Below are 144,179 nucleotides of genomic sequence, written 5' to 3'. Positions count from 1 at the left end.
CACCTGTAGAAGTAGGAAATTAATCTTTCATCAGACCAGTGACAAAGATGGCCTACTGAAGATTCACACTGAAAAGACTGGACAGCAGTGTCTGAGAAAATGAGCCTTAGCATGAGTTACACCCCACCTCTGCACTGACTGGCTGCGTGATCTCACTGAGTTAATCCCTGTCTCTGGGTTTATATTCTAATCTACAAACTGGGGATACCTGTCCTGACCTGACTCTCTGGGTTGGTGTGAAAATGCTTGCCTGCTTGGCACATGAGACAGCTCAGCTGATGATAGCAGAGCTGGCTCTGTCAATAATTGAAGCAGGTTTTGAAGGCCGGGTGAATTTGAGCTTGGGGTGAGCAAAAGTCTCGAAGCCAGAAAGCCTCTGAGTGTGATTTAGACTTAGTGAGTATGAGGGACGCAAACTCTCAGCATCGCGATCAAGGGCAGGGTGGGGAGTCCGACAGCCCAGCCAACATGACCTGAAGCCATTTGTAGAGCATTTACCCCTTCCCTTGGAATCTGTCAGGGGCCACTATCGATCATCTTCCATCCCTTCTGAGCCATCGCTGCGGCTGGGCTGACAGGGTGAACGGCAAAGTGATGGCTCTTAAGTAGGAGGTTTTCGTGGGGCCACACTGCTCTGGCTGCTGCTGTAGTCTTTTCACACCAGGGTGATCAGCCTTGCCCTGGAGTGTTTCTAATGTGGTCCCCCTAGTGCTGCTGAAAAGCAAGCCACGACCTTCTTTGTTTCTTTGCTGTCGAGAGCTGGGCAGATGGATTAAGCGTCCAGTCCCTGGTCTCCTTTCAACCCAGTGTCTGTTCTCTACTTTGTATCCCAGGCCCTTTTTCAGACCAACTCCCAACAGGAATATTGGCTCTTGATCCGTCCTTACCTTTTCCTGGAGCTTCAGTCCCAGCTGTTTTGTCCAGACCCACTCTTCCTTTCATTCACTCCACTTCCACTTTTCCTTTTTGCTGGTGAAAAACAGGCCATTTGACCTGCCTCATCTGCAGTATCTTCCTGAGAAAAATTGAAATTGACACCCCAGTCTCAAGCTGGAGTTTTTTTCTCTTTTTTAGTTTTATTGTGACAGAAATTACATCTCAAAATGGGTCATTTAAGTATACAATTTAATGAGTGATAGTAACATTACAATTGTATCATCACCATGATCTAATTTTAGAATATTCCCATCCACCTAAAAAGAAACCATGTGTGCATTTAGAGTGATTTCATATTTCCCACCCCCAGACTTTTGAACATTTCATATAAATGCAATAATACAAAGCATATATTTCTGTGTCTGGTCAAGCTGACATCTTTTTACATAATCTAATGCCTTGGCCATCACCTTGGACAGGCCCCAAAAGACCATATACCCTTCTGCTTTTCTCATAGCCTCTTAGCTAAGATGCACACATTTCTCTACAACTCTGAGCATCCTCTATATAATAGGCTCTGGGCTTAGCCTTAGGATACAGTCAGTGGTCACCAACCTAGACCCAATCCTTGTCCTCACAAAGTTACACAAATATTTATTTCACCCAAATAAATTTAAACTTATCAATGTGCTATGTTCTACAAGAGAGACAAATCTTTATTTTATTCTGAGCTAAATGAATACAGTTTACAAGAATTGTCTACTACCAAGCATCTTGAAAAACATAGACTTTCTGGTCAAAATGGAAATTTTTTTTTTTTTGCTAAAAGTAAGGCATAGGTATTCTATGCAATCCTTATCAAAATCCCAGCTGCCTTTTCTGTGGAAACCAACAAACTGATCTTGGAATTCATATGGAAATGCAAAGCACTGCAAACAGCCAAAACAATCTTGAAAAATAAGACCAATGTTGTTCCTAATTTCAAAACTTACTACAATGCTACAGCAATTAATACAATGTGGTACTGGCATAAGGATAGGCATGTAGAAAAACAGAATAGAACAAGAGTCTAGAAAAAAGAAACAGACATTTATGGTGTATTGATTTTTGGCAAAGGTGTTAAGGTAATTCATTAGAGAAAAGTATAGTCTGAGTCTCAGCAAATGATTCTGAGACAACTGGGTATTCACATGCAAAACTAACCTCAAAACAGATTTTAAAAACTAAATATAAGGGTTAAACTATAAAACTCTTAAAAGAAAACATATGTAAATCTTTGTGACCTTGAATTAGGCAATGAATTCTGAGATATAACAAAAATATGAGCAACAACAATAAAAAATAGATTAGACTTCATAAAACTTGAAAACTTTGCACAGCAAAGCACATTATCAAATACATAAATAAGTAAAAAGACAATCTATAGAATGGGAGAATATACTTGCAAATCATATATCTGATAAGGGTTTAATATCCAGAGTATATAAAGAACACTTAAAACTCAACAACAACAAAATAATCCAATTAAAAACAAGTAAGAGGTTAGAGTTGGAGAACAGACATTAAAGAATTTATGTTAATACAAATGGTTAACAAGTACATGAAAAGATGCTAGGGTTATTAATAAAGTATAATTTCATTTTACAGAAAAAAATCACAATGATATATCATTTCTCATCCATATATCTTTTCGACTCTGGTCAAAAAGACAGACAATAACAAGTCTCAGAGAGGATGTACAGAATTGGCATCTTCATACATAGCTGGTAGCAATGCAAAATGGTGCAGCTGCTACAAAAAACAGTAAAATAGTTCCTCAAAATGTTAAATATAGAGTTACCATATGACTCAGCAGCTCTACTACTTGCTATATACCAAGGAGAATTGAAAACACATGGCCTCACAAACTTGTACACAAATGTTCATAGCAGCAATATTCATAATAGTCAAAAAAATAGCAACAACCTAAATCTCCATCAACTGATAAAAGATTTTTTTAAAAATGTAGTGTATCCATGTAGTGGAATGAGATTCAGCTGTAAGAAACAATGAAGTACTGATACGCACTACAACATGGATTAACCTTGAAAGCATTTTGCTAAGTGAAAGAAGTCAAAAAAGAAGGCCACGTATTGTATGATTCCATTTATATGAAATGTTCAGAACAGGCAAATCCAGAGAGGCGGAAAGCAGACTAACTGTTGCCTGGGGCCGGGGGGAGGGCCGGGGTATAGCGGATGAGACTGACGGTGAAAGTGTACGAGATGTCTTTTGGACCGATGAGCATAGTCTGCAGTTAGATAGTGGTGATATTGGACAACTTTCTGAAAATACTAAAAAATGCTGAACTGTGTACTTTCAAGGGGCACATGAAGTATATCTCAATAGAAGATCACCATAAGCCAATTCAAACAAAGCAGAAGTACATATAAAGCAAGAGGAAGTGTCTGAGTCCCCTCTTCCCCACAAGACTGTCATCAAGGTCCTGTCTCTAGGCTCCGAGCCTACTTTTCCATAATCTGCTTTGTGATACTTTCTAAAAAATATTGATTTATTTATTTGGCAGGATCAGGTCTCAGTTGCAGCAGGCAGGATCTTTAGCTGGGGGCTCATGAGATCTAGTTCCCTGACCAGGGATAGAACACGGGTCCCCTGCGTTGGGAGGACAGACCCTTAGCCACTGGACCACCAGGGAGGTTTCTGCTTTATGATGCTCCCTCTCACATTTCTCACAAGAGGCAGATTGGCAGGCAGCAACGTCTCTTGACCCCAGGAGCGCAGTTAGTTCCGTTCCAGGCTCCAGTGTCTTTCAGCCTTCCTAACAGCATCTCCATGTCCCCCTTTTTTTCAAAAGCTACCGGCAAAAGCCAGGAAGTGCTCCCTTCACAGGGCTGAGCCCTCTTCTGAGGTTCTGATAACATTTAGCCTCATCTTATTTCTCAGTCCTTGATGCAGGAGCTGCTTCCCACAGTTACTGTCTTTGTGATATCTGGATTTCCCCTTCTTACTTTTTCAGCACTCCAACCTTGTATTTCTGTAAGTCAAATCCCTTATGTTGAAATGTTTTATATGGTTTCTGTTTGCTTAATTGCATCCCGACTGACAAAGCCCATTATATACCTATATACTCCTCTAAGTTTCTTTTAATTCATATTGAAATATTACTTAACCATTGTTCTTTGTATAATGGGATACTATGTTATACAAGTTGTTTTATATTGTAGGCATCTTTATCAATGTACTTCCACATCATTTTGTATACAGTTAATGTATCCTTTTTATGGTACTTGGATCCATTTCATCTCCTCCCATGATGTTCATTGCTCTAAATGTGTCTAAAGTATATTGTTCTTTCAGGGAAATTTAATTGCACTGAATTCTAATTATATTCACTTATTTATGAGGCATCTACTCTGAGAAGACATTATACTGAGTGTTTGAGAATATAAGGATAAATTAGACATGGTCTTGCACTGGAGAAGATACGAGATACAGCTAAAACTATAAAATTGAATTTTTTAAGACATTTCCAGTTTTAAGTAATCCATCCTCCTTCAATACACTAGCTATCTTACTCAGATTTTTATTTTCAGTCAAATACAAATTTTCATTCAGTTGCTACTATGCAACTCTTTATCCTGATACTCATCTGCCTCATTCATACCTTGCAATGGCTTTAAGACAGAAATTCTAAGAGTGTATCTGATTTTTTTCAGATGAAATGGTAGTAGTTCCAAGGAGATATCAAATTTATCAAACTGGGAAAAATAATATAATTATACCTAATATTACACTGGTATTCAGAGACTTACCTGAACCAAACTCAACTTTGACCCTACTAGAATTTGAATAGACTTCCACTGGGTCACCAAAATGTATTTTCTTAGACATCTTAACAAGGTCATTTCTCTTGGTGTGCATAAGGGTAAGATATCAATCCTACATTTCATTTACAACTGGGAGAAGTATAGAGGTCCAGAATAATCTATTAATGACATTTTCTTTAAATAAGCTTTCTTTATAAGTCCATAGTATATTCAAAAGGAAAAAGAGGAATGAAATAAACTTACTGGACAGCACTAAGGGTTGCTAGAGAACCAACACATGAAATTTGATTATTAAGAGACAAAAAAATGTCAGCATATACTACAACTTTCTAGGGTAAGTATATCTTAAGACAATAAAAACAGCTTTAGTGAAGAAAGTTCATCTGTCTTAAAAAAAAAATCCCACTTAATATACGCAGAAGAAATTATACTATTCAAAAATCACCATTTCACAACCTTTAATGAAATAATCAAATCTAGGCAATGGTCATTCTGTTAAGCTTTCTAGAGCTGCTGCAATAATGTATCCACAGGCTGGGATGGCTTAACACAACAGAAATCTGGGAATTTCCTGGCGGTCCAATGGCCAGGACTTGTCACTCTCACTGCTGGGGCCTGGGTTCAATTCCTGGTTGGGGAACTAAAATCCCACAAGCCACAGGGCCAGAAAGGAAAAAAAAAAAAAAGAAATTTATTGTCTCACAATTCTGTAGGCTGGTAGAATAAAATGAAGGTGTCAGCAGAGCTATGCTCCCTCTTTCTCACTTGGTGATAGCCCCATCAAATGTCAGCATTCCTCAGCTGACAGCTGGATAATTCCAATCTCTGCCTCTGTCATCACCTGCCTTGCTCGCCATATGTCTCTGACTTCACATGACCATTTCCTCTTCTTATAAGACATCAGTCATGTTAGATTTAAGCCCATCCCAATGACCTCATGGCTTCCCTGATAGCTCAGTTGGTAAAGAATACATCTGCAATGTGGGAGACCTGGGTTCAATCCCTGGGTTGGGAAGAGCCCCTGGAGAAGGGAAAAGCTACCCACTCCAGTAGTCTGGCCTAGAGAATTCCATGGAGTATATAGTCCATGGGGTCGCCAAGAGCAGGACATGACTGAGCGACTTTCACAACGACCTCGTCTTAACTTGATTATCTCTGCAAAGACCTTATTTCCAAACAAGATTCCACTCACAAGTACCAGAGCTTACGACTTCAACAGATCTTTTCTTTTGGAGAGGGGAACACATTTTAACACATAATAGTCAACAATAGATCATAAAAAGATTAAACAAAATGTTGATGGGAAACATTACGCTGAAAGGATGAGAATGTCGCCACCTGAACCCACTGATCAACACTGGCATCACTAAGAGCTAAACCACCAGACATTACCTATGATATGACGTGATCACATGGAAATAACCTGGCACCACTAGAACATATTCTTACAAAACACATTAAAAATAAACTGATTGGGAAATGAGTTTGCCTTTAATTCTTCCTTCCCTCCCACAGGGTACTGGAGATAGAGGAACATGTTAACCTGTATTGCTAGGAAGCACTGGCCAAACCCAGAAGGTGAGACCATTATATTGCTTCTAAAGACATGGAGAATGAAAGAAAGGGAAGTGTTCTAGAGGGGAAAAAATAGAGTTAAGAGAAAATTGAGCTTTAAGAATGAAAAAAACAACAGACCACATTAGGAAACCAAATCAATACACAGGCCAATTGTTAGAAAAAAGTTTATAATAAAGCAATTTTACTATGTACTAGATATTAGATGATATTAAGAATATTTTCCTCATTCTATCATCCTACTGTGAAACAATGTCCCTTTTCAAGAGGCATTTTGTAGCAATTGGTGATTCACTGACAGGATATATAATATTTATTTTTAAAATTTATTTGGCTGCATCGATTGCCATGCACAGGCTCTTCATTGTGGCATGTGGGATCCCAGTTTCCCCACCAGGGATGGAACCCACATCCCCGACAAGGTGGATTCATAATCTCTGTACCACCAGGAAAGTCCCTGTAGTATTTATTTTTAAATGCTCCACACAGTGGGCACTTTCTCTTGAGTGAATAAATGGAGGGAGGGATGATGATGAGGGCTACTCTGGCTTTTCCATGTGGAATAGGACACTCTGTTCAGAATGTCAAGAGTTGCTCATCCAGGGGAGACCTAAAGATTACCTCTTACAGAAAGCAGCATTTCAGAAACAAGCTCATTTCCTGAAAATGTCACAATCCTTTGGATCACTTTCTGCCCATATCATAAACTGACTTAAGGATGCGCAAGGAATGCCATTTCCTGAGCACCAACCACGTGATAGGCACTGTGATGACACATTAAAGCTACTGTCTCAGTTAATCCCTAAAACATTCCCATGAGGAAGTACCACTTTAATCTTCATCGTACAAGTCTGGAAATCGAGGTGTGGCAAGATGAAGCAACTTTCCCAGGGTCTCAGAGGTAAGAACAAACATAGCCATTGTTTGAACAGAAATCTGTCTCCCTCCAGGGCTTGTGAATTGTTAAGAATGGTGCAGCAAGATCAACTGGGAGGGCTTATCAATCAACAGTCTTCATCACCTACATGGGAGACTTTTCAATGAAATTTAGGAAATGGAACCCATATTATCTCCTCTCCCTCCCAAGACCTCACTATATCAAGGCTAAAGAGATCTTAAAAGAAAAAGGCATAAACTTATAAGAAAAAGAATAGAAGGGAAAACAAAAATAAAATTTTCAGCTCTAGAAAACAGACTCAGTGTTCATTGCTTTAATAGACCTGGGCAAACAGAACCCTAAGCTGGCAGAAGAAGGTTGGGGAAGCAACCCATTTGACATCAGAACCCCAAATGCACAGGAGTTTGTCACACTAGGTACCTCTGGGATTGTATAGTAAAAATGAGAGTAAAAACCTGAAAACTGATGGAGCCTGTTTCATAAGCAGTTAGATAGATGCACAGAGTCCTTCCCTCATTCTGCACAAAGGTCCAGTGAGGGCACCTCAGAGGCTAAGGTAGGGATCATCCACCAGAAACAGGAGGATTAAGAGAAAGTTAACATACCAAAACTTAAGACTTCCAAACTTTCTCCCTAACCTTTATCAGAATGTGGAAACCGCAAAGTATACCCTCTGGGTTGGATGTAACAAAAGATCTTGCCGTGGAATTTGACCAGCCAGAGAGGAAATACCTAACAATCCTGGTATTTGGAGAACTGGACATGGAACAACAGACTGGTTCCAAATAGGAAAAGGAGTACATCAAGGCTGTATACTGTCACCCTGTTTATTTAACTTATATGCAGAGTACATTATGAGAAATGCTGGGCTGGAAGAAGCACAAGCTGGAATCAAGATTGCCCGGAGAAATACCAATAACCTCAGATATGCAGATGACACCACCCTTATGGCAGAAAGTGAAGAGGAACTAAAATGCCTTTTGATGAAAGTGAAAGAGGAGAGTGAAAAAGTTGGCTTAAAGCTCAACATTCAGAAAACGAAGATCATGGCATCTGGTCCCATCACTTCATGGGAAATAGATGGGGAAACAGTGGAAACAGAGTCAGACTTTATTTTTCTAGGCTCCAAAATCACTGCAGATGGTGACTGCAGCCATGAAATTAAAAGACACTTACTCCTTGGAAGGAAAGTTATGACCAACCTAGATAGCATATTGAAAAGCAGAGACATCACTTTGCCAACAAAGGTCCATCTAGTCAAGGTTAAGGTTTTTCCTGTGGTCATGTGTGGATGTGAGAGTTGGACTATAAAGCTGAGTGCTGAAGAATTGATGCTTTTGAACTGTGGTGTTGGAGAAGACTCTTGAGAGTCCCTTGGACTGCAAGGAAGTCCAACCAGTTCATCCTAAAGGAGACCAGTCCTGGGTGTTCATTGGAAGGACTGATGCTGAAGCTGAAACCCAATACTTTGGCCACCTCATGCAAAGAGTTGACTCATTGGAAAAGACCCTGATGCTGGGAGGAATTGGGGGCACGAGGAGAAGGGGACGACAGAGGATGAGATGGCTGGATGGCATCACCGACTCAATGGACATGAGTTTGACTAGACTCCGGGAGTTGGTAATGTACAGGGAGGCCTTGCATGCTGCGGTTCATGGGATCACAAAGAGTCAGACACGACTGAGTGAACTGAACTGAATGAAATAGACAGTGAAGTCACCTTACAGTGAAGCTCACAGTTGACAACCTCTATTCTCACTCCAGCTATATGAGCCCTATTCTTAAAAGTGATCAGACTTGTACGATTTCAATTATATAACATTCTGGAAAAGACAAAAACCATAGAGAGAGTGAAAAAAAGAATTTGTGGTTGCCATGGGTTGGACAGGGGAAAGGAATGAAGAGGCAGAGCACAGAGGATTTCTAGAGCAGTCAAAGTACTCTTGTGATACTGCAATGATAAGAGTCTTTATACATCTGCTTAAACCCATAGAATATACAACACCAAGAGTGAACTCCAAATAAGCCGTGATCTTGGGTGATTATGTAGGTTCATCAATTGTAACAAGTGCACCTCTCTCGTGAGAGACGCTGACAGAGGAAGCTGTAACCTGAGGGGATGGGATATATGGGAACTCTGTACCTTCCCTTCAATTTTGCTGTGAACCTTAAACATCTCAAAAAATATTTTTTTGGTAAATAAAGTTTTATTAGATCACAGCTGCAGTCACCATTTAGTTGTTGGTGGTTTTCATGCTACAGTGGCAGAGCTGAGTACTTACAATTGAAACCATACAGCATGAAAAGCTTAAAATACTTACTGTATTTACTACCTTTTAGGAAAAAAGTTTGTCAAACCCTGACACAGGCTTGGAAATCATACACCATTACTTCCATGGTATCTTGGTATTATTCTTACAAGTATTTTAAAAGCTTATAATTTCATTAAAATAAAAAGTTACCCATCTCATTGCCCCCCTCAAAAAAAGATGTATATGAAATTGATGAAACGGGTCAGGAGATAGAAGTTGTCGTGGAATAAGAGGACTGAAAATTCTGAGTTGTGCTTTCAACTTTTTAGAGTTGTTTGAAAGCCTCTTTGCCCTTTCTGGAAATACCCATATTCAAAGTTGGCTTGCTTTGCTTATCACCCCACATAAGAAAATTTCCAAATAGCAAAAAAAAACAAACAAAAAAAACAAGACAATTGCCCCATATCCATTATAAACCCCCAAGTCTCAGAAAACAGACATTTTGGTTCTGATTTGGTAGAACACACAAGTGTACAGAAAATAACATCGAAAAGGGGGAGCAATAGCATAAAAAGCCGATAGCAGGGAAGTGATTAAATATACTGTGTTAGATTCACAGCCTCCAATAGTATGACATAGGTATAGTTAAGGTTGCTTGTTGTCATGTTTAAATGTTTACGATAGCGCATTGAACAATACGAGGTAGGGAGACACACACACAGAGAAATCCATGCAAAGGAGTGTGTGGATGGCGGAGCAGCCCTCTTGTATGTGACAGAATGGTTTCTAAGAATTTGGGATAATAAGATCTACCTGTTAAAGAATGCAAAATATTTAGCATATGGCAAATGTTCTTTCAATAGTATTAAACACACACACACAGACACACACAACTGGATAAAAACAAGCCAAAACACTTGACAACGACAATTTCTGTGTGGTAAGATTGTGAGCTATCTTATTTGTATGTGTGGCTTGCTTCCCCCACCCCCCACCCCTGTTTTATATAATGAACATCCATGATATATCTTTTTTTTTTTTAGTCAGGAAAAAAAAACTGTCTCTGCCAGCCATGCTACTTTCACCTGGAAGTTAAAGGACCCATAATTGACCAGGCATAACGCTCAATTGCAGGCATCCAGAGAGAGTCCTGTAATCGAGCAAACAGACCCGCTTTCACTGGCAGCAAGAGCATTTATGTCCAAAGAGAGCACAGTGGTCCCCTTATGAAGGCTGAGAGCTTGACATACAGAGTGAAACAGGTTTTAAAAAAGTGTGTGCACTGGCCCAAGTTTCTCAAAAAGCCTAAGGGAGACCAACTATTCCTTGACAAAAGTGATTATTAGATACGCATTAAATCCAGAGTCCTGAAGTATGTGTTTAGCTTGGGTATGGATTAACACTGAAAGAAAAGGAGGCTTGATTATTAATAAACATATTTCTTACTTAATCTGCTGAGGGACGCTTTGGGAAACTAAAGCATCACACTACCCTGTGGACATTCTCCAGGCTTGATTGTGGGTGCCCTCACGTATGTAAAGTGAAAAGCATCAACAAGTTCCTAACAGGGTCCCTGTGGATGGTTAGGTCTGAGGTTCTGTCACCACTTCTGAGAGGTCTCATTTCACATTATCATTCCCCTCCCTACCCTTTTCAATGATAGAGCTTACAAGGGTTTTCACACTTGAGAAGACTTTCAGACGGATCCCACACAAAGTCCCTTGGAATGGATACATCTGTATGGACTGAATTGTAGTCCCCCAAATTCATCTGTTCAAGCTTTGACCTATGATATGACTATTTTAGAAGATACGGCTTTTAAGAAGATAATTAAATTAAATTAAGTCACAAGTCTGGGGCCCTAATTTTATAGGACTGGTGTCTTTCTAAGAGGAGGAAGAGATATCAGAGCACGATCTCTGTGCACAGAGAGGAAAGGCCACTTAAGCACACAGTTAAGAAGGCACCCACTGTCTGTCAGCCAGGAAGAGATCTCACCAAAAACCCACCCTGATGTATGGAGAGAGTAACATGGAAACACTACCATATGTAAAATAGATAGCCAACGGGAAACTGCTGTATGACTCAGGCAACTCAAACCGGGGCTCTGTGACAATCTAGAGGGGTGAGATGGGGAGGGAGGTGGCAGGGAGGTTCAAGAGGGAGGGAACGTAGGCAAACCTATGGCTGATTCATGATGATGCTTGGCAAAAGCCAACACAATACTGTAAAGCAATGATCCTTCAATTAAAAATAACTAAATTTTTTTCAAAAAGAAAGAAACCCACCCTAACAGCACCTTGATGTGGAATGCCCAGCATCCGGAAGTTTCTTTAAGCCACGGAGTCTCTGATATCTTGTTATGGTGGCCTGAGTCAATTAACTCATCACTCTTCTTTTTTTTTCAGGAAAAAGTTTTATTCCACATATGAAATAAATCATGTGTCCATTATTAATTTTTTTCTTGGTTGCAAAAAGCAGTAATCTTTTTGCCTTTGCTCATGCTCAGCTGTGTCTGACTCTTTGTGATCCCATGAAATACAGCCAGGAAGGCTCCTCTATCCATGGGATTTTTCAGGCAAGAATACTGGAGTGGGTTGCCATTCTCTTCTGGGGATGTTCCCAAACCAGGGATCAAACCTACCCTGTGTCTTCTGTGTCACCTGCGTTGCAAGCGGATTCTTCACCAGCTGAGCCACTGGGGAAGCCCAATAAGCAGTAGGTGTGCACCAAACACCGTATGACATGAGTTGAAGGTTTACAACCACACAACATGATAACCTATGTCTATGTAACCAATTAACAAGAATATCTTGAGTATAAACATTTTAAAATGTAAGGTTTTAAAATGAAAAATATGACTTAGGGAAAAATTCTTAAAATAATTTCAAACTATCATTTAGTATTTACTTGGACTAATAAATATGAATGTGACTATTTCCTTTTCCTTTTCATTCCTTATTTCTTTCCAGGCTTGTAGTATATCTGAATATCTTTAATCCACAGCTTACACAAAAATTTAACCACTCCACATTTAAGAATCTAAGGAAACAGATTCTACAATGATTAGATTGACCAAGTTTTGAACTCCCCTGTTTTAATTCCCTTTTCATAAAGATCAGGCTAAAAGGGTATTTGCCTCTTATATGGATCTATTCATATTACTTGAGGGTTCACTTTATTCTGGCTTGACTGTTTGTCTGAAGAACTAGATACGTAAGAATCAAAATAGCTTCCTCTGATTACGAAATAAATGAATAATGAAAAATATGCAAAAGCCATCTGGGTCTACACAAGCCAATCCTAGATATCATGATTGTTCCCTTTAAAGGCTGTTGAGGTTTGAATTATAGAAAACTGATGGGAAAATTCTTTTTAGTTGTTCAGCTATGTTACTGAGAAGCACAGAAGGGATCATGGAGATTTCATCTTTGACTTTAACAGAAAGGAAGTTCCATGGAAAGCAAAATGCATTTATGCTTCAATGCTCTCGAAAATGACCAGCAAGTCACTCTAAAATTTACTTCTGAAAAGGAGTCAGCTTTGTATTGACCTCATGGGAGCTGGATTTTGTTAATTGGAAGCTCATCTATGAACAGACATCTAAAAGTTCAATGAAGAACCATAACACACTTTTAGGACAGGTTTCTCTTCACCTGTTGTTGTCTAACAGAGCAGTCAGTATTGGGACCTGTCCCTTTTTCTTAAGATATAAAAGTCCAGTTATTGCCGCAACATACGTTCAGTGAGCTAGTGATTTCTGGAGGGCAGGTTTGGCTGGCCTCTTTTATTGATTTGCTTGACCTCAGAAATACACAGTAAATAGCATTCTGGTCAAATTGAAAAGAGAAACTAGACTCCCAACACTGTCCATACCAATCTCAACCTTTCATTGATTTAAAAAAAGAAAAAGGAAAGGCAACAACAAAAGAAAAAACACCCACAAAAACAACAGGCAGCAAGCCACAGGCAAGCCCATATAAATAAAATGATCTGCTTTAGCAAAGAGGCCTGGTGTTCTCCACCTAATTTAAAAATTACCATGCATTAAGCTAAAAAATCAGTCTCTTTATATGGTAGACAAAAGGGGGAACCAGGAAGACCATCTGTGACTGAGCAAGAATTGTGTTATGTTAGAGGAAGGGATCCTTGACACACCTCCTTGGCCTACCATGACCTCATCCTAACTTTTCTGACAATAGTGTCCGTAACACAACAGAAGACCTTCCAATGAGGACTAATAAATCTAGACCTATTCAGTGATTCTTCTCACTACCTGGTATTAAAGTATACATTTATTTTCACTTGTATATTGCCCTTGAGCACCACCAGAATCAAACCCATAAAGGCAGTCACATCCATTTCCTCAATATTTGATGAATAAATGAATTGATGGATGAGACATAATGGACTGAGATTGTTGCATTTGCTTTCAGCAAGCTCCTGAAGATGAAATTCAAGTGATTTGGAGGGAGGGAAATGGAACTATTAATACTATAACTAGAAGATTATCCCTTGATCGTTAGGCAAAAACTGGGAAAAGTCACCTGATATAAAATAGAGAAATCATGGTCCATTGGTTAAGATTCCCAATGCAGGGGGCTCGGGTTCCATCCCTTTTCAGGGTACTAGATTCCGCATGCTGCAACTAAGACCCAGTGCAGCCAAATTAAGAAAAAAAAAAAAAGAGAGAAAGAGAGAAATCTTATTGGGAACTATTAAAGAATACTACATCCTACCATCAATGACTACATATAAAAACCATAATATAAGTACAATGCAAAGCTATACAGTCATTTAAAAATAATCAAATCACAGAATATATTTCAAGGGGGAAAATGTGACTGCATGTATATTAGGTGAAAATGGCAGGTAGCAAAGGCATCATGTGGTTCTATTTAATAATATGAAAGCCCACACCACTAGATACTCAGTAATCATCATTAGATTAATTCAATATAATAAGATTTCTTTGCACTTATTGCTGCTTTTTGGAGGTGTCTGTATAGACATGTATTCATACATAATTAGTCAAGAAGAAGGACTCTGTCTGCTTCAGCCTGAAGCTCACAACTGGATCATAGGACTACAATTACTGCCCTCATATTCATATAATCTACCCTTTGGAGACAGTATGGGTGAATGAAAGCAATTATCTTTTAAGAAATAGGACTCTTGGAACTTTTCCTAGTGGTCCAGACTTTGCCTTCCAATGCAGGGGGTGGAGGTTGGATTCCTGGTGGGGGACCTGAGATCCCACATGCCTCAAGGCCAAAAAACCAAAACATAAAACAAAAGCAGTATTGTAATAAGTTCAATAAAGACTTTAAAAATGGTCCACAACAAAAAGATCTTAAAAATTGGGGGAAGAATGGATACATGTATTAATATATGTATGGCTAAGTCCCTTTGCTGTTCACCTGAAACTATCACATTGTTAATCAATCAGCTATACCCCAATACAAAATAAAAAGTTTTTTAAAAATCTTCAAGGAAAAGAAATAGGACTGTTAAAGAAAACAAACAAAAACAAATCTGCCTCTTAACCTGGTCTGTCAAGCTCCCTGGACCCAACCAGTATCAACGTGGCTTTTCTGACTACCCTCAGACCCTGATCCTTTCCTCTCCCTTTGGATATCTTTCTTAATGTATGGATTAGAGTCTTGCCTCCCTTGACTTTTGTCCATCACAAATCTCCTGCAAGGAGGAAGCTCCTGTTACAGGCAGGATCAAGTGCCCTCTAAGATGTAATAATAACCCATAAATTGTCTCAAACTGAAACAAAATCTCCTTACAACCGCAGGTTTATCTAATGCCTACCACATAGGGTCATTTCAAGAACATGTGGTGATCTCAAAGTTAGATTCCCAGGGTGGGGCTGGGGAGAAGTTTCTGGAGCGTGTCCTCTCAAAGTAAACAAATATATATGAGATTCACCGGAGGAGCTAGCTAAATGAGATGTTTCCATGACCTCTCTTCCAAGATTCTCTTTCAGTAGGTCATTTTCATTGTGTATGTTGAATAGGTTTCTAAGGTAATTCTGCAGCAGATAACCCACAGATCACACCTAGAAATAGTGCTTCCAGACTTTAATGACACAGGGAAGACAGTGAGGCGAATGGAAGTGCCTCAAAATTTCACCCCAACTCTGGTTGAGCGCAAGTCAAAAGATTTGCCTCTAGCTAGCTATATTAAAAAAAAAAAACCTGAAGTAATAAAAAAGATTTTCAGAGCACTTGGCATTTATATCTCAATTCCTTCCTTTAGGAATGTGATGGCATTCTTACCTGGGAACTTTAGGCAATACTGTTTTGCATTTATAGTTTATTTTGCTCAGTAATTATTTGCAAAACGTTTTGCAGGGTATATTTGGTCTCTCCAGATTGACCATAAACTCCTAGGGTAGTTTGAATGCTTTTAAAAAAACTTTTAATGACATGTTAAGAAAAAAAATGTGCTTAGCTCAGCTATGTTGATGCAAGTGATGAAAGGTCACGAGGAGTATATTTTATACTGCCTCTCATTTAGCTCTAGGTCTGGAGTCAGATCCCTTTTAAACTAGAGTTAACTATTAGGTGGGGAATACTAACATTTTTAAATTAAAGAAAACTTATTTTGTAATGAGGGCAAGTTTCATTTTAATGCAACAGTCCTCAAAATGCAGTCCACAACCAGCCAAATTAAAATGATCTTATTAAAAATGCATGTCCTCAGGCCCCTCCCAGACCCCTTGAATCAAACTCAGGCAGTACACCTAGATATCTGGTTTCAGTGAGTTCTCCAGGGACTGCTTCAGTCTTAGCCCAGGCTGCTACAACAAAATACCAAGATTAGTTGGGGCAGGAGGGAGGGTCTAAACAGCAAACTTCCGTTGCTCACAGTTTTGGAGGCTGGGAAGTCCCAAGATCAAGGTGCTGGCAAATTCAGTCCTCAGTGAGAGCCTTCTTCCTGGTTTGTAGATGGCCGCCTTGGATCTCCATTAGGGCATGCAGGCTCCTCCTTGTGGGGCCTGGGGGAGGTCTCTAGTTGCAGAGCATAGAGCTTCTCTACCTGTGGAGCATGAGCTCTCAAGCAGACAGACTCAGTAGCTGCCATGCTCAGGCTTCTCTAGTTGGGCTTAATTGCCTGGGAGGCAAGTGGGATCTTAGTTTCAAACCAGGGATAGAACCTTTGGCCCCTGCATTGGAAGACAGATGCTTAACCACTGGATTGCCAGGGAAGTCCCAGCTACCTTCCTGATGTATACTGCCATGGCCTTTCCTAGATGTGTTCTCTCTTACTCTTATAAGGGCATTAGATTCCATTTTGGAAGGCCCTATCCTCAAGACATAGTTTAAACTGAATTATCTCCCAAAGCCTTGTCTCCAAATACCATCACACTAAAGGGCTAGGGTTTCAACATGTGGATCTGAGGACACATTTTACCTGTAACGTGTTCAAATGCACACTTAGATTTTAAGACTAGGGTTGAAAGTGATGGTGGAATCTGTTTTATTATTTAAAACAAACAAAAAAATTTGAAGTCAATAAAATAGTAAAGCTAGCATGTAATCAAATTGTACAATCTGCTTGATAGAAAACACTATTCATAAAGTATTAGATGTGCATGGAAAGATTCCCCTATATACACATATAAAATAAATGCACAGAAACAAACGGGAATATTTCTGTTGCATTTTACAAACTACTTTGTTTCACTCGATCTCGGTGGACTCTCCTAACTTCCCTGAGATGAAAATTAAGTACTATTACTTCCCTATTTAACAGGCAAAGGTACGAAGCTCAGAGATGACCTGGGAGGAGTCACATGGTCCCCAAGCCGCCTAAATTCTGTATTCACTTCCCTCCACCAAACTGCATTTCCTTATTATAACAAATGAATTCCCGTCTTTCACCTTGTTTCTCAAGGATTGGGGTAAATGTTATCTTCTGAAGCTCCTTGCTCGTTTGTTTGTTGTCTGCAGACCTTTTCTTCACTCACAAATTAACAGCTTGTCCTCATATTAGCCAGATGGATGGCTGCACCTGGTTAATTGGAGTTGTAAGATGGATAAGTGGATTAAAGAGCACAGCGGCTGGAGTGCTCACTGCTGGCCAGACATAATTAAGAAAGGAGGAGTGAGCAAGTTCTACTGGGGCTTCGGTGAGGAAAGGGCTCAGTGGACTGATTTCCTGGAACTGCTTCAGTTGCTAAATTATGAGAGGCACTCGCTGCCGCGTTGGGAGAACACTGCAATTCTGCTGCTGAGAGGGCACAAAATTCTGCTCTCTCCCCAAGATGTTCAGCATTTAAATCAATGTTTCTCAGAGGTTGTCTATCGACTGTCTATCTCAGAATCATCTGGATGTTTATTAAAAATACAGATTTCTTAACCTCACCCAAGGCCCACTGATTTAGGTGGGGGTTGGTGGTGGGGAGCAGGAATCTGCGTTGATTATAAAAGGGGAAAAGTGAAAGTGTTTAGTCGACAGTAGTATTTGACTCTACGACCCCATGGACTGTAGCCTGCAGGCTCCTCTGTCCATACAATTCTCCAGGCAAGAATACTGGAGTAGGTAGCCATTTCCTTCTCCAGGGGATGTTCCTGACCCAGGGATTGATCCCATGTCTTCTGCAATGCAGGCAGGCTCTTTACCATCTGAGCCACCAGGGAGATCCATCTTCCTCTAAAGATGGGAACCACTGACCCAGCACATCCTCAAACATGTAGAATTTCTAGAATCACCTAAAAAAGACTTCAAAACCAACATTTTGGGAAAAATAATTCTGGTAGAGCCCTTGGCTACCAAAACCTATAGCAACGGAATCTCCAAATCCCCAAAGTTCTTGACCAATCAGAGTCTATTGTCAGAATACAAGGTTTTGGATGTCTCAGAAGCCTCCTGAGACATCTGTTAGAAGCACACTTTCTCAGCCTCAGCCCAGAAGTTGTGAATCAGAAAGTCTGGGGATGAGGTACCCTCAGGACAAGTCTGGGGATGAGGTACCCTCAGTATGCTGAAACTGGAGGACTATTGCTCTAGACCCGTACTGCTCACCCTTCAATGCATGTATGAATTACCTGGAGATCTTGTTAAAACGCAGATTGTTTCAGTGGGTTTGGGAGTGAAAAATCTCCCAAGTGATGTTGATGCTGCTGGCTCATAGACTCTGAGTAGCAAAACTCCAGGCTATTTTTTAATCTAATGGCATAAGAGAAAATTCATGTTTAAAAAAAAAAAAAAGAGCAAGTCCCAGGGCTAGGTTGAAATGGTTGGTTAATCAGCACATTCCAAGCAAAGAAAGTAAAGCTGCTCACTGCTATGCACAAACCAACAGAACACTGTAAATCAATTTTACCCCAATAAAAATTAAAAACAAAAAAGAAGTGATGGTGCTAGAATATCATCAGTTGGCTTTGAGCTCTGATACTAGGGATGCATTTGTACTGACTGTCCCACAGGCCATCCTCTGAAACTGTGATAACTGTTAATAAGATCACAGGTTTTTACGTAGCTAGGAAAGGAAGCCAAAAACGGCTTTCCAAGGATCAGACTCTGACCCAATTTACAAACATTGTCATCAATCAGCTAATAAGCGCTGATAAATTATCCCAGTTCTCTCTACAGTGACACTGTGTCATGTAAACAGCTCCAGTCAGGGACTTGGGGACTCCTAGTTCTGACTCATGTCACTTTACTGGGCCCTCACACATGGAGAGACAGTTTTAGGGTCTTTGTTTCCCAGGTGGCTCAATGGTCAACAATCCGCCTGCCAGTGCAGGAGATGCAGATTCAATCCCTAGATCAGGAAGATTCCTTGCAGGAGGAAATGGCAATCCACACTAGTATTCTTGCCTGGAGAATCCCTTGGACAGAGAAGCCTGGCAGGTTGCAGTCCATGGGGCCACAGAGTCAGACATAATTTACTGACTGAGCACACACACACACACTACCCTTGAAAGTCTGTATTCTCTGACCCCTTCAGTGCAATTATTATACTTGCTGTACTGCTTCTGCAGCTGCATACTACCGCTGCCTACCCTTTTGCACGGAGTTCAGTGAAAGCAGTTTGGTTTCCCTGAGTCAGCCTCTACTGCTGGTTCGGGGATCACAAACTTGAGCAACACGTGTAGGATTCAGACACTCTGTGCTTCTTGTGCTTGTACTTTTCACCTTTACCTTGGTTCGTTTTCAATTATTTAGCCTTGATATTCCATCACACTCAAATTCCTAATTTGGAATATTGTCACATACAAGATTAGTTTGCCTAGCTGACAGCGGTTTACCAAGTAGCCCGCATCCTCTGAGATGAGGTATATAGAGAGTGAGAATCTGGTTCTAATAGGGACCTACCAGAATAATTTGCTCAATAAAGACTTTGAATAGCTAGTAGGTTTATGGAATTTCTCTAGTGTAATTAGGAGAGGCATTGTTGTGTAATGAAGAAAATTAATTAGAACTAAGTGTTTAGGGATTGTCTGGTTAGGTAACCAAAGGCATATTTGCAGCCTAATTGTTTTTTGGCAGCTGGAGGCATTTTATACCCTTTCAGAGTGTTTAGTTAATGGATATTTTAACATGGCCCACTGTTTGCTTTTCCTTAAACTACTCCCATATTTTAAAAAAATAACAAAGAAACAGTTCATCAAAGGTTTGAATCAAGTATTTATCCCATTGGACAAATGCCTCAGTTATCTGATTTATTTGATCATACTGTCTGCCAAATGCTAATTATTTTCAGAGGAAGTCCATATTTAGACTAATTTGCATGCCCTCCTGCACCATATAAATTACAGAGTTCTGCTGTGTGCTTACAAAACACAAACACCAAAACATTTTCTTATATCTTTCCAATATTTCTTCTAACCTGCCCCCAAGTCGCAAGCATTCTGTCTCAAGTCTCCTCTGGAACAAGATGGAGTTTTGAAAACACAGTCTGTTTTAAAATAAGATGGGTTACTTATTCAGTTGGTTGATTATTTTTCTCATATGCATAAGATTTTGAGGTCAAACAGACATAGATTCAAATCCTGGCTCTGTCACTTACTATGTGATCTTCAGAAAATCATGTAAACTATCTAAGGCTTAGTTTCATGATCTGCAAATGAAGATAAGCCTGGCATTACAGGGTTGAAGTGAAAATCAGACAAAAATAGATTTTATTAAATTAAGATATTTTTGGTTTCAGATGAGAGAAAACTGACATAAAATAACTTAAAATGACAACAAAGATGAGAATGTAAAGTGCTAATTATTTTCAGAGAAGTCCATATTGAGACTAATTCTAAATAACATTTATCTAGAATAATTTCATATTTCCAAATGAAATTACAAAAAGATTAGTTTCCATATATCCTTCAGCCAGCTTTGCCAAATATAAAATTAGCTGTCATAAATCAAAACCAGAAAATTAGTATTGACAAAAATATACCTTAGTTTACAAACCTGATTCAAATTTTGGTAATCGTCTCTTTTCTGGTCCAGGATCTCTCATTGTATTTAAGCTTCATATCTTCTTGGTCTCTACCATCTGGGAAAATTCCTCAGCTTTATTCTTAACCTTGACAAGCTTGAAGAATATTAACCAATTATTACATAGAGGCCTGCTTTTATTTTGTTTTATTGCTAAATTTGCCCAATTTGGCCATTGGGTGATCCTTCAAGTTGATTCCTGGGTCATTTTCACATACCTCTGTTATTTGGGGGGGGGGTCCTGGACCTTGCTTTCTGACACCTCTGTGCATCTCATTATTTCAGCCCTGGAATGAGTCATTTCTCCACAGAAACTTAATGGAAAGTTCAAGGCAATGAAGCTGACTCCAAGCACAGCCAAATCAAAGGGTTCAAGGAATTTCATAAGGAGTTCAAATCTGTCGCTCAAACTTTTGGCTCTGTTTTTCTCAGTTTCATTCTTAGGCAAGTGATTATACATGGTGGCTAAGATGGCCACTGATGCTTACCCTCAGAACTGCTTGGCTTAAGAAAAAAGAGAAAACTCCTGACAGTCATTCCTGAAAGTCCCACGGAGAGGTCATGTTAACACAATTTAGGTCATATGTCCATCTCTGATCCAATCTCTTTGGACAGGTATGTATCATATGACCACAGGCAGGGAGGAGAGTTCAGCACAATAATAAGTGCACTAGAAAAATTTTATATAAAATATTAGGTATAAATAAAGGCAATATATGTATGTGTGTGCTCAGTTGAGTCTGCCTCTTTGCAACCCCATGGATTATAGCCCACCAGGCTCCCGTCCATGGGATTCTCCAAGCAAGCATACTGGAATGTGTTGCCATTTCCTTCTCCAGGGAATCTTTCCGACCCAGGGATCGAACCTGCATCTCTTGTGTCTCCTGCACTGGCACGGTGTTTCTGTAGAACAAAACAAACTAACATGGATCTCTGCTTTCTTCTGACAGCCACAGTGCAAGTCCCATGGAGAAGTCATCTTAGCAGGACTTAGGTCATACAAGGCACTTCAGAATGTCCAAAACATTGAGCATCAGCTACTGTTGTATTAAAAATATGAAAGTGACCAGTTAACAAAATTTGCTCAGCATCTCTTTTTTTGTTGCCTTAAAACATGCAAACAAAAACAACAAGAGCAAAAACTAGAGTGAGGAAAATGAAACAAGAATGGAAAGCCAGAGTGAAAAGGCAATCCATAGAATGGTAGAAAATATTAGTAGAAAGTATTTCTACCATAGAAAATAATGGTAGAAAAGCTCACTAAGGAGTTAAGAAGACATACAAATGGCTAACAGGTATATGAAAAAATGTTCAATGTCACTAACTACCAGGGAAATGCAAATCAAAACCACCATGAGACCATCTCATACCTGTTACAATGATCACTAGGTTAGAAAAGTAAAAGATAACAAGTGGTGAGGATGTGCAAAAATTAAAACACTGTTTACAGGAATGTAAAAGGGTATAACTGCTATGGAAAACAGTGTGGAGGTTTCTCAAAAAATTAAAAATAGAATTATTGTATGATCCAGTAATCCCACTTTGAGGTATTTAGCAAAAAAAAAAAAAAAGAAATCAGAATCTCAAAAAAAATCTGCACTCCCATGTTCACTGAATCAGTATTCACAACAGCCAAGACATGGAAACAACCTAAATATCCATCAACAGGTAATGGATAAAGAAAATTTGGTATATCATACAATGGAAAATTATTCAGTCTTTAAAAAGAAGGGAATCCTGGGGCTTCCCTGGTGGTCCAGTGGTTAAGACTTCGACTTCCAGTGCAGGGGGTGCAGAGTTGATCCCTGTTCAGTTAACTAAGATGCCCCATGCCTTGTGGCCGAAAAACCAAAACATAAAACAGAAGCAATATTGTAACAAATTCAATAAACTTTAAAAATAGTCCACATTAAGAAAAAAATCTTTATGAAAAAGAAGGAAATACTGCAGTATGATACAGAAGAATCTTAAGAATAGCTAGGTTAAAATATGCCAGTCATAGGACAACTACTGCACAATTTCACTTAAATGAAGTTAACTAAAATAGTCACGCTCATGTGAGCAGAGTATTAGTAGAATGGTAGTGGCCAGGGGTTAAGGAGAGAGAGAAATGGGGAACTGGTAATCAATGCACACAAAGTCTCAGCTGTACAAGATGAGTAAGTTGCAGAGATCTGCTCTACAGTAATTAACGTGACTACACTGTATACTTCAAAATTTATTAAGAGGGTAGCTGCCATCCTAAGCATTCTTACCAAAAAAAATAAAAACCACACACACAAAAAAACCAAGAAAACCTAAAATGAGAAAGCCAAAGCCTCAGTTTTCAATGTGGGAAGAGAAGTGGGGTAGGGATTCATTATATCCATGTTTTGGGGGACATGACAAATGAGGGTACCACTTTATTAAATGTAACAGTCTCTCCATATTCAGAAGACCTTTACTACTTTCTTAGCATTTGTTTGTTATGTTAATATGATGGTGATTTAATGAGAAGCTGCTTTTTTAAACAAACAAGCCAGAATACAAATTCAAGTATGTCATCCCCTTCAAGAGTCTTCAGAAATAGTCTAAGACATTTCTTTCAGCGATGTTGCAAACTGCTGTGTCTAAAGGATTCCCCCCAAGAGCATATTTTCAAAAATCAATTAAAATTCATTTAAATTCAAGATTAAGGAGAATGATCAAGTTTGATGTACCTATTTGGCATTAAAACAGTAAAGTGATAATAGAAAATCACTGGTTTCCATTTAATGGAATCCTATGAAACTCTTAAAAATAATGGAGCACATTTATATGTACAGCTATGAAATGACCTACAAAACACACCATCCAGTGGAAAAAAGCAAGGAATGTAACAGTAGGTATGTGCTCACTCAGTCGTGTCCAATTCTTTGGAATCCCATGGACTGTAACCCACCAGGTTCCTCTGTCCATTTGATTTCACAGGCAACAATAGTGGAGTGGGTTGCCATTTTCTCCTCCAGGGGATATACCTGATCTGAGGACTGAACAACATACAAATAGCATGCTTTTGTTACTTTTAAGAAAGCAGTACATGTGTGACTATATGCTCAATCTATACACAGCCTATCTCTGGAAGGATATCTGAATAATTGGTAGTTTTCAAGTAGCTGTTGTTCTAAAAATATTACTATGTTTGTGGCATTTTCATGTTTGACTCTTAGCTCTTACGAGGTTTCACGATACCTTAGGACAGGGCTCATGCTCTGTTCTCCCTTATGTTCCCATGTGCACAGGAAGGTACACTTACAAAACACTCAATAAAAGGATTTACACCTGGTGAAGCTAAGTTAAGATGGGGGACAGAGGCAAAGACTCATCAAAAGGAGGATGAAAGTAATGTGAGGGCTTATTTGAGGAGGTACTCAAATACAATACAATCAAGTTTTCATATTCTTATCTCGTATAAATAAGTGTAACTAAAACTTGGTAAGAGCAGTGCATTCTACTGACTATAGTTATATGTGTAACGGAAAAGATAACTTTCTATTTCGTCCCCAGAAACTGGGATAAGCTTATCCTGCAATCCAGTCTTGCACACAGACATCTGCAGTTCTGTTTGCCATTATAAAATTAATAGCCCGTGTGGTTCCCAGGAAAGGAACTTGGAAAGGGAACTTCCCACCACACAGTGTGTGGTTAGAAACAGCTGGCCCTGTGGCCAGGGAATATGCTGATGGCCGCTGAAGCATTTTCCATGGGTCATTGCCATTCTCGGAGCACCGAACCAGCCCACCAGCTCTTCATGAAATGATACAAACACACAAGCAGGTGGCTGCTGCTCCACTTCATTTCTTCATTCAAAACATTTCCTGAAGATCATAGCCATGAGTACATGTAAAGTGAAATATAAAAGTTCCAGACTGAGAGCAACTTTATCTCAGACTATGTGACTTGATACAAGTTCAGAGAAGACCTAGTCCATGCTTACGTGGATTGAAGTGTTGAAAAGTCTGCCAATCTGAAAAGCCACAAAGCTTGATACTACGAGAGGCAATGTGATAAACCACTTTCTCCATCAACATCAGAAATCAGCTGATTTCCTCTGCAAATCACAGCATTAAGAAGAGAACATTAAGGAAGACAAAAGGGTTAGCTAACACTTTAAATTTCTCCAAGGACCTACCAGAGCTATGAATGTTTATAGGGGTTATTTCTATTTTCTTTACACAAATATCCCTATTTTACTGCTGTGGAAACTAAAGCTCAGACAAGTTAGTTAACTTGTCCCAGATCAAACAGCCATTGCAATGTCAAGACTCTGCCATTGCAATGTCAGACTCTACATTCAGGACCTGACCTAAAGCGACAATTAGCTCCCTGAAATCTGATGGCCAGTGAAAAGTAAAGATGAACAGCATGATCTCTGGGACCAGATCACTTGGGCATGAGTCCTGATGCCATCACTCACCATCTGTGAGACTTAACATGCCTATCACTTAGTTTTCATTCCAATCCTAAAGAGAGGCAATGCCAAAGAATGTTCAAACTACCTTACAATTGCACTCATTTTACATGCAAGCCAAGTAATGCTCAAAATCCTTCAAGCTAGGCTTCAACAGTATGTGAACCAAGAACTTCCAGATGTACAAGTTAGATTTAGAAAAGGCAGAGGAACCAGAGATCAAAATGCCAACATCCGTTAGATCACAGAAAAAGCTAGAGAATTCCCCAAAACATCTACTTCTGCTTCATTGACTACACGAAAGCCTTTGACTGTGTGGATCATAACAAACTGTGGAAAATTCTTGAAGAGATGGAAATACCAGACCACCTTACCCACCTCCTGAGAAGCCTTTATGCAGGTCAAGAAGCAACAGTGAGAACTGGACATGGAACAAAGGACTGATTCAAAATTGGGAAAGGAGTATGTCAAGGTTGTATATTGTTACCCTGCTTATTTAACTTATTATGTGAAATGCCAGGCTGGATGAATCACAAGCTGGAATCAAGACTGTGGGCAGAAATATCAATATCTTCACATATGCAGATAACATCACACTTATGGCAGAAAGTGAAAAGGAATTATTAGCCTCTTGATGAAGGTGAAAGAGAAGGGGGAAAAAGATGGCTTAAAACTCAACATTCAAAAGACGAAGATCATGACATCCAGTCCCATCACTTCATGGCAAATAGCTGGAGAAACAATGGAAACAGTGACAGACTATTTTGGGGGCTCCAAAATCACTGTGGACGGTGACTGCAGCCATGAAATTAAAAGACACTTGCTCCTTGGAAGAAAAGTGATGACAAACCTAGACAGCATATTAAAAAGTAGAGACACTACTTTGCCTACAAAGGTTTGTATAGTCAAAACTATGGCTTTTCCAGTAGTCACATAAAGATGTGAGAGCTGTACAATAAAAAAAAGATGAGCACTAAAGAATTGATGCCTTCAAACTGCTGGAGAAGACTCTTGAGTCCCTTGGACTGCAAGGAAATCAAACTAGTCAATTCTAAAGGAAATCAGTCCTGAATATTCATTGGAAGGACTGATGCTGAAGCTGAAACTCCAATACTTTGGCCACCTGATGTGAAGAAGTGACTCATTAGAAAAGACCCAGATGCTGGAAAAGATTGAAGGCAGGAGGAGAAGGTGATGAGAGGACAAGATAGTTAGATGGCATCATCCACTCAATGGACATGAGTTTCTGCAAACTCCAGGATATGGTAGAGGACAGGGAAGCCTGAAGTGTTGCAGTCCAAGGGGTCTCAAAGAGTCAGACATGACTGAGCAACTGAACAACACTTATCTTCACTGTCTCCCTTACCTCCATTTGTAAAATGTGCACAGGAATAGTAACTACCCATGAGGGTCATTTTGAGGGTAGGTAGATTTATGTAAGTAAAACACTTAGAAAATGTACTTTGTGAATTTATTCTGTTAGCTTCTGACTCAATCCAGAGAATCAGGACAAACAATGGAAAACAGAAAGGAGTATGATAAAGATGTAAATCAGAGGAGAGTAGATCAAGGCAAGACAAATAGTGTAGAGATCTCAGTTATGACCTGCAACTGTATTTGAGGATGAGAGTGGGGAGCACTTCACCAAGAGTGAACATGGATGGATGACAATGGATAGAAAGAACATTAATGAAGAAAAACTGGGAAATCAGAGTTGTCCTGTGGATAGGAATATTCTGCAGTTTTTCATCGGCTTTGCTGTTGTTATTATTCTCCAGTCTTTCAACAGAAAAAGCATCACTTTGTTGAACTATCTCAAAAGCAACTGTGTAAAATAGTCAACCACAGGACTGGAAAAGGTCAGTTTTCATTCCAATCCCAAAGAATCCTCAGACTACCACACAATTGCGCTCATCTCACACGCTAGTAAAGTAATGCTCAAAGTTCTCCAAGCCAGGCTTCAGCAATGTGTGAAGTGTGAACTTCCAGATGTCCAAGCTGGTTTTAGAAAAGGCAGAGGAACCAGAAATCAAATTGCCAACATCCACTGGATCATGGAAAAAGCAAGAGAGTTCCAGAAAAACATCTATTTCTGCTTTATTGACTATGCCAAAGCCTTTGACTGTGTGGATCACAATAAACTGTGGAAAATTCTGAAAGAGATGGGAATACCAGACCACCTGACCTGCCTCTTGAGAAACCTATATGCAGGTCAGGAAGCAACAGTTAGACCTGGACATGCAACAACAAACTGGTGCCAAATAGGAAAAGGAGTACGTCAAGGCTGCATATTGTCACCCTGCTTATTTAACTTCTATGCAGAGTACATCATGTGAAACACTGGGCTGGAGGAAGCACGAGCTGGAATCAAGATTGCCGGGAGAAACATCAATAACCTCAGATATGCAGATGACACCACCCTTATGGCAGAAAGTGAAGAGGAACTAAAAAGTTTCTTGATGAAAGTGAAAGAGGTGAGTGAAGAAGTTGGCTTAAAGCTCAACATTCAGAAAACAAAGATCGTGGCATCTGGTCCCATCACTTCATGGCAAATAGATGGGGAAACAGTGGAAACAGTGTCAGACTTTATTTTGGGGGGCCCCAAAATCACTGCAGATGGTGACTGCAGCCATGAAATTAAAAGATGCTTGCTCCTTGGAAGAAAAATTATGACCAACCTAGATAGCATATTCAAAAGCAGAGACATTAATTTGCCAACAAGGCTCTGTCTAGTCAAGGCTATGGTTTATCCAGGGGTCATATATGGATGTGAGAGCTGGACTGTGGAGTAGGCTGAGTACTGAAGAATTGATGCTTTTGAACTGTGGTGTTGGAGAAGACTCTTCAGAGTCCCTTGGACTGCAAGGACATCCAACCAGTCCATTCTGAAGATCAGCCCTGGGATTTCTTTGGAAGGAATGATGCTAAAGCTCTAACTCCAGTACTTTGGCCACCTCATGTGAAGAGTTGACTCCTTGGAAAAGACTCTGATGCTGGGAGGGATTGGGGGCAAGAGGAGAAGGGGACAACAGAGGATGAGATGGCTGGATGGCATCACGGACTCGATGGACGTGAGTCTGAGTGAACTCCGGGAGTTGGTGATGGACAGGGAAGCCTGGCGTGCTGCGATTCATGGGGTCGCAAAGTCGGACACAACTGAGTGACTGAACTGAACTGAAACGAATGAGAGGTTTAGTCTACCTTCCTCAGCTCAGGCAAAGTCTTCTGGAAACAAAGCACCAACTTGGATTTCTAAATGAGCTTCAGTCCCCATGGTTCAGCTACTCAAAGCTTCCAGCAACACAAAACCTAATAGTTCATGCTCCACAGCTGGGTTCTGAGCCTGGGGCTTCCAATGACTTTTTGCAGAGCTTCATGATTGGTTTGCTTCCATGGGATTTGGATCAAGCAGATGAAAAATGAGCCCAAGATTATTTGGAAACGGTTCATATTTAAGAAATCTTCAAATGCTTTTGCAAATAAAAGTGGTCTATGAATATTGTACAACAATCCTCTAATAACTTCCCACTTGCTAATGTTTATCACAGGAGGAAAATTGGCAGCAGGTACACCCATACTTCAAAAGTTAGGAAAGGAGAGATAAAATCCAAGTAGTCTGGAAGAAAATCACTTTACTCAGTAGGGAAGAGCAATTCATGAGGGAAGGAAATTGGTGTTTGAATTTCCCAGCATTGTGATTATAAAGTGTTCTGTCTGGATGATCCCTATTTTTGACAGAGTATCCCCAGCCTCCAGCACCCAACCCAGCAACCTCTGTCCCCACCAACTCATGATGAGCCATCCCAGGAGCATGTACTAGTCTGTAGCCACAGGGATGGGGTTATGCAGATTGAAGATAACCTACCTTTAATGCATAAAGTTGAAACCAAATACAATAATCTCATGAACACTCAAACAAATCAATGCCTTCAGTCACCATCCACCCCTATTCTCTTGTGGCATTGATGCTGACCCTCACACTTAATTTTGGAGCCAAGCCTCCCTTCAGGGCCTGCACTACATTAGTGAGTCCAATCGGCCATTTTTTTGTTGCAGAGCTGCTGGTTTAAAAATCAGCATTTAAAAAGCAGCTTATTGATGCAGTAAAAAGCCAGGACAAAAATGTAATAAATAATGTTTTGAATTACAGTTTGGACATTTAAAAATGCTCTGGGCTCATTTTCATGAGGTATTTGCATTTTTAATAGGAAAAAAAAAAACACATCTCTGAGCTTCCAGTCTCAGGTTAACAGCCTCATTCAAGTTGTAAATTTTTTTGTAGGAACAATTACAAACTGTACAAAGATTCATTATTTCTCGAGTACTTTATCAGGACATTTCCCCATACATCTAATTTGTCCTGTCTGAAATGTAACTTGACATAAGGGATTTTCTTAATTGCTTTTGAAGCCCTTCCAAGATAATCAACAGCTTTTTGGAGGATGATAAAAGACAGTAGACAATATTGCCAGTCTGCGTAAGGATCGCACACTGAAGTTTATGTGTAAGAGATAGCAAAGAAAGGCAACAATTGCCTCTTAACGCTATTCAGTATCTCTGTTCTAACTTGGTTTCCATTTAAACAGCAATGTCTAAGAATAGTAGGAAGAAGATGCCCCATTTTTATCTGCCCCATTCCAATGTCTTGTCACCTTGGGGGTGGGGGTAGATGCAGTCCTTATTTACAAATGGCAAAGTACAGTCTTTTTATTCTGAAGAATCCTAAGCAAAGATTAAATAAAATATAACCAAATTTGGGGAGGAGAAGAAACTGTCAAAAGTCGGTTGTGTTTCTGCAAACCGCCACTTAACAATTAAAGCAAATGATGGAACACTTTTTTACAACCGTTTTACCTTGAGTTTTCAAGCTGTCAATTCTAAATACTTCCACTTTTTAGTTACAGAACTATTATCTAATATACATGGTTGGCAGATTATGGTTCCTACAGATGTCCACACCTTAACACCTGGAACCTTATAAGGCATTATAGACTTTGTAGATGTGATGAAGGCTACTGACCTTGAGATGGGGAGATTGTACTGGATCACTGGGAGATACCCCATCTACTCAAATGCATCCTTAAAATTGGAGAACTTTTCCCAACTGTGGTTCAAGAGATAAGACAGAAGGGTTAGAAAGATTCGACCTGAGGACTCAACCCACTGCAGCTGACTTTGAAGAGAGGAGGAGGAGGCAGGAGCCAAGGAAAGTGGTGGCCTCTATAAGTTGGGAACAGGCCCTCAGTTTATAACTAGCAACAAAATGTGGACTTCATTCCCACAGATGCCAGAAACTGAATTTACAAGCAACCCAAATGAGCAGGAAAACTTATTCTTCTCCAGAGCCTCTGGAAAGGAATGAAGTCTGGAGACACTTTGATTTCAGCCCAATAAGACCTGTGTCAGAGTTAACTACACAATTATGAAATAATACATTTGAGTTGTTTAAGCCACTATATTGGTAGTCGTTTGTTAAAAGTGCCCAGAAAAACAATATGCCGTCTAAAGCATAGTACTCTATTTTGGTATCCAGATCATTTTTGTAACATGAGATTAATATGATTTGTAGTATCGTACTATGGACTTCCCTGGTGGCTCAGAGGCTAAAGTGTCTGCCTGGAATCAAGGAGACCTGGGTTTGATCCCTGGGTCGGGAAGATCCCCTGGAGAAGGAAATGGCAACCCACTCCAGTACTCTTGCCTGGAGAATCCCATGGAGGGAGGAGCCTGGTAGGCTACAGTCCATGGGGTCGCAGAGTCGGACACAACTGAGTGACTTCACTTTCACTTTCACCCTGTGCAATGGAAATACTGCTGGCTTAAGTAAAATTAAATTATATCTCACAAATGGAAAATATAAAAGACTCTAGTGTCCTTTTAGGAAGCTGACATTACTAACTTAAAAACATCAGGGCATTGGATAAAAATTATTAGCTTTGTTTTTGATCAACAATGTTAATATGCCGTGCTGACCCTTTATAATCTCTCAAGAACTGCTCTTGGCAGGAATCACAGAATTGATTGTTCTCAATTTTAAAGCTTAGCCTTGGCAGTCTGTAATATAAGAAGTCCACAGGAGCTCAAGGAATATTTAAATCTTTTCAAATAAAAGATACTCCAAAATGATAGGAAAATAAAAATCACTTTTTCCAGGTGAGTACAGGCAATATTAATAGCCAAAATTAAAAGATTACTTTGGTGCTTTCACTTGCATTAACTGATGGATGTCCTTTTCTAAGATACTATGTTCCAGTGTATTAACTTTCCCAAAGAAAGAAAAGAATTAAAAGTGCGGCAGAAGTTCACAAGAACTGTTATGGAAGACATAGAATTAAGGAAAACCAGGAGCCTTCAGCTCATAAAGATGGTCAGAAGGAAATTCACCATCTAAGTCTATAAAATCAACAAAAGTATGATGTTCCATTTTAAAATGGTAGATAGAATACAAGTATGAAATTTTGTTTCCTCCCAAAACGCTAGTTAAATATATAAAGACACAAGGTAACAAGGACAGGAAAAACACAAAATGAAACAAAAGTAACAAAACTTTGGAAGCTGGAAACCAAGGAAACTATGGTAAAGGATTTAACCAACCCCCCACACTCCCCCCCAATCCCCAGAGCTGAAATGTAGCCAATGGTTGCAAGAGCTGAGAACCAAAGCAATTTACTCTGAAAACCCTCCAAAGACTCAGAACCAGAGCTCCCAATCTTGGGTGAAAGGGATGGAAGACAGTAGAGAAAAACCCATGAAACTAGATTTCCAGATCCCCTTCCCAACACCTCCAGATTTCAGCACGTCTGTCCTCTGGATAGTCTTAACACAGATGACTTCTGGTGTGGAGTCCTAGAGGTGAGATGGGATGGGTGAGGATGGAGGTATCCAACTTGAGTCAGAAGTGAATATAATGAAAGTGGAATGCTAACTTCAGGACTTTGAGCTGTGTGGGAACTCGAACATAATCTAGCAAGGAGTTCAGCATCTTGGGTCTAGGTGTCTACTGGATGAACTGCACACTCTTAAGAAAAGACTGTTATGTAAAAGGCAAACTCGGCTCTAACAGCAATCCTCTGCTACTAATTATGGACTCTCTAAGCTGTATTAACTCCAGTAGGAAAAGGATGGTATGGGAATCCCTGGACGCTGTGGATACCACCCACCCCAGACTGATCACCTTCTGACCCTTTCTATCTTCAGCATCTCAAGGGAGGTTAAAGGCATCACAATGATGTTTAGTGCTCTGCTCCCTCTGGCAACGTGTTTGTTTTGTGATCAAATTTTCACTTTGATACACTCCCCCTGAAATGCTTTAATAGTACAGATCTCAGGCTTCCTCTCTCACTAGTCACCAGACCACTGGCAGCCAGGCCTTTGCCCTCCAAGCAGGGGACTGGAAGAAACTTTTCTGAGGAATCGGACCTGCCCAAGAGGAAAAACCTGAAAGTAATGAAAATAGGAGCCATACCCCCACCCCCATCTAACAATCGGAAGCACTCACATGGTCCTAGAATAGTTGTTCTCCTCTGGGATGACCTTACTCCCAAAGAACACCGGTGATGTCTGGAAGCATTTCTGATTACCCGAGTGTGGCTGGTGTCTAGTGAGGTCAAAGGTACTATCAATCATCCTACAATGCACGTGACAGTCCTCCTACACAGATATTCAGCAGTTCCAATTGTCCTTTCACTGTCTCACTCTCAATCATGATCAGACAGCCAAGGATTACCAGACAGCTTAACAAAGCTAAGCTTCTCTAACAGAGAAGAAAACAGACTAAGCACATGACTCTTCCTCATGCTGCTGAGAGACATGTAAATACATCAGATAAACAAAAGTGCCATCTCATGCAGTCTTAGCTCATATAGCAGTTTTGTTTTTCTTTTTCAATCATCCATCCTTGTCCACGGGCTTCCTTGATAGCTCAGTTGGTAAAGAATCTGCCTGCAATGCAAGAGACCCAATTCCTGGGTCAGGAAGATCTGCTGGAGAAGGGACAGGTTACCCACTCCAGTATTCCTGGGCTTCCCTTGTGGCTCAGCTGGTAAAGAATCCGCCTGCAATTTGGGAGACTTGGGTTTGATCCCGGGGTTGGGAAGATCCCCTAGAGAAGGGAAAGGCTATCCATTCCAGTATTCTGACCCAGAGAATGCCACGGACTGTATAGTTCATGGGGTCGCAAAGAGTCAGACACAACTGAGCGACTTGCACTATCCTCATCCGCCAGTTTCAACATAAATTATAACTATAGAAGATGAGTTCTGTAGTCAATAACCCTCATTATTCGTTCAACTATCCAATGACTTACATACTCAGCACATAAAGTCTGGGGCTGATAGTGTAAGAAGAAAAAAGAAACTATTACCTGCTCTTCAACAAGCCCAAATGTTTGACTCTTCCTAGGTTAAGTTTTAGCATCTCATATTAAATTTGAAGCCTCCAAGTCCAGTTTACATTTCAAAAGGTTATGTTTTGTGAGTTCTGTAACAAACTAGGGAATTGGAATTGTAGGCATTGGGCTCACGAAAAGCCTGGTATTTTAAATGAAAAAGCAACACACACACACAAAAAATAAGTGTAGTAAAATATGTATTTTGCTATCTAAATAAAAAAGGGATGCTGAGAGTATGAACATATATAGAGAGTAACATGCCAGATTTGAACTACATTTATTTCTTCCACTGATGAAAAATTTGGGGTTTAAAGAGGATCAGGTCCAGCTAGAGAAGAAAAAAATTTTTTAATGTGAAAATCTGAATTGAGTACTATGTGAAGCGAAGTGTAACTAAGGGAAAAAAAACAAACCCAGAATGCTTCAGTGGTTGCCAAATGCAAGTCCCAGGCTGGTTACTTCAGAAGGACCTGAAGAACATTTAAAACTACATCAGCAGGTCATCAGTTTCAGAAAGTCTATTTCAGTGGGTCCAGCATAGCACTCGTAGCAGTAAAATTTCCCTAGTTCCTAATAAAACATACCATGGTTTAGGAACTGAGGCTTTAACCAAATCACCCAGACCTGATCCCCTCTAAACCCCAAATTCTAAGTAAATTAGAAATAGTTTTTGTCCAACAAAATAAGATTATAATCTAGGGAAAGAATACTTCACAAGTGAAATCAGAAAATCTGAAAACTGGATTTGTACTGAACTCTGAATAGAAGCCAAGGCTCACTTGTTATTCTTTCTTTCTGCTTCCTTATTAAGGACCAAAAATACTGTTGAGGTCAAAGTAACCTGACTATTACCTGGTACAGAGAACACATTCAAACACTCTGCATTCTTCAAAAGGAACATTCTTTGTAAATATATTTCAAGAGTATAGTTATTTACTTTTCATTAAGAAAAATCAGTGGGTACAAGTAAATACAGTGTCTGTAACAGTCTAGATTTCACGTGGTAGATTCACCAGGGCTCATTTTATTACTGTGCTTTGTATTTTAATGTACATTAACTATATTCTGCATCAGATAAGAAGGTAATTTTACATGATAAGAAGGAAATTTTAAAAATTATAGCAACAAAACAGTTTAGATATCTGGTCTTTACATTTCAAAAAAGAGAAGTAAATATAAGAAAACTAAGCATTACCATGCCAGCAATATGTATTTTATTATTATTCATGAATGGTCAAAAGACTTACAAGGCCCATTACTATTAGTATAACTGCACATATGAAATATCACTTAGTGACATGGAGTGGAAAGGACAGTTTCATATATATTTAAAAAATAGATACACATACACACATTCTCTCTATCTCAAACATTCACCTTTCACTGCTACAAAAGCAGGAGGTATCAAGCTGCAGGAGTTCCAATATACATAACATGTTGAAATATCTCAAGCATAAAAACTGTACTTAGGTTGCAAAAATAAAGTTTCTTTCTCAAACATTTTGATCTGAACTCAAGCAAAGCAAACAATGAACACCAATGATTTGTATGCTATTTAACACAATTTAAAACATAAAAGGATCAACAGTTGTAAAAGTCCTGAAAATGTAGAGGTTATTTATAGGAATGAACAATGCATTTCTTCTCCCCCGCCCCTCCAAAGTCTACAGCAGATGTGTTTCATCCTGGCTCTCAAATACTTGAAAATCATAATTTACTATATTCACACAGCAAATGAGACGGAACAAAATGAGAAAATCATTACTTCAAACAAGGCATTATTGCCCTTAAGTTTCCCTAGACAATTTCACTAGTGCAAGAGCATCATTTACCTGAAAGATCATGAGTCACAACTGAAGAGCACTCATACAAAACTATTTCCATTTTTCTTTAAAAAGTGCCATGACTTCTTGACTTCTCGTTTTAAAAAACACGACCACCACCCCCACCATCACACATACGCTAATGAAAGACTGTCTGTCTCCATCTCTTGTCAATGAGGAAAGGCCAGAGTGACTCCTTGATTCCAATTCGAAATGGTGTTCGCTGGCCGATGCCCAAGGTCTCCAATCTGGAGCAATCAAGCTGAGCATTTCTCGGACGTTGTGCTCCTACGACAGGACTGTCAGTTATCTTTAAAACAAACACACAAAATCAAACACAAATGAGAAGCCCCAGGATGAGGTTTTACGTTCTCTATTTCCCTTTGCCCTCAGTCCAAGAAATATGATTTGATCCCTAGAAAAATAAATAAAACATCTGCCACAATCAAGAAAGCACTTTTTCTATAAACTTCATCAATACACATGGGCTCCTTTATATATATGGCAATTTAGAGAAATTTAACAATAGAAACTGCCAACATAGAAGCAAAGTTCACTTTCAGTGCTGGAAAATACAGTTATCCAATACTTCTAAACAAGAAGAAAAATGTTATCCATAGAACACAATAGTGATGGACCTGACTTTCAAGAAGTAACAAGGCTACCTGTTTGGTTGGTTGGTTGTTTTGGCTGAGTACAGCTTGAGGGACCTTAGTTACCTGGCCGAGGATTGAACCTGGGCCTCAGCGGTGAAAGTGCCGAGTCCTAGCCACTGGACTGCCAGGGAATTCCCAAGTAAGGTTCTAAGTGCCATGTACTTACTGGTCTTAAGTGGCTGCTGGGGAGGTTGAAGGCATCTGCAATTGCACACGCCATTTCATACTTAGTCATCTGTTCGTTGCCAGACCAGTGAAAGGTTCCCTTAATTGATGGATCCTGACAAGAACACAAATAGTTCAAACTGGTTTCAAACTTTCTGAGTTGAGTGAAATAGCAACTGTGACAAGACAACTAAGTTAAAAAGGTCCAGGAAATATGATGCATTGTACCTTTCTGGAATGCTCTACACATGATATCTAAAATCAAATTCCTATAAATCTCCCCAGTTAAAAATGGAAATCAATTTCTAGAATTTAGCCTGAAGAATTTTTTTTAAATAAATTGTTAGTGGCTCTGATTTTATTCAGTGGAAATTGTAAAGTGATTACAGATTTTTATGAAACACAGACCAATTCAATTAGCATTTTCAATTATCCTAAGAAGCTAACACCAAAACTTAACAGAACCATTTTTCAAGATGAGTTAATTAGTCATATAACATCCTTAAATATTGTCATGGTACATGTTTTTTAAATACACAAATTTTGATGCATTAAAAAAACCCAGTCATGCTACTATAAATATTCTAAAATAACTCAGTCTCTAATTTTTCTTTCTGTAGATATTCTATTTAGCTCTAACTTTTTCAAATATCTAAAATGAACTATTGTTGAAATATCTAAAAGAATAATTATAAATTATTCTTACAGTGGCTGAAACGATTAAGGTTCTTCTGTGCCAGAATGACAAATGGAGTTTATAGTATTTGAGAAATAAAATAAAATATAACAGCTTAAAATTTTTATTATTTATAAATACAGCTACAATCCAACTAACTACTTTTGCTTGGTGTCCTTCTAAATGTTTAAAAAAGCACTTCGATTCTCACCAGCATCCTCTTCTCTGCTAACTGACGACACACGCTGGCCACATCTTTGACGTGTGTGGGGAACCGTTGCTGCCAGTGGTCCATGTTTGCGGACTTATTGCTGAACTGCACTTTATCAAACATAATAGTCACAGCACTTTCTTCAAGCCTTTCAACTTCTCCATACAGAACAGGAATTCTCAAAACAGCAGCTCCTAGACAGCAATGAAAGCAGATACTATTTCAAAGCTCACTGGTTCTTAAGTCTTGCTGTAAGATCAGAGTGTGTAGATTTAAAATACATTATCACAGAAAACGTACAATATACCAGAATGACACAGCTCACCTATTTAAACAAATGTGATCTGGAATATTTTTAAATGTCTCTGTTATGTGGGGTATTTTTATAATTATATAATTTCTTCATTACTGTGGCCATTAAAAATAAAACTGATCATGACAATTTCAACAAGTGATCCCTGATAATTCCTAGATTAAAAAAATGAACGCAATAAAGAACATTTTGGGGACAAAATTCCTACATAGATTGTGTATTGCATTAATGCTAAATTTCCTAAGTGTAATAACTGCATTGTAATTATGAAAAGAACATCCTTCTTGAAGATACATGGTAAAGTCTTTTGGGGTGAAATTCTATGAGTTCAGGAAAAAAACAGTGTACATGTAAAACACGTGCCAAAACATTAACAACTGGTGAAATCTGTATAAAGGGTATATGAGTGTTCACCACATAGCCCTTGAAATCACTGACTAAGGAATTATGAGGTATTTTATGTTGGTCAATACTAAGGAATTATAACAGACTAGATAATTTACACTAACTGAAATTCAATGAAAACTATTTTAAATTAACTTACTAAAGAGTTGGGCAGATGACTTATGAATAACACAGGTTTGAACAGTGTGGTTCCATTTATATGCAACTTTTTTCATGCAAAATATCATGGATAAGATGTACTGAAGTGGACAGCCTATCCTTACATAGGCATAAGATGAGTGATATTTAATATAAGGTTAACGTGTTTTCTTAATGTTTCATAACTTCGTTTTCAAAGAGTTACATTACCATACAGTATGTCTCGTCTCGCTTGTAACTAGAAAAACTCTATCAGTCTATCATCACAGGGAAGTGGTTTAAAAAAAACAACAGTATTTAGCTGTATAATGAATGACTGCAATACCTATGCCAATAGTTTTATGATTCCTTCACTAGTGTATAAGCGAGGCTACCATGGAGCAATCGTTACTGATTACACTAGGCTACCATTTACTGCTTCTTCCTTACTGATTCCTGAATCATACCTGTAAATAAATATAAATTTCTTCTCAGATTATCTTCATTTTTGATGTGTAGTCTTAGTAACACATGACACGTATAGTGTTTTGTACCATATAAAACACTAATGTAGTTACTGACAGACAATTCATCTTGTAAACTTAGGTAAACTTAAGTGTTGATACAATACTGTATGTATTTTCTCTTATGATTTTTTTTAATGTTTTCTTCTCTCAAGATTACTTTAGGAATAGTATATAATACATATAACACACAAAATATGTGTAAATTGACTCTTTATGTTTTAGTAAGGCTTGGGACAAGAGCTGCTGTTTAGTTGCTAAGTTGTGTCTGACTTTTTTGCGATCCCATGGACTGTAGCCCACCAGGTTCCTCCATCCACAAGACTTCCCAGGCAAGAGTATTGGAATGGGTTGACAGTTCCTACTCCCAGGGATCTTTCTGACCCAAGGATCGAACCTGCATCTCCTGTTTTAGCAGGAGGGTTCTTCACCACTGAGGCACCAGGGAAGACCCTCTGTCAAGAGTAGGCTGTGAGCAATTAAGTTTCTGGAATCTAAAGTTACACATGGATTTCCAACTATGCATGGGTTGGCAACACTAATCCCCAAGCTGTACAAGGGTCAGCTGTATACTAATATATATTCAAAGATGATTTCCAATGGATAATTTATAATAATAAAAAACCCTATGTGTTAACATGGTATGTACAGTAGGGGATGTTTCTCAAGGATGTAGTACAGTCTAAGGCAGTAGTTTCAGTGCAAAGGAGCATTAAATCAGATATTATGCAGCCACTGATATGAAAAAGATATCCTAGAGATGGCTCCATAAGAACTGAAATCCATGTATGTGGGGGGAGAAAAATCAGTTTATAAAACAATATGCATAGATGTTTAGAAATCCACAAAAAATACTTCCATAACCACATTTAGTGCTTCTCTGACGAAGCACTGTAAGAGAACTCTACAGTTTTAAGATTTTAAAAAAAGAATTTAAGGAGGTTGTTTTTTCTTTTTTTTTGTAATTAACACATTAATGTGTGTGTGTATATATACAAACACATAGGAAAAAAGAAAAACCATACAAATGACTGTGGATATACAAACACAGGGAAAACAATGTAACCATACAAATAACAGAATACTGCAATCCAAGAAAAATGATACGGACCTATTTTTTTTTTTTTAATATTACAAAAATCTGATTTACTTTCTATCTATAATGGTATTCATGTACACACTGATACTGAAAATGGTCTGAAAGGATTCATAAATTCTTCAGGATTTCAAAAATTCTTGTTTTTCTTGTTAACTACATTCCCTAGTTTTTCTCCAATGGATTTATGCTCCTTGACTAATTTAAAAAACAAAAGGAACTTCCCTGGTGGTCCAGTGGTTAAGAATCCGCCTTCCAATGCAGGAGATGTGGGTTCAATCCCAGGTCCAGGAACTAAGATCCCACGTGCCACAGAGCAACTAAGTCCATACATAACAACTAAGACCCGGCACAGCCAAATAAAGAGAAACAACTAAATAAATATTTAAAAAATTAAGATACAGACACACATACACACAAATCTTAAACAAAAAGGAATCCTCAAAAAGAGTCAGAGAGCTAACTAAAGAGATGTGTCTTACCTAAATTGTTCTCCAGGACGGCCTTTTCTCCTTCTAATTTTGTTTTGCCATATAGATTTAGGGGATTTGGTATGTCCTCCTCTCTATAAGGTGGGTTTGTTCCATCAAAAACATAATCAGAGCTAATATAGATTAGAAATGCTCCAATTGCAGCTACCAAAAAAAAAAAAAAGAGAGAGAGAAAACAATCTATTAAATTACTATACAACCTGATGGTTTATCAGAAGTTGTAATAGCTTATTCATCAAAAGTATAACAAATTTCTTATAAGCCACCTACAAAATAATATCTGCACCCTCAGTGATCACTTAATTTTATGAAGATTTTATATAGTCTTCATTACCTGCTTCCTTTGCTAAATTCCCAGAAGCATCCACGTTAAGCTGAGAAGCAGCATCTGGGTGATTTTCTACAACATCTGGCCTTCTCTCTGCTGCACAATGTACGATGACATGGGGCTAGAAGTTAAGCATTGATGTGTTTTTAGCTCAAAAAGGAATAAAAACAGAAGAACTATAGCTTTCCAACAGTTAAATCAATTCAAAGAAACATGTTTATTAAAACATTCCTTCAACTAAAGAATCATTCTAATTTTTAATGTGGTTTTGTCACATTTCCCTTTTTCAACATTCAAACTTCCTTAAAAGTCTTTCCTGAGAAGGAAAGAGCAATCGAGCAATCCCTAGGCAAAAATCAGACAGAACTCTGGGGCAACAGCCAGGCTTCTAAATCAAAATAAGCTTCATCTCCTCATCTGAGTGGGAGAAAAGGGCAATCATTTATGTCATTCATATGACCTAAATACTTAGTTAAGTCTGTGGGAAAGGGAGAGGAATAGCAAATTAAATTCATAAACTCTAATCTCTTAACTCCATCATTTAAAGAAAATTAAGCATCCATAAAAACTATATTGCCAGTTAAGTATTTAAGTATACTACTTATACGCTAAGCAGTGTATGAGGATCAAGGATTTCACAATCTAATGGAAAAAATGAATATGTAAAGAGACCGGTTCAATACTGTATGACATGAAGGCCCTTGGTAGAGACCGGGCATCTACGTCCCAGAGAAGCTGAGTCAGAGTCAAGATTTCAGAAGGGCTCATGTACCCACACATGAAACTTCCTCCTTCTCAGAAACTGCTTGAAGAAGCATGATCTGAAAGTTGCTTTCAAACTTACATGTGCATAAGCTGGGATGGTTCTTAAAATGTGCAGTCCCAGGCTCTACCATAGGCTTACTGAATGAAAATCTCTGGGAGTGAGACATAAGAACAAGTTTTCCAAGTGATTCTGATGCAATGTTCTTTGGGTCATATTTTTAGAAAGAACCTGAATTCCTGATTTCACCTCTTACTCAAGAGTTGTAACAAAACCTAATTCTTTCTATAATTTTTCTGTGACCATGGCCAATGAGTTGTTTAAACTCTCTAGCCTTTGTAGTGATCTCTAAAACAGAAATGAGTCCCTTGGACTGCAAGGAGATCAACCAGTCAATCCTAAAGGAAATCAACCTTGAATATACAGTAGAAAGACTGATGCTGAAGCTGAAGCTCCACTATTCTGGCCACCTAATGCAAACAGCCGACTCACTGGAAAAGACCCTGATCCTGGGAAAGACTGAGGGCAGGAGGAAAAGGGGGCAACAGAGAATGAGATGGTTGGATAGCATCAATGACTCAATGGACATGAGTTTGAGCCAATTCTGGGAGACAGTGAAGGACAGGGAAGCCTGTCCTTCAGATGTGCTGCAGGCAATGGGGGTCACTAAGTCAGCAACTAAACAACAAAAACAGATATGAGAACAACAGTTTTGCAGTGTTTTAAGGGTAACAGATACTGTTTTCAAAAAGATTTGTAGCGGAAGGAGAGGGTGGGACAAAATCGAGAGAGTAGCAATGACAGATATACCACCATGTGTAAAATAGCTAGCTAACGGGAAGCTGCTATATAAAATAGTGCGGGACAAAATTGAGAGAGTAGAAATGGGGCGGGTGGCTCAAGCGGGAGGGGACACACACATACACACACAGGCTGATCTGTGTAGTTTTACCGCAGAAACCAACACAACATTGTAAAGCAATTATCCTCCAGTTAAAAATACAAAAGCAAATATTTTTACCCTCAAAACAAGAGAAGGATTTGCATAGAAAAGTGGTACTTAGAAGAGTAATTCCCAAACAGAAGCTTTTTACAAAATGCTTCATTTTCTGCCTTTTGTCAACCTATATCTCAACATAATTTTTTAAGGATGACATACTTTTCCACCCCCTCAAAAAAAAAGAAGTGCACTGTATACTATTGTTGCTTAATTGATTAGAGCTTAAGTAGTATAACTTCCTTGAGAACAACAGTTTTTATATCACCCAGACAGAATCACTGCAGATAGTGACTGCAGCCATGAAATTAAAAGACGCTTGCTCCTTGGAAGAAATGCTGTGAACAACCTAGAGAGCACACTGAAAAGCATAGACATTACTTTGCCAACAAAGGTCCATCTAGTCAAGGCTAAGGTTTTTCCAGTGGTCATGTATGGATGTGAGAGTTGGACTGCGAAGAAAGCTGAGCGCCGAAGATTTGATGCTTTTGAACTGTGTGGTGTTGGAGAAGACTCTTGAGAGTCCCTTGGACTGTTAAGATTAAACCAGTCAATCTTAAAGGAAATCAGTCCTGAATGTTCACTGGAAGGACTGATGCTGAAGCTAAATACTTGTGGCCACCTGATGCGAAGAACCAACTTATTGGAAAAGACCCTGATGCTGGGAAAGACTGACAGCAGGAGGAGAAGGAGACGACAGAGGATGAGATGTTTGGATGGCATCACCGACTCAATGGACTGAGTTTGAGTAGGCTCTGGTAGTTGCTGATGGACAGTGAAGCCTGGCATGCTGCAGTCCACGGGGTCTCAAAGAGTCGGACATGACTGAGTGACTGAACTGAGACAATTCTTAACAGTTTCTTCCTTACCAGCTGAGCTACCAGGGAAGCCCCTTAATAGTTTACTTATGCGTTAAAATAAACCATACCTGAAAATCATAAATGATGTGATGAACTGCATTAGAATCCAAGAGATTGACCTGCTCAAATTTTGGTCTTGCTCTTCTAAAACCACAGCCAACGGCATGCCAATTATTCTGCTGAAATTCTTTGTACACAGCTCTGCCAAGAAGCCCAGTGGCACCAGTAATGAGAACCCGCCTGTTGGGGATGTTAACTTCCTCCTAAAATGTGAAAGAGGAGAAAATAATTAATTAATTTGAAAATAGCCTCTCAACAAAATTAGCCACCATCTTCATTCACTAAACATTTCAAGTCTGAGTTGTCTGCTTCATGTCCCATATGTATAAGTCTTAAGTTAGAACAAAGATCAATCAAACTGCATCAACAAGTATGTCACTTAAGAGAAAGTTTTAATAATCCTTCCCAAGAAAAATAACCTAAGATGATACTGCAAGGAATCACCTAGTCAAACAGATTTAGATTTCCTAACAGTAATAATGGAAAAACTTATTTTTAGGATCAATGATGTCCAAAGTAGTAATAACCATCAACTTTATTTATGTTCTTCTATTTATAAAAATGCAGTTTAAAGCTTACTTATTTCTGCCCTGATTAAATATTAGGGTTATATTCTGCCAACATGTTTCCAAACCGACAGTTTTGCTCTTCAATTTTTAATCTCAAGTTTTCTTTTAAACCTCACTGACTTTATCATACTATGATATGTCCAAATTAGAGAATTTAATATGTCACAGAAATTTATGTGGAAGAAAAATTAATTTGGTCCTTATGGAACTAACATTCTAAGTTTAACTAACCTTGTAAATATCCCTACATTGACTCTAAATTTACCTATTTAGACCAGTTAAAACTAATAAAACATAAGTAGAGGATAAGAAAAAGATAAATATTTTAAACTGATCTATGTCACTACTCTGAAAAAGGAAAAACTCCTCACACACTGAAATTTAAAAAAAAAACTACTATTTAGGAAACAATTCCAATTATCTCTACATAGAAATTTCCCTCCTTCCCAAGACAGGTTAACGCCAAATATCCTCACAGACATTTGAATTAAGAAAACACTATTCAAAACAAAAAACAATTTTTATTAGTGTATCAACTTGAAGCCTTTTAAATTTGAAATGTTGGTTTAGTCACCTAATTTTGAGCTGTCAAAAACCTTAACTATACACACAATAACCAAAGATCTTTTTTCCCTAGCCCTCAAGACAGCTAATTTAACAGACTATACTTGAAAAACGGAGAAAGCAATGGCAACCCACTCCAGTACTACTGCCTGGAAAATCCCCTGGACGAAGGAGCCTGGTAGGCTGCAGTCCACACGACTGAGGACTTCACTTTCACTTTTCACTTTTGCATTGGAGAAGGGAATGGCAACCCACTCCAGTGTTCTTGCCTGGAGAATCCCAAGGACGGGGGAGCCTGGTGGGCTGCCGTCTATGGGGTCGCACAGTCGGACACGACCAAAGTGACTTAGCAGCAGCACACTTGAAAAAGAAAAAGAAAAAAAAGGGGGGGGGGGCACCTAAATCAAGTATGTCTATCAAAGGAAAAACCAGAAATGAAAGGGCTGACAGAAACAGAATAAGGTAAGTTTTTTAAGATATTTCTTCCTTAGTTCACCCCATTTCAAGATGTTTTAGAAGCTGAAGAAAAATTCATCTAGGCTCTCTCTTGCAAAACTTGGCTCTAAGTCAAACAATCTATGCAAACAAAGATTTCAGCCAGCAAAATATTTTCTTTGAATTTTTGGCAAGAAAACAGCCCTGTAAAGACTGCAATTGTTAAAGAGGTTAAAATAGGCCAGGTCTAGTAGAGATACAATCAGAAAACAATTTGCACAGGATAAATACCATAAAGATCCCTGGGAAATACTATAAAACGCCTACGAGTTGGTTTCTTCTGAATTTCTCGTGTCACTCTAAAGAAGGAAAGGAATAGACAGTGGTTCTTGGATCAGTGGTTCACAGGCTTTATTCGCCTAGGACAGCAATCAACTGGAAGGCTTTCAGATCAAGTAGATTTGGAATGAGGCCTGATAATTGGCATTTCTAACAAGTTTCCAGGTGGTGCTGATGCTGGTGATTTGGAAACTTGAGATTCCAGGAACATCCAAGACCTTCCTAAAGATAGCTCTGACTCAAACAAATAAAAACAAACTGCCATCTACCCTTCCAGAAGTAACAACCTTGTTACTCTTTTCCCCTTAAAAAGGAAAACTAGAAAAAGAAGTCAAAGACCAAACATCATGCTTGTAACCACGAAATTACTGAACAGTAAAATAAGATCTCTGTGTACCTCACTGGTGAGTGAAGCACATTTTTTTCTTCATTTATCATGTTAAATGAAGGAAATAAAGATGCATCTTACAAATGTGTTTGGCAGTCTTTTTGGCTTTTCAGTGCATCTTAAAATCAGAGTCCAGATAATCTTACAATTGAGAGCATCTTAGATTTGATGAAATACAGGATTAAGTTACAAACACAGCAAGGGTCTTTAAGGCATACAGTATTCTTCACTTTAAAATAGTATGGATGGTTGCATGGAGAAGATACAAACTCTGTACAGCCTGGGATCATCTGTAAGCTCCCTGGAAGAAAAGAGTCCAATAGTTACCTAGTGGTCCAATGTCAGTATGCAATAATTTTCTATATTAAAAGAGCAGAGATCTGAAGTGCAAGCATTTTCTGAAACAGAGATTCTGCATAATCCTCTTCTTGAAAACTCTCATGTGAGAGTTTTCCAAAGCAAGGAACCTTAAATCTAAAGATGTTACAAGTTTTGCCCACAGTAAAAGGAAAAAGGTTGGAAACAGAACTGGTGTCTTTTTGCTTCTCTCTATCCTTTAGTCAAATGCATGCTGAGTACTGTCTCAATCCTTTGAACTTATACTTGGTTTCTTAAGACTAAATTTTATCTTCTCTGCCACAAACTGTGGCATTAAGAAGTTACTTCAACTCTACTAATGTAACTTGCTGGACAGATGATTAAGGCTCTTACAGCTTTACAATCCTACAATTCTAACATTTTCCATATTACCCCTCCCACAGAAGATATCTGAACAAACTGAAAGAAGTTTTGTTTAAAGTAACTTTTCTTCTTTTCATACAGTTCTCTTTGGAGACTCAATCAGCATGTTCTGTCACAGTATAGAAGCCAAAACAAGAAGTTTTCATTCAGACTGCAAGTTTTTTGGTGGTTGGCAAATAAAATACACATCACTCTGAAATTAACAGAAGTCAAACAAAAGTATCTCTACTTTTGAGTCTCTATAAACAGAACTCCACCTGAAGCATCTTAAAGCTCAGTTTTGGTTCTTTTAAAACCAGAGAAATATTCCTTTGAAAATAATTTCCGCTCATTATTCTATAAATTATTTGACTTCTGCCAAACACAGAATGTCCAAACACCTCAAGGAACTCTAAATGAGGAACAGAAAGCTGAGTCAGTTCAGTGCAGTCGCTCAGTCGTGTCCGACTCTTTGTGACCCCATGAATCGCAGCACGCCAGGCCTCCCTGTCCATCACCATCTCCCAGAGTTCACTCAGACTCACGTCCATCGAGTCCGTGATGCCATCCAGCCATCTCATCCTCGCTCGTCCCCTTCTCCTCCTGCCCCCAATCCCTCCCAGCATCAGAGTCTTTTCCAATGAGTCAGCTCTTCTCATGAGGTGGCCAAAGTACTGGAGCTTCAGCTTTAGCATCATTCCTTCCAAAGAAATCCCAGGGCTGATCTCCTTCAGAATGGACTCGTTGGATCTCCTTGCAGTCCAAGGGACTCTCAAGAGTCTTCTCCAACACCACAGTTCAAAAGCATCAATTCTTTGGCGCTCAGCCTTCTTCACAGTCCAACTCTCACGTGCATACATGACCACAGGAAAAGCCATAGCCTTGACTAGACAGACCTTAGTCGGCAAAGTAATGTCTCTACTTTTGAATATACTATCTAGGTTGGTCATAACTTTTCTTCCAAGGAGTTAAGCGTCTTTTAATTTCATGGCTGCAGTCACCATCTGCAGTGATTTTGGAGCCCCCAAATATAAAGTCTGACCCTGTTTCCACTGTTTCCCCATCTATTTTCTATGAAGTGATGGGACCAGATGCCATGATCTTCATTTTCTGAATGTTGAGCTTTAAGCCAACTTTTTCGCTCTCCTCTTTCACTTCCATCAAGAGGCTTTTTAGCTCTTCACTTTCTGCCATAAGGGTGGTGTCATCTGCATATCTGAGGTTATTGATATTTCTCCCAGCAATCTTGATTTCAGCTTGTGTTTCTTCCAGTCCAGCATTTCTCATGATGTACTATGCATACAAGTTAAATAAGCAGGGTGACAATATAAAGCCTTGACGTACTCCTTTTCCTATTTGGAACCAGTCTGTTGTTCCATGCCCAGTTCTAACTGTTGCTTCCTGACCTGCATACAGATTTCTCAAGAGGCAGGTTAGGTGGTCTGGTATTCCCATCTCTTTCAGAATTGTCCACAGTTTATTGTGATCCACACAGTCCAAGGCTTTGGCAGAGTCAATAAAACAGAAATAGATGTTTTTCTGGAACTCTCTTGCTTTTTCCATGATCCACCGGATGTTGGCAATTTGATCTCTGGTTCCTCTGCCTTTTCTAAAACCAGCTTGAACATCAGGAAGTTCACGGTTCACGTATTGCTGAAGCTTGGCTTGGAGAATTTTGAGCATTACTTTACTAACGTGTGAGATGAGTGCAATTGTGTGGTAGTTTGAGCATTCTTTGGCATTGCCTTTCTTTGGAATTGGAATGAAAACTGACCTTTCCAGTCCTGTGGCCACTGCTGAGTTAACCCAAACCATAATTAAGACCTGAAGATATTCTGTCTTCCTGAAGTCTATTTCTCAATTTTTATTCTTATGAGTCAAGTATATTAAACATGACTTTAATTTGCATCTGCCTCTTCTATCAACTCACAGATTTAAAAAAAAAGTAAGTACATATAAATAAATGAAGAGTCATAGCTCTTATTATGCCATCAAATCAAATAACAACAAATTCTAAGGTACAGGACAATAAAAGTCTCTTCCAAAATGGTCCAAAACAGTACTCTGGGACAGTGGTTTCTACTTTAACACACTTGCATTAACTTCTACTAGAGACAGTCAAGGGTGAAATATCACAAATATCTAAAGTAGGATTTTCTTAAGTTTTGGTGGTAAATATAATTATACTTTGCTATTTTCAGAACCTCTTCGATTTGGCAAAGTTTCACATTGATTTATTTGATTCTCACAACATTCCCCTAGAGATAGATCTTTGAGTAGACACTCCTGGACTTTGAGAAACTTTTTAAAATACCTAGGTGACACTGGTCTAAACTCCCACTGTCACTCTACTGTACCCCACGGCCAGTAATACGAACAGGAATCACCACAGTTTATTCCTCTAACATGAACTATAAAACAGTCCCACTAGGGAGTTTTAACTCTACAGGTTCTGAAAGAAGCAAATACATGTCAAGCTTTTGGTTGTGCAATTTGAATGAAGGAAAACGCATTTTCATTTGTCTACTGAACTCACTGTTAAAACTGATTAAGCTTTATATACACACAGATGCATACACAGTGCACAAATACACATACATAAACAAGCAACGTGCAACTTTAGGGACTCAGCATTGTGTGGGGTACACAGGAGCAAACCAGAAGATCAAACAGCCCATCCATCCTAACTTTACTCCCCAAATCCCAAAATGACTTGAAAACACTAAATATGCTATATTTTGAAGGTGTGAAAATTTTGCATTCTCAAAAATAGCCATCACTTACAATCTTCTCTCATATCCTTAAGACATACTTATCTTGGCATGAACATTCTTCTTATCCCCAGTGCTAGACAAATATCCTATGGACTAACGAATACTGAGGGGCTGGAATGAAATAGAGATTGGGGTTTATGGAGGAGCTGTATGCAACCTCTGCAGTGGTTCAAAGCCTGAGAAAGTCAGAGATTGTATCTGAATCCTAGCTGCAATCTTACTGAATGAACTTGGACCAAAGACCTGCTCTCTTAGTCTCAAATATCTGTAAAATAGAACAAAACCAGTATCTTATAATTATGAAGACTAAAGTAAATACTGCATATGAAGTGCACAACAGTGCCATGCAGAAACTAAGAGTTCAGTTCTTATCTCCAATCCTGTAATTACTTCTGAAAAGCCACCTGGCTCCTTTTTTTCTCAGAGATACGAACAGTTAAGATCAAAAGATACGAACAAAGGGTGAAAACAAAATTTAGAAAGTCAAAATAGCTCGGAAAACCCCTCTTCATTCCTGATAGGAGACGGGAGGCTCGAAAGTGAAACCCAACCTAATCATTTCCTGTCGCAGTAGCTGAGAAACAAAACACAGAAGAGTATGCACCGAGGTAAACAAACTCGGCGGCGCCGCCCTAGTCTCCTAGGGCCTCCGACTCTGGGAGGATGCGTCTGGAAAACCACTCGAGCCCCCGCCACCAGACTCTTCCCGCTCTGCGCACTCGGTTACCATGAGACGTCTCCCCACCCCGCAAGACGCGGGCCGACTCCCTCACCTCCACCAACCGGCAGTCCCCGGGAACAAAGTGGATAGAGAGCTCTTTCTCCCGGCCCACCATGCCCGCCGTCTTTGCGCTGTAGTCGCCGCCGCCGCCGCAGCGACCGCCACTTCCTTCTGCCCGGGATCGCTGCGGGCCGCAGCTCCAACCGCCTCGGCCCGCCTCCCCTAGGTCCAGGCCAGACCCCCTTTCACCGCTTCCGGCTTCCGCCGCCAAAACCGTGCTTCCTGATTGGCCACGCTCCGCCGACGCCCCTGAAAGGGGGCGGGCGCGTTCGGGACGCTCCCAGCCCACGCCCCAACTCTTAAAGGGATACACGAAACAAAGGCCCTGGTCTTAAACTGGGAATACGAATTTTGTTTAGGGGCCGGCGGGGACGGGAGGGGGACACGGGGGGCGGGTTCAAGAATATTTAGTGTGTTCTTCCTTCTCAACTAGGTAAGGAGTGAATTGGATAGCCCAGACTGTGTGCGGTGTCTTAAGAATCAACTGGGCACGTGATACACAAAGCGGGATGGCGGTGGTGGTGTAGTCGCTAAGTCTTGTTCGACTCTTGCGATTCCATGGACAGAAGAGCCTGGCAGTCCACAGTCCATTGGATTCTCCAGGCAAGAACACTGGAGTGGGTTGCCTTTTCCTTCTCCAGGGGATCTTTCCAGCCCAGGGATCGAACCTGGGTCTCCTGGATTGTGGGCGAATTCTTTACCAACTAAGCTACAAGGGAAACCGCATAAAGCAGGATGGAACACTTTAAAGTCTTGGTGGGAGGAGTGAAGCGGTGGGAGGAGTGAAGAGGGGAGAGGAGGCGGCACAACGCCACTGTATCTCTAGAGCATTAAGAGTTTTTCTTGAGAGATTGAGACTGGAATAAAAATAAAAAGTATTGATATCTGCGTTTGCTGCTAAGTCGCTTCAGTCGTGTCCGACTCTGTGCGACCCCATAGATGGCAGCTCACCAGGCTCCACCGCCCCTGGGATTCTCCAGGCAAGAACACTGGAGTGGGTTGCCATTTCCTACTCCAATGCATGAAAGTGAAAGTGAAGTCACTGAGTCGTGTCCAACTCTCAGCGACCGTATGGACTACAGCCTACCAGGCTCCTCCGTCCATGGGATTTTCCAGGCAAGAGTACTGGAGTGGGGTGCCATTGCCTACTCCGGATATCTGCGTCATTAACACTTAAAGAACCCATTTGTTTTTCTGGCATGCCAGAAAGTAGTACGCTTGAAATTCCGAACGTGTCAAACTCTTTAGTTTAAAAAAAAAACACGTAGGAGGCTGGGGGACGAATTATTTGGTTGCCCCTTCATAACAAGGATTCTCGGACTTTTATCAGTAATTTCTTAATGAGTTATTGTAGGAGCGTGGCGGGCTACAGTCCATGGGGTCGCAGAGTCAGACACAACTTTGCGACTAAACAATAGCTGGGACTCTACTCTAGTGAACTTTAACCAGAGTCAAGATCAGCCGGGCTACAGTCCATGGGGTCGCAGAGTCAGACACAACTTTGCGACTAAACAATAGCTGGGACTCTACTCTAGTGAACTTTAACCAGAGTCAAGATCAGCCTTTGAGAAGCACCGCGTTACAGGTTGCAGTGTCAAACTACGCGAGGCGAACCTCCACTACCAAGAAAAGTAAAAGAACTAGAAGAGAGTCATGCTGAACCTTCTACCACCTGGATTACGCTTTTTTCAAGTGACAGATCAAAAGCGGCCCTATTAGTCAACTGCAACTGATTTCCAGTTCAAACACGAAAAGCCGGGATGCCTGTGAAATTTACTCGCAAAAAACCCGAGCATGGCTCTCATAGGTTTTGCCAAATTTGAACGTAAATCTGTACTGTTCTTGTCTAGACACGCAGGATACCAAAACGTTAAAAGTCGCCCACAAACGTGATTACTGCTTGGGTCTTTCTAAAACATATTTTCATAAACCTTTTTTGGTTTAACGTTTGAGCTCAACATTAAGCAGCCTTTAAAAAAAATTTTTCCACGTCTGAGTCCGGTGACTTTCTTTCCTACCCAACCCCCAACCAGAACTCATTTCCTAATTGCTGTAAGAATAAAGTTTCTTTTGAACTGCAACAAGAGACTGAGCCTTCACACTTCTCTATTTTTGATTTACTCTAGGCTGTTAATCAATTTAGCATTATTTAGAGTCCTTGAGAGAAAAGCTCCAACGCGAAAACATGCATAATTTGCAAACAACAAAGAAATGGTGTGGGTGTTAGGGGAGCAGATCCAAGATCCTCTTGTTTTTTAAAAGTGGTAATTTTTGTGAAGTTTCTAGTTGCAGCGGTAATGCAATCTAATCTTTACAGAAAAAAAAAAAAATTCTGTCCTACTCGAAGACGATTTAAGGACTTGCATATGCTATTAGCATTTTGATTCTCAGACCAGCCTTATCTGGAGTGAGGAACAAAAAGAGTTTACTTGCCTACTTTTGAGGATCTGGTTTAATATTTGCCAGATAAAACTTGGGTATGGTTCTAGGGGCACATATTCGTACATGGGTTTTAATCATCCTTATTAAAAATAGAAGTTTCTACATGAATCAAAACGCCATTGTTATACAGACAATATCCAAGTTCGTGTGGTGGCTAAGTCTATAAATTTAAATAGAGCAATCTAGAGATATTAGCAGGTTCATTTCTTGCCAAGACAAAGAAAGCCTGGAGCACCCAACTATAGATAAAAGCGTTATTTCTATAGAACCTTCACATATATGAATGCACTTTAATTTGGTTAAGTGAAAGTGCTGTTTTGGGTTATTTTTGTCGATCGAGACTTAGCTGAGCTCTCCATACAGGGTCAATAATTAAAGCTGTTTAATTATTCCAAGTCCCAAAGTTATAAGTCTTAAAGAAATGAATGACTTTTTTTTTTTAAACACACCCTTTTCGGCTTTTACGTTCCCAGACGTTCACTGGGATTCTTGTACAGAAACTCTATACAACTCCAGACTGCTTTTCTTGAATAGCTCAGTCTTACCTGTTCCATGTTCTCCGGCATTTCAGGCATGATTCCAAAATTATCTGAGGAAAAAGATTTGAGATGGGTTTCAGCTTCTGCCTCCTCGGACCGGGTCTTTGTTCTGCCTGCAGAGAGCGTAGGCACGCGAAAACGTGAGCCACAGCTTCACTCGACCTTTGAAATTAGCATTTTGAGTCGGATCCCAGAATCTCGTGCAGCATTCCACACTGCAGTAAACTGGCAGCTGATTCCCCGTGGCAGTCTTGAAAATATCCAATGAGAAGTTTCATGTTGTACTGCCAGCCAAATAAGGTCCATTATCAAAACCATTAGGAGAACCAACTTAGAAAGAAATATAGATACAACCGCAAAAAGCTTCCTGTGAAGACTTGCAATTTTCTCTTGCGAAAGAAAAGCAAGAGCCAGCAGTTGGAAAGCACGCAGGCCATGCAATTGATTCCTATTCTGAAAGTTTATTGAGTTATGCCTGATTACAACAGAATTCGTTTGGTAAAGTTCTCCAGTGGTTTCTAATTATTTCAAAGGACCGGTAAAAGACACTTGTGGTAACAATACGCACATGTTAAAAACCAACAGGTTATTTCCATTAATCTGTCCTGTTACCGTTTGAGGAAATGGTGGGTGGAGTAGCTTTAAATTTGGCTTAGCTTTAAGGACTGCTATTTCTGTGATTTCCAGACCTACCAGCACCGTACATCTATGAAACAAAATCAAGTGAAGCCTGGCAATCTTATTTTTAAAGTTTAAAGGGTATTGAATACACTCAGTTAAATTTTGAACCACTGTTCTGGATTAAGGCTTTTTAACAGTTTAACAACAACCAACAAAAAAATTGCCATTCAGGTACTTCCTGGGTGGTCCAGTGATTAAGACTTCAGATTTCCAATGGAGGGGTTAAGAGTTCTTAGCTACAGTTTAGCATGTAGCTAAGATCCTACATGCCTCACTGGTCAAAGGACCAAAACATAAAAACCAGAAGCAATATTGTAACAAATTCAATAAAAGCTTTTTAAAAAATTGCCATTCATGTAGAGCTTTAGAAAAAGACAACTGTTTATATTCTACTCCTATGAAGCACCTGGTAAACTGTCTGAGGCATGTAGAGGGTCTGTAAGTGAGGAAGAATATACAATTTTTAAAAACTGATGAATTAAAGTTCATCCAATACTTCGGCCACCTGATGCAAAGAGCTGACTCATTTGAAAAGACCCTGATGCTGGAAAAGATTGAGGGCAGGAGGAGAAGGGGACCACAGAGGATGAGATGGTTGGATGTCATCACCTACTCAATGGACATGAGTTTGGGCAGCCTCCGGGAGTTGGTGATGGACAAGGAGGCCTGGTGTGCTGCAGTTCATGGGGTTGCAAAGAGTCGGACACGACTGAGCGACTGAACTGAACTGAAAGTTCATCAAAATTTAAAACTTCTGTTAATCAGAAGACAATATTTAGAAAATAAGTACAACACAGACTGGGGGAAATGATCTTGATACATTTATCTAAAAGTACTTACATTCAGAATACTTAAACTCCAACTGAAAGTTTTTAAAAAATCATTTTTTAAATGGACATAAGTTTTGAACAGATGGTTTACAAAGTAAAGATAACATTTGTTTTGCAGAAAGTTTTACTTTCCTTTTAGGTTCCAAGGATTCACTAATAAACCACTCGTTACACACACAATAAATAATCTTAATATTTAATAGATTATCTGACTTAATTTCAATGAGAAGTGAAAGAAGCGCTCAGTCATATCTGACTCTTTGGACTGTAGCCCACCAAACTTCTCTGTCCATGGAATTTTCCAGGTAAGAATACTGCAATTAGGAGCCATTCCTTTCTCCCAGGGGATCATCCCAACCCAGAGATCGAACTTGGGTCTCCTTCATTGCAGGCAGAATCTTTACCTTCTGAACCACCAGGGAAGCACAGTACTCAGCTATAATACAGTCAGTATGCAATCCAATATATATAATTTCAATAAAGTTATTAAAAGAAGAGAAATAGAAACAATAGAAATAACAGCTTACATATCACCAAATTGGGAAGACAACCTATATTCAGACTTGAACAGCACCAGGAAGTCCCCAAATAATAGCAATCTGGAGTCCCAGTTGGAAAAAGGGTCCTGGGTGGTGTGTGCACCCTGTGGGTGAGACTTCAAATTGCACCTTCTGGGAGCTCTTGCTTATAATCCCAGGCTGCAAACTATCATCAGTTTATATGCAAAAATGCAGCTCTGTGTGTTTTTTAACTTTTACAATGGTATTTGTTTCACCTTGTGAGTCATAAGACTTCTTTGTGGGTGGGCGGGGGGAAGGGGGAGGGCCATTTGGCCAAGCCCTCAGGGGCTTAAGAAATTTAAATATCTACTCCCTTTCTTATCTAAAGTGCCCCCTAGACTAGCTGGTAACAATTGGTTTGCTGGAAACCAGACAGAGTCCAGGCAAGGTCAGAAATTGATCAGAGGCCTGCTCCCTGACTTCTGAAGCCTGAACAAAACTAATTCCGTTTTAATTTCCCTAACATTATACTGTAACAAGCATTTTGAGCAATTAGAACGTTCACTCATTCCTGGTGGGATACAGCATTACACAAACACTTCAGAAAACAGGCAGTTTACTATACACTCAAATAAACACCTACCGCATGACCCCAAATTCCACATCTAGGTGTTTACTCAAGAGAAATGAAAGCACCATATTCATAAAGTCTTGCACAAGAACATTCATAGCAAGAACTTCCCTGGTGATCCGACGGTGAAGACTCCATTCTTCAAGACTTCCCTGGTGGTCCAGCAGTTGGCACTTCACACCTGCATTTCAGGGGGCATGGGTTCCATCCCTAGTCAGGGAACTAAAATCCCCCATACCTTGCTGCACAGCCGAAAAAAAAAGAATATTCATAGCAGCTTAATTCAAAATAACCTAAAACTGGAAACAACCGAAAAAGCCATCAGTGATGACTGGTTAAACAAATTATGATATATCCATACTGTGGAATATTACTCAATTATTCAAAGAAATGAACTATATGAATGCAATGAAATAAAATTTTATATTTTAAGGCAAAGCAAGAAAAATTAAACATAAAATTCTGTGTCCACTTGGCCTCCTCCCCGCACCTTAATGTGCAGTGTGTGTCTGTATTACATAGTAACCAGAGCTTGTCAAAGATGGGAATATCTGATCACTGTAAAGATCAATTTTTTCCCCCCTGTCCTCTGTCAGTAGCAATACAGTTCTTTCCCAGTTCTGTAAAGGGTCTAATAACTTATTATTTGCTTTCTATGTGCAAACCTGGACTAGATACCTTTGGTGAACTTTATGAAACCATCAGTATGTCATTTAGTTGTATGAGCCTTTTTCTCAATTCTGACTGGCAGAACAGAGTTCTCAAAGCTTTATGAGAATCTGTTCTCCAGGTTATAATCCTCGGTTTGGCTCAAATAAAATTCCCCTTTTTTCCTTAGCTTGTTAAATGAATTACTGAGAAATAAATCTCAACATCATTATACTAAGTGAAAGAAACTAGACACAATATAGTACAATTTCATTTATATGAAATTCTAAAATAGGTGAAACTAATCTATGGTGAAAAAATTTATCTTGCCTTAGAGGCTTCTCAGGTGGCATTAGTGGTAAAGAATCTGCCTGCCTGTGCAGAAACTAAAGAAACTGGTGACTTCTCTTGTTGCGAACCATGGGCTCTAGGGAACACGGGCTTCAGTAGTTCTGGCCCATGGGCCCTGTTGCCCCATGGCATGTGGAATCGTCCCAGACCAACGTGTGGAACCCATGTCCCTTGCACTGGCAGTCAGATTCTTAATCTCTGGACTGCTAGAGAAGTACAACAATCCTCTCTTGTCAGTAGTGTGGGACACACACAGCTTACACACTATTCAAGGTTCAGTTCAGTCGCTCAGTTGTCTCCGACTCTGCAACCCCATGAATCACAGCATGTCAGGTTTCCCTGTCCATCACCAACTCCCGGAGTTCACTCAAACTCATGTCCATCCAGTTGGTGATGCCATCCACTCATCTCATCCTCTGTGTTCCCCTTCTCCTCCTGGCCCCAATCCCTCCCAGCGTCAGGGTCTTTTCCAATGAGTCAACTCTTTGCAGGAGGTGGCCAAAGTATTGGGTTTCAGCTTCAGCATCAGTCCTTCCAATGAACACCCAAGACTGATCTTTAGGATGGACTCGTTGAATCTCCGTGCAGTCCAAGGGACTCTCAAGAGTCTTCTCCAACACCACAGTTCAAAAGCATCAATTCTCCAGCGCTCAGCTTTCTTCACAGTCCAATTCTCTCATCCATACATAACCACTGGAAAAACCGTAGCCTTGACTAGACAGACCTTTGTTGGCAAAGTAATATCTTTGCTTTTCAATATGCTATCTAAGTTGGTCATAACTTTCCTTCCAAGGAGTAAGCGTCTTTTACTTTCATGGCTGCAATCACCATCTGCAGTGATTTTGGAGCCCCCCAAAATGAAGTCTGACACTGTTTCCACTGTTTCCCCATCTATCTGACATGAAGTGATGGGACCAGATGCCATGATCTTCGTTTTCTGAATGTTGAGCTTTAAGCCAACTTTTTCACTCTCCTCTTTCACTTCCATCAAGAGGCTTTTTAGTTCCTCTTCACTTTCTGCCATAAGGGTGGTGTCATCTGCATATCTGAGGTTATTGATATTTCTCTGAGCAATCTTGATTTCAGCTTGTGCTTCTTCCAGCCCAGCGTTTCTCATAATGTACTCTGCATAGAAGTTAAATAAGCAGGGTGACAATATGCAGCCTTGACGTACTCCTTTTCCTATTTGGAACCATGTCCAGTTCTAACTGTTGCTTCCTGATCTGCATATAGGTTTCTCAAGAGGCAGGTCAGGTGGTCTGGTATTCCCATCTCTTTCAGAATTTTCTACAGTTTATTGTGATCCACACAGTCCAAGGCTTTGGTATAGTCAATAAAGCAGAAATAGATGTTTTTCTGGAACGCTCTTGCTCTTTCAATGATCCAGCGGATGTTGGCAAGTTGATCTCTGATTCCTTTGTGTTTTCTAAAACCAGCTTGAACATCTGAAAGTTCATGGTTCATGTACTGCTGAAGCCTGGCTTGGAGAATTTTGAGGATTACTTTACTAGCATGTGAGATGAGTACAATTGTGCAGTAGTTTGAGCATTCATTGGCATTGCCTTTCTTTGGGATTGGAATGAAACCTGACCTTTTCCAGTCCTGTGGCCACTGCTGAGTTTTCCAAATTTGCTGGCATATTGAGTGCAGCACTTTCACAGCATCATCTTTCAGGATTTGAAATAGCTCGACTGGAATTCCATCACCTCCACTAGCTTTGTTCATAGTGATGCTTTCTAAGGCCCACTTGACTTCAGATTCCAGGATGTCTGGCTCTAGATGAGTGATCACACCATCATGATTATCTGGGTCATGAAGCTCTTTTTTGTACACTTCTTCTGTATATTCTCGCCACCTCTTCTTAATGTCTTCTGCTTAGTCCATACCATTTCTGTCCTTTACCGAGCCCATCTTTGCATGAAATGTTCCTTTGGTATCTCTAATTTTCTTGAAGAGATCTCTAGTCTTTCCCATTCTGTTGTTTGCCTCTATTTCTTCACATTGATCACTAAGGAAGGCTTTCTTATCTCTCCTTGCTATTCTTTGGAACTCTGCATTCAGATGCTTATATCTTTCCTTTTCTCCTTGGCTTTTCGCTTCTTTTCTTTTCACAGCTATTTGTAAGGCCTACTCAGACAGCCATTTTGCTTTTTTGCATTTCTTTTCCATGCTGATGGTCTTGATGTCTGTCTCCTCTATAAGGTCACGAATCTCCCATTCATAGTTCATCAGGCACTCTATCTATCAGATCTAGTCCCTTAAATCTATTTCTCACTTCCACTGTATAATCATAAGGGATTTGATTTAGGTCATACCTGAATGGTCTAGTGGTTTTCCCTACTTTCTTCAATTTAAGTCTGAATTTGGCAATAAGGAGTTCATGATCTGAGCCACAGTCAGCTCCCAGTCTTGTTCTTGCTGACTGTATAGACCTTCTCCATCTTTGGCTGCAAAGAATATAATCAATCTGATTTCAATGTTGACCATCTGGTGATGTCCATGTGTAGAGTCTTCCCTTGTGTTGTTGGAAGAGGGTGTTTGCTATGACCAGTGCGTTCTCTTGGCAAAACTCTATTAGCCTTTGCCCTGCTTCATTCTGTATACCAAGGCCAAATTTCCCTGTTACTCCAGGTGTTTCTTCCTACTTTTGCATTTCAGTCCCCTATAATGATAAGGAAATCTTTTTGGGGTGTTCATTCTAAAAGGTCTTGTAGATCTTCATAGAACCATTCAACTTCAGCTTCTTCAGTGTTACTGGTTGGGGCATAGGCTTGGATTACCATATTGAATGGCTTGCCTTGGAAATGAACAGAAATCATTCTGTCGTTTTTGAGATTGCATCCAAGTACTGCATTTCAGACTCTTTTGTTGATCACGATGGCTACTCCATTTCTTCTAAGGGATTCCCGCCTGCAGTAGTAGATATAATGGTCATCTGAGTTAAATTAACCCCTTCCAGTCCATTTTAGTTTGCTGATTCCTAGAATGTTGACATTCACTCTTGTCATCTCCTGTTTGACCACTTCCAATTTGCCTTCATTCATGGACCTGACATTCCAGGTTCCTATGCAATATTCCTCTTTACAGCATTGGACCTTGCTTCTATCACCAGTCACATCCACAGCTGGGTATTGTTTTTGCTTTGGCTCCATCCCTTCATTCTTTCTGGAGTTATTTCTCCACTGATCTCCAGTAGCATATTGGGCACCTACTGACCTGGGGAGTACCTCTTTCAGTATCCTCTCATTTTGCCTTTTCATACTGTTCATGGGGTTCTCAAGGCAAGAACACTGAAGTGGTTTGCCATTCCCTTCTCCAGTGGACCACAATCTGTCAGACCTCTCCACCATGACCCTCCCATCTTGGCATGGCTTAGTTTCATTGAGTTAGACAAGGCTGTGGTCCGTGTGATCAGATTGGCTAGTTTTCTGTGATTATGGTGGGCTATTAAAGGAAAAGTGAAGTTGCTCAGTCGTGTCTGACTCTGTGACCCCATGGACTGCAGCCTTCCAGGCTCCTCCATCCATGGGATTTTCCAGGTAAGAATACTAGAGTGGGTTACCATTTCCTTCTCCAGAGGATCTTCCCGACTCAGGGATCGAACCCAAGTCTCCCACATTGCAGGCAGAAGCTTTACCCTCTAAGCCACCAGGGAAGCCCTAAGGGCTATTATGGAGATACAAGGCCTGAGTGGAGGAGATAGGGCCCAAGCTTCTCAGCATTTGGATTTTTACCTGTAGTCCTCAGCACTCACAGGCTCAGTCCTATAAGTTCCAGAGGCTAAAGCTTGGTAAAACCTTGGTTAAAACCTTGAGGCAAAAGCTTAGAGGCTTAAGGAATAGGCCAAAGTATAGTCCATTCTAAAGGAGATCAGTCCTGGGTGTTCACTGGAAGGAGTGATGCTAAAGCTGAAACTCCAATACTTTGGCCACCTCATGTGAAGAGTTGACTCATTGGAAAAGACTCTGATGCTGGGGGGATTGGGGACAGGAGGAGAAGGGGACAACAGAGGGTGAGATGGCTGGATGGCATCACTGACTCGATGGACATGAGTTTGGGTGAACTCCAGGAGTTGGTGATGGACAGGGAGGCCTGGCGTGCTGCAATTCATGGGGTCACAAAGAGTCAGACACAACTGAGCGACTAAACTGAAGTGATAGGCCATTCCTTCTAAAGAGACCTTATCCACACCTCCAATACACCCTAGCCTGGTACTCCCTGGGTATGCAAACCAATCATACCACAGCTGAATTCTAAAAGGTCTAAAAATTTCCCCTTAGACAGTCTTTCCTTTGCAGAAAGCCAGGACTACTACTACAGCTGGTGCGGCTAAGTCGCTTCAGTTATGTCCGACTCTGTGTGACCCCATAGATGGCAGCCAACTAGGCTCCTCTGTCCCTGGGATTCTCCAGGCAAGAACACTGGAGTGGGTTGCCATTTCCTTTTCCAATGCATGAAAGTGAAAAGTGAAAGTGAAGTTGCTCAGTCATGCCCGACTCAGCAACCCCATAGACTGCAGCCCACCAGGCTCCTCCGCCCATGGGATTTTCCAGGCAAGAGTACTGGAGTGGGTTCTCCACTACTACAGCTACTACTGTTATTATTATTGTTATTATTATTAGCGACTCTATGAAACACTAACCTCAATGGCCACTCACCCATGGAGTTGGTGTAAACCCCTGCTGGTCTTTATACTATATTCTGTACCTCTTTATCCTTATACTATTTAAACAGTGTTCCTTTTTCTTCAGAGTAGTTAAATCAGTTTGTAATTTTACATTTATGATTGATTGTCTTTCTTGCTATACTGTAACTTTGAAGTTAGGCGTTGTCTTGGTTCTTTCTATAGCCTCTAGCAGATTTAAAAAACCTTGATAGGACTTCCCTGGTGGTCCAGTGGTTAAGAATTAGCCTGGAAATGTGGGGACATAGGTTTGATGCCTGGTCCGGGAAGATTCCACATGTCTCGGGGCAGCTGGGCCCAGGCACCTCAACTACTGAGCCTGTGTGCCACAACTACTGAAGCTCTCTTGCCTGAGAGACCATGTTTCACAAGAGAAGCCACAGCAATCAGAAGCCTGTGCACCACAACTGGAGAAAATCCCACTGAGCAACAAAGATCCAGCACAGCCAAAAGAAAAAAGAAAAAAAAGTTACCTCTTAGAAATTACAGGCACTCTGGAGTGGTGTTAGCAATGCCCTGGGAATATACTTTGAAGCTCTTTAAATATCTATTAAAACTGCTAATAAATGGAATTTGATATTTTATACAGTGAGATAAAGGTGATGTTAATTATTTCATACTTGAAGGATTGTATAATGCTGGAGTTGGAGGGGATTAGGTGTTGGGACTTGATATTCTCAGTCTAAAACCATCATACAAGTGGTAGCATAGATTCCTCCTAATAACTGTCCCATTGTCTTCATATTTTTGAAAGGGAAGAAATCATTAGCATTTACAAAATGTTTAATGGGCATATTTTTTCCCTTAAGGGATTTTCTTCCATTAATGATTAAAAAACAAACACATTCTGAACCCCCCAACCTTCCCCCCAATAAAAGTTCCAGATCTTCAAAGGTTGAAAACTAGTTTTCTTTGAACAAATCTAAACTAACAACAATGCATGTAAAAATAAATAGGTCTTACACCAATAAAACTAAAAAAAAATCCCCAAAGATCCTCCAAAAAAGGTCTTCAGGTAAATAAATGAAGCCACTTAAAATCAGTAGCCCAATTTGAAAAAGGTAAAAACAAACAAACCAGTAGCCCAATATTGAGAAAATAATCTCAATATAAAAACTTTAGTCTCAAAATGAACTACTTCTTTCAAAAACTAAATTTATTTATTGACTTTTGGCTGTGCTGGGTCTTTGTTACTGGGAGAGCAACAAAGATATATACAATATATACCGATAAAACCATCACCATAATCAAGATAGTGAATGTATCCATCAACCACAAAAGTAATATTGTTACCTCTCTTACTCCTGATATTGGTAGTTTCAGTTCAGATCAGTTCAGTTCAGTCGCTCAGTCGTGTCTGACTCTTTGTGACCCCATGAATCGCAGCATGCCAGGCCTCCCTGTCCATCACCATCTCCCCGAGTTTACTCAAACTCACGTCCATCAAGTCCGTGATGCCATCCAGCCATCTCATCCTCGCTCGTCCCCTTCTCCTCCTGCTCCCAATCTCTCCCAGCATCAGAGTCTTTTCCAATGAATCAACTCTTCACATGAGGTGTCCAAAGTACTGGAGCTTCAGCTTTAGCATCATTCCTTCCAAAGAAATCCCAGGGCTGATCTCCTTCAGAATGGACTGGTTGGATCTCCTTGCAGTCCAAGGGACTCTCAAGAGTCTTCTCCAACACCACAGTTCAAAAGCATCAATTCTTCGGAGCTCAGCTTTCTTCACAGTCCAACTCTCACATCCATACATGACCACAGGAAAAACCAGAGCCTTGACTAGACGGACCTTAGTCAGCAAAGTAATGTCTCTGCTTTTGAATATGTTATCTAGGTTGTTCATAACTTTTCTTCCAAGGAGTAAGTGTCTTTTAATTTCATGGCTGCAGTCACCATCTGCAGTGATTTTGGAGCCAACCAAAATAAAAGTCTGACACTGTTTCTACTATGTATTTTTATATTCTTGATTAGCAAGAGGTTTATCAGTTTTATTGGTTTTCTCAATGAAATATTTTTCATTGATCTTTATTTTTGTTTTGTAGCTTACTGATTTCTGCTCTGACTTTTATTATTCTTTTCCCCCTACTTACTTTGGTTTTAAATTGCTCTTTTACTTATTTCTACAGTAAGAGTTCATTGATTTGAAACCTTTCTTTTTTGGAAATAAAGGCCACCAGTGAGGTAATTTTGCTCTAAATCTGCTTTAGCAGCATTCTACAAGCTTTGATATATTGTGTCTTCATTTTCAATCTATTCAAAATAGTTTTTATTTTCCTTTCAGATTTATTCTTTGACCAGTATCTCATTTAGTAGTGTGATAATTGATTTCCAACTATTTATAGATTTTCCAGAGACTTATGTTATTGACTTCTAATTCAATTCCATTGTCAATGGACAACACCCTTGGTATGATTGGAATCTACTTAAATTTATAGAGACTGTTTTCATGATCCAGTGTATAAATAGTCAATCTTAGCAAATTCTTGTGCTCACTTAAAAAATATTCTGCTCGTGTTAGGGGATATCTGTAAACATCAATTTGATCAAGTTGGTTCAGAATATTTTTTAAATCTTCTATATTCTTTCCAGTTTTCTATTTGTTCTACAATTTATTGAGGGAGGGTATTGATATAGCTATGTAATTAGATTTTTCTATTTCTCCTTGTAAATCTATCAATTTTTTTATTCATATATTTTGAGACTATCGTTGGCTACATAAATGTTTATTTTGGCCTCCTGATGAACTGACTCATTTATCATTATCATATGAAACGTATTCTTGGTAATATTCTTTGCTCGGAAATCTATTATGTCTGATATTAATACAGCCACTCTAGTTTTTGTTTTCAATCTGTTAGCATAATCTTGGCACATCGTCTTGTGTGTGTGTGTGTGTGGTAAGAACATTTAACAGGAGATTTACCCTCTAGCAAATTTTAAAGTGTAAAATACAGTATTTTAACTATAGGTATGATGTTGTAGAGCAGGTCTCTAGAACTTACCTTACACAACTGAGACTTTATGCCTGTTAACTAGCAACTCATTTCCTCATTCCCATGATGGATGCTTGGATGGCATCATTGACTCAATGGACACGAGTCTGAGCAAGCTTGGGGAGATGGTGAAGGACAGGGAAGCCTGGCATGCTGCAGTCCTTTGGGTCGCAGAGTCGGACATGACTGAGCGACTGAACAGCAACATTTCCTCTGCCACCTAGTCCCTGGCAACCACCACTGTACTCTTTGCTTCAGTGATTCTGAATATTTTAGATACCTCATGTTAAGTGGAATCATGCAGTTTCTGTCCTTTGGTGTTTGGTTAAGTTTACTTGGCATAATGTTCTCAAGGTTCATCCATTGTTTGCATGTGGCAGGATTTCCTTCTTGCTAAAGGCTTAGTAATATTCCACTGCAGGTATATTGCCACATTTTGTTCATCCATTCCCACATCTTAAGGTGAGGTAAGGTAAGGTGAAGTCGCTCAGTTGTGTCCGACTCTTTGCGACCCCGTGGACTGTAACCTACTAGGCTTCTCCGTCCATGGGATTCTCCAGGCAAGAATACTGGAGTGGATTGCCATTTCCTTCTCCAGGGGATCTTCCCGACCCAGGGATCAAACCCGGGTCTCCCGCATTGGAGGCAGACGCTTTAACCTCTGAGCCACCAGCGAAGCCTGCTATTGTGAATAACAATGCAATAAACATGGAGGTGTAGGTATCTCTTTGAGATTCCAATTTCAATTATTTGGGATAAATACATATAAGTGAGATTGCTGGACAATGGCTTCCCTGGTGGCTCAGTCGGAAAAGTCTGCCTATAATGCAGGAGACCTGGGTTTGAGCCCTCGGTCGGGAAGATACAACCCACTTCAGTATCCAGCTCCAGAGGAGCCTGGTGGGCTACAGTCCATTGGGTCATAAAGAGTTGGACACAACTGAGTGACTTTCATGGTAGTTCCATTTTTAATTTTTTTTTTGAGAAAGTTCCATCATACTTTCCATAGTGTTGCACCATTTTAAATTTCCACCAACAGCGTGTAAGGGTTCTAATTTTTCCACATCCTTGCCAACACTTGTTTGTTAGGCAGAAACGTTTTCAGTTGGATGCAGTCCTATTTGTCCATTTTTGTTTTTCTTGACTGACCTTTGGTATTATAACCAAGAAATCATGGCTAAGGCCAATGTCATAGAAGTTTTTTCCATGGTTTGTTACAGTAGTTTTAGTTTACGGTTTTACATTTAAGCCTTTAATCCTTTTTGAGTTGATTTTTGTGTATAGTGTAAGGTAAGGTTCCAATTTCATTCTTTTGCATTTGGATATACAATTTTCCCAACGCTATTTGTTGGAGAGACTATTGTTTCCCCATTTCCAAAGGGAATCTGTCTCTGTATTGTTGTTAAATTAGTGTGTTTGTCAGGGGAAGGAGGGACTAGGTCTTCCTATCCCTTTAGCTTGGTGTATCTTTTAACATCCTTGTATTTTTCACCCTGTCATTATACATGAAGTGTATTTTTGTAGGCAGCATATGTAATCTTGCTTTGTAATCTAATTTGATCATTTCTGCATTTTAATTGAAGTAAACAGACCATTTACATTAATATGTCAATATGATTAAATTTAATAATACTATTAATTTTTTTGCCTCATCTGTTGTCTTCCTTTTCCTCTTTTTCTGCCTTTTGAATTAATTATTTCTTTATAATTTCATCTTTGTTGACTTATTGACAAGTGTTTTATTTTAGTGATTGTATTAGGGTTTATAGTATGTATTATTAAGTTACCACAGTCTGTCTTCAAGTAACATTATTCCACTTTACATATAATATAAAGAACTTGCAATCATATTCTTCCATTTTTCCCCTCCTAGGCTTTGAGCTGTTGCTGTCATTATGTAATTTTAAAGATGTCTAAACTACAGATCATGCTCTTGCTGTTCTTTTTAACAGTTAATTATATTTTAAAGAGACTAGTAAGTTTTTTTTACGTCTGAAAATAATTTTTCATCCTTGCTTCTGAAAACCATTTTTGTCGAGATAGTTTTAGGTTGACAGTTTTTCTTTATCACTGCTTTTCAGCAATTGTGATGTTTCATATTTATTGTTCCTAGGGTTCTAGTTTTCCTATTTGGAAACATTTCCATCATTACTTCTTCAAGTGATTTTTCTGTCCCCTCCTTCCATCCTCTGGGAACTCTGATTACATATATTTTAGGCTGCTTGAAGTTGTCCCAGAGTACACTGGTGTTCTGCTTGTTTTTTGAACCTCATTTCTGTTTCATTTTGGATAGTTCCTATCGCTATGTTTTCAAGTTCACTAGTCTTTCCTTTTGCAATGTCTTCTCTCTGTACTCCCATTGAGTTTTTTTTTTTTCTTACATACTGTAATTCTCATCTCTACAAGTTCAATTTGGATTTTTTAAAAATGTTAAACATCTTCACTAAGTTTTGGTATACGTGGCATATACAAAAAAGCCATTGTGATGTTCTCTGATAATTCTAACCTCTATGTCAATTCTGGATTGACTGAATCTTCTCTTCAGGAGATGATGTTTCCTGCCTCTCTGCATGTTTAGTGATCTTTTGATTGGATGGTAAAACTTACATTCTTGGGTGCTTGACATTTTTATAAACCTATGCAGTTTCTTGAGCTTTGTTCCAAAATTGTAATAATTTTCCTAGAAAGGATCGATCCTCTTGGGTTTTCCTTTTTTAAGATTTGTTAGGTGAGACCAGAGTGCTCACTTTAGGACTAATTATTCCCCAGTACTGAACCCTTCTGCGAATCTTAGTCAGTCTCCTATAAATCATGAGGTTTTCAAGTTAGGCTGGTGGGAACAGGAAGTGTTTCTAGCCTGTGTGAGCTTTGAGCACTGTTACTTTTAATTTCAGGGGATGGTTCTTCCCCAGGCTTCAGGCAGTTTCCTCATATGCATAACTAGTCAGTATGGAGGTGATTCCTTGAGGGACCCTTTGTATATCTCCACAATTCTCTCCTGCAATTTTGTCCTTTCAGTACTCTGTCCTGCAGTCTCCAGTACCTTTGGTCTCCCCAGATCTCACTTCGGGCTTTTCAACTCGGTTAGTTGGATGGGCTTTGCCTGGGTTCCCCTTGCATGTATGTTTGCAAACTCTCTCAAGGCTGTAAACATGGATGAATTGTACGATTCACCTTGATTTTCCCCAAAAAAAGTCTTAGGGATTTTTTTTTTTACGTTTAACATCATGAAAATCATTCTTTTGTACATTTTGTCATTCTTGGATAGTTTTAGGGTGCATGTGCGTGCGTGCGTGTGTGTGTGTGCATGTGTGTGTGTGCATGTGTGTGTGTGTGTGTGTGTGTAGGGTAAGAGGAGGAGCAATAAATCTGATCCATGTTACTTCATCTTGGCTAAAATCAGAAATCTTGAATGATTCCATTTTATTGGGCAGCTTTCCTAATTTCTACATTTCCTTTGAACTTAACTATGTATTAAGATCTAATAAAATAATTTATTAAGAAAAGTTATCCTGATTAAAATAGTCTCTGTTGGTCCATCAATGGGGAAACATGACAAAAAGGTGGCTTATAATATACCAACTGTGTAGATCAGGTATTTTAGGTGGAGAATGACCACTTTCTAAGTAGTATACTATTAATACCATTAGTGATTCTGGAGACAATATGGGGAGAGGAGGGCAGAGACAATAAATGCACCTTAAAAATAGAAGAATTAATATGATTTCATAAAATACAAGTTATATAATTAGGTCAGTGATTTAACATGTAATTTTATTTCATGATATATAAATATTAATCAAACACCCAGGAATCAGGCAGATGTCAAGCAGCTAGACAAATTCTCTAAGGAGGTTATGAGCAGGGACTTCCCCAGCAGTCCTGTGGCTATGACTCCATGCTTCCAATGCAGGCAGCATGGGTGTGATTCTCAATTAGGAACTAAGATTCCACACTTGGTGCGTGGTGTGGCAAAAAAGAGGTTACAAGCAGAGTTTCTAAGAAAACATAAACTGCTGTTTATGAGGAAAAAAAAAAGGCAGATTTCCAGACCAAACCGCAGTATAATTTAAGAGGACTGGGATGGGATCTAGAAACCTGCAAATTATTAACCAACTTAGTGGCTTTGGTAAGGGATAACTATGGAAAAAAGCTTGCCTCTATTTCTTATTTCTTATTCTAATTGGATAAACGGATGATGGGTGGGACAGAATGAACATTATTAGGAGAATTAAAGTAGTGGCAAGAAAAAGCCAAGATATTTTAGCCTAGCATAAGAGGTTCAGACTAGAAAAGGTATTCCACATTAAACTAAAAAAAACCTAAGGTTTCAGAATAGGGAAATGATAGTATGAGAATGATTTTTAAGACTATTGATTTGATGGGATAGCGAGCAAAGCTGGAAAGCATCAGAACATTTAGAATGAGGTAATAAGGGTGAGCATCAAGGAGGAAGTACTGACAATTGTAACTAGAATGTCAGAGAACACTGGTAAAAACGGTCTAACTTCCTTTCACATATGTAAGGACAGGAAGTTAGTATTAAATAAGAGATTTTAAAAATATTATAAACACAATAGCAAGCAAAATAATAATAATAAAAAATAATAAGAACAAAATAATCTTCAACAGGTTTTTCAGATGTTTACTTGCATGATTCTTGAAACTCCACTAAGAGCTCAGGAGCAGTTTGTATTGCCTGGAAGGAGTATTAAAACAGCAGTGTTAGTTTTCTAAATTAAAACTAATGCATCGGTCATTATGAACAAAAAGCAGTTTACCTTCTCTAAGAAAGATGAAGAAATACTTGCATTTTATTTATATTTCTTCATTTGCTGTTTCAGCCAATTTCAGTTTATTGTCAAAGATACAGAGATTGTAGTCAAGAAAGTGAGAAAAATGGACTTCTCCGGTAGTATAGTGGATAGGTATCCACTTGCCAGTGCAGGGGACACGGGTTCAATCCCTGGTCTAGGAAGATTCCAATTGCCAAGGAGCAACTAAGCCTGTGTGCCACAACTACTGAGCCTGTGCCCTAGAGCCTGTGTTCTGCAACAAAAGAAGCCACCACAATGAGAAACCCTCACACCGCAGTGAAGAGTAGCCTCCACTCTCCACAACTAGGGAAAGTCCAAGAGGGGCAACAAAGACCCAGTGCAGCCAAAAATAAAGTGAATAAGTAAAATAAAAGAAAAAAGGAAAAATCTACTTCTCCAAAATTACAAATTGGATGTTTAGGCTACAAAATGTCAAGGGTGTAATAGAGGGATTAATTCTGGTAGGGAGTGGGTATGAGCAAAAAAGGCAGACAAGGGGACTTCCCTAGTGGTCTAGTGGCTAAGACTCCACATTCCCTATGCAGGGGCCCTGGGTTCAATCCCTGGTCAGGGAACTAGATTCTACATGCTGCAACTTAAGAGTTTACATACCACAACTAAAGATCCTGCGTGTTGCGACTAAGACTCCACATGGCCAAACAAACAAATAAGTAAATAAATATAAAAAAATAAAGAGAGAAAGAAGTACGATAAGTTTTCAAGAAAGATATAAGATACCAGAAACTGTTAACAGATTTTCACAGTTCATAAAGATAGATAACTTGCTCAGTGCTGTGAAAGCAAATCCAAAGGAAGATAACAGTTCTGTATATTTATTCATTTCTTACCTTCTTTTAATGGAGTTTTGGGAACAAAATTTTCTTTACTTTCATGAAGAAAAGCCTTTGAAGGATCAAAGTGTTTGATACCCAGAACTTTATTCAATTCCTCCTGAAGTTTTGCTTCACTTTGTTTTCTTTTAGTAAGCTGAGCACGGAGTTTTAACACCTCCTATTGTAAGAAAAAATACAATCAGTAAATAATTACTGAAGATCATGTTAGTGAAATGTGCTACGAATATTACTGACAATTCCACAGTTGCTCTTTTTTCAAACCTTAATGGCAAAAGCCTACTGCATACAGGCTTTCAGACTATAAATTACAAAATGAACAGCTATGACAAAGAAGATAACAAGTCATTTAAATCTTCCTGTCCCTCTATAGGTACAAAGTCGTATTTCTGATAAAAGTAAATGGCCTTAAGGTAAAATAGCAAGTGAAGAAACAATTATTCAAGCAGATCCATAAAAGCGCTTTTTGTTTTTTTAAAAAGGCAATGTCCTGTTGTGTTTGAACTAATCCTGTTCCCTCTCGCCCTAGTACTTGCTTAGCAAAGCAGAGACTCCACACCAGACCTCTGCAGACTGGAGCAGAGGGTTCCCCACAACTCCCCCCACCCCGCGCTCCCAGTCAGAGGCTTCTCCTGAGGAGCAGGATGTCAGCATCTCTCATCTTGCCCCCAGCTCTTTCTTGATCTGAACAACAGCAAATGTGGCTGAGAGGTATGTGTGTGGGGGTCTTTTCTTTCAAGAAACCAAGGTGCAGAGTGCTGAAAATGCCCAGACCCTGATCACCCTTTACCTAGCTCATGAGACGATGGTTCCAAGCCAACAGACACAAAGTGAGAGACCCTCAGATTGCTCATCTCCCTCTCCCCCAAGTCTACTAAACATCCAGCTACAGGGACAGAGGTGTTCATTCAGAGGAAAGCTTGCCATCATCCCCAAATCCAGATCTGAAGCCTTGTCTCAGAAATTCTGCCTAGGAGGAGAACACAGAGCTCCTAATTTATTCCCAGAGCAAGTGACTTCACTTACAACAGAGCTTAGAGAAGTTCAAGCTGAAGGATGCCCTTAAGAACAGTAGAGGCTGTGTGGTGCAAGGGAATGGGAAGTGATTAAAAATTGGGCTAAATTGTAAGCTGCCTAGTTTGTAGAAGAGAAGTGCTGAATAAGACAGGTGGGAGGAGCCCTCCTGGAGCCAGAACAAAGTCAATCACTGACCTAAAACACAGTTCCAACAAAAGAACCAGAATTAGATTGTAGTAGATTGTAGATTGATTGTACACATTAATCTGTTGAGGAATTTAAGACCTGGGGCAATGTTGAAAATAACAGAGGGATAATCCAGCAACTATGTGTGATCAGGGAGAGAGGGAGGCAGCCTTACCCAAATCAGCATCATCTCAGGGTGACTGTGTACACACCCCAAACTGAACCTCCCTCAGCAACATCAGAGGCACAAACTAGTGGGGAGTGGGGAGGAGGAATAGACTTCACTAAACAAGAAAATAACAACATACCTGCAAAGGGATGGCAGTACCCAGAGGTGCTACAATATATTATCTAAAACATCCATTTTCTAACAGAAAAATTACAAAGTACGCAAACAGGAAAGCATGATTTATATACTGGGGAAAAGCAGGCGACAACTGTCCAAGAGAGTAACCCAATATCAGATTTATCCAAAAAAGGGTTTAAAGCCATTATAAACATTTGAAGAAGTAAAGGAACTTAAAAAAAAGGGAGTAGACTCAAATTCCTACAATCAGAAATGAAAGAGGGGCCATTGCTACTGATATTATCAAAATCAAAAGGAATGTAAGGGAATATGGCACACAGTTGTGAACCAACACATCAGAAAACGAAATGGACATACTCCTAGAAAGACCCAAACTACTGAAACTGTCTCAAGAAGAAACAGTCAATCTGAGGTACGACTGTATTGCTATAAACTTCCTTGTCAGAACTGCCTTTGCTGCATCCCATAGGTTTTGAGTTGAAATAGTCTATCTAAATAGACCTATTATAACAAGTGAAGAGATTGAATTATTGATCAAAAACCATCCACAGAGAAAAGTCTAGGTCCAGTGCCTTCACCACTAAATTTCACTACACATTCAGTAAAGAATACCAATTATTCACGAAATATTCCATAAATAGAAAGGGTGAAACACTTCCCAACTCATTTTATGAAGTCAGTATTGCCATGATAAAATAAAAACCACCCACCCCAATATCAATAAAAGTAAACGTGACTTTACAAACCGATTTGAGATTGCTATTTTCATCTTTCAGTTTCACAACATGCTTGATTTTTTGCTTTAGATTCTGGTGACCCAATAATTTAGCATATGAATCTCTTAGATTATTTAGTTGTTCCTGAGCTGCACCATGTTCATTCAACAAAGCCTGTTTCTCTGCTTCAAATGCATCCAGTTGGAGCTGAAAAAGATTTTTTTGTAAAGTTAAGACTTAAAACTATTAAATCCTACTTGACTCACATTAATTACAAGGAAAACTAAAGTGAAAGAAAGTAAAAAGGCAAGACAGGATTTCCCTGGCGGTCCAGTGGCTACGACTGCAGGCTCGCAATGCAGGGGGGCCAGGTTTGATCCCTGGTTGGGGAACTAGATCCCACATGCTGCAATTAAGACCTGGTACAGCCAAATAATAAATATCTAAACAAGAATCTCAACAACCACCACAACAAAAAAGGCAAAAAACAAAAATAGATTTACTGACTCACGCTTAGGGCTCTCCATAAATTGTCTTTTTTGTTTAAATAAAAAGTTGTTTTTCATTTCAAAGATCAATGAAACAGAAAGAAAGAAACAACGAAAGACCTGCTAGCGGGGCTAATCTGTATTACCACAACACATTATAGCCAATACTGTCTTCTGACTCTAAGTACACAGATTTGCATTTATCCTTTAAGTGTTAGTTAGAGCAACATTGAGAAAGATCATAACAAAATAAGTGTCAAATATTTATGTAGATTATCAAAAGTTCATATCAGGAGAGCCTTCTAAGGTATTAACTTTTAAGAATCTAGGGGTAATATTTAAGCCTATAAAGCCTATATTAAAAATGTATGCATAATAATGTAGTAACATCTATAACAAACCTTCTGTAATAGGAAGTTAAACTGGCACTGTAAATGCACAGCAAAATGATCTTTCAGAAGAACCATGTCACTGCCGTGACTGTGACACGGAACAATACGAATTCTCAAATACAAGTAAGTTAAGTCCTAATTGACAGACCTGAAAAGGCTTTGTTTTATTATATAATTCTTCATAGAGGAGACGCCACTTATTCATTTCCTCAGTTAATTCTGCTATTGAGTTTTCTTTTCCAGCTTTTCTGTAAGGGAAAATTACATTAAAAATCACAATATACTAGAAAAAATAACTTGAGACGTGTGGCATTTTAGTTTTCAGCCTAGATTACCTTGCTTCTTCCTCTTCAAGTTGTTTCTTAAAGTCTTCGCTTTGTTGCTTGAGTTGGTTCTGTAAATCAGATATTCTTTTAAGAGAAGAAACTGTAATTTCTTTCATTTCTGCTTCTTTAAGTGCTGATTTGGTCTGCAGATCTAGAAGCATCCTTGGGTTTGAGAAAGAACAGTCCATTAAGAAAATTATAGCCATTTAAATTACCTTTTTTTAAAAAAAAGAATCTCAAAGAACTGTTGAGAATTATACTTTTTAAACTGTGTAAATTTACCATCGAAGATCACCCAAAGCAAGCCATGGGACTATAGTTTTCTGCATCACTTAGTAGCTGGCTTGCAGCAACATCCAATTGTCCTAATGGTTCTAAGACCACAGGTGTGGGCAGGTTTTATTTCTCCGACATACCTTGCATATTCTTGATTAGAGTTCTCAGTTGCCAATATTTGATCTCGGACATCCTCTGCACTTTGCTCAGCCTTGGCCAGTTTTTCCTTAAGTGATTCGTTCTGCACCTTAAGATCTTCTAGCTCACTTGCTGTTGATGCTTTATAGCTTATTTTTTAAAAACAAGGTTAAAGGATTTTTCTAACATATGCACAACAAATCTATAGCTGATTGGTTTATATTTTATACACTTTTAGGTAAAACAAACAAAACCTTATCGATTTTCACATTTGCACAAGTAAGAATTCAATGTTTTGAAGTCAAGTTAATACTTAATATGAACTTATATGACATACGCAGTTCCTTTAAAGAAAAGAGTCAAGTGCTTAGTATGGGCGGAATCTATGAACAAAGATGAAAAGAAATCAACTACCAAACATGGAAATTACCTCAAAACAAAAACCCACACAATCCCTCTATCTACTGTCATACTTTATTATCTTGTGGGTGAGAGAAAAAAATGCCTCTTCAGGTTGTTGTAAAATAAAAGGAAAAATAACAATATAATTAACTTTGTTCTAAGTGTTTTAAACGCAAACTACAGAACATGTCAGCTGATAAAACTGGAGAACCTACATTTTGCTTCATGATTCAGAAAAGGCTTTTCTGAGGAATTTACAGTTAAGTTGAGATGTGATGGATAAGGAGGATTTAGGGAGGCAACTGGGGAAAGTATTTCAGAGGGAAAAGATGTGTTTGTGCTCGGAGGCAGGTAGAACACAATCCATTAAGAGCTGGGACTGGGGCTTGCCTGGTGGCTCAGTGGTAAAGAATCCGCCGGTCAATGCAGGAGACATGAGTTCAATCCCTCGTCTGAGGAAGATCCCACATGCTGTGGAGCAACTAAGCCTGTGCACCACAACTACTGAGCCTGTGCTGTTAACTACTGAACTCAAGTGTCCTAGAGGCCACGTTCCTCAACAAGAAAAGCTACCTCGTTGATAAGCCCGCGCACCATAGTTAGGAGAGCAGCCCCCACTCACTGCAACTAGAGAAAAGCCCGCACAGCAACAAAAACCCAGCATAGCCAAAAATAAATAAATAAAATATTAAGCATTAGAAAAGAAAAAACAAAGAGCTGTGACAGGAGTCTAATGAACAAGAGAGGGGAAACAAAAGAACAAGAGATGCAGGAGCAGAAGCAAGAGGCATGAATCCTTGCTGGTGGGGCACAGTGGGCTTACCTGAATGATAAAGGACATACTTCAAAGGTCTCTTAAGTAAGTGTGTAAATTATTCCAGAGATATTCAGAGAACTGACTGAGGAGGGACAGGAATGCTGAACTGGAGGATTAACCAGAGGACAATTATTTTTCAGCCCAGGTGAGTGGTAAAGGAGGCTTGGACCAAGGAGTTGGCAAAAGAAAGATGTGAGATCTCTTTTGGAGGCAGAATGGAAAAACTCAAGAAAGAGATTGAATGTTGGGAGAAAGGGAGAGAAGATGATTACGATGACTCCAGACTTATGGAAGGAGAAACTCAGAAGATGGAGATGTCACTGACTGTGATCAACAAGAATGAGAGACGAGAGAGACAAAGGGAGACAAAGATGATCTAGAGTTGTTTTGGTGGGGTTAATACCAGACAGCGGTGAGAGATCTACTTGAAGTCAAGTAGGCAGCTGAATATATGAGTAGTGGATGAAAGGAGGGGTCTGGTTTGAAGAAATAAATTTTAATGCTACTCGCATACTAATGGTGACTGACATCACAGAATGACTAAAGGCACTAGTTTTCAAAGTGGCAAGAAGGAAAATTTCTTTCCAGAGTTGTGAACAGCACTAAAAGTTATATATGTATATGTATATATATAGTTAGTTGTTCAGTTGCTCAGTAGTGTCCAACTGTTTGTGACCCCATGGACTGTAGCACACCAGGCTTCCCTGTCCTGCACCATTTCCTGGAGCTTGCTCAAACTCATGTCAGTGATGCCATCCAATTATCTTGTCCTCTGTTGTTCCCTTCTCCTACCCTCAATCGTTCCCACATCACAGTCTCTTCTAATGAGTCGGCTCTTCGTATTAGGTGGCCAAAGTATTGGAGCTTCAGCTTTAGCGGCAGTTCTTCCAAAGAATATTCAAGGTTGGCTTCCTTCAGGATTGACTGGTTTGATCTCCTTGCAGTCCAAGAGACTCTCAAGAGTCTTTTCCAACACCAATGTTCAAAAGCATCAATTCGTCAGTGCTCAGTCTCATGGTCCAACTCACATATTCATACATGACTATTGGAAAAACCACAGATTTGACTACACGGATCTTTGTTGGCAAAGTAATGTCTCTGCTTTTTAATATGCTGTCTAGGTTTGTCATATGTATATTAATTATATGTATGCTGATATATAAAAATTAAAATATATAGGGACTTCCCCAGTAGGCCAGTGGTTAAGACTCTGTGCTTCCACTGTAGGGGGAATGAGTTTGATCCCTGGTTGGGGAACTAAATTTCCACATGTCGCACAGCATGGCCAAAAATTCAAAACAGAACACAAAACAAAACAAAACATACACACACACACACACACACACATACATGTACATATATATACACACACAAACATACACACACATACATATATATACGATATGTATGTCAAAATAGATCAGATCAGATGCAGGAACACATCACTGAGATTAGAAGGTACTAGTTAATGAATGGGTATTAGGCAATTGATTATCCATATGGAAAAAGAAATATGAATTTTATCCATTTATCACTACACATACAGAAATCAGTTCTAGGTGGAAAAATGAAAAGTGCAATTTTGAAACTTAGGAAAAAAAATAGGTGAATATCTTTATTTAAGTTCTCGGGATAGAAAGAAGTTTTCGTAGGCAAAAGTGTTCACATAAAACTCTATAAGTTTAACAACACTAAAATCAAGAATTGCCATTCATCACAGGAAACCATAAAGAAAATGAAAATATAAGCCACACTCTGTAAGATATCTGCCACCCATATTGCTGATAAAAACCCTACAAATCAACCAAGAAAAGATAATCCTCTAGAGAAATGAATAAAAGTCATATATAAGCTTTTTACCAAAAAGGAAAAATGAATTATCCCCAAGAAGAGGTCCTTTTACATTTAGTATACTGGCAAAATTTATGAAGTCTAACAAGCTTCAGAGGGGAGGTAGATCAATGGGAACTCATACATCACTAGTGGGAGTGTAGATTTTCACCTCGCCTTTGTAAAATGATTTGGAATTAAATTTTAAAGTTGAACATTCACTTAAATGTGACTTTAGAGTAATTCTTACAGGTATGTAAGAAGAGACCACAAGAATATTCACAGTACTGTTAATAAAATGAAAGAAATGGGAAACAACCCAAAAGCCCAAAGTGAGAATGGATAAATAGTGGTAGACTGATAAGATCAAATATTCTTTAACAGAGGATGAGATGGTTGGATGGCATCATCAACTCAATGGACATGAGTTTGAGCAAACTCCCAGGGAGAGTGAAGGACAGGGAAGGCTGGCGTGCTGCAGTCCATGAGGTCGCAAAGAGCTGGACATTACTAAGTGACTGAAGAACAATTCTATAACAGTGACCATGAACAAACTATAGACCCAGGCAATATTGAGATTCAACCCTAAAAACACACACAGTGCAGAGTGAAAAGGCAAGTCCCAGGATCTGGCATATACTACTAGGACACTTTTGGTGAAGTTCTGGAAAGAGAAAAATTAGGTATTAGTCATGTGGACATACATTATAAAATTATACACAGGAAAAAAGCTAGGAAGTAACTGATGTAGATTTTGAGATGGTGTTACCTGTTGCAGGGAGGAATGAAGATGGGACAGTAGAGGATTCATATAGGTAGCAAGCTGTTGAAACTCTTTTGGTTTATAGGTTGTCTTCTATGAGCTCATGCATGTTAAATTTACCTTTATGATTTAGGATTTCTGTACACATTGGATCTTTTTATTGACTATACTAAAATAGATAAAAGAAGAGCTCTCCACCCAAAATTATATAAAGTAAATACAATAAGTAAAAATGCTAACATTAATACACTCTGTGTGATGTACTAGTGTTTGTTGTATTATCCTTTGTAATTTGTAACGCCCTCCAAAATAAACTTTTTTTAAAAAAGGGAAAATAAGTAGACTGGATAGGAAGTAGATACATTATAATATCTATCAAGAAGATGGACTATGAGATGATATTATAAACTATAAATATAAACTACTATATACATGAAGTCACTCAGTCATGTCTGACTCTTTGCGACCCTGTGGACTGCAGCCCACCAGGCTCCTCCATCCATGGGATTCTCTAGGCAAGAATACTGGAGTGGGTTGCCGTTTCCTTCTCCAGGGGATCTTCCTGACCCAGGGATCGAACCCAGGTCTCCCGCATTGCAGGCAGATGCTTTACCCTCTGAGCCACCAGGGAAGCCATATATACAGGATGAATAAACAACAAAGTCCTACTGTATAGTGCAGGCAACTGTATTCAATATCTTGACATAAACCGTGGTGGAAAAGAATATGTAAAGGAATGTATTTATATGTACAGTAGAAATTAACACACTGTAAATCAATTATACTTCAATAAAATTAAGAAAAAAAGATGGGCTATAAACGTGAGGAGGACTGGGGGTGAGAACGGTATTGGGAAGGAAAGGTGCAGAAAGAAGTGGGGGGTGAAGGGAGATGTAAAAAGACGTGTTTTACAGACAAAGGCACATTAACATGTTCTAATACTGACCGGAAAAATTCTAGAAGAAAGGTTGAAAATTAAGAGATAAGGGATGAATGATGGAAAGAGGTCACTAAAGGTTAAGGAATGAGATACCTCATCTGTAACAGGTGGGAAGAAGGTAGGGTGAGCATAGATGCAGGTACATTTATAGGTTCCATAAAGAGGAAATAAAAGCGTTTGGATTCTTCATGAGGAAAACGATGACATCAGGAAAGTCAGACAGATGTGTATGAAATCTGAAGTGGGTACTGGGCAAGGGAAATCACTATATATTCCAAGACTACAGGTAACACGAAATGCCCATTTCCATGGGCACTGTGGAATTTAAAGTAATAACAATTGTTTTATACATGTAGTTTTGCTGACAGATGTCTCTAGGTGAACATTCTTTGCCTGCTCATGTACGTTTGAGAAAGCATCTTCCCCATAAAAATACCTTTCAAATTGAGCAGTAACATCTTCCAGGTTCTGCACTGTACTGTTATGTTTTTCTTGCAAAAGCAAGGTGGCCTGAGTATGAGCAGCATTACTTTCATCCAGTTCGGCTTCTTTCCTAAGAACAAGGAATGGTTAAAAGATAAGATGCTAACTGCATCTTAATTACCATTTAATATACCATTAGCTTAAGAAAGAGACTAGGATGTACCTTTGACACTGTGAATCATATATTCCACATTGGACAGCTTAGACCTACATTCATGATCTATATCTGCTAGCATGTTTATTTACATGCAGCTTCATTTTACCTTTCCCCTTCTTAGTTTACTTTTGTTTTCATCCTAATTTACTTACTTTTATTTTCATACCATATGTACTTATGTAGGTAGTTTAAACACTTTTGGGGAAGAAAGAAGATTAAAAAGACTCTAAGACAGAATCTTGGCAGCATCCAAGACTGAAGAATGTGAAGGATTATAAGTTAAGAAGCTCTTGGGTTGAATAAAATTTAATTCTTTGAATTCAGATATTTAGGGAACACTAGGTACAGTTAAGGTAACTTCGTTTTAAGAGGTCTTTTGAAAAAATAATTACAAGACTATGTAGATTTATTGTGACTATACCAATAACCCACAAAATAAATTACTAATTACTTAAAGATTCAACAACTTATTTATGAAGCTATTTTGCCTAGACAGAATGGCTTTTAAGTCATCTTTATAACTATAGACTACAAATCTATACAGATTTTAAATATATGAATATTACATATTTCTACAATGGTGATAAACTTTATTTGACAGGCATATGAGCTTATAAGAGATATTTTAAAGAACACATAGAACTAAAACTGTAAGAAGCATTATTTGCTTAAAGGCTAAGTTGGACACTGAAACAAGATACACAATTGTTCAAATTCATTCTGGAATGAGCAAAGGATTTTAAAAATACACACCACAGCTAAAAGCAATTAACTACTACTAAAGGATTTAAAATAAAAATACTTTTTCCTGCTCCCTAGAGGAATCCTGTCGACTTCTAAGTTTTTCTCTTAATCCTGAAATTTCCACACTGGTAAGGACCTTACAAATAATCTCATAAAACTCCTTTATTTTGTATCCAATGAAACAGAACACAAAAGAAATTAAGACAGTCTTGCTCAGAATCACACATTTAACTAACAGATCTAGTAATAAAATATTTATCTCCTGACCTCTGAACTGAGTTCTTTGAGTTAGAATAAATGATTATCTCATTTTTCTTTCTGAAATTGACATTATCCACTCAAGTTTCTTAATGTACCTGTTCCCTGAGGCTGGCTGCAGGATGAAAACAATCCCCCTAATTACACTTTGGTACTGTTCCCCAAAATGCAGGCATATATAAAAAATTTGATGTTCTTTAAAATCACTAACCACTAAAAGAAAATAGAAGAGGGATTAATAAAAAGGCACCTAATAAGAGATAGATACACAGTTGTGATATAAGTGATGATTCTATAAGGTTATGTCTAGTTCCTTGCTAGAAAATGTTTACTGCTGAGATCCCAAGAATTCAAGTATTTGTTTACAATTTGAACTCAAGAATCAACTTGGATACTGTAAATAAATGTGATGAAGGACATATAATGTGAAAACAATATGAAATTAAACAAAGAAAAAAAAAGGCACTGGATCTCAGGCTTTCTACTTTTAATGAAACATTTTTTAATTTCTGGATTTTCCCCAGTTCTGGTTGTTTCTTCCCCATTTTGGTTTTTGATTGTTATTTCTGAAGTGTTTGTGGCTCCCTCTTTGAACTTTAAATAAGAAAAGGGCATGGCTTCTCACTTGGGCTGTCATACCTGTCTATTTGTACTTCCCGCGCATGTACTTGACCTCTCTGTGTCTCTTTCATTTTATTTGTGGACTTCCCTGGTGGTCCAGTGGTTAAGAATCTGCCTGCTAATGTAGGAGACCATGGGTTCAGTCCCTGGTCTGGGAAGATTTCACATGCCGCAGGGCAAGTAAGCCTGTGCGCCACAAGAACTGAGCCTACACTCTGGAGTCTGCATGGCAGCTACTGAGCCCATGTGTTATAACTACTGAAGCCTGGGTGCCCTAGAGCCCATGAAAGTAGCCCCTGCTCACCACAACTAGAGAAAGCCTGCATGCAGCAATGAAGACCCAGCACAGACAAAAGTAAATAAAATTAAAAAAAAAAAAAAAAAAAGAAAATTCCTTATTTGTAAAATAATTCCAACCTCACCACTCACATGATTGGTGTGGGAATCCCAAGAGAATGTACTAGAAAATAACTTTTGATTATAAACACGAAGTCCTATTAATACGAACCCTTTCAGCTTTTCTTCGAGGTGTTTTAGTTCTGCAGCTCTAGATTCTGCTTCCTCTTCCAGTTGCTTAAGCAGGTTTTCAGCTTGTTCCTCCTTTTGCTGTAATTTATCCAGCTCATCCAAGGCCTGCTTTAATTCTCCCTCAAAGAGAGTTCTCTCTTTAATCATTTCTTCTTGAAAAGAACAGAGCTTCTTCTGAAGACCATAAGATAATTCCTGCATATTGAGAGAAAGCCAGCAAAATCATCTGAAAGGTTTTGACAATTCAATAAATTATTAAATTGAATAATCTGTGAGATTTTACTAAGGACAAAAGAGAAGTACAACTAATGAAGTATGGACACTAAACTCGAGAGCCTCTGAGAAACTTGAGCGATTCATATTCATTCTGTCATGGATTATATCCTACCCTTTGTTAAGATTGGGGTAAACGTTATTTCAGTCTTTTTCCTATGCAACACACACTTCTTAGACAACAAAAATTATATTCTACAACTGGCCTTTATCATATATTTTTCTCATATGATACTATATAAAGAGTATTACGATTTCAATGTTATATAGAAATATATAAAGTTATACAAGTAAATAAGAATAAATAAATACAAGTAACTCACCATTGCAAAAAAAATTCTAACATTATGAATAAAGGAAAAATTTCCTTTGACTACTTCCCATTCCAATCAAAATAACCACTAAATTTTGCATTATAAGCCTTAGGGTCTTTTTCTATATATTTATATTCTTTTAAAACATAAATTAAATATACTGTGCATAAAAAGGTCATTTAAAATATCATAAAAATAGTTGCTGAGGTCTTTTCAAGTCAGTATATACAGAGCTACCTAATTCCTTTGTCACTGCAGATTGCCAACAATATAATATTTCACATTAGTTCACATGAGTACTTGCTTGCTTGCCTAATTCTCACCAATATATCATATTACCAAAGGTTTTAACTTGTGCCAATCTTGGAAGTGGAAAAAAGACACCAAAACATTTCTTTGATTATTATGACAAGTACAGCATCTTCTCATTTTACAAGCCATTTGGATTTCTACTGCTAAGAATTATCTATTTCCATCCTATGCCCATTAAATAAACTTTTTTGTTTAATTAAAAAAATTTTTTTGGCAGCACTGAGAGCCATGCAAGATTCCCATTCCCCGACCAGGCATCAAACCTGCGGCCCCTGCAGGGGAAGCTCGGAGTATTAACCACTGGGTCACCAGGATTGTTGTTATGATTTTTTAATGAACTTCCTGTGTTTCTCATTGATATGTAAAATGTTCTTTATGTAATCTGGATTTCAAAAAGTCACATTTTGTTTTTTGTCTAATTAGACACTCTTTTACCACAGAACTGTAAATGCCTATGTAGTAATCTAACACAACAATGTGCTGAAAAAAAAATTAAAACAATTTCCCTATATTGTTTCAACCGTTGCTTAAATTCTTCAAATCATGAATAACTGTGGTGACATCAGTTAAATATGTAGCAAAGACATGATTACTTCCTCAGGATAAGAATCTAAAAGTAGAACTGTTGGATCAAAGGATATATACAATTTAAAGGTTTTCTGAAACACAGGGAAATGTATGACATAAAAGAAGCACTAGGCTTTTTTAATATTGTAAAATACCTTCTCTTGTTGCAGAAGTGAATCCATTTGCAATACTTTTTGTTGTAGCTCTTCATGTTCTTGTTTTTCAAGAATAGACCTCTCTTTTAAGCTTTGTATCTCAGAATTTAGATTTTCGTCCAGTTCTCTGTTCCTATTGATAAGGTCTTCTAGAAAAGGAAAAATATCAACAATGCTGTAGTTAGATACTAATATTACTTTTGAAAAACCCAGATTTCCATGGTGGTTCAGAGCATAAAGAATCTGCCCACAATGCAGGAGACCCAGGTTCAATCCCTGGGTTGGGAAGGTCCCCTGGAGAAGGGAATGGTGATCTACTCCAATATTCTTGCTTGGAGAATTCCATGGACAGAGGAGCCTGGGGAGCTATAGTCCATGGGGTCACAAAGAGTCAGACATGACTGAGTGACTAACACACACACAAACACACAGAGGTCAAGTATTTCCAAAGAGGGAAAAAAAATTCTGAAGTTCCTGTCATTACTACATATAAAACAGTACATATGTTATATAATAAAATCTTCAAACCTAGCTCTATGTGTCTACCAATTTTAAATGGCCACCCAATGAGGAGGTCAACTGCGTATGTTTCAATCAAGACAAGCAATATATTCAAATAAACAGATAACAAATAGCATAAAAGATAAAAATCCCCATGCATAAAACAAAATTTTCATTGTTGTTTACGTAATTATTTAAAGTTGCTATAACATATCAGTACTTTTAAAAACTATCATAGGTAGTATTTATCTAAAGAAAATAGTACTGTAAACAGTAGAATACCTTTTTCTTCTTCAAGCACCTGGCATTTAGACTTCATGTCTTCTATTTCTTTAGACAATATAGCAATATTTTCCTCAAGAGACTGCTTAAGGCTTAAAACTTCATGATTCTTCTCCTTCAGATTTTCTTCTAACTGGGCAATATCTAGCTTGTATTTTTCCACTTGATCTGATGCACAACTGCATTAAAACAAATTATGTTGAAGAGCACATCTATTTAAGCAGAGGAAACATTAAATGAAAAGAGATGAAAATGATGCATTCACCACACTTCAATAAAACAAAGTCCAAAAACTACTCTTCATATTACCTTATTTCTTCAATGTATTCTAAGAGCTTTTCTGTTTCAGATTTTTCATCAACCTTTTCCTTCTCTATTGAAACACTAAAAGAAAAAAGCATACATTAATATACACAATAATCATACTTACTCTGTACCAGAGTAAGCATCTCTGGTACAGGGTAAGCATTATTCTGGTGCAGAGTAAGCTTACTCTACAGAGATGCTTACTCTATGGCAGATACTGTTCTCTCAGGCAGGCTGACTCTAGGTTCTAAACTCCTAACCATTAATTTGTGTGACCGCTCATGTTGACAATTTATGCAAGTAGGAGGCTCAAGTTTGTTGTTGTTGTTTTTAAGTGAGAAAGCTTTCCAAATATATTCTGACAAAAGGCTTATGATGATGACAGTCTGTATACAGTTACAGATCTATAACACTCTGAGTGTATCAGAAATCACCTTTCCTGTAGCTTTCTTAAAACCCCCACCCATCACACATACAAAATAGAATTTTGTGTGCTTCAAAGCCTTTCTTCCAGGCTGCCTTTTATTCAGTTACTTATTGAGAAAGGGGCAAGGGACTTTAGTAGATATCTTACGAAAGGATATATATAAATGGTCAATAAGCACATAAAAAAGATGTTTGACATTAACAGCAACAAATTGAAACCATAGATGATATACTACTTTACATCCACTAGAAAGGCTGAAATCAGACAGGCTGACAATATCAAGTATCAATGCGTATATGACTGTTAAGTCGATTCAGTCATGTCTGACTCTTTGCAACCCTTTGGACTATAGCCCACCAGGCTCTGTCCACGGGATTCTCTAGGCAAGAATACTGGAGTAGGTTGCCATGCCTGCCTCCAGGACAAATATTGGTTAGGATATGGGATGAATGGAACAATCATGTATTGTAAAGTAGGAGTGTAAAACTGTATAAACACTTTGAGCTTTTAAAAAAGCATTACATGGGGACTTCCCTGGTGATCCAGTGGCTAAGACTCCATGCTCCCAATAAAGAAGGCCCAGGTTCAATCCCTGGCCCAGGAGAGATCCCACAGGTCACAACTAAAGATCCTGCATGCTGCAACTAAGACATGGCACAGCCAAATAAATAAATAGACAACGAAACAAACTACATAGGAAACATTATACGTACACAACACTATGACCTTGAAATTCCATTCCTAGATATTTACTCAGAGAAACAAAAACCTATGTCTACAAAAAGGTAAATATAGTAGTCTTGTTGACAACAGTCAAAAATTGGAAACCCAAGTACTGATCAATAGGAGAGTAATGAACAAATGGAGGTGTATTCGTATAGTGGAATACTACTAAGAAATGAAAGAAGCATATAATACACACAACAATATGGATGAATCTTGACTCTGCACTTTCAATGCAAAGCGCATGGGTTTGAGACCTGGTCAGGGAACTAAGAGCCTACAAGATGTGCAGCATGTCCAGGAAAACAAAAAAAAGAGCCACATATACACATATATGCATGCATGTGATGCTGCTGCTGCTGCTGCTAAGTCACTTCAGTCATGTCCGACTCTGTGCGACCCCATAAACGGCAGCCCACCAGACTCCCCCATCCCTGGGATTCTCCAGGCAAGAACACTGGAGTAGGTTACCATTTCCTTCTCCAATGCATGAAAGTGAAAAGTCAAAGTGAAGTCACTGAGTCGTGTCCAACTCTCAGCGACCCCATGGACTGCAGCCTACCAGTCTCCTCCGTCCATGGGATTTTCCAGGCAAGAGTACTGGAGTGGGGTGCCATTGCCTTCTCCAGCATGTGATGATAAATGTCCCCAAAAAGGTCAAATTAACTTATGATGATGGAAGTCAGAAAGGGGTTGCAGGGGTTGGGGGTAACTGCGGGGAGGAACAGGGAGTAGAACGGGGGGACTTTGTGAGGGAATGACAGTGTTCTCTATCTTGTTTGGATGGTGGTTACACAGGAGTACACAACTGTCAAGTCATTAAAATGAATACTTACGATCTGTACAGTTTAGTAATTAAAAGAAGTCTAGGATTGTAAACTAATCATAGCTTCCTGTATCAGTGCTTCTCAGTTTTGGTGTCGTTACAACCTCCATAAGATTGTGTGCCTTTCCTCAACACTGATACAGAAGACGTACAAACATAATACATTCATATTTCTTTTCAGCATAAAATGTTGGAGAACGATTAGGGTTCAGCTGTTACTTAGGAAGAGAAATAGGGCAAGTGTAGGCAGGCAATGAGATGAATATGGAGTAATAACTAGCCAAGAAAGCCAAATACAAAACTGGTTACACAACATAACCTTTTTTCTTTTGTCACTCACAGTTTCCCCTCAAGTTGCACTACTTTCTCCTGAGACTCCACGAGGTTCTTCTGGGTGAGCTGCAGCTTCACCTCCATGCCTTCCTGTTTAGCCATCATGCTCTACACAACACAAATATCTGTTTTAGGAAATGAGAACTTGTTCAGATCCCCAGTTCCAGAAAACTTACCTAAGGTATTACTCACCCTCATCTTGGTTTCCCTTTTGTTTCTCAGTTTCATCAACTCAAGGCTTAGAATTCTCAAATTCTTCTGGTTATTATCTTCAGAAAACTGAGTATAGCAAACACATAAAAAATTGAGAAATATTTTTTTACTAAAGTTGTGTAAAAATCACTTAAGTATTGAGTATTCTATTATAGGGACTACTATTTGATTACAACATACTTTGGTAGAGAAAAGTATCCTTAACCCACACTGGGATTACTGGCTTTATACTATTTCTATTCTTGTCCCTCCTTTCCCTTCATGTGACTTTCTGGTCTACTTTTCAAATCAGCTTCAGTGATTGTTTATCTGTATATGCTGGGAAGTCTATTGTGTGGCTCTAAAACAAGATTTTTGCAGAGTTTTGTCTGTAAAAATTGGTTAATTCAAGTGTGTTTGCTTAACAAACTGCATTTGCACTGTCTTGTCTACTTTGAAATATACAGACTATAGGGTCCATCACAGGCCTAAATGATAATCTCCCTAAGTGAGGCTCAGGAATCTGCTCTCTTGCCCGTGCTTAATTCTTATGCATCCTTACTCCCTTTGTAAGCAAAGAGCCCAGCATGTTACAGGCCCTGAATAATAGATTCTTATTAAGCTGAATGGTGATTTACAGCTTCCTCCCACTTCTATAAAAAGCAGGATGACCATATTAAGTCCTTTAAGATCTACTAGTTTATTAATGCTGATAAACACAATTTATCTCCTGAGCATTATTTAGTCCACACATTTATTCATTTTCTACTGCATTCCCAAAGAGATTTAAGACAGAGGCCTGCTATCATGCTATTATTTATTGCAGAGAAAGATCTTTAAAGATACTTCTAGATGTAAATTCTAAAACGTTACTAAGTCTTACTAACTGGGAGTGACTTTGAAGGAGGGTGAGAAAATGTCAGATGTTAAAACAAAAAGTAAACGATTGTTTATATTCTCTTATGTGCCATGCACCATAATTCCTATTGGGAGTGGCTTAATATTTAAAGTACATTTATTGAAGTTAAATGACTAAACTAGGCCTCAAATTCCCAAACAGCTCTGTGAGGAAAAAAACATAATTGTTTTTTATTCAATTGTAAAGATTATGAGGTTCAAATACCTTAGATTTTAGGAGCTCATTAGTCTTGGTTAATTCAATAAGCTGTTTTTCCAGTGAAGCATTACTTGCAGAGAGAGATGTTTTTTCCCTGACGGCAGCGTTTAGCTTTGCTTCCACCTTCTCCAACTCAGCTTCCAGATCCTGGATCCGCCTGTCCTGAGCTCCACGCTCCTGCACAAGAATGCGGATCTGGACAGGAACAAGGAGGTGAAATGAACAACTCATGTATTACTGCCAATACAGTTACGAGATGCTGTCCGGTGCTGTGCTTAGTCACTCAGCTGTGTGCAACTCCTTGTGACCAAATGGACAGTAGCCCGCCAGGCTCCTCTGTCCATGGGGATTCTCCAAGCAGGAATACTGGAGGGAGTTTCCATGTTCTCCTCCAGTACTAGGTGCTAATGATAATCGAAACATTAAAGTTCTAGAAAAACCTCTGATTGTGATATGATGTTCTTCAACAGTCTTAGCTGTTTGAGCAATCGTATTTACTTTATGACACATCTTGAAAATCTGTAAGCATTTTAAGAACTGAGAATTCAAACTGCCATAAACTTCTAGGTATAATTATACTGTTTATTTACTTTTAAGGCATTGCTACCTATAAAAGTTCTTCTTTTCTCTAGTTCTAATTATAGGAATTCAAATTACAGCTTAAAATGCTAAATACCTTTATTTCTGGGAAAACAGAAGAGGGCTCCTGGGTAGGGTGCGGTAGGCATTAGCAAGCCATAATACCTGATGCAATCAATGGGTAAAAACCAAAACAAAAAACAAATATTTGTCAACAGGAAATGTGGAAGCCAGAAGATAATGAAATGTTTAAAATGTATGGGAAAATCTGCCAATATAAAATTCTATTCCCAATGAAAATAGCCTTTAAATATGAAGGTGATATACAGATATTTTTCAGAAGGAAAAAAACAAAAAAGAGCCGAGAATATTTGTCAACAGTAAAACTGCACAACAAGAAATATTAAAGAAAATTCTTCAGGCTGAAGGAAATGATCTTAGATGTTTATAAAATATGCACTTAAATATAAGGACTGATAGACTGACAATCAAGGTAATAGAAAAGGTTTACCATGTAAACATTAGATAAATGAAAGCTGGCATGGCTATGTTAATAGTATACAAAGCACACTTAAGGCAAACATTATTACTAGTAACAAAGACATTTTATAGTCAAAGGTTGTTTCAAGAGAAGACATAATCTTAAATTTTTCATGTACAACAAAGTACTAGTGTAACAAATATGCAAAGTCAAAACTGACGGAATTAAAAAGAGATTAATCCAGAGCTGGAAGTCTAAAAATTTCTCAGAACTAACAAACACACAAAAATATCAGCACAAATAATAGATCTGAAGAAAACTATTAAATGACTTGAACAAAGTGATGTATATAAACCACTATAACCAACAAGTGCATTTACATTCTTTTCTGGTGCACATAAAACATTTACCACAATAGGCTTTATGGCTTCCCTGATAGCTCAGCTGGGAAAAAATCTGCCTGCAACTGCAGGAGACCCCAGTTTGATTCCTGGGTCAGGAAGATCCGACGGAGAAGGGATAGTCTACCCACTCCAGTATTCCTGGGTTTCCCTTGTGGCTCAGCTGGTAAAGAATCTGCCCACAATGCGGGAGACCTGGGTTTGATCCCTGGGTTGGGAAGATCCCCTGGAGAAGGGAAAAGCTATCCACTCCAGTATTCTGGCCTAGAAAATTCCATGGGCTGAAAAGTCCATGGGGTGGCAAAGAGTCAGACACTTTCACTTCACTTCAAACTAGACTTTTTGCTTGGTATAGAAGTATCAAGAAAGCACAGCTATATTGCTGCTGCTAAGTCACTTCAGTCGTGTCCGACTCTGTGCAACCCCATAGATAGCAGCCCACCAGGCTCCCCCGTCCCTGGGATTTTCCAGGCAAGAACACTGGAGTGGGTTGCCATTCCCTTCTCCAATGCATGGAAGTGAAAAGTGAAAGTGAAGTCGCTCAGTCATGTCCGACTCTTAGCGACCCCATGGACTGCAGCCTACCAGGCTCCTCCACCCATGGGATTTTCCAGGGAAGAGTACTAAAGTGGGGACAGCTATATTAAGTCACATAAAAAGCATTCTCTATTCTTACTGGCTTTGTATTCAAACTTATCTCAGTATTCTAAGCCAATAATAATTAACTAAAAATATATCAAGCACCACTTACATATATGGCTGTGAACTAGATGCTAGGAACTGAACAAGATTTAAGATTCCCAACTGTAAGATCCTTTATTCTTACATTATTGGTTTACAATCAATGTTCACAGCATAGTACTATAAAGCAGAAAAAAGAACATTTAAGACTACCTACATCACACTTTTTCAGTTAAAGAAGTATAAAGAAGGGTTTGTGAACTCAAATGCCTACATGACCAAGCAGACAATATAAAAAGAGCCAGGTGAGGACTGACAGCAAATGCAACGTCTAAAGAAGGCAACCCAGGTAGATGCAATCTATTACTTTTAGAATGGATAAGCAACAATGTCCTATCGTATGGCACAGGGAACTGTATGATCTCCTGGGATAAACCACAATGGAAAAGAATATTGTTTTAAAAAGTGAAAAAAAAAAAGAACGTTTACATGTGTAAAACTGAGTCACTTTGCTGTACTGCAGAGATCTGTACAACATTAAGTCAATTATACGTCAATTAAGAAATATAATTTTTTTAAAAAAGAAGGCAACCCTGCACAAGCCTAGTAGATTGTTGCCCTGGAGGGGAATGCAGAAATTGTCCTGTCAGATCTTTTTATTCTGCAACAGTAGTCAGAAATCTGAGTTTGTTTTCCATGAAATTTTACTTTTAAATTAAATATTGATATGTAATTCAAATTAGCCAAACAAACAACAAATACTTGGGGGGGTTAAATAATATACAGCAGTATTTCTAAAAAATTTTTATTCTAAAAGATTAAGCAACTGATACAAATGACTAGTTCTAACTCTGGAACTGCCACTCCCTCATCAGCTATCTCCAGAGACACTTAGTTATTAAATCTCTAAGTATTTACTCCTATATCACAGGCATGCGTCCTCAATAAAATGATAGCTAATGTTATTTAAATAGATACAAAAAAGGATCAGAGAAACAAGGGCAGAGATTTTCAAAGTTATCTTGACATATTCCTGGCCTAAGCCAACATTTCTTTGGGATTGGAATGAAAAGTAATGCTCAAAATTCGGCAAGCCAGGCTTCAGCAATACGTGAACCATGAACTTCCAGATGTTCAAGCTGGTTTTAGAAAAGGCAGAAGAACCAGAGATCAAATTGCCAACATCTGCTGGATTACGGAAAAAGCAAGAGAGTTCCAGAAAAACATCTACTTCTGCTTTATTGACTATGCCAAAGCCTTTGACTCTGTGGATCACAATAAACTGTGGAAAATTCTGAAAGAGATGGCAATACCAGACCACCTGACCTGCCTCTTGAGAAACCTATATGCAGGTCAGGAACCTACAGTTAGAACTGGACATGGAACAACAGACTGGTTCCAAATAGGAAAAGATGCATGTCAAGGTTGTATATTGTCACCCTGCTTCTTTAACTTCTATGCAGAGTACATTATGAGAAACGCTGGGCTGGAAGAAGCACAAGCTGGAATCAAGATTGCCAGGAAAAATATCAATAACCTCAGATATGCAGATGACACCACCATTATGGCAGAAAGTGAAAAGGAACTAAAAAGCCTCTTAATGAAAGTGAAAGACGAGAGTGGAAAAGTTGGCTTCAAGCTCAACATTCATAAAACGAAGATCATGGCATCTGGTCCCATCACTTCATGGCAAACAGATGGGGAAACAGTGGAAACAGTGTCAGACTTTTATTTTGGGGGGCTCCAAAATCACTGCAGATGGTGACTGCAGCCATGAAATTAAAAGACGCTTACTCCTTGGAAGGAAAGTGATGACCAACCTAGATAGCATATTGAAAAGCAGAGACATTATTTTGGCAACAAAGGTCCATCTAGTCAAGGTTATGGTTTCTCCTGTGGTCATGTATGGATGTGAGAGTTGGACTGTGAAGAAAGCTGAGCGCCGAAGAATTGATGCTTTAGAACTGTGGTGTTGGAGAAGACTCTTGAGAGCTCCTTGGACTCCAAGGAGATCCAACCAGTCCATTCTGAAGGAGATCAGCCCTGGGTATTGTTTGGAAGGAATGATGCTAAAGCTGAAACTCCAGTACTTTGGCCACCTCATGTGAAGAGTTGACTCCCTGGAAAAGACTCTGATGCTGGGAAGGATTGGGGGCAGGAGGAAAAGGGGACAACAGAGGATGAGATGGCTGGATGGTATCACTGACTCTTTGGACGTGAGCCTGAGTGAACTCCAGGAGATGGTGATGGACAGGGAGGCCTGGTGTGCTGCGATTCATGGGGTTGCAAAGAGTTGGACACGACTGAGCAACTGAAGTGAACTGAACTGAAAGCCAACATTAAATTGTAATCAATGGAAAGTTTAATATGTCTACCAGAAAGAGTTGGTCAGTAGTGGAAACGTAGAAAAAAGACTGCCAGAAAAGCAAAGCTGGCAGTGACCTGCCTTGCCCTGCTTACAAAAGTAAACAGGTTTTTTATAAATAGCTAATGTGAAGCTGCTGTATAGCAGAGAGTTCAGCTCAGTGCTCTGTGATGACCTAGAGAGGTAGGATGGGAGGGAACCTCAAGAGGGAGGGGACATGTGTATATATAACTGATTCACTCGCTTGTATGGAAGAAGCTAACACAACATTGTAAAGCAATTATACTCATCCATATACATACACACACATATACGTACACATTAAAAAAAAAAAGTAAGCAGGTTTTTTAGGTTAGTTTTGCTCAAAAAAGATTTCTTCCACGGTGGAAATGCACCGTTCAGTGTGGTAGCCACTCTCTACAAGTGCCTATTGAGCAGGTGAAGTGCTACTAGTGGAACTGAATTCTAATTTAAATAGTCACGTGTGGTGAATGGCTACCGTATCGGACAGTACACACGCAGTTGGTCATTTTATCCTTGAGAAAGGATATACTTTAGTGCAGAGATGCATTAAGTTAGCACAACTCCATTGCAATTCAACTAACCTGCTAGGATTTCATGCTTACCAAGCAATTCTCTAGGTAGTTACTGTCTTAACACAGAGATTAGCATAGTGTATGCTATGAGGAAAGGTAAATATTTGACCCGCATACAAACTAAAATACTGAGTTTTACTTATCAGTTTTTCATGACATAGATGATCTTATATCTCTCCCTTAGTATGCTACATTGACAATCAAGGTCTACAATATGGTATCCAAGCCAACGACTGGTTACCCTGTAGGTACCAGTCTGGATGGTACGTATGTTTCATTATCTGACTCCTCAAACAGCAACAGAATCCTTGTCTCTTGACTCTATGTTTTTCAGTAACTTAAATGTATCGCTCACCTCTTTTTCCAACATCTTCAAATCTTTATCATTCTTCTGAGATTCCTTCTATTTAAAAATCAAAGAACAGTGACAATCAGCTTTAAGTACCAAAAATATAGCCAATTTTGATTTTTAGTTATCAGGAAAGATTAAGGGTTCCAAAAGATTAATTTCTATTTTAAACATTTCATTAAGTCTAGTAAGTATTTTGTAGGTGAATTATCTAGCCAATGAAAGAAAAGTTTCTTCAAATCTTAAAATATTTCAGGTTTGAATGTTTTTAGCCCAATAGATTAGACTTTTGCTAACAAGTTCAGTGAAAATAACAGGTCTTCTTTTCTAATGTTAAATAATATATTTTGAGTATTTAATTATACTGAATCAGAAGAAAAAAAAGTCTTAAAAAGAGATATCAACTTAAACCTAGATCCCCAAAACAAAAAATAGTACAAATGCAAAGACATGAAGAAAAACTGAAATAGTACAAACTGATTCTAATCTACTCATTGCCTTTATTCTCAGTAAGATGTGTTTTTTACATATATTTTTATATTCATCAGTCTTTGTAAGATAATGGCCAAAAACAGAATATCTATCTTTTCCATCTACAGATGGAAGAAAAGTCATAAACATCTTGAACAAAATCTATTTTATATATTTCTAACATGGCGGATAGCCTGTCACATGTTTAATTTTCCACCTGATGGCATTTTCTAGCAAGGTCAAGAAAACAAAATAGGCCTGAAGGCCTATTATGTAGGAGTTTTACACAAACTTGTATGTAATTTAGTTTTGGTTTGTGAATTCTATAATTAATTTAAAATTTCAGAACTGTTTTTCCAAGAAATTCAAGTCAAGAAATTTACATCAATTTCCAAGAAAAGGATGCTTATATCAGTGCGGCCCATAAAGATATAATGCAAGCCATGCACATATTTTCAAATTTTCTGATAGCCATATATAAAAGTAAAAGTTTTAATAACATATTTCACTTTACCCAAAATATCAAAAGTATATTTCACCATGCCATTAATATAAAATTATTAGCAAGATATTTTATGGTACTAAGATATTTTTGGTACTAAGTCTTCAAAATTTGCTGTATATTTTATACTTATATTGTTGTTTAGGGGCTAATAGTGTCCTTAAGTAGTCTTTTGCGATTCCATGAACTGTAGTCTGCCAGGCTCCTCTGTCTGTGGGATTTCCCAGGAAAGAATACTGGAGTGGGTTGCATTTCCTTCTCCAGGGGATCTTACTGATCCAGGAATTGAACCTGTGTCTTTACCACGAAGCTAATAGGAAAGCCCACTTTATACGTATAGTACATCTCAATTCAACTGCTAAATTTTCAATAGAAATATCTAACTATATTTATTTATTTAAAAAATATTTACTTTATTTGGCTGTGCCAAGTCTTAGTTGTGGCACTCAGGGTCTTTAGTGGTGGCTAATTTTATTATTATTTAATTTTAATTAATTGTGTAGTTAGAAACCGATACTTGATTCTGTTGATATTTCTAATAACTATATTTAGACTTCACAAAACATAGAGATGAAAAAGTAGATCCACATATCCAAGTTATTCCAAAAACACGTAAGAAGTACAACATTTGAACTGAGTATCAGTTTTTAATGACACATTAATTAAAATTAAATAATGCTAAAAATCTTAATTTTTCATTTTCAAGTGCTGAGTAGCTACATGTGGTTTACCACTTTCATACTGGACAACCACAGTTTCATTTTTGTTTTTTTATAGAATAAGAGATTTAGGTAATTGCCAAATGAATGAACAAGAATAAGCTTAACTTACAGCTTTGGTTTTCTAACCAAAGAGCTTGGAAACTCTTTCCCAACTCTGAATCTTTTTCACATTAAAATACCAAGTTGTACAACTCCTTAAGAAAGTACAGCTTGCTTTTTGAACTAACGGAAACAGTAACAGTACACCCCTGCACAAGTCCTAACAGAAAGATATTAAGGATTTAATCTCCCACTCCGTGGCAGTTTCTGAGTGGCAAATCCCTTGTAGACATTAGAATGGTTTTTCCTTTTCCTTCATCAGTGTTTACCCTCCCCTTACTTTGTAATGTCAAATGATGACAACTCAAAAAATCAAAGCATTACATAATTTTTAAGGGCTCACTAGGTATTATAAAGCGTATCCATCTATAGAAATGACTGAAAAGTGGAGATCACTTTGTAATTCTGAACTAAGGGTACATTTAAACACAATATATTTATTAATGACATAGGCTGATAAGTAAAACTTACTAGAGTTCCAGTGATAATGTTTTACTCATTTACGGATTTATTGATTACCTTAATTTATAAACTGAACTCATTCTAGTCAAATATAATACCTTTCAGAAATGTTTCTATGATACAGTTGATGAGCCAGCTAGAAATGAACCAGCTAGAATATAAGGGCATCTCACCTTTAATCCTGAAGTCTTGACTTTTCTTGCTGAAACAGGCAAGGTAGTATCTTTGTCAACGTTAAGATTTTGTTGTGATTCTGCTATAAAATGAATTGTACAGATCATGTTTGGTGCTTACATGTTTGAAGCACAGACAAAATACCAATTCCCAAATTCCTTATAGAAACTATTAGTGAAGCAATATAAAATTATTCTTTTCTTGATTGTACATTTTCAAGTAATTAGTTGCACAAATGACACATTTCTTTACACATTTTAACATTTTCTTGATTTTCCTAATATTCCCTCTAATATTCTCTGAGAAGATTAATGTAACTACCAAAAGGAAAACTGCATGTCTATGTGAGTGTCTTGCTTAATTTTTCTGGTTATATGACAGTGTAGTGATGAAAGTGTTATTCAGAAGTCGACCCTTTTGTAAATCTATCAATTAATAAAATTTAAATATAGTTGTAGCGTCACATTTTTAGAAATGTTATAGCATCTTTAAATTTAAATAATGTTATCCTTAACTTCAAAATTTACAAGATCATATAACCATTATTCTATTTTGGGATCCATTACCTTTTTGCTTTTTAAACCTTTGTGACTTCTGAAAGGATACTGGTCCTTTCAATACTTCTGAAGTTTTAACATCATAAGCACCTGGGGATGGTGCACATCCTAGAAGAAAAATAAAACATTAAAATCTTATCTAATGTGACTTACATGTTAACGTGTTTTATATATATCATATAAAATCATTTATATGTGGAATCTAAAAATTAATACAGAATGAATCCATATGCAAAGCAGAAACAGATTCACAGACACAAAAACAAACTTACGGTTACAAAAGGGCAGGAGGGAGAGGGATAAATTATAAGCATGGGATTAATACATACAAACTACTAGACATAAAACAGATAAACAGCAAGAATTTACTGTACAGTACAGGGAATTATATTCACTAACTTATAATAACCTATAATAAAAAATAATCCAGAAAAATATAATTGAGTCACTTTTCTGTACACGTAAAACACAATATTGTAAATCAACTATACTTCAATTAAAAAAAGTAATAGTAAAGTGAGTAACATAAATGTAAAAATATCATTAATAAATTTCTTTTCTAATTAAAAAAATGACATAAAGTAACTTACTCACAAAACAGAAACAAATTTCAAAAACAAACATGTACCAAAGGGGAAATGTGGAGAGGAGGGATAAATTAGAAGCTTGGGATTAACATACACATACTGCTATATATAAAACAGATCTCCAACAAAGACCTATTATATAGCACAGGAAACTCTACTCAATATTCTGTAATAATCTATATAGGAAAAGAATCTGAAAGCCTACGAATATATGTTTAATTGAATCACTATGCTGTACACCTGAAACTAACACAACATTGTAAATCAATTATTCTCTAATACATTTTTTTAAATGCTTCATTTTCAAATGTAAAATTAGCACATTTGATATTATAAAGTAGGCCTCTCTGTGAAGAACAGTATCATTATCTTCCCAATGATCTTTATTTCAGTTGGGTCAAAGGAACACAGACAACTTAGCAAAACAACAAAGACAGTCTTGGGATGGACATGTCCAGTCTTGAGATGAACATGTCAGAACAAGCAACACAGCTGTTAGTAAGAATTGAATTAAGAAATAGAATATTTGGAATCAAATCTACTCAAAGAGAGTCACTGAGATTTTTGAAATGATGCTACTAAAAATGTCTAGCCCTGAAGATTTAGCTTGGAATAAAAATTTAGTGATGATCCATCTGTGTCTAATATCAGTACATTAGGAAATCTATAAAGCCATGTTATGCAAAGCACAAACTACACAGACTGTACTTCTGTTCCAGCAATGTATAACCTCATGTAACTAGAGTCTCAAATCAAAGGTATTTCCATGTACTTATGCAAAGATGATTTGAGATCTGGCTCTTAATTACTTTAGATCTCAGTCTGGATGTCACCTCTTCCATTTTCTCCAAATGCCTACATCAAGCTAGAATCTCCATTCCACAGCAGCTTGCATGTACTGTTACTATTCCAGAACTTCCTGCAGTTTTGTAACGGCCTATACTAATGTACTTATCCAACTCCCACCTTAGACAAAACTGCTTGAAGTTAGGGACAGTCTCAGTCACGTCCCTACCCTCAGTTATTTAGCTCAGGGTAGAGTTTGGTAGTGTGGCAGAGAAAACAGAAAGTCACTGGGGATGTAGGATTGGGAACAGAGTTTTGTATAGTAATCAGTTAGATTAGGGCTCAAACCTAGATTTGTCTGCCAATCAATAGATAATAGTATGAGCCAGGTACTTTGTAGCCATAGGGAGAAGATGATGGATAAGAACATTATACTCTCTCCTTTTCCAATCTAACTTTAAGACCCTTAGAAAGTAATTTCTATTTGAGACTGTTCTTCATTCATGAAATAGGGCTAAAAAAATAGTATCTACCTCAAACTTTGGTTGTTTGGATTACTGGAGTAACATAAAAATCACTGCAGTGCCTCATACACACACTAAGCATCAAATAAATGGTCACTTATTATTAATAAAGCTGTGAGCCTAAAGTTTTATGTAATTGTCAAAACCAGTTCAATATATTATAAAGCAAACAAATCTCCTAAAAGGACACAATGACAGAACTCAGAGTAGTTCTTTGAATGTCTGAGAAATTATATGGTCCTTAAGTCTTTAGTTAAAAAATAAGTTTGTGTTGATCCAATTCTTCACTGGCCTTCCTTTGTGAGCAGGGTGATGCTAATTTCTGTTTGTAGGTTATTTGACAGAAATTAAGATGTAATGAGAGACTTAAAAAGTGTACATTATAATGGATAAATCATGAGCTGTGATGTTAAGTTCTGTCACTTGCAGGCTGCTCAGTAGTTACAACCCCCCTTAGTTTTCTCATCTGTAAAATGAGAACAATTGTACGTGCCTCCCCTGGCTGTTGGAAAGAATAAACCAGACCTAGTAGGGAAGACCTTAGCACAGTCCCTGAATGCAGTTAGCATCCACTAACTGTGCTCAGGAACACAGAATGGATTCATGCAGGCCTGGTTTCAGGCCCCTGTTCTGCCAGTTCGATTGTATAACAGTAAGCAAATATAAGTCTCCATTCTTTTATGGATAAAATAATAAATATTACAGATTGGGGGGAATTTCTCCCTTTACTTCATCTATTGTGTTTTCAATAAGTGCTACTGCCATAATTTTATATCTATAAACTGCCTTTACCAATCTTTCTTCTTTTACGCCTGAATGGGACATTCAAAAGAAATTCCAAGTCCACACCAAAAGCAATAGTAAAATACATGTATGTGTATATACACACACATGTACAAGTGAGGACTCCGGACTTGATCAACAGCTACCAATGCTTCCTAATTCCTATTCCCTTCCCTTGGCTTTAGCTTCTCCACAGCACTAATTGTATAATGGCTGCATTCTCCAACTGAATTAAACTCCACGGAACAGAGACTGCTTCGCTCACTGTTATATCCTTAACGTCAGTAGTAAAAGCTTAGCATGTGTTTCAGGAAAATGGATCAATTTAACGAGCCCCATCCCAGCCGTAAAAATAGCCTCCTGTTTGCCTCTGATGAAGGGAACCCAAGAAGGACAAGGGGCGTGAGAGCATATCCTGTCCCCCAGCACCTTTCCCCGTACGCACCAGAAGGGTCATTGAATCGTTTCAGGGGAGCCTTAGGGAAGGACATGCTGACGACCAGCTCCGCAAAACCGAAGGTCTCTACTGGTCTGCGGCTACTATCCTGCAGGTTGTTTAGGCCTGTTGACTTCAAATTCAAATCGCCCCGCTTAACCCCCGCCCACCGACGTCAGCCAATCGGAACGCCAAAGATCAAAGAGCTTGCATCCTCGGCTCTCGCTGCGTTCAATTACGTGACCTGTTTAGGCCACCATCCAATAGGAGGCTACTACTGTCTCCTCTCGCTCACTGGCCCAATCATTCCTGGCGTTACTCAATTGTAACTACGCATTAGCCGCGGTTGCGCAAGCGCAGTTTACACCAGCGAGTTTCCCGTCGCTTTTGACGTCATATTGGTGGCAGTGTAATGAATTCTAACTTCTCTGGGTCCACCCCTCTTCCATCGTTCCTTGGATGCGAACTTTTCTGGATTTCAGTTCCTTAAACCTGGGTCCTGCCAGCCTCGTCAATGGCCAACTGAAAGGGAAACGCGCACACAAGCGGAGACCGCAGGTTACATTTCTGCGCATGTTCAGTGACCCGAGCAGAGACAGCCGGGGTGTGGCCCAAGGCGGGGATTCCGGGCGTGAACTCTGCTTGCTCGCTGCTACCGCTTCTGGGAGGCGACTGGAGTATGTCAGCCCCGTTTGAGGAGCGCAGTGGGGTGGTTCCGTGCGGAACGCCATGGGGCCAGTGGTACCAGACCTTGGAGGAGGTGTTCATTGAAGTTCAGGTGCCACCAGGCACTCGCGCCCAGGATATCCAGTGCGGCCTGCAGAGCCGGCATGTGGCGCTGGCCGTGGGTGGCCGCGAGATCCTCAAGGTAGCGGCTAGGTCGGGGCTTGTGCTCAGTTTCTTCCCGGCCTCCCCAAATTCCCGAGTCCTCAAGTTCATGGTTTCCGTGGAAAGATTGCTGGAAGGCCGTTCGGCCTCTCTGGCTGGCCGAAGGATGAATAAGATTGCCCTGATTTGGGCCTGGTCAGAGCCCCTGACCTCAGGGCCGTTCGGTGTTTGAGATTGGAATGAGTAGCCCATTTACCTTGCTTTGTTTGTAAGCCAAATGAAACTTCTCTGCGGGTCTTCACTGAGAACTGCCTAACTAGATCGTGGAAGGAAAACAAATATTTTTGACATCTGTACCTCCAGGCACTGATCTTGGTGCTGGGAGGACCGTGGTGGACGAGCCAGATACTGTTCCCTTACGCAGGGAGGCATAATTAAATTAATAAATATATAGGAGGTTATAGGACATGAAAAACAAAAATAAAGATGTTGGGTTGAGGATTCGGAGGTGATGTCCGTTGATTTATTTTCTCATCTAAAATTGGAAAAATTCTGTAAGTTTGTGGAGTGTTTAAGCAGGTGGTCAAGAAGTTGTGAAGAAAGTAATGGATATCCCTTTTATTCTTATCAGTATTGGGTCTGGGACCCATTTCTTTCTTGTTAAAATGTATAGTTAATTCAGTTAACTTGAAGTTAGATTACTTCAGATTAGAAGCCCAAGATATTTGATGGCAATGTTGTGTAATGGTGAAGGGAGACTGCTTGAGAGTATACGTGGCTTGGCCGTTTTCCTAGTTGTAACCTTGGGCGAGAGATTATTCATTGTCTAAGCCTTCATCCCCAAAGTGGGATAATTATAGTACCTTTTTCATAGGATTGTTTTAAACGTAGCATAGTATCTATGAATGAAGAGCTTGGAGTAGGTAATAACTAATATGTAATAAGCTTGCACTACATGTTTTTATTATTATCTTAATATGAAAGTGTTTTGAGTGTCTCAGAAAAGGAAGATTTATGTGAAAGACACTGATTGATGTCAGCTTGGCTCTTGATGACCTTTCTGAATAGTTGGGCTATTCATAATTTACTGAATGGTGATTTCAAATTACATTTCAAATTTACTTTAGTAATTGCAGTAACCTAGGGATTTGGCAATAACTCCGTCTCTAGGATTTTAGGTACATTTATATTCAGTACATTTATATTAAGTAGTATTCACACACCCTCCCACCCCCTGTATTGACATATGAAAAGACTGTTTTCTTTTTTCAATGTGACATGTTACATTCCCTAAAGCTAAAATTTGGTAAGTAGCAACAAATCAAATTGGCTTTGAGCAGGTGCAATCTCTTTTAAACTTATGTTTTAGTTAGTTCTTTCTTAAAACAAGAGTTTCTGAAAAGTCAGTCACAACTCATCTGACATCATACGTATATACGGATGTGTGTGCTTTAATTTTTTTTTCTTTGAGTGCTAAACTGCCTTACAAAGAGATTGAACCAGTTTTTTTTAAGTTTATATTAAGATATCGTTTTTCCTTAATACCTGTAGGAGAGCTCTTTTTGTAGTTTATTATAATTGGTAAAGTTACCACACTTCAGATGTTAACATCACATTTGACCAATCAGTAGTATTTTTTCATCTTCTAAAAATTAAGGAGCCCTGATCTTTTTGTAGAGCGCTCTGTGTTCTTTATTGTAGTATATACTCCCATTGTGTAAACTAGGTTCTGTTTGACTCGCGAGGCAGGAACTTAGTGTTGGCCACCTATCAATATGTTGAAATTGTAGAAAATTTGTTCTCCCTACTCTAAACAAATTAAGTAGTTATATGTAGATTAGGTAGGAGATAAGGGAAGTCTTAAATCATGAAAACTTTATGAAAATTAATGAAATCTCTTTATTTTTAGTACCTCATATGTTTATTTTTCAGGGCAAACTCTTTGACTCTACAATAGCTGATGAGGGAACATGGACTCTGGGTAAGGTTAATCTATTACATTTCTTAGAATCTCTTTAAAAGTTAATTTCGTCTTGGAAATTAGTATGTTTCCTCCTGCTGTAGATTTGCAACTTTGTAAGCTATAGTAAAAGGAATGTATTGAAAACAATTGTATGTCAATATTTCCTAATTAGGTTTCTGAAAGTATAAATTAATGATGAACTTTGATTTCTTTGTGATTTTTGTTTGTTTGTTTAGAGGATAGAAAAATGGTCCGTATTGTTCTTACAAAGACGAAGAGAGATGCAGCAAATTGTTGGACTTCTCTTCTAGAATCTGATTATGCAGCTGATCCTTGGGTGCAAGACCAAATGCAGAGAAAACTTACATTAGAGAGATTCCAGAAAGAAGTAAGTCAGATCAGTTGATGAATATGTGTAGTTAAACATCTTAAACTCATAGAATAATTATTCCTTGAAATCAAAACTCAAACGTCATTTTAAAAAATTACTAACATTCTTCAGAGAAATTTTTTCAGTTTAATGGTTAGAAAACTGACTGGCCTTTCAATATAGGGATTTAACCCTCACCACCCCACCCCTGCTGCCCCAGAGGAATTTATCTGTACCACTGTGATATCTTAAGTTTAAATTTATTTAGTTTGCATCAGTGTAGTTCATGAATAAACTGATAAAAATTCTCTCAGTATATACGTCGTGTAAAAAAGTGAAAGGCCCTTTAGTATCTCCCATTCTGTATCTCTGACTCATTCTCATTTCAATACATTGAACGTATTGTTTTGTTTTTTTAATATAAGTGGAGGATCACACAGTATGTATCATCATGTTGCTTTTTCATTTAATAATATGTCTTAGGTCTGTTTCCCTACTAGTACATGTGGATAAAATTCATTCCTTTTAATTGCTTTAGAGTGTTTCCTAGTTTGAGTGTATTGTTTTTACTTAGCTGTTCCTCTTCGATGAGATTTAGATTTCTCTGTTTGTGTCTATTTCAAAGTTTGTGCTTTCATCTCTGAAAATACTCAAATTTTCTTTTAAGATAGCTATCTAGGAGAATTACTGGATCGAGGCACTGTTAAAGTTTTGATAGATAATTTCTATATAAATGATGATGATTCCCAAATGTATGTCTCTTGCCTAGACTTTTTACCGAATGTTGAAACTGCGTATCCAGCTGTTTACTTAACATCTTGGCTGTTTAACAGACATATCCAACTCAACATATCCAAGTGAACTTCCTAATTTCCCTCACACATTTGTTGTATCTCTGGCCTTCTCGTCTCACCTGATAGAAGCTGGTTGTTCAGATGGAAAAACACTGGGGAATCATCCTCCACTCTTCTCTTTGTCCCACACCCTGCTTGTCAGGAACCTTACTGCCATGGCCTTCTAGGTATGTTTAGAATTTGACTGCACGTCACCACCATTCTACCACCACTCTCACCTGGACCACCTCTAAAGTCTTGCTTAGGTTAGTCTAATGACCTTCCCCCCACCCCGTTTTTTTTAGCTTGAGCTGGGTCTTCCTTGCTGCACAGCTGCGTTCTTTAGTTTCAGAAAGCAGGGGCTATTCTCTGGTTGCAGTGCACTGGCTTCTCATTGCGGTGGCTGCTCTTGTTGCAGAGCACAGGCTCTAGATGCGCACGGTTCAGTTGTTGCAGCACAGGAGCTCATTAGTTGTGACTTGCAGGCCATAGAGTGTGTGGGCTTCAGTAGCTGTGGCCCATGGGCTTAGTAGTTGCGGCTTCCTGGCTCTAGAGCATGGGCTCAACTGCTCCTTGGCATGTGGGATCTTCTCGGACCAGGGATTGAACTCGTGAACCCTGCATTGGCAGGCAGATTTTTATCCACAGTGCCACCAGGAAAGTGCTTCTTAATGACCTTTTAATTGTTCTCGTTACTTCTGCCCTTGCCAAGCCGCAGTTTTGTGAAAATAGCAGCTAGAGCAGTCCTTTTAAAATGTCAAACAGACAATATTACTTCTCAGAACTCTTTCATTCAAGTAAAAGACAAAAGTCTTTTACAAGGCCCAGACTGATCTGGTCCTCCCTGACGTCTCTAATCTCCTGTCCTGCTGCTGCCCCCTCATTCATTCTGCTCTAGCCATGCTGGCATTTGTGCCTTTTATTAGACATGCCTGACCATTCGTTCTCTGTCCTTTTGACTGCAATGCTCTTCTCCCAAAGTTGACCTGATTTCTTCACTGTTTTCCAGCAATTTCTCAATGAAGCATATTTTGATGATCCTATTTAAATATTCTAATTTCCTCATTTTCCTTACTTTACCCTACATCTTTTTTCTTTTCAATAACACTTACCGACTTTTAATACACTGTATCTTGGGGCTGACAAACTATAGCCAGGAGTCAAATCCAGCCCCCTGCCTGCTTTTGAAGGAAATGTTTTACTGGAACACAGCTATGCTCATTTGTTTGTGTATTGTCTTTATATAGCAGCAGCAGAATTAAGTCTCAGCCATGCCCAAGACTACATGGCCTTCAGTGCCTAAAGTATTGATATTTACTACTTGGCTCTTTACAAAAAAGCGTGCTGGCCCCTGCAACAGGTAGCTTAGGGTTTATTATTTGCCCTCCTGTTAGAATATCCACCAGAACAGGGATCTTTGTCTATTTCGTTCACTCTTAAATTCTGTATGCCTTTCATGGTGTCTTCTAAACAGTAGCAACTTAATATATGTTTGTTGAATAAATGAAATGCCTCTAAAACGACTGAAGCCAGAGGTAGTACTTACTCTATAAGACTGTTATGATAATTGAATATTTTAGTGTATATATACCTCTTAGACGGAGAAGGCAATGGCACCCCACTCCAGTACTCTTGCCTGGAAAATCCCATGGATGGAGGAGCCTGGTAGGCTGTAGTCCATGGGGTCGCTGAGGGTCGGACACGACTGAGCGACTGCACTTTCACTTTTCACTTTCATGCATTGGAGAAGGAAATGGCAACCCACTCCAGTGTTCTTGACTGGAGAATCCCAGGGACGGGGGAGCCTGGTGAGCTGCCGTCTATGGGGTCGCACAGAGTCGGACACGACTGAAGCGACTTAGCAGCAGCAGTAGCAGCATACCTCTTAGAACCCTGCCTGGCCTATAATAAAGCTCTCAAAAAATGCTAATTATTAAAATCTGTTTACACACTGAGGGTAAAGAGTATGTTTGCCCATACACTTGTGAACATTATAATATGCATACTAATCTTCTAAATATTTGTAAATATGAAAATTGAAAAAAAATCTCATAGTTGTAGGTTCTGTTTTGCCAATTACAGTGAAATTGGATATCTTTTCATGTTTATTGGCCATTTATTAATATATTTCCTTTTTTGTCAGTTGCCAGTTTATGTCTTTTTACCATTTTCTTTTTGGCTTATTTATATTTTTCCTTTTAATTTTATCTGAATTTTTTTTTCCATGTCTTTTAGAATCCTGGTTTTGACTTCAGCGGAGCAGAAATCTCAGGAAACTACACTAAGGGTGGACCAGATTTCTCGAATCTTGAGAAATAACTGTGACCTTCTTGCTGCATTTTGTGGATCCTAGCAGATGCTGCCAACTAAATCAGAGGAACAGATTATGTGGTAGAAGAAAAATGTGGAGACCTAGTTAACAAATTGCAAAATACATTTAAATATGGTTCTAAAAATTGCATTCAAATATGATTTACATAGGAAACATCTTGAGTACTGTGGGAACTATTCTAGTGATACATGGTGACCTTTCTTTTGGACTTGCTTTTGCTCAGCATAATGTTTTATATGCTGCACTTTACTAATTTCATATTTAGCCTGTATTTTTAATACAAAAAGTTTTAGAGTATAGATCATGTAAAATGACAGGGTGCCTTCAGGGAAAATTAAGTTTTTCTTTCAATAACTGTGATGTAGGAATAACGTTCAATAAATTTTTCTAAATAGGACTTGTGTACCCCTTTGTCTAAGTGTACCAGTTCACACGAGGAAATTGTATTACTGAAGAAAATTTTCAGAAAGGAAAAAGTAATTCATGAATATATTCTGAGTAAGTTAATTTTAAGAGTTACTGACACACACACACACACACAAAAAAAGTTACTGACAGTTTTTGAATTAGTATATTATTCTTTGAGAGATGCCTTTATGTCAAGAAACTGAAAAGTAGCTAAAAATGTATCAACAAGAATAGACTAATGCAAAAGAGAAGCACTGAAGCAAATTTGGTTATTGGTGAATCCTTTGTTAGGGACAAGAAACACAGTCAATGAGTATAATTCAGTGATACCTTTTTGATCTTCATTGATCCAGGCATATAGGTAAGAATTGTCTTGAAATTTTCTTTGATCCTTTTTATGTCCTTTCTAACTTTAAATATTTTGAATAGTCTTGAATGTATAGAGAAGTTACAAGTAAAGCACACAGAATTGTTTTCTTCCTGATTCTTCAGGTTTCTGTGTAAGTTGATAACATGATGCCCCATCATCTCTGAGTACTTTAGTGTGTATTTCCTTCAAAGGACATGCTCCTACATAGCTTCAAATACAACCATTAAAATCAGGAAATTAGCACTGACACCAGTTCAGTTCAGTTCAGTTCAGTCGCTCAGTCGTGTCAGACTCTTTGCGACTCCATGAATCGAAGCACGCCAGGCCTCCCTGTCCATCACCATCTCCCAGAGTTCACTCAGACTCATGTCCATCGAGTCAGTGATGCCATCCAGCCATCTCATCCTCGCTCGTCCCCTTCTCCTACTGCCCCCAATCCCTCGCAGCATCAGAGTCTTTTCCAAGTAGTCAATCTTTGCATGAGGTGGCCAAAGTACTGGAGCTTCAGCTTCAGCATCATTCCTTCCAAAGAAATCCCAGGGTTGATCTCCTTCAGAATGGACTCGTTGGATCTCCTTGGAGTCCAAGGGACTCTCAGGAGTCTTCTCCAACACCACAGTTCAAAAGCATCGATTCTTTGGTGCTCAGCCTTCTTCACAGTCCAACTCTCACATCCATACATGACCACTGGAAAAACCATAACCTTGACTAGATGGACCTTGGCAAAGTAATGTCCCTGCTTTTGAATATGCTGTCTAGGTTGGTCATAACTTTTCTTCCAAGGAGTAAGCGTCTTTTAATTTCATGGCTGCAGTCACCATCTGCGGTGATTTTGGAGCCCCAAAAAATAAAGTCTGACACTGTTTCCACTGTTTCCCCGTCTATTTCCCATGAAGTGATGGGACTGGATGCCATGATCTTCGTTTTCTGAATGTTGAGCTTTAAGCCAACTTTTTCACTCTCCTCTTTCACTTTCTGCTATAAGGGTGGTGTCATCTGCATATCTGAGGTTATTGATATTTCTCTGAGCAATCTTGATTTGAGCTTGTGCTTCTTCCAGCCCAGCATTTCTCATGATGTACTCTGCATAGAAGTTAAATAAGCAGGGTGACAATATGCAGCCTTGACGTACACCTTTTCCTATTTGGAACGAGTCTGTTGTTCCATGCCCAGTTCTAACTGTTGCTTCCTGACCTGCATACAGATTTTTCAAGAGGCAGGTCAGGTGGTCTGGTATTCCCATCTCTTTCAGAATTTTCCACAGTTGATTGTGATCCACACAGTCAAAGGCTTTGGCATAGTCAATAAAGCAGAAATAGATGTTTTTCTGGAACTCTCTTGCTTTTTCCATGATCCAGCGGATGTTGGCAATTTGATCTCTGGTTCTTCTGCCTTTTCTAAAACCAGCTTGAACATCTGGAAGTTCACGGTTCACGTATTGCTGAAGCCTGGCTTGGAGAATTTGAGCATTACTTTACTAGCATGTGAGATGAGTGCAATTGTGCGGTAGTTTGAGCATTCTTTGGCATTGTCTTTCTTTGGGATTGGAATGAAAACTGACCTTTTCCAGTCCTGTGGCCACTGCTGAGTTTTCCAAATTTGCTGGCATACTGAGTGCAGCACTTTCACAGCATCATCTTTCAGGATTTGAAATAGCTCAACTGGAATTCCATCACCTCCACTAGCTTTGTTCGTAGTGACGCTTTCTAAGGAACACTTGACTTCACATTCCAGGATGTCTGGCTCTAGATGAGTGATCACATCATCATCATTATCTGGGTCGTGAAGATCTTTTTTGTACAGTTCTTCTGTGTATTCTTGCCACCTCTTCTTAATGTCTTCTGCTTCTGTTAGGTCCATACCATTTCTGTCCTTTATCGAGCCCATCTTTGCATGAAATGTCCCCTTGGTATCTCTAATTTTCTTGAAGAGATCTCTAGTCTTTCCCATTCTGTTGTTTTCCTCGATTTCTTTGCATTGATCACTGAAGAAGGCTTTCTTATCTCTTCTTGCTATTCTTTGGAACTCTGCAATCAGATGCTTTTATCTTTCCTTTTCTCCTTTGCTTTTTGCCTCTCTCCTTTTCACAGCTATTTGTAAAATAGCTAATTCTGGATCCACCTAATTCACCTAAATAAACATCCACCTAATTCTGGATGTTTATTCCATTCAAGTTTGTTTATTCCATTCAAGTTTGCTTATTGTCACAGTAATGTTCTTTATAGCAAAAGGATCCAGTCAGAATCATGCCTTACTTTTATTTTTGTGGTTGTGCTGCACTACTTGTGGGATCTTAGTTCCCTGACTAGGGATTGAACCCAGGCTCCCAGCAGTGAAAGTAATGAATCCTAACCACTGGACTGCCATGGAATTCCCCATTTCTCACCTTTGGATAACAGGGGTCTTTAGTATGCTTCAGACTGGAAAAAGTCTTCATATTAACCTTGACTTTTATAGCCGTGACACTTTAGAAGATCACAGGCTAGTTTTGTACAACATCTATTATCGTGTGTTTTGTCAGATATTTCTACACGATGAGAATCAGGTTATGAATCTTTGATAGACCGTTGCAGAAGAGAACTGATACTGTGTTCTTACTGCATCCTATCACAAGTTACTGGTTACAGTTCACCCTTTTTCTGGTAGTGTTTTACTATTGGCCTGCCATAGTGGTGGTTTTCAAACTCTCAACCAACCAAGGATAGAAAATAGTAAAAAAAAAAAAAAAAAAGTGCAGAAGCTTCCAAATAGCAAAACTTGGATTTGCCTTGCAACAAAAAACTAGTTTCATAGCATTTATGTTGTGTTTATAACTATTTACATAGTATTTACATTGTATTTTATTAGGTTTTATAACTCGAGGTGATTTACAGTATCAGGGAGGATGTGGGTAGATTATATGCAGGTTGTACGCAAACATTATGTCATATTATTGAGCATCTGTGGATTTTGATGTCTGAGGGGATTGCTGGCTCCAATGCCCTGCGGAAGCTGAGGGACAGCTATACTTAGATCATTGATGAAGTGGTGTCTCCACTACAAAGCCATTCTTCTCCACTACAAAGCCATTCTTTCATGCTTATGACTAAGTATATTTTGTGTGATGTAGTTTCAAAATACTACCTTGTTTCTCATCAAGCTTTAAATTTATATGTCATATAATACACACTCCGTATTTCCACTTTATTCATTGGGTAAAAATCTATTATTCCTATTACTTTGATCCTCAAATTTTTTCTAGATTTGGCCAGTGGAAATTTCTTGTAGTGGCTTTTATGTTCTTTTGACATGTTCCCATTATTATTTGAGCAATTTCTTATTCTCTGGCATAAGATATTCCAGGCTTATTATGCTTTCCCTACCCTTGGCCAAGAATCAGCCATTTTTCTGGAGTCCTGGTTCTCTAGTGAAGAATGGAGTTTAGAAACCAGGATCTGTTAGCAGTTGCTGTTTGTGTGTTTATTGTGCATATGTTTACATCTATACATTTATGTCTACGTATATATTGAAAACCATGATTTCACACTTAAACATTGATTTCTGATGCCATGGTGTTCATTTTGCTCTCTCCCATTGTACAAAACTTCCAACAGTGAGATACCTGATTCTTGTTATCCTTAATATATTTGGTTCCCCATTCTAGGTCATCTTCCCATGTGAATGCCTTTCTCAATCTGCTCAGCCTCCGACACCCTATGCTAAGCAGAGGTACCTGTCTCACTTGCTTGGTTTCTGATGCCCCACTTGTCCACTGCAGCCCAGGCACACCCTTTGGCAAGATACCTGTGTTGTTCATTTTGCCCAATAACGTAAAGGATGAATGGGGAAGAGATTTTTTTTTAATTGGTTTATCTTTTTGACATTAAAACTTTTTAAAATATATTTTGAATAAACATAAGTAAAATAAACTTGTTTGTAGTTTTGTGAATTTTAACTTATATCGATATATGCGTGAAAGTGAAGTCGCTCAGTCATGTCCGACTCTTCGCGACCCCGTGGACTGTAGCCTACGAGGCTCCTCCGTCCATGGGATTTTCCAGGCAAGAGTACTGGAGTGGTCTGCCATTTCCTTCTCCAGGAGATCTGTTTTACTGTCTGAGCCACCAGGGAAGTCTAGATATATGTGTGAACACCTCCAAAATCAGGAAACTGAACAGTTCAATCACCACAAAATCTTCATGTTCTCTTTATAGTCACACCCTACTCCTAGCCTCAAACCCTGGAGTCCACTGATTTTAGTCTCCGCCTCTGTATTTTGTGTTTTTTCAAGAATTTCATTGAATAGAATTATATGTAATCCTTTTTAAAAGATAGCTTTGAGAGATAATTCACATCCCATATACTTTATTCATATAAAGTATGTAATTTCTCAGTGGTTTTTAGTATAGTCACGTATTCAACTATCACCATAGTCAACTTTGATTTTCATCACTTCAAAAAAACCAAACCCATACTTTTTTCTCTTATATTTTGGCTGTGCTGTCTTCATTGTGGTTGCCCTGTGGCATGTGATTTCATAGTTCCCTGCCTGGGATTGAACCCAGGCCCGCTGCACTGGAAGGCAGATTCTTAACCACTGGACCACCAGGGAAATCTCTGAAACCTGTATTTTCTTAACTATCACCCTCCACACATATACCCAACCCTCTCAAGCAATCACTAGTTATTTTTCACCTCAGATTTCTGTTATGGATATTTCATATACATGGAGTCATAATGTGGTTTTTAGTTTCTGGTTTCTTTAACTTACATAAGGTTTTAGAAGTTCATCCATGTTCTAGAATGTCAGAGCTTCATTCTTTTTGTCTGGCTGGATGATATTCCATTGTATGATTACCACATATTTACCCATTTGTCAGTTGATGGACATCTGGGAGGTTTCCACTGTTTGGCTACTGTGAATATGCTATAAACATTCAACTACAAATTTTTATGTACATCTGTATTTCCTTAGAGAGGAGTGTAATCTCAAGTTTTTAAAAAAACTTTACATTTAATCATTCGAGGAGGATTGTTTGTTTTTCAATCATGTTTGATTGTTTTCCAAAGCGGCTACACCATTTTACATTCCCATCAGCGGTATGAGTTTCAGTTTCTCCACATCTTTGCTAATACTTGTTATGTGATTTTTTGATCTTGGCCATCCTAGTGAATGTCAAGTGGTATCACACTGTGGTTTTCATTTGCATTTCTCTGATGGCTAATTATGTTGAACATCTTATCTAGTACTTATTGACCATTTGTGTATCTTTCTTGAAAAAAATGTCTATTCAGATCCTTTGCCCATTTTTAATGGGTTATCTGCCTCTTTAATATTAAAGTGTAAGAGTTCTTATATATATTCTGGAGATAAGTCCTTTATCATATGATTTGCATATATTTTCTTTTTGTATGATTTTCACTTTCTCAGCAGTGCCTTTTGAAGCCCGAATGCTCTGTTTTGATGTTGTCTAATTCATCATGCTTCTGGTGTCATGTCTAAGAATTTTGAAATCCCAGGTTATGAGGATTTTCTTTCCAATGTTTTCTTCTAAAAATTTTATATTTTTATCTTTTATATTTAGATCTGTGACCTTTTTTTTTTTTTGGAGAAGCAGTGAAATATAGGTGGAGTTTCATTTTTTGGCATACAGATGTCCAGTTGTTTCAAAATCATTTGTAGAAAAGGATATTCATTCTCCATTAAATTGTTTTTGCATTTTTCACAAAAATCAATTGTTATTTATATGGGTCTGTTTTTGGTCTCTGTTCTATTCCATGGATCTGTGTGTCTTTCCCTTCACCAATACAACACTGCCTTGACAATGGTAGCTTTAAATTAAGTCTTAAAATTGGGTAGCATGATTCCTTCAGCTTTTTCAGAATTGGTTTGGCTATGTTAATTTTCTTTGCTTTTTCATGTAAAATCAGCTAGTCTATCTACAACAAAAAGTCCTGAAATTTCCACTGGAGTAGCAGGTCTTCTGATCCATGAACATGGGGCATCTCTTCATTTAGCCCCTCTGATTTAGACCATCAACATTTTATGGTTTTCCGCTTCTAGAACCTTTACATCTTATATTTATTCCTAAGTGTTCATTTTCTGGAGATGTTATAAGTTATTTCCTTTTGAAACTTTTTGATCCTGTGACTTTGACAGTTGTCTCCTTGGAAATTTTTGCATTTGTAGGTCTTTTGTTTCCTTTTCTTGTTTCATTGCACTTGCTAGAAAAAAAGAGGTGGTGGAAATGGCCATTCCTGTCTTATTCTAGATGTTAGTTTTGAAAGCATTCTAACTATTATACTGTATGCTTTCATTGATGACCTTTATCAGATTGAGGAAATTCTCATCTATTGTTAGGTGATTTTTCTCATGAGTTGACTGGAATTCTCTCAAATGCTTTTTTCTGTATCAGTTGATCCTTTTTCCTTTAGACTCTTAGTATGATGGATTATATTGATTTTCTAATTTTGAACCAGCTTCTCTCTTCCATCAAATCTGGTCATGTTGTATTGTTCAGTTTTATATATCTGGACTCATTTGTTAAGGTTTTTTTGGAAGGGGATATTGTTGAGGTATTCATTTGGGATATTGGTCAATAGCTTTTATAAAATTAAAAAAAGTATTATCTTTATCTTGGTTTAGTATCAAGTTATTGCTGGTCTTATAAAATGAATTGAAAAGTGATTCTTCTTCTTCTGGGAGAGATTTATAGAATTTGCATTATGTATTCCTTAAATGATTTGGGATTTGCTAGTAATATTTTAAACAATGGACTCAGTTTCTTAAAATAATAGAACTTACTCAGGTTATGTAACAATTTAGTTTTCATAGTTCATGCCTTTCAAGGAATTGATTCATCTACTCTGAGCCTAGAGATGTTTGTGGTATTAAAAAATGTAGTTTCCTTTTCCTTTTCTTTCCTAAAATTTCTTGTCAGTCTTGCTAGAAATTTACCTGTTGCTCTTTTCAAACCCCAATTTTTTAATTTTAATTAGCCCTATTGTTTCAGTTTCATACACTTTTTTTTTTATACATCTTTCTTCAGACTTTCTTCCTTCTGCTTGCTTTGTGTTTATTTTGCTCTTTTTCTAGTTTCTTAAAATAGAAATTTACTGGTTTTGAGACCTTTTTTAACAAAAGTGATTGATATTATGATTACTAACCACTGCTTTAGCTGCATTCCATGTATTTTGATATTTTCATTCAGTTGTTCAAAATACATTCTTTTTAGACTTTCCCTTACAGGCATGGATTATTCATAGATGTTTCTTATTTAACTTCCAAGTGTTTGGAGATTGTCCTGTTAACTGTTTTCTAGTTTTATGGTCAGGGAACACCATTTTGTATGATTTTAGTTCATTTCTTAGTTTGTTTATGACCCAGGATATATTCTCTCTTGGTGACTAAGCCACGTTCACTTGAAAAGAATGCTTATTCTATTTGGGGATGAATTTTAAATAAAGTAGATCCATATGGTTATTGGTATTTTTCAGTCCTTCTACATCCTTGTTGTTTTCTAGTACTATACATTACTGAGTGGAATCTTTTAAGTCTGCAACTGAAGCTTTGTCCATATGACCTTTCACTGCTGTTAGTTTTTATTACTTCTTGTATTTTTAAGCTCTGATGTTAGGTGCATACCTATTTAAGACTCATATCTTGGAGAATTGATTCTTTTATCATTTTTTAATATCCTTTATTCTTACTAACTTTGATACAATTTCACATAAGTCCATTTCATCTATTTTTGGAAGTAATGCGCAGAGTGTTTAGGAACATAGCCTGAGTCACAATTGCCCGGATTTGAATCTCACATCCAAGTACAGGTATGTGACCTTGGGCTTATCTCTTACCTGCTCTGTTGTTTTGGTTTATTTGTAAATGGGATAATCTCATTCAGTTTGGAGAAAAACATGAAATGATTCATCTAAAATATCTGACAATATTACCTGACAGTAAAAACTATCACTGCTAACCACAAATGTTAGATCAGAAATATCTAGCTTTTAAAAATTATGCCACATAATTTAAAATGCATAGAAGGTTAAAGTGCCTATTTTAAAAAACAGCACTTATGAAAACAGGGATTATTCAATATATCTAACCTGAGTTAAATACAAAAGGAAACTTCTAAGTTTTTCTTTATTCAGTAATTCCTTACAGTATCTACTTTTTAGCTTGTTAGTTACATGAACAGTTCAAAATCTTATATTAATAATTAACAAGCAGTCTAACCAGGCTAATACAATACTTGGCGGTTGCCTGTCATTACCAACCACCTGCTGGAATCCTGTTTAATTAGGTAAGAGGGTCACCCAGAACTACAGATGGGCTGAATCTGAGGGTGATTTAGTATTAAGAACAGTCTTAACAGTGATGGGGTAGTCCATGTGGTGATGGTGGTACAGAACCCACCTGCCAGTGTAGGAGACATAAGATTATGACATGGATTCAATCCCTGGGTCAGGAAGATGCCCTGGAGGAAGGCATGGAAACCCACTCCCGTGTTCTTGCCTGAGGAATTTCATGGACAGAGGAGCCTGGCAGGCTACAGTCCATAGGGTCACAGAGTCAGACATGACTGAAGTGACTTAGCACGCCCATACAATGGAACCTAAATAATAAAAGTGACCAACAATGCATAAGCAAGTTTTTAATGCATATTAAGCATATTTAATCATCATCATCTTGTGTTTATCTTTAAAAAACCACTAGAAAGCAAAGTGTCAGTTAGGTAATAGCTATACTATCATAATTTTTTTTCCTTACCATGCATCTTGTTGTTCTTCAGTCTCTAAGTTATGTCTCACTCTTTGTGACCTCATGGACTGTAGTCCACCAGGCTCCTTTGTCCATGGGATTTCCCAGGCAAGAATACAATTTCCCAAGTTGCCATTTCCTTCTCTAGGGCATATTCCCAGACCAGGGATCAAACCTATGTCTCCTGCATTGGCAGAAGGATTCTTCACCAGTTAGCCACCAGGGAAGCCCACCATGCATCTTACTTTAGTGTTAAATTTAAATAAAGTGAGTGGAGACAGCTTTTTATTGTGGTGCTATTATCACATTGCCAAAATAGTGAATTACATTAGACGAGAAACAAATGGAAAACCACCTGGCAAAGGAATGCATTTCAGTAACTTTATTGAAAGGTATATCCCTTAATACCAAAACATAATGGGAGTTGGTTAGGTTACCTCTGTCAACTCAAAATTAACACTGATGTATTCAAAATATTGAAATTAATCAGTATTTTGGGAAAACTGTAAAAGTTATCCATAAAACATGGTTTACCAAAGTATAAGATACACTGTGGTTCTTTGGTTCATTTTCTAATGCCTCTATAACCATAAAATGATGTCAGTTGGGTACAGCCATCCTGGATGGGTTCAGGCTACACACTGCACTGAGTAACTCTGCAACACTTTAACCTCATAGATCTCCAAACACTACACCTCAGCAACCTTGTAATTATAAAGATGCCTACTTACCTTTCTTAATACTTCCTTTTGGCACACAATAGGGGCAATTAATGTAAGTATAGTCTCTTCCTTTTAAGCAAAATTCTAAGTTAGAACCAAGTTTTATAAAAACAGTCCTCAGTAAAAAGTGATGGAGTGTTAAAAAGTTTTCAGAGTGACGCTAATTTGTTTTGAGTTAGTAGTACAGTAAAAACTAATTTTCTTGATGGGACTAGACTGAGGCAGTAAATTTTGTATAAAACTTTTAAAATCATGGATACAAACATCACTTGTTTTCTAGAAAATATTAAAGATAACATGCCAAAATTAACAAGTTGGTAGTTTTGCTTTACATAAATGCCCTCAAATTTAAATGTGATTTCTATGTAGCAGTAAGGTCCACATCTCTGGGTTAATAATTACTTGCATCATAGGTGCCAAGAAACTAACTATTCTCACTGTCTAGAATAGTGACCCTTATTGTGCATTAAAAAGTGCATTTGTGAAATGGTGGTTTTGATGTAAACCTCATAATTTAAAGTTTAAATTTAAGTAGGTTACCCTTTTTAAACACCACCTAAATACAATATATTGACCCAATATAGAAACTTGGATCAACGTTAGCAATGAAGATTCACAGTTTACCATTCCAGGCTTGTCATTTGCATTTCACATTTATACTGTTACTTTGATTTGTATGTTTCATAGGTGATTTCAAATTTGAGTAATTCCACTATAGGGTAATGTTAATTAGGCAGTTTTCCCAAACCTGAGAACACCAATGCTAATCTAGTTGTGATGTTTTGAGGCTTCACAGCTTAAATCCGTTATAATATTATGGAATCCACAGCTCAGGATTGTGGAGAAAGGCTTCAGAAGTTTTTTGTTGCTGTAATCATCCTATTTGACAAACAAAAAAAATCAAGTTATCAGAAGTCTGCCAAACACAAATTTTACTACCTGTTAAAATATCTAAGATTCATAATCATGTCTTATGTAGATGTGTTCTATGTTCACATTTACTTTTGAGTAGGAAGAAAGTTAAATCACCACCATGAGTTAAACTTAGATGGTAAGAAAGTCTATCATATATTCCTGAGGAGGTTTACATTTTTTTTGCATGTAAATACTTTCCACTGTTCAGCTCTTAGAGCAATGATACACAACTACAGTGCTGAGACACCCTGGCAGTTTCCAAAGACCCAGTGTAGAAACCACCTGTCCTAACTTATTTTTCTTTAAGTATAACACCCGAGTTCATACTGATTTTACTAATAAGCTAATAGTCTCAACTTAGTTCAATGTATGGTTCAAAATTTTGGTCCTGTTCCTTTACTCAGGCTTGTATAACTTTAAATGAACTAAACCTAGAGTCTACATATAGCAAAATGATGTGCAATTAGAAAAAAACAAAACACTGTTTTAGTGCTACTTTTAAAGTTTACATTATTAAGGAGGACATGGCTTTGTAAGCTGATAATTTAATGAAATGGCTAATGTATATATCAAAGTTTAGATAATTCCTTATTCTTGGGATGTTGTATTAATACCTTGAATGTAGTGTGCTCAGTCACTAATTTGGGTCAAACTCTTTGTGACCCCATGGACTGTAGCCCACCAGGCTCCTATGTCCATGGGATTTTCCTGGCAAGAAGACTGGGGTGGATTGCCATTTCTTTCTCCACAAATGCAGTAAATGCCCTCAAATATTAGCTGACTAGATCAGTGAAGTCATTTTCCCCTTTGCTATTCCAACTCCATTTTGTTTATTTTGAAAATAATTCAGATTTATATTCTTGAATTGCATAAGAAAATTATATAGCATTAGAAAATTTTCTCTAACATGGAGGATAACTACGAACCAAATTTACCAATTAAGGGACCATTTCGGGAATTGTTGGAAGGTGGGTTATCCTGTAGTAACTATGCCTTAGTTGCCGTGCAGTACGCCCAGAAACAATCCATTTCAACTTCTGAACATTTGGTTTGGCACACTTGTTCGATGAATATTCAGCTAAACACTTGGATACAAGCTCTTGCCAGAAAGTCAAATCTCTGCCACTGATCTGTACATAAATTAAAAAAAAAAATGTTATCAGTCCTATGGTTTTCATTATAGTAATGATTACAATCTTATTAACATGTCTTTCCTTGTCGAAAAAATTTAAGGGTAAGTTACTTAAGTTTCAAGCAAACACATGACATCTTACTTTACTTTAGGAACAAGTGGTTTAGTTTTGTTTTTTACAGCTGTGAATAGGATTTAGGCTATGACCCTGACATACCTTGGAATGTTTCTGAAGACGTTCTACTCCTTCTGTTAACTCTATATACTTCTGTGCTTGGATCTCCAATGCGATGATAGACAATGCCAACACAGATGGCTAGAAGAGATAAATTTTAAAGTAAATGATGAATATGAAAATAGGTATATAAACAGATTTAATCTTTATAAAATATTTACCTTTGCTTTAGAAAATATGATCCTGCAGTAGCATGCCTTAAGTTGGGCTTCTAGTCTTTCAAAATTAAGGCTACTCCTTTAAAGAGAAAATGAAATTTTATGTAGGTAATTTTACATCGAGTCAAAAGAAATTTTTAGAAAAATAAGTCAATTTTAAAGTGAAGTTTATGCACACTTATCATAGAAAAATGAATTAGCTGAAGAATTTTCCTTCCTTCAGAGACATTAACTTCTTAAGGATACCATAGATGAATTTTAAATAATTTGGACCAAAAAAGAAAAATTTATTCTACAACTACCAAGGTTCCTTTTCATTTTAATAAATCTGTTTTTGAATTTAAAGTTTCTTTTTCCATAAATTCGTGTTAGATGCTTGCCTATTAGGTTCTGTAAGTTAACTAGCCTATAAATGGAAAATGTAATGTTAAAAAATTTACCATCTTAAGAATTCAATGACTCCAAGAAGCTACTTTTGACTGAATGTCTCCTCACTTTTGCTGGAGAGTGAAGTGAAACTCAAGGGGCTTAGCTGTCATTTTACTTGACTGAAATTCTCCCAGCATACTGATTTTATGTAACATCCAGACAATATTCTGGTTTCTACATCTCCTTTGTTGAAAACAAAGCTCACATACCTTTCATGTGGCACATTCTCTTGAAGGAGTGAGTAATAGAGCTGTAGAAACTGAAAGGCAGTAGTAGCTCTGACTTTCCAACACACCTTCTCCAATACAATCTTCTCCATTCTCATCAAGTCTGAAACCGTGAACCTGTACTGGCTTATTCGGATCAAGTCAGTTGCCAGTGGGACATTCCTTTCCTCTTCTGTTGATTTTACAGCCAAATAGAAGCAGCTTAGTCCAACACACCCAAGGTGCTTGGGCTGTACCTAAAAAGACAATAAGTCCATCTCTACTTTATTTCAATTAAAAAAAACATAAAGTATAATCTAGAACTCAGACCCATCACTTTGAAAAATGTATTTGTGAGGTGAATTTCTCAGTGGCAAAGGACTTAGCAAGATTCACTGATGCCTCAACTGCAGGCTGTTAACCATATGCACCCACTTGGAACCAATTTCTGAGTAAACGGAGTTAAGTTTCAGTGTACTGTTTGGCTTCAGCACGTAAAAATTCGTAGCTCTTTCAGTTTTTTAAAATCACGGAAGAACGATAAGCAGTAAGTTAGTTGGTCAAAAACTTATATGAGGATTGAAATATCTTACAGCTTATACACAAAGTTTCTTTTCAGAATGTTGTGTTTTTCCGGGCTGTTTTCTCTGTAGTAATACTTGTGAAATGTTTTTAAACTGTGACACATACTGTTTACTCTACCTGTAAAGCTCTATTCACTACCAAGTTTTTAAATTTATCCATCATTTTCTGAATGTCCACAATCAAAATTCTATCCAGTTCATTTAGAAAACTTAATTTTGGCTGTGCTGGGCCTTCCTTGATGTGTGGGCTCTCTAGCTGTGGGGAACGGGGCCTGTTCTTCATTGTGGTGTGTGGGCCTCCCCTTGTGGTGGCTTCTCTTGTTGCGGTGCATGGGCTCCAGGGTGTGTGGCTTCTCGGGTCTAGACCACAGGCTCAGCAGCTCTGGCACATGAGCTTGGCTGTCTGGCCACGTGTGAGATCTTACCAGACCAGGTGTTGAACCCCAATCTCCTGCATTGGCAGGTGGATTTTTTACCACTGAGCCACCAGGGAAGCCCTCTATCCACTTTAAGTTGTAGCTCAACTGAAGCTTTTAAAAGCTTTCACCAATATTTGGGCTCTCCTCTTCTTCCCCTTCAGCAATATATTTATATTTCTTTTGAAGTATAATGTAATTCTTTTCTTATTATTCCTTGTACTAATGATAGTTATAAAGTGCAAACATTACTCTTACTAAGATTATAATATACTTAAGTAACAGATGCATGTCATTCACCTGTGACACATTTAGAATTAAAGGTAGTGCCTACGCATGGTGTCTAAAAGAGTTATTTAATTAGACTGTTGAACAAGTTTCTTGAACCATTCAACAAACATTGAGTTCTTTCCATGTATGTTGCATTCTGTTAGGTACTTTGAATAAAACATGAGTTTCATTTTAAGTGTCACATTATCTACCAACAATCATGGACACAGAGAAGTCAGATATATTTTTAATAATTAAACTCTGAAAGCTACACAGATGTCCTGCTTAGCCAATACAGGGTAACAACTGCATATCTCCTCCTTCAGAAGATATTCTCTACTATATGCAAACTTAGGCTGGAAATGCCAAGCACAGGCATGACTTGGGTAAATGTAAGGCTAAACCAGTTGGAACTTTATTATACATGAACAAAGATCAAGAAATATACTCTATTGACCAGGTGGTAGACAGCATGAACAGAAAGGAAAAAAAAAAACACCCTCTAATTTTTAACCCACAATCTAGCATTCTGCCTTTAACACATTTCTTTAAAAACAACAGTAAACAAATGAAAATACCCAAACTATCAAACAAGACTTTTAAAAACAGCCAGCTCTCCTACTGGGAGGCTTTGCAATGATTTGATATTAGACTATTATTCTATGTCAGAAGTTAAGTTTAATAGCTGATGCATTACTCTTGATTAAAAGGAAGAATATTCATCATGCTATAGTACACAGAATTACCACGTTTTGGTTACTTGCTGAAAACAAACAAACAAAAAATGGTCAAGTTATGAATACCAGCCCAAAGCTGGCAATACCATCTCCAAAACACATTGAGCAAAATCACGAAATACTCAGGGTAATGCAGCTTTAAACATACCTTCATTTTAGACAGAAATCTGTCCAGTAAATTCACAGCTAGAGAAAATGTCTCCGTGTCAAAGCCAAAGAACTGAGTTAGACTAAGAAGATCTTTTACTTCAAAGTCCCTCAGTCTCGCAGTCATTCTAAGGCCATTATCATGTGCAGATTCAATTAGTCTCAAGCCGCAGACCTTTGGCTGACATCTCAACTCCTGTTCCAACAGGGCATTCAGCTGGTGTAGCAGTTTCTGAGAGTCAGTTGTTGTCAGTACCTCTATCATCTATATATAGAACAAAGCCCAGAAAGGAGTGAAAGAACAGCCCTTCCTGTCCTGCCAGGTGCCTTATAACACAAGCCTCCCCTCTCTCAATGCTATTAGTGAATCTCAGTCATTGCCAAGGGTCATCTGTTATTCTCCCCCTCCCCAACCAGTTGGTTACATCCATCCTAAATTGTGACTTCCTACACGGCCTTTTCCAAAAAAAAAAAAAAAAAAAGCTAATCTTCATGCCCAAACTTTGAAATTAGACGGTAGTACCTATTCTGTCGCTTAGTAACAATGTGGACTATTCAAGTTAGTCAATTTTTCTTAGTCCTCAATTCCTAATCTGTTAATAGGTTATTAGCCATTTCATAGACTTATGTGAAATAAAGGTAAAGAATCTGCTTGCTATGCAAGATAAACGAGTTCGACCCCTGGGTTGGGAAGATCCTGTGGAGAAGGGTATGGCTACCCACACCAATATTCTTGCCTGGCGAATTCCATAGGGTCGCAAAGAATCGGACACAACTGAGTGACTAACACGTTCAGTTTCAGGTACACAGGTATCTAGCACATATAATAGGTGCCTAATAAACACCTGGACAATATTAATAAGCTTATTTATAGTCCGTAAAACGAGGCAATATCTGCTTCTTTAAATGGCTGTTAAGATTAAACGAGATGATTCAACTAACGAGTTTAGCATAGTGCTAGGCACTTGTTAACTTTTACTGATGTTACGAAAGGAAACTCAGGTATTAAGAGCACACGCAGTGGGGACAGGAGGCTAATCCATTCTGCAAAGGGAACCTGGGAGTTTCATTAATTTAGGGCAATACTGAACACCTACTATGCCCCAGGTACAGGATACATGGACAGTCCCAGCCCCCAACAACCGAAAGGCAGGAAGCAGAGCATCTTCAGGGTTGAGCGACGGAAGAGGTGGACAGATGTGGAATCACAATCTCCATGGAACCAACTTTTTCGCCCCCGGGCTGGTGCCTGGGACCACGCCAACTTGACATTAAGACGCCTAGGGAGGTCTAATCTGGCCCCGCCCCTCCAGGCTCGGACTAGCCTGAACTTGTTGCTCGGTCTAGAGTTAACCAAGGAAAAGGGCGCGAGACGAACCCTCCACCCCGGCCCCTTACCCCCACCCCTGCTCCGTAGCTGCACCCTGCAGTCAACCCCGAAATCCCAGCTCACCTTGATCGCGACTGCAGCTCCTCAGCGGTAACCACCCTCCCCGGGCCTGCTCTCACCTCACCCCACGATATTAGATCCGAGAGGCCTACGAGGCGAGAGGACTCGCGGGCAAGAGGGGACAGGCCCGGGGAGGGGGAGCCGTCTTGGGTGGTGGGGGGGGGGGTCTCTGCAGCGCCGCCGAGACGACACTGCCCGTCTCTGGGTCAGTTCGGAGCGGAAGGGGCCGCGCCTGGCCTTCCGAGTAATATATTGGAGGGCGGGGCATTCTCGCCGCGATGGGAGGGGGGGAAGTGGGAAGTATTTCCCCGCTAATTGGTGTAAGTCTTTTGATGGATGGCTCCCGCTGTCCAAAGAGGGGCGGTCAGTAGAGGGAAGATGTTCAGCCAATCAGCACACGTTTTTCATTATTCCCCCGGAGTCAAATTCTCCGCCCCTTGAGACCACGCCCCTGCCTCTAAGCGTCTCTCATTGGAGGATTTTCCCAAGTGTTTTCGATGAAGAGGGGGAGTTAACCGCTGCGTTCACTAACCCAGGCCCGGGTAAGGCCTCCGCTGGCAAAAGAATTGGCCAGAATATCGTTCCAGAATGTACTGGGAGTTTTCATTCAGTTCCGTTTAGTAGAGTGGTTCTGCTGTCTTTCTAAAAACACAGTGGCTAGTTCTAACAAAGAAGTGAAACCCCCTATTTTTCATTACAGATGGAGAGGTGGTGGGTTTTCTGTGGTGGGGTTTATGAAGTTTCTAGAAGTTTCCCCATGTGCGCTTTGAAAATCACTTGTTTCTTGCCTTATTTTGCTTTTTGTAAAATTTAATCAAAGAGTGGAGTTGGGCTACATGGATTCTTGGTCTTCCTGAATTTCCTGAATTTGAATTGTGAACGAATTAGAAAAGTTGGTAGTTCTTTAGTGGCTTAAAACGAAAGGTATGTGGTTGACCCTTAAGAGGAATGAGCAGACCAAAATGATTGCAGTGATTAAAAATCCGAGTCCACAGATCCCGTGTGTGAAGCGATATTATTCTTTTTATTTGCTGACCATGAACTTAATCTCTGCTTGTGAGCCTCTGCCGGATAAGTGGGAAAATAATTAGTTTGAAGCGTTCTTGGACTCCTTCCGTCCTTTTTTCCCTATTCTCACAAATGCGAAGGATCTACATTAAAAAGGGGTTGAGGATTGGAGAAGAAGGAGTTGGTGATTTCTCACGAAATGTATGTATGATGTCTCTGTTCTCATGGCCTCTTCCTGGTTAGTGGCTACCTGGGTTTTGAAAAAATGAGAATCTGAAAGGCCCTCTCTGTTTTTTGCCCTGCAAGGTGCTGCCCCGAGGCAAAAGACAGGCAAATGACGAAGAAACAAGCCTTGAAACGGGGCAGAGTTATGAGGAGAAATGGGTAGGGAAAACCGGGGAGAAACAGTTAATGCCTCAAAAATATTATCGCTAAAGCATCACTGGGTCCGTTTGTCAAAGCTCCTTTTGTCAAAGGTCCGACCAAGGAAGGGTCCTTGGTCCTCCTTGAAAATGAACTCATGAAATTAGTATAAAAGGGCAATTTAAAGCATTTAAAAAATTCTTTTTACAGTAATGCGTGAGTTTACAAATGTACATATTTCTCCTTTAGTAACAAAGGAACCAATTAGGAACCAAATTAGGAATATAAGTATATACATATGCACTCTTTCACTATTTATTGAAGACATATTGTATGCCAGTGGAGGATGGTGTATACTAGTTCCTGTCCTTGTGGGAAGTGTAGTTTTGTGGATAATATAAACCGATTTGTTTTGAAGTCACAGATTACTAACTAGGTTTTAGACTTTTAGCAGCTTTTTAATTACATTGAGTTTCCATCGTCGTTTCTTAAAAAAAATAGGAACTAAATACACTTTATTCATAGTGTTATCGGGAGGATTAAATAATACAAAGTACATAAAGAGGTAGGCATTATGCCCAGAGCACAGTAAGTACTTGATAAATAGTATCCTTTATTGCTAACATTTTTTTTGCTTAAAGATGTATTTAATTCTGTTTTATCTATTTGAGACTTAGTCTTCTAGAATCAGAGTGTTAGAATTATTTGTTATTGTTGTTGTTTAGTCGCTAAGTCATGTCTGACTCTTTGCAAATCCTGGACTGTAGCCCACCAGGCTCCTCTGTCCATGGGATTCTCTTGGCAAGAATACTGGAGTGGGTTGCCATTTCCTTCTCCAGTAGAATTGTTTACTTAACACTAATAAAAGTATCTCAAGTGCATGTATTAATTTCTGTGCCTTTTATACTTAAAATTTTCACATCAGCTTTAGGTAATATATCACTGTTTATGTAATAAAAATGTTTCTCTTACATTATGATCTTATTATTACTTTTTATTAAAACCTGAAATTCCCTGTATGAAAAAAACTGTTTCAGTAGTACTGAAGAAGCATTGATTTAATAGAAATCAAATCAAATGAACATTTTTTACCTTTTCTCCTAACCTCTCACCTCCACCGTCATTTTTATTCCATAATATTAGAATACAGACTGTCATTTAAATAACTGAAAAGTCCTAATTAGCAAAATGTGCAAATGTAAGACAGTTATGTACTACTGTAAAAGAAAAAAAAAATGAGCCTTTTGTTAACTATGATTTTAATTTTAAAGACTTGTAGGTTGAGTGATGAGGCTATCAGGAATCTTTCAAAGAACTGACTTCCAGGCTATTTTCTAGGCTCAGTGATAAATTCAGCTGTTGGTTTCATACTTTCTTCTCCATCAACAGTTAAGTGCAGCAAGAACCAAAGCTCAGAATAATGGCCTTAAGGCTGGGCAAAAATCCAATACAGTAAGAGGAGGATTTAATCATATGCTCTACATTGCAGACTATTGGAGTACCTTGAGCAGCAAAAAATTATAACAAGAAGGTAAACATTGATGGCTTGTCAAATGCTGCCCTAGCTGTGGGAACTTCCTCCTTGGTTCTGTTCTATCCTGGAGACTGGAGGAATCTTTGCACCTCTCCTTCTGTTGAGGCGCTCCGACAAATGTCCAGAACTTCAGAATGTAGGCTTGTCCAACAGTGATGAGGGCCAAAAAAATGAGGATCAAAGGGATTACACCTGAATTGTCTTCCACTCTACTTCCTGATCCTTCCTGGAAACTACTTATTACAGCCCCCTCCACGTATCCAGCTGTTCTCTGGTGCATCTGCTCTGTCTTAGAAGAGAACTTGTTAGATCGTGGCTTCACGTAGTCTTCGTTGATCTCTGGGATAGTTTGGGGCTGAGAAATTGTGTATAGTTTCGGTGGTGATGGGAAGGCAGGGAAAGGATACATAGAAATCAGATTACTATCATTTGTAAAATAGAGTGGAAACCTGCCATATAGCTCAGGAAGCTCAACTTGGTATCCTGTGGTGACCAAGAGGGGTGGGGTGGAGGGGGGAGTCAGAGGGAGGTCCAAAGGAGAGGGAATATATGTATACATATAGCTGATTCACTTTTTGTGTGTGTGTGCTCAGTCATATCTGACTCTTTGCCACCCTATGGACAGGAGCCCTCCAGGCTCCTCTGTCCATGGGATTCTCCAGGCAACAATACTGGAGTGGGTTGCCATGCCCTCCTCCAAAGGATCCTCACGACCCAGGAATTGAACCCAAGTCTCTTATGTCTCCTGCATTGACAGGCGGGTTCTTTACCACTAGTGCCACCTGGGAAGCGATTCACTTTGTAGTAGTGCAGAAACTCCCACAACATTGTAAAGTGATTATATGCCAATAAAAACAAAATTAAAATACAGAATGCCCAGTTAAATTTATATATATATAATATTATATAAAATTATATCTATAAATTTTACATAATATATATTATATAAATAAAATTATATATTTATTATACATCATATAAAATTGTACAATATATGAAATTATATATATATATAAAATAGTCTGGTAATTTCAGTTATATCTTGCCCTTCAGAGATTCTAGCTACCTCAGATAAAGTCACCCTTTCCAATTAATTGAGATATTCACTGGAAAACTAAACTTTCTCAAGTAACCACTGCTTGGTTATATAACGATACCTGGAGACATTGGATGGAGATCCCCCATTTGCTTGCATTTAGTCTAATGGCCATAGACTCTGTTGAGTATAGAGCACAAAGCAATAGTCAAGATCAGCCAATAGTCAAGAGTTTATATTTGTTATGTATTTCCCACGTGCTAAACTTAAACACACATGACCTTATTTAGTCCTCTAACAACTGTGATATTATCTTGAGGAATGAGGAATATCTTGTATATCTCCTAGTTGCTAAATATGCTTAACTGTTTTACTGTTTACTAAATGTACTTAATAAGGCTTCCCAGGTGGTGCAGTGGTGAAGAATCTGCCTGCCAATACAAAAGACCCAAGAGATGCAGGTTCAACCCCTGGCTCAGAAAGATCCCTGGGACTAGAAAATGGCAACCAACCCCAGTGTTTGGCAACCTACTCCAGTATTTTTGCCAGGAAAATTCCATGGACAGAGGAGTCTGGCGGGCTGCAGTCCATAAGGTCGCAAAAAGTCGCACTTCATTGAGCTACTGAATGTGTGTGTGTGTGTGCGCACACACACACACCAACAAATATACTTAACAAAAAACTTGAATTTTGATTTTGTATTAAAAAAAAAGCTGTAACATTGTAAACTGACTCCTCAACTTCAATACTCATTAACATTTTGCCCATGTTGCCCTTTTACTTTCTGTTTGTCCAGCATTCAACACATTTTATTGAGGATCTTCTAAATGCCAGACCATTGTGTTTTGTAGTCTCAGATTAAAAATGTTAGCGATTTTGGGCAGCAGGGTGTGTTGATTGTTGTTCTCTGTGAAGATAGAGGTTGGAAGGATCAGCTGGGTAATTCTCCAGGGGCCATCTGTTTCTTTTTTGAACGTGTCTCTGGGGTCTGCTGCTTTGGTAGGAGAAGGAGGGATTGGGGATGGATAATAAGTTCCCACTGGAGAAGGCAATGGCAAACCACTTCAGTGTTCTTGCCTTGAGAACCCCATGAACAGTATGAAAAGGCAAAATGATAGGATACTGAAAGAGGAACTCCCCAGGTCAGTAGGTGCCCAATATGCTACTGGAGATCAGCAGAGAAATAACTCCAGAAAGAATGAAGGGATGGAGCCAAAGCAAAAACAGTACCCAGTTGTGAATGTGACTGGTGATAGAAGCAAGGTCCGATGCTGTAAAGAGCAATATTGCATAGGAACCTGGAATGTCAGGTCCATGAATCAAGGCAAATTGGAAGTGGTCAAACAGGAGATGGCAAGAGTGAACGTCGACATTCTAGGAATCAGCGAACTAAAAAGGACTGGAATGGGTGAATTTAATCCCTTAGAAGAAATGGAGTAGCCATCATGGTCAACAAAAGAGTCCGAAATGCAGTACTTGGATGCAATCTAAAAAATGACAGAATGATCTCTGTTTGTTTCCAAGGCAAACCATTCAATATCACAGTAATCCAAGCCTATGCCACAAGCAGTAATGCTGAAGAAGCTGACGTTGAACGGTGCTATGAAGACCTCCAAGACCTTTAGAACTAACACCCAAAAAAGATGTCCTTTTCATTATAGGGGACTGGAATGCAAAAGAGGGAATCAAGAAACACCTGGAATAACAGGCAAATTTGGTCTTAGAATACGGAATGAAGCAGGGCAAAGGCTAATAAGAGTTTTGCCAAGAGAACACACTGGTCATAGCAAACACCCTCTTCCAACAACACAAGAGAAGGCTCTACACATGGACATCCCCAGATGGTCAACACCGAAATCAGACTGATTATATTCTTTGCAGCCAAAGATGGAGAAGTCAGCAAAAACAAGACCGGGAGCTGACTGTGGCTCCGATCATGAGCTCTTCTTGCTAAATTCAGACTTAAATTGAAGAAAGTAGGGAAAACCACTAGACCATTCAGGTATGACCTAAATCAAATCCCTTATGATTATACAGTGGAAGTGATAAATAAATTGAAGGGACTAGATCTGATAGATAGAGTGCCTGATGAACTATGGATGGAGGTTCATGACATTGTACAGGAGACAAGGATCAAGACCATCCTCATAGAAAAGAAATGCAAAAGAGCACAATGGCTGTCCAGGGAGGCCTTACAAATAGCTGTGAGAAAGAAGAGAAGTGAAAAGCAAAGGAGAAAAGGAAAGATATAAGCATCTGAATGCAGAGTTCTAAAGAATAGCAAGAAGACATAAGAAAGCCTTCCTCAGTGATCAAAGCAAAGAAATAGAGGAAAACAACAGAATGGGAAAGACTAGAGATCTCTTCAAGAAAATTAGAGATACCAAGGGAACATTTCATGCAAAGATGGGCTCGATAAAGGACAGAAATGGTATGGATCTAACAGAAGCAGAAGACATTAAGAAGAGGTGGCAAGAATACACAGAAGAACTGTACAAAAAATATCTTCATGACCAAGATAATCACGATGGTATGATCTCTCACCTAGAGCCAGACATCCTGGAATGTGAAGTCAAGTGGGCCTTAGCAAGCATCACTACGAACAAAGCTAGTGGAGGTGATGGAATTCCAGTTGAGCTATTTCAAATCCTGAAAGATGATGCTGTGAAAGTGCTGCACTCAGTATGCCAGCACATTTGGAAAACTCAGCAGTGGTCACAGGATTGGAAAAGGTCAGTTTTCATTCCAATCCCAAAGAAAGACAATGCCAAAGAATGCTCAAACTACCGCACAATTGCACTCATCTCACACACTAGTAAAGTAATGCTCAAAATTCTCCAAGCCAGGCTTCAGCAATACGTGAACCGTGAACTTCCAGATGTTCAAGCTGGTTTTAGAAATGGCAGAGGAACCAGAGATCAAATTGCCAACATCTGTTGGATCATGGAAAAAGCAAGAGAGTTCCAGAAAAACATCTATTTCTGCTTTATTGACTCTGCCAAAGCCTTTGACTGTGTGGATCACAATAAACTGTGGAAAATTCTGAAAGAGATGGGAATACTAGACCACCTGACTTGCCTCTTGAGAAACCTATATGCAGGTCAGGAAGCAACAGTTAGAACTGAACATGGAACAACAGACTGGTTCCGAATAGGAAAAGGAGTCCGTCAATGCTGTATATTGTCACCCTGCTTATTTAACTTATATACAGATCAGGAAGCAACACTTAGAACTGGACATGGAACAACAGACTGGTTCCGAATAGGAAAAGGAGTACTTTTCCTATTTAACGTTTTTACTTATTTCCTATTAACTGCTTATTTAACTTATATGCAGCGTATATCATGAGAAACGCTGGGCTAGAAGAAGCACAAGCTGGAATCAAGATTGCCAGGAAAAATATCAATAACCTCAGATATGCAGATGACACCACCCTTATGGCAGAAAGTAAAGAGGAACTAAAAAGCCTCTAGATGAAAGTGAAAGAGGGGAGTGAAAAAGTTGGCTTAAAGCTCAACATTCAGAAAACGAAGATCATGGCATCCGGTCCCGTCACTTCATGGCAAATAGATGGGGAAACAGTGGAAACACTGTCAGACTTTATTTTGGGGGGTTCCAAAATCACTGCAGATGGTGATTGCAGCCATGAAATTAAAAGACGCTTACTCCTTGGAAGAAACATGATGACCAACCTAGATAGCATATTGAAGAGCAGAGACATTACTTTGCCAACAAAGGTCTGTCTAGTCAAGGCTATGGTTTTTCCTGTGGTCATGTATGGATGTGAGAGTTGGACTGTGAAGAAGGCTGAGCGCCAAAGAATTGATGCTTTTGAACTGTGGTGTTGGAGAAGACTCTTGAGAGTCCCTTGGACTGCAAGGAGATCCACCCAGTCCATTCTAACGGAGATCAGCCCTGGGATTTCTTTGGAAGGAATGATGCTAAAGCTGAAACTCCAGTACTTTGGCCACCTCATGTGAAGAGTTGACTCATCGGAAAAGACTGATGCTTGAAGGGATTGGGGGCAGGAGGAGAAGGGGACGACAGAGGATGAGATGGCTGGATGGCATCACCGACTCGATGAACGTGAGTCTGAGTGAACTCTGGGAGTTGGTGATGGACAGGGAGGCCTGGCGTGCTGCGATTCATGGGGTCACAAGAGTTGGACACGACTGAGCAACTGAACTGAACCAAGAACGTTCCCTTTTTTATTCCGATATCTTTCTATGCTGCTAACCTTCCTTACAAAAGCATGTATGTGCCCATGCACAAATCTCTCTACAAAAAATTTTGACAAAGTTGAGATTTGGGAAATGAATACTTTCTTTTTTTATTGGAGTATAATTGCTTTACAATGTTGTGTTTATCTCTGCTATTCAAAGAACTGAAACAGCTATCAGTCAGTTCAGTTCAGGCTAGTCACTCAGTGGTGTCCAACTCTTTGTGACCCCATGAATCGCAGCACGCCAGGCCTCCCTGTCCATCACCAACTCCCAGAGTTCACTCAGACTCACGTCCATCGAGTCGGTGATGCCATCCAGCCATCTCATCCTCTGTCGTCCCCTTCTCCTCCTGACGCCAATCCCTCCCAGCATCAGAGTCTTTTCCAATGAGTCATCTCTTCGCATGACGTGGCCAAAGTACTGGAGTTTCAGCTTTAGCATCATTCCTTCCAAAGAAATCCCAGAGCTGATCTCCTTCAGAATGGACTGGTTGGATCTCCTTGCAGTCCAAGGGACTCTCAAGAGTCTTCTCCAACACCACAGTTCAAAAGCATCAATTCTTTGGCGCTCAGCCTTCTTCACAGTCCACCTCTCACATCCATACATGACCACAGGAAAAACCATAGCCATGACTAGACAGACCTTAGTCGGCAAAGTAAAGTCTCTGCTTTTGAATATGCTATCTAGGTTGGTCATAACTTTTCTTCCAAGGAGTAAGCGTCTTTTAATTTCATGGCTGCAGTCACCATCTGCAGTGATTTTGGAGCCCCAAAATATAAAGTCTGACAGTGTTTCCACTGTTTCCCCATCTATTTCCCATGGAGTGATGGGACCGAATGCCATGATCTTCATTTTCTGAATGTTGAGCTTTAAGCCAACTTTTTCACTCTCCTCTTTTACTTTCATCAAGAGGCTTTTTAGTTCCTCTTTACTTTCTGCCATAAGGGTGGTGTCATCTGCATATCTGAGGTTATTGATATTTCTCTGAGCAATCTTGATTCCAGCTTGTGTTTCTTCCAGTCCAGCGTTTCTCATTATGTATTCTGCATATAAGTTAAATAAGCAGGGTAACAATATACAGCCTTGACGTACTTCTTTTCCTATTTGGAACCAGCCTGGCTATATGTATACATATATCCCCTTCCTCTTGGACCTACCTCCCACCCCACCACCATCCCACCACTCACAAAGCATGGAGCTGAGCACTGAGCTGAGTTCCTTTTTACTATATAGCAGGTTCCCACTAGCCATCTGTTTTACACATGTGTGTGTTTGTGTGTGCTCAGTCATGTCTGACTCTTTGTAACCCCTTGGAATGTGTCCCACCAGGCTCCTCTGTCCATAGGATTTTCCAGGAGAGAATACTGGAGTGGGTTCCCATTTCCTCCCCCAGGGAATCTTCCCAATCCAGGAATCAAACCCTATTCTCCTGAGTCTCCTGCATTGGTAGATGGATTCTTTACCACCAAGCCACCTTGGCAATCCCTGTTTTACACATGATAGTGTATGTATGTTAATCCTACTTTCCCAGTTCATCCCACCCTCCCCTTCCCCCTCACCCCCTGTCCACATGTCATTTCTCTACATCTGCATTTCTGTTCCTGCCCTCCAAATGTTAATCTGTACCATTTTTTTAGATTCCACATTTATGTGTTGATATACAATATTTGTTTTTCTGTTTCTGACTTATTCCTCTCTGTATCGCAGGCTCTAGGTCCATCCACATCTCTGTAAATGGCCCAATTTTATTCTTTTTTATGGCTGAGTAATATTCCATTGTATGTATGTACTCCCATGTATGTACCACATTTTTTTTATTCATTCATCTGTTGATGGACATTTAGATTGTGTCCATGTCCTGGCTATTGTAAATAGTGCTGCAATGAACTTTGGGGTACATGTGTTTTTCTACATTATTATTTTCTCAGGGTATATGCCCAGTAGTGGGGTTGTTCTGTTTTTAGTTTTTTTGAGGACTGTCCATACTGGTTCCATAGATACATATCTTCAGTGTCCATATCAATTTACATTCCCTTCAGTAGTGCAAGAGTGTTCCCTTTTCTCCACACCTTCTCCAGCATTTGTAGTTTGTATATTTTTTTGATGATGGCCATTCTGACCAGAGTGAGGTGATACCTTATTGTAGTTTTGATTTGCATTTCTCTAATAATTAGAGAATCTTTTCATATGCCTTTTGGCCATCTATATTGGGCTTCCCTGGTGGCTCAGATGGTAAAGTGTCTGCCTGCAATACGAGAGACCTGGGTTTGATCCCTGGGTTGGGAAGATCCCCTGGAGAAGGAAATGGCAATCCACTCCAGCACTCTTGCCTGGAAAATCCCATGGACAGAGGAGACTGATAGGGTGCAGTCCATGGGGTCGCAGAGTCAGACACGACTGAGCGACTTCACTTTTCACTTATGTTTTCTTTGGAGAAATTTTCTAATCTAGCTTTATTGTTCCTTTGCATTGCACTAGAATACAGGACCTCATAGGTCAGAACTTTTGTCCTCTAGATTGGCCTTAATTGCTTGGAGTCACCCACTTTCCTCATTTCTTTACCTTTTAACTCTTTAACTTTTTATCTGAGTTTTGATTTAGCCAAGTTAAGAGGTTGGTGCAAAGTACATTGCAGACAAAAGCAACAGTATGTGCAAAGGCACAGAGGAAAGAAACTAAGATTTCTGTAAATGAAATATAGTTTAGTCTGGCTAAAGCATGGAGGGTGTCTGGGGGGTGTCTAGCAATGGGATGGGGAATGAAGCAGTTGCTTATCCTAAAGGACCAGGTAGTCATATATACTATTATTGGGATTTTGGACTTTAAAGGCTTCTAGGAACCAACCATGGAATTTAAAGAGAATACCGCTTTGGATTTGTGCTTTAGAATGACTATTTGGCATCAGTGTGGAAACTGGAAAGAGGGAACCAAGAGTAGAGTTAGGAAGAACAATTAGGAGCCATGGCCTTAACCTAGGTAAAAATCGGAAGACTCAACTGAGGGAGTGAGAGTGGGAATGGAAAGGAGATGGATTCAAGGGACCTTAGAAGGTCCAGCTGATGGATTGTGGTGATTGATTAGATTTGATTGGTTAGGGGATCAGGATGAAGGAGTCAAGAATAATGTTCACATTTTTGGTTCAGGCAGAAGTTGAATGGAGAAATCTATTTATGTGCTAAGATCAGAAAATACAGGAAAAGAGACCAAGTTTGTGGGGGAAGATGTTGAGTTAGTGATGCCTGAGGAAATTCCAGGGGGAGATGTCCAAAGGCATCCAGAGGAACATTGGTGCCACAGATAACTTTGAGACTCATTAGAATATGGAGGGATGGTGGTGATTGACTCATGGAAGTAGAATAGTTAGGGACCATTGGAGATTGTAAGAGAAGCCTGAGGAGGGAGTCTAGGGAACAGGAGTCTGTGAAGGGATCTTGAAGGAAAGGCCTTGTTGCAGGATTCAAGAGAAAGTGTTTCAAGAAGAGAGTGAACACCAGCGTCTAATGCTATACTGAACAACCAAGAGAGGAAATGAAATCAATGAATATGTAACCCACTGTTGCAAGGAACTTGAACAAGGATAGAGGCCCTGGAGAGGGAGTGGATGTGGAGTTGAGAGAGAGATTTTATTTTTCAAAGATGAACTAAACTTGCACATGTTTGTACAGTAAAAGGAAAGAGCCAGCAGAGAAAAAGAAGGATCTGACTACTGGAACAATCTAAGTGCTCATATGACACTAGTCAATTTGCATTTACTCAGCTGTATTGTTATGGAAGCTTCTAGTCAAATACTCACAGACTACAGTGGAAGCAAACCACACAAAGGGGCAGAAATTCTATGTGTTTAGAGTGCCTAAAATTTTCTAAATAGATGTTAAGAAATATTACTACATGCTTGATAAATGTTTGTTTTCTATAGCTATTTTATATTCAGCATTTCCAGTTTCAGATTATCCAAAGCATTCCTCTTGATTTAAAATATTCTGACTTGTCAGTTTTAGGAACTTTATATCAGTGTTGAAGAAAGAGTAATAAATAAAAACATGCATTTTATGTACCCATGTATAGTTAAAATATGATAGAACAAGGCATCTATTTGCTCAAGCTTTAAATATCGAGCTTTTGTTGGAAGTCAGCCATACATAGATTGAACTCAAATAGAATAAAAGCTTTAGGCACACTGTGGAAGTTTCTATTTTTAATGGAAATATACATATATTTACATCAAACAACCATGAATGTTCATGAGCATGGAAATACATGGCTGTGATAACTAATACTGGCAAACAGCCTTGATAAAAAATTTTTCTGTAACATTTCCTGTCAATCTTGGCCTTTAAAAGAACTTTTAATAACTAAAAGCAGTGGTTTGGTTGAGACATCAAGTGACAGACTATAGTCTGAGTCTCATTTTTCCCATCTCCCAACTTCAGTACTTTCATATTTTAATTGGGAAAATAGTAACAGTAATACATCTGAGGTTTAATTAATTGAAATGATACTCAGAAATAGCATATGTAAGAACTCAATAAATGTTAGATATTATTATTTGGAGAAATAAGTAACCTTCTGTGAGATAAATAAATTATAACCCATGGTACCGCTGACGTCAATGACTAAGTATATTTAAACTAGCAAGGTCTTTGCTCTTTTTTATTTACAATAATAAAATAGTCTTCCAGTTGTTTTCACTTTAAAGTGGCAATTCATCTCCTAGTATGCCAGATATACGACCTCATAAACTGGGAGTGGTTGGCTTAACACAAATCAACTAACAGACATAAACCAGTATTATAAATTTTCCTTTAGTCTGTCTTCTGTGAAGCATTTTCCATAAGTGGATTCTCGCTAACATATAAAAGTGTATGGTGATTCCCATCAAGAGATAGTAGTTCAGTTCAGTTCAGTCGCTCAGTCGTGTCCAACTCTTTGTGACTCCATGGACTGCAGCACACCAGGCCTCCCTGTCCATCACCAACTCCCAGAGCTTACTCAAACTCATGTCCATTGAGTTGGTGATGCCATCCAAACATCTCATCCTCTGTCATCCCCTTCTCCTCTCGCCTTCAATCTTTCCCAGGATCAGGGTTTTTTTCAGATGAGTCAGTTCTTCACCTCAGGTGGCCAAAGGATTGGAATTTCAGCTTCAACATCAGTCCTTCTGATGAATATTCAGGACTGATTCCGATGGACTGGTTGGATCTCCTTGCTGTCCAAGGGACTCTCAAGAGTGTTCTCCAACACCACAATTCAAAAGCATCTATTCTTTGGCACTCAGCTTTCTTTATAGTCCAACTCTCACATCCGTTCTTGGCTACTGGAAAAACCATAGCCTTGACTAGATGGACCATTGTTGGCAAAATAAGGTCTCTGCTTTTTAATATACTGTCTAGGTTGGTCATAACTTTTCTTCCAAGGAAGAAATTTTTAGCAAACTCTGTAGTTTACAAGGGGCTTCCCTAGTAGCTCAGCAGGTAAAGAATCAGCCTGTAATACAGGAGACCCCAGTTCAATTCCTAGGTCAGGAAGATCCCCTGGAGAAGGGATAGGCTACCCACTCCAGTATTCTTGAGCTTCCGTTTAGTTCAGCTGGTAAAGAATCACCCTGCCCAGTTCTATTCCTGGCTTGGGAAGATCTGCTGGTGAAGGGAAAGGCTACCTACTCTGGTATTTTGGCCTAGAGAATTCTATGGACACAGGGTTTTCATATTTATTTTCTCAAGCTCCCTAAAGTCCTTGCCAGATTTTTGGGGCAGAGATTGTGTGTTAGTTTGCTAGAGCCACCATCAGAAAATAATAATACCACAGACTGGCTGCTTTAAACAACAGAAATTCATCTTACAGTTCTGGAGGCTGAAGTCCAAGATCCAGATGAGAGCAGGTTTGGCTTCTAAGGCCTTGCCTGGCTTGCATGTGGCCACCTCCTCGCTGTGTCCTCACGTGGACTTTGTGCTCACATCTTCCTGGTGTCTCTTCCTCTTCTTCTAAGGACAACAGTCATATTAACTTTTTAGGGACACACCTTTAACGGCTTCGTTTAACTTCAAGTAGGAAATGGCAAACCACTGCTGTGTTCTTGCCTGGAAAATTCCATGGACAGAAAAGCCTGGTGGGCTGCAGTCCATGGGGTCCACTGAGCAACTGAGCACAAATCTGTTTAAAGGTTCAATTTCCAAATATAGTCACATATGAAACTGAGGGAGGTACAATTCAGTCCTTAACTGATTGTGATTCATATTTTCTTGGGGAGAGCTGTAAGGCCAAAGGGGTTAAATGATTTTATTTACGGTCACTTGGCAGGACTCCATATCCTATTTTTCCCTATTGAATGTTCCACATTCTCTTCTGGAATTATTTCTCCAGAAATGCTTTCTTGATGGCATGTGTTTATAAAGATGATTTTTGGTTCATGAACTGAATAAGGGTATTTTATCCACAGTTGAACTCTAAGCTCAGAATTTCATTGCTTGATTATAAACTTTTCTTTATTCAACTAAACTGCTTTAGAGTTCACTACTGTTAATTTTTAGGTGGTCATTTCACAATAGCTTTTGAACCAGCTTGAGAAATTAAGGGCTAGCTTACTTAAATACTCCCTACCATACACACCCCTTAACAATAAGGACTTGAAAAAGAAAGAACCTGTTAATGAAACTGCTGGTAAGGAATGTGATGTTAAGAACCTCTCTTGGGCTATGAATTAATAATTGTTGTGGTTCCATATTTTCAGTTTTTTAAAACAGGGTAATGAATAGGGACATCTTTTGAGTATCTATACAAATGAAATGTCCTCTGTGGAATACAGAGTCTGAGTTCTTCTAGCTTCTCCCACCCCACACTCCATCAGGAGCAGCCTGTTTTGATTCCTCTCTCTCCTACAAGGCTCAAAAAATTCATAGCATGTTGGGTAACAGAATTTGTTAATATCTGAGAACTTAAGACATCTTTCTAATCAGACGTTGTGTTAGTTACACATTCACATTTGTTCTTGATTCATTGTATATTGAAAAAAAAGATGTTTCATACAGACTCATCTCTGATTCATTGTACATTTCAAACAGAAGGTGTTTTCATATCCGGTATGACTGTGCTTGATCTTAGCTAAAAGACTGAGAAGTGATAGAGCCAGTATGACTATAATCCCCTTTCTTGGAAGAGGCCATCATAACAATATTCTGCAGAACAATGCCCACACACAAGGCACATCTGCTTCCTTTTTCCTACCTCCAATCTGAGATCATAACTAAGAGGAATTTAATGAATCTATAGACATAAGTGGACTTCCCAGGAGGTGCTAGTGGGTAAAGAACATGCCTGCCAATGCAGGAGATATAAGAGATGCAGGTTTGATCCCTGGGTCAGGAAGATCCCCAGGTGGAGGGCATGGCAACCCACTCCAGTATTCTTGCCTGGAGAATCCCATGGACAGAGGAGCCCGGCAGGCGATGGTCCACAGGGTCGCAAACAGTCAGACCTGCCTGAAGCGACTGAGCACACACACATTCACGCACTTGGTAGCTCTATATTAACATTCAGAGTAACTGCCAGACTCTTTTCTGAAGTAGATGCACCACTGTACATCCCTACCAGCAATGTATAAGGATTCCCATTTTCCCACATTCTCATCAACACCTGTTATCTGTTTTTTTGATGACTGCCATCTTAGTGGGTATGGGCTTGGTATTTAATAATTTTGGTTTGCATTTGCCTACTGGTATAACAATAGCACAATAATTAATGATATAGAGCATCTTTTCATGTGCTTATTGGTCATTTAATATGTTCTTTGGAAAATACTCAAATTCTTTGCCCAGCTTTTAAAATTGTGGTAATATATACATTAGATAAAATTTACCATTTTAACCATTTTAAGTGTACAGTTCAGTGGCATTAAGTACATTCATACTGCTGTGCAGCTATCACCACCTAACTGCCTGAATCCTCTTCCCCAGTTCTTGGCAACCACCATACTACTTTTTGTCTCTAAATTTGACTATTCTAAGAATTTCAGGTAAATTGAATCATACAGTATTTGTCTCTTTGTGACTGGTTTATTTCACTTGGCATAATGTCCTTAAAGATCATTCATGTTGTAGCGTGTGTCAGAATTTCTTTCCTTTTTAAGAGTAAATAGTATTTCATTGTATGTATGTACCATATTTGTTTATCTGTTTATACATCAGTAGACATTTGGGTTGTTTCCATCTTTTGACTTTTGTGAATAGTGCCACTATGAAGATTTCCATAGAAATATTTTTTGAGACTCTGCTTTCAAAGTCTTTTGTGTATTCTGAAGTGGGACTGCTGGCTCATATGGTAAGCCTATTTTTAACTTTTGAGGAAACATCATACTGTTTTGTATAATGGTTGCACTATTTTACACTCCCACTAGTAGCATACAATAGTTCTAGTTTCTCCACATCCTTGGCACACTTGATAGTTTCTTTTTTTTTTTTTTTTGTCTTTTTCTTCTTTCTTTCTTTTTTCCATTGTTTGTTTTTGATAAAAGCCATTCTAATTGATATGAAGTAGTGTTTTTTGTGGTCTTGACTTGCATTTCCCTAATGATTAGTGATGTTAAGCATCTTTTCATATTCTTTTTCATTGTTTTTAAAATTCAACTGATGTTTATTAGGTGTTTTCCAAGACCTAAGTCTGAATATACAGAAACAAAGTACATCATAATCTCAGACCTCAAGAGACTCTTCTTAGTAGAATATGCTACTGGGATACTAGTAGTGCTTAAGACCTTTTTGGATTTAGGTTGGCTCTAGCTGTGTGATCTTGGGAACCTTTTTTAACATATCTTAACATCCATTCTCTCTTCTCTGTAAAAGTAAGAACATCCATTTCACAGGGATGTTTTGCCTTTTTATGTTATGATTGGCTATTTATGTATTTTCTTTGGAGAAATATCTATTCAAGTCATTTGCCCATTTTTTTATATCAGAGTTTTGTTGTTGCTGTTGCTGAGTTGTAGGTGTTTCTTATATATTCTGGAAATTAACCCCTTGTCATATATATGATTTGCATTTTTTTTTCTCCCCTTCCATGGATTGCCTTTTCACTGTCTTGGTAGTGAGTTTTGATGCACAATAGTTTTTCATTTTGATACAGCCCAACTTTTAATTTTTTTATTTTGTTGCTTGCACTTTTGGTTTCAAATCCAAGAAATTATTGCTAAATACAATGTCAAGAAACTTTCCCTCTGTGTTTTCTTCTAAAAGTTTTACAGTTTTAGCTTACCCAAACATAAGCAGAAAAATCTTGCCTTAGATTCAGTATCTCTCTTCTTCCTTATTCTCTCCATGTTGTAATCCCTCTTGATTTTTGTATCTACTACAAAATGACTAGCTAATCTGAAAAGTTAACCTGTACCAGTATTAATGTGTTGCTCCTATTTCTTATCTATGGGTACTTGAAAAACTCTTAAAGCTAAGTACGTAAAATAATGTTGTCATTTGCTTACTAACAAATCTATACTCAGCTAGTCTTGGTTCGAGTGGGTTGGAGGTTGGTAGATGGAATCTTCTGCAGGGTCACTCACTCACATTTGTGGCCTTAATGCCGTGTGGGACATCAGGTTTGGCTGTGGTCGGAATGCTTACATGTGATCTTTTCTTGTGGCTACTGGGCTTTCTCACAGCACAGAGGCTGCGTTCCAAGGGTGATGACTTAGAGAGAGACAGAGACAGAAAGCAGGCAGAAGCTATATTGTCTTGTCTCAACTAGTTTTAGAAGTCATGCTACATTCCTTCTGTTTTGCAGTGGGGTCTGTGGGCATGCATGTGCTTAGTTGAGTCCAACTCTGTGCAACCCATGGACTATAACCCACCAGGGTCCTCTGCCCATGGGATTTTCCAGGCAAGAATACTGGAATGGGTTGCCATGCCCTTCTCCAGGAGATCTTCCCAACCCAAGGATAGAACCCCAGTCTCCTGCATTGCAGGTGAATTCTTTACCTTCTGAGTCACCAGGGAAGCCCCTTTGTATTGGTGAAAGTGAAGTGAAGTCGCTCAGTCATGTCCGACTCTTTGCGACCCATGGACTGTAGCCCACCAAGCTTCTCCGTCCGTGGGATTCTCCAGGCAAGAATACTGGAGTGGGTTGCCATTTCCTTCTCCAGGGTATCTTCCCGACCCAGGGATCGAACCTAGGTCTCCCACATTGCAGGCAGACGCTTTAACCTCTGCACCACCAGGGAAGCCCTTTGTATTGGTAGCCTAGCCCAACTCAAGGACAGGGAAAATGGGTTCCTCTTCTTAATGGAGAGCTGCCAAGTTCTGGAAGAGCATGTAAAATGAGAAATAGGGTTGTGGTTGTTTTTGAAATATGTAATCTCTATACTTCTCCGTGGTAATATACAAATTTTAAAAAGGCAACATCAAAATCTAAATAAATGATTGTCCAAGTGGTAATTTCAGGCAGAGTTCTGAAAGGGAACCATGAAGTTTTCTAAGACTTAAATGAGCCAAGTTTCCATGATAAGTGTTGCAAAGTAGAATTTATTTTTGCAGACTCATTAATCTTAGGATTTGAATGAGATGGCCTAATAAGTTTTTTAAATCATTCTACTTAAACTTGTACAGAAATATCGCTATCCAAAATGGTCTGGATGTTATCACTGTGGGTTTTTTTAAAAAACTTCAAAACCACTAAATTATAAAATTAGGAAAGGTTAGACAGTTTGAAAGACGAATGTTGAACAAAATAATATGTCAAGGAAAGTCAGAAAAAGACATTGGATTTGAAGTTCATTTAGAATTCTATAGAGAAAGAGTGACTGTATTGCCAGAATATGGTCAGTGCTTTTATTTATGCTCTTTTTGAATTTACAGTGATTTACATTTGTGTAACCAGATCTGATTATTTCCATGGTCAATATGAGCCTTTTGAGAAAGTTACTCATAACTGGGGGTGGGTTGGGTGGTGTGGAAACCTACTCCAAATTTTATTGTTTGTTACTTTGCTAAACAGAAAGTTCTATAATTAGATATATTTGATATTTTTATTTGAACTTCAGTGTAATTACTGGTACCAAATGCTGACCCTCACAGGAATAAAGCATTAAGTGAATGTTGAGTTGCTGCAGTTAGTTATCACTTTGATTTGAGAAGAAAGACACTGTTACTTCATTCTCTTAGTCACATGATGTTACTGGTGGTGTTTCTCCCTATTTACTCTCCTGAATTGTGGGTTAAAGGTTAAGGAAACGCGAATGTTATCAGTTAACCAGAATGTTTTCGTAACTCTCCTTTATCATTCCCTGGACAACACAGCCTTTATTTCATATGTAAGCTCAAGACTGTTGTGGCAGGTACAAGGAGTTCTTGTTAAACAAGTGCTTATTAAAAGTTACCCCACAGTTGCAGTTGCAGATGGTAATATGAATATACTCACTAATGAGCTAAACTCATGAAATTAGTCTCATCTTAAAAATTCTTTCACCCATTAGCACTTGTGTCTAGCTCACCCATCAGGTCAAGCAGAATATATAATGTATATGGGACACGCACGGATTACAAAATGAAATTGCAGACCTTGTTAAAAGGATGATGGCAGGATAGATGATTCAGAATGGAATGATTTGAATATCAAAGGATAAGGAGAGGCCCTTGGGAAAACTGATGAAGCTCTGGAATGTTTTGCAAAAACTCTAAAAATTGAATATGAAAGAAAGACTGGTTTATGACTCTCAGACAACTTTATCAAAAGAATTATGCCCAAAATAAAGTCTACTCTTAATTAATTTTTTGTTTGTTGTATTAGAATTTAACTGTAATTATAAACTCATTCTTAAAAATGACATAAAATTGTTCCATAATCTTTGGTTTCTCTTCTCATGATGAATGTCCTTATGAAAGTTTCTCATTACTTAATATGAAATGATATTCTCCTTTTAAGTAGATATAATTTTCTTGTTATTACTTATCTGCAGATAATGAGGACATCCTAAAATCAATGCTCTTCCTCTTGGTAGTTTCCTAAAAACCTGGATATTAATACATTAATTCTCCCTCCAAGACTAGAGCCCCCTGGGTTGACATCCCCCTCTTAAAATATTGGAGAATTACAGCAATGGCTGGAATGTTAGAATTTGACATGACATAGCAGGCACTGCGCCTAACAGTGCACCCTTTGTCTGCTAGCTGAGGAAGCTGAACTCTTCCTCTTGTTTCCCTGTAACTGCTCAAGTAACAGCCATTCTCTTCTCCCTGGCTTGCATATTCAATCTTGCTTAAATGTAAGTTCCTTTGTCTGAAATGTCTCCCACCCTCTTATCTCCACATTCTCAATTCTTTTGGCTTTTTAAGATAGTTTTCAAACACACCTTATTTAGTGAAGTGAAGTAAAAGTCGCTTAGTCCTGCTGACTCTTAGCAACCCTGTGGACTGTAGCCCGCCATGCCCCTCTGTCCATGGAATTTTCCAGGCCAGAATACTGGAGTGAGTTGCCATGCCCTTCTCCAGGGGATCTTCCCAACCCAGGGATCGAACCCACGTGTCCTGCATTGCAGGCAGATTCTTTACCATCTGAGCCACCAGGTGAAGATATTGCCAATTCCTCAATTCCCCAAAGAAAAACAACTTTTTCTCTCTTAAGTTTTTTTTTTTTTTTTACATCATTTGTCTCCTCCAGTTGGCAGTTATCACCTTCTGTTTTCTTATCACTAACGCTAACAGCGAATTTCCTATCTATCGATGTGACTCAAATCCCTGCCCCACTTCTTCGTATCCCTCACATCTGTTCATTAAAGATAAAAGCCCTGAACATTTTCAGTACTTTTTTCTTGCATTTATATCCATACTTTTTTTTTTTTTTTTTGTAAATGGAGGTCAAGGATCCTTATCTGGGGGTGATTTCACCTGCTAGGGGACATCTGCCTACATCTGGAGACATTCATGACTGTTGCTGCTGGGGAAGATCTATGCCTTTTACTGGCTAGAGTCCAGGAATGCTGCTAAACATCCTATGAAGTACAGGACAGATCCCACAACAAAGATTTATAAGGTTCAAAATGCCAGTAATGTCAAAGTGATAGGGTATAATCACGTTTGATATGTTAGTGATAGGACAACTGGGAGATATATTCACAAAACTCTTTGAAAAAGTATTATCTATGGACATGCTTCTTGGGGAGCATTCATTTTCTCCACCAAAGGATCCTCTAATAGTCTGTCTGCAGAATTAAAAAAAATAATAATAAGTTTAGCGGACAGGGAGTGAGGTAGGGAGTGTTAGTCACTCTTTGGTGTCTGACTCATTGGGACCGCATGGACTGTAGTCTGCCAGGCTCCTCTGTCAATGGAATTCTCCAGGCAAGAATCCTGGAGTGGGTTGCCATTTCCTCCTCCAGGGGAGGTTAGGCAAGTCTGCTTGTTTTCAGAAAGGGGCCTCACTCCATCTCCTCAGTGTCTCGTGTTCCAGAGCCCAGGATCTCTCTGCCTCAGTGTCTTTAGAGAATAAGCCCAGCAGTGTCCACGGGGGTCTGGGAGAAGCAATTACCTGGCTGTCACATGGGGATGGGGAAGTGGGTGGTTTACTGCTCCTTTTATGGAGTTCCAGACGATCACCCAGATTTTACTCTGTCTTCTGAGATAGATATCAAAGCTTTTTTTCCCTGTGGTGCTTCTCTCTCTCGCCTCCTCTTCCTTCCACCCTCCCTTCTTCTCTCTCTCTTTCTTGAAGTGTTTATTTATTTTTGGCTGCACTGGGTCTTCGTTGCTTTGAGTGGGCTCTAGTTGCAGTGAGTGGGGGCTACCCTCTCGTTGCCAT

The 144,179-nt window shown here is 38.7% G+C and overlaps 4 protein-coding genes across 6 annotated transcripts; 1 reads left to right on the top strand and 3 right to left on the bottom strand.

Annotated features, from left to right (window-relative positions):
• Nucleotides 1–33,930: 33,930 nt before the first annotated feature.
• MAT2B (methionine adenosyltransferase 2 non-catalytic beta subunit) lies at nt 33,931–52,825 on the bottom strand. Of its 2 annotated transcripts, none has more exons than XM_068979821.1 (7): nt 52,743–52,825; nt 43,194–43,388; nt 40,512–40,626; nt 40,169–40,321; nt 37,232–37,425; nt 36,346–36,459; nt 33,931–35,833 (listed from the first exon to the last, which is right to left on the bottom strand). In XM_068979821.1, the coding sequence occupies exons 1-7, from the start codon at nt 52,770–52,772 to the stop codon at nt 35,663–35,665; spliced, it is 972 nt and encodes a 323-aa protein (XP_068835922.1). In that variant the 5' UTR covers nt 52,773–52,825; the 3' UTR covers nt 33,931–35,662. The 2 variants fall into 2 exon arrangements, with proteins under 2 accessions (XP_068835922.1, XP_068835920.1); XM_068979819.1 differs by lacking the exon at nt 52,743–52,825 and adding an exon at nt 49,748–49,886.
• A 15,344-nt stretch (nt 52,826–68,169) lies between these two features.
• On the bottom strand, nt 68,170–99,049 carry HMMR (hyaluronan mediated motility receptor). Its single transcript, XM_068979719.1, has 18 exons — nt 99,004–99,049; nt 95,888–95,986; nt 95,321–95,400; nt 92,898–92,945; nt 87,446–87,634; nt 86,323–86,409; nt 86,138–86,238; nt 83,825–83,899; nt 83,516–83,694; nt 82,733–82,881; nt 81,092–81,306; nt 78,757–78,873; nt 73,571–73,717; nt 73,164–73,316; nt 72,977–73,076; nt 71,979–72,155; nt 69,720–69,882; nt 68,170–68,753 (listed from the first exon to the last, which is right to left on the bottom strand). The coding sequence occupies exons 1-18, from the start codon at nt 99,047–99,049 to the stop codon at nt 68,734–68,736; spliced, it is 2,145 nt and encodes a 714-aa protein (XP_068835820.1). The 3' UTR covers nt 68,170–68,733.
• A 472-nt stretch (nt 99,050–99,521) lies between these two features.
• Nucleotides 99,522–105,678, top strand: NUDCD2 (NudC domain containing 2). Its single transcript, XM_068980864.1, has 4 exons — nt 99,522–99,862; nt 101,755–101,803; nt 102,022–102,173; nt 105,224–105,678. Exons 1-4 carry the CDS (start codon nt 99,674–99,676, stop codon nt 105,305–105,307), a joined length of 474 nt encoding a protein of 157 aa, XP_068836965.1. The 5' UTR covers nt 99,522–99,673; the 3' UTR covers nt 105,308–105,678.
• A 9,545-nt stretch (nt 105,679–115,223) lies between these two features.
• On the bottom strand, nt 115,224–122,379 carry CCNG1 (cyclin G1). Of its 2 annotated transcripts, XM_068979551.1 has the most exons (8): nt 122,246–122,379; nt 120,794–121,057; nt 118,642–118,895; nt 118,007–118,082; nt 117,828–117,926; nt 117,481–117,608; nt 117,414–117,431; nt 115,224–116,442 (listed from the first exon to the last, which is right to left on the bottom strand). In XM_068979551.1, exons 2-8 carry the CDS (start codon nt 121,055–121,057, stop codon nt 116,415–116,417), a joined length of 867 nt encoding a protein of 288 aa, XP_068835652.1. In that variant the 5' UTR covers nt 122,246–122,379; the 3' UTR covers nt 115,224–116,414. The 2 variants fall into 2 exon arrangements, with proteins under 2 accessions (XP_068835652.1, XP_068835651.1); XM_068979550.1 differs by having other exon boundaries at nt 117,414–117,608.
• Between the last annotated feature and the right edge of the window lie 21,800 nt (nt 122,380–144,179).

This window comes from Capricornis sumatraensis, chromosome 9, assembly GCF_032405125.1.
Source record: "Capricornis sumatraensis isolate serow.1 chromosome 9, serow.2, whole genome shotgun sequence".
NCBI lineage: Eukaryota > Metazoa > Chordata > Mammalia > Artiodactyla > Bovidae > Capricornis > Capricornis sumatraensis.
This window is presented reverse-complemented; position numbering and strand designations above follow the sequence as displayed.

Coding starts and splice junctions, on each gene's coding strand:
- MAT2B (XM_068979819.1), bottom strand. CDS start 49,810: ATGGTGGGCCGGGAGAAAGAGCTCTCTATCCACTTTGTTCCCGGGGAC. Junction 40,627..43,193: donor ACATCATTTATGATTTTCAG/GTATGGTTTATT, acceptor CTTAACTTCTAG/CCCCATGTCATCGTACATTG. Junction 35,834..36,345: donor CCAGCAGCCACTTAAGACCA/GTAAGTACATGG, acceptor TTTGTTTTAAAG/ATAACTGACAGTCCTGTCGT.
- HMMR (XM_068979719.1), bottom strand. CDS start 99,049: ATGTCCTTCCCTAAGGCTCCCCTGAAACGATTCAATGACCCTTCTG. Junction 83,695..83,824: donor GAATACATTGAAGAAATAAG/GTAATATGAAGA, acceptor GTTTTAATGCAG/TTGTGCATCAGATCAAGTGG. Junction 78,874..81,091: donor CTCGAAGAAAAGCTGAAAGG/GTTCGTATTAAT, acceptor CCTTGTTCTTAG/GAAAGAAGCCGAACTGGATG.
- NUDCD2 (XM_068980864.1), top strand. CDS start 99,674: ATGTCAGCCCCGTTTGAGGAGCGCAGTGGGGTGGTTCCGTGCGGAACG. Junction 101,804..102,021: donor TGAGGGAACATGGACTCTGG/GTAAGGTTAATC, acceptor TTGTTTGTTTAG/AGGATAGAAAAATGGTCCGT. Junction 102,174..105,223: donor TAGAGAGATTCCAGAAAGAA/GTAAGTCAGATC, acceptor CATGTCTTTTAG/AATCCTGGTTTTGACTTCAG.
- CCNG1 (XM_068979550.1), bottom strand. CDS start 121,057: ATGATAGAGGTACTGACAACAACTGACTCTCAGAAACTGCTACACCAG. Junction 118,896..120,793: donor GATTTCTGTCTAAAATGAAG/GTATGTTTAAAG, acceptor TTGTCTTTTTAG/GTACAGCCCAAGCACCTTGG. Junction 117,927..118,006: donor TCATATTTTCTAAAGCAAAG/GTAAATATTTTA, acceptor TATCTCTTCTAG/CCATCTGTGTTGGCATTGTC.